We start from the raw sequence: 144179 nt of genomic DNA on the forward strand, positions 1-144179 counted from the left end.
TCTGAGGMTTGTTATTCATTATACTCTTTTTCTATTCTAGTTCCTTGCATTACTATTTACAGATTTTTTGTGATCTCATTCATCTGTGTATTTTCAAAAATATTCCAGTATTTAATTTGAAGGAAAAGGAGAAAAGTCCCCATGCTAGTTTGTTTAAAGAACATATTATGTGCTCTCTGCTTAATGTATTTTCTGTRATGTTTCAAGACAGAGAAGCCTGTGTTGCTTTTAAATGTAAGAGGTTGCTGTAAAAATCCACATCTTCCCGAGGTTATTTAAAATCAGGACCTACATTTCTCACCTCCCCCTGTTGTCTAACATACCAAATCCCATCCGATATTGCTGTGCCAGAAAATGTTAGCAGATAAAGTGCAGAGCAGGTCAGGGTATTCCTAATTCAGATTAATGACCCCATTCCGCTGCCTCCTTAGCAGGAAATTAGAAAGTGCTGGGAAGGAGAAAATAGCGATTCATAACGCAGGGCTCACTGTATTGGCAGTTGCACTCATTAAAGCTAAGATATTGTTTTGATATAAAATAATTGAGCCTGACTTATTTATGGGATGTGGCTTATGGAGATTCCTCGACAAGGCTGCTGGTTCAATGTCTGGATCCCTCTTCCTAAGGGGCGGCTTGCCTTCCTCTGAATTCCTGCTCATGGGAAATGAGTTTCTATGCAAAAGTAAAATTTTTGTCTGGGTAAATGGTCCCAGTTCAAGAGCATCCAGCTCCAATCTAGCATGGAATTAYGGAATGCTCCTTCAGAGGGTCATATCCACACTTGTCCCATCAGCACGGAGCAGGAAGGAGCCCTGTGTGTGGTGTGTCAGGTGAGGCTGGGCCCAGGCCAAGGTGTATATGAGCTTGGAATTTCAATTTTCAGCATTGGCACTGGTAATCTGCAGTCTGCTGAAATCCTGGATCAGGTGTATTAGGTGTCTCTTTTGATTCTGGGTTTGACTTGTAACCTTTAAGGACTCTACTCACCAGATACTCCAAGGTGGCCCCATGCACAGCTCAGTGTTGCTTTGATTGAACACTGAGGTCAGAGGCCAGCAGGAGCCAGAGGTCCCCGCAAACCCACCCTGTGCATGGGCCTGCTGAGCTCTCTGCCTCTGTGTCATGAAGACAAATGGCATTTTTTAAAATTCCCCCAATGAACTAACATTCATTTTCTGGTGTCTCTTCCTTCTTTATTGCTTCCTAATGAGCTTTGTTCCCATCACCTCTAGTCTCCTGCTTCCCACCCTGCATTTACACCCTTGCATGGAAGAGAGGCAAATTGAACGAATTTATTAAGTTGGCCTGTCTGATGAAAAGTCTTCGGTGACTTCTGGGTTTTTTACCTCCTGCTTTTTACAGGAATCTCCTATAAATCTTTAATGGCTACAGTTGCTGGGCTTTTTCTGTCCATAGYTGGCAAGAATATCACATTTTCTTTGGTGTCTCAGACTTAACTGAGAACATTTCATTCTTTGCCTATATTTATGTTTTTATATATGTATTACATACATGTGTGTATTTTTACTCTTTATTTGTGTATGTATGGTGGTCRTTTTGCCTCCTTGTTTATTTTTTTAGCAATGGAATTTTCATAAAAGTGCTTTTCAGGAGCCATTTGGAGYAAGAGCTGTTTCTTAGGAAAGGGCATCTGTGCTATTACAGTCCACAAAACTTCCTCTCARCCCTGGACTGGTCAGGGGGTATTTTTTTTTCCTGTTCTACCCATGCTGCTTTGTTTGCTCTTGGACAAGTCAACTGGTTCAAAATCAAATCTTAGCTAGATCATTATTTTCTTGCTCTTGCGGATGACACAATTTCTAACACAGCACCACTCTTACCAGATGAAAGTGCTATGGATTCTTTCCAAGGAATATGTGAATAATTTTAAATTCYTCTGCTGAAACTGCTTTTACTGAACCTTTCCCCCCTCCAGTGTGCACTGTATTTTCATGTTGAAGTAATAAATGCATACAGGCCTTTGGTATCTGGTTACCTTTCTTCATTTCATTCGTTCATCACTTCATTATACCTAAAAAAAGTGATGCTTCTGTGAAGTGAAGCTTGTATAAAACACTATTCTGGTATGAAACAGTGCCTGAACCTCCAGTAGGGGTTCATTTAAGGTCTAACATGTCATTTGTTGAAGTCCCRGTGGGAACCTGATTCAGCTGCCAGTGTTGTTACCCTGTAAACTTTAGTGGCATTATGGAACAATGAGAAATATCCATTTTAAACTCATCCTGTGCCATTTAATTCACTGCACATAAGCATGTCCGGGAGGAACAGCACAAGATTTTGTTCTTGCTTCTTCCATCACACAGATTATTGTGCAATATTTTGCCATTCTGCAACCTGCATGTGTAGAATCGAATGATAAATGTGGGGAAATGATTATTTTACACACTTGGTACATTGCAGTGAATACAATGGGTTCATTTCAGTCCCTGGGTGTGCACTTGCTAATACAGTCTCAGAAAGAACAAAGAGGATCCAGAATAAAACAAAAGTCACTAATTGGGGATTGCTATGGAGAGAAAGAAGTTCTCAAAATTCTTTCAGCTGCMTCCTCTTTCTCTCCTTGTGTGTTTTTATGTGCTCTTGGTGTTGTTATGTATTCTTACACTTCACTACACTACAGTGATAGAAAGGCCATAAATGGCTCTCTGTGGGGAACCTAAAGTGCCAGAAAGAGCTGCAGAAGACATGAGCTCGGTCAGTGCTGGCAACACTGTTCACCTCCAGAGTCAGACTTGCTGCTTGGAAAGCTGCATATCAGTGGTGGGTTTATTTGTGCTTTTTCCCTTTTAGCTTTAGAGTGGCAAGGGTGCTCTACCTGTAGGTGAGACTTTGGACAATTTCATTTGTCCTTCTGTGTTCAGGTTCACTGGCTCCAGCTTTCTTAGTTGAAGTACCCTCTTCCTGTCTGTAATTTCCTGCACTCAAGGCAGTAACAATTCAGCTGGTTTTACTGGGGCCAAAGTTYGTTCTTGATGCTGGGGGTCTGCATTGCCTCAGATTGTTGCAGCCATGACACAGGAGAGATGGAGGGCTGAATTGAACAGGTTCTAATTGCACACTTTATGTGTAGAACTAGAATGTAAAATACACATTAAAATGACCCTGTTAGTTGGTGAGGGTTTTTCCTTTAATGTCCCACCAGCATTTTGTATAAGCRGAAATTCTTGTTATGTTTCACTGTAAATAGTCAAGTTAACAATTTTTAAATGGACCAGAAGCTTATGTAAGGCTTTGACAGAGGTGTTGCCCTTTCTGTTTAAGGAAATTCTGGCTTGAAATTCTGGCAGAGAGAAGGCCCAGCACAGTTGTATCGGTGCAAGCTGCTCATGCTGCCTCAGCAGCACACCTCCACYACGTAGGAATTGCTTCTGGGAATTCTGTGAGCAATTTCACTGAAAAACTGGCACTAGGACTTAACAGAGGAAGCACCTGGCTGTGCTTGCTGAGATCGAGGGTACCTTATGGCAGGATACAGGTGAAATAACTTGTTTAAAGTTGCTGTGCAGGACTAATGAGCCTGGCTGTGATTCAGCCTCATGATGAACTGGCCAGTTCTTCCAAGCACCTTCCACTCTACAAATAAGGTTCTTGACCTCACAAAGGTGTAAATTCAGCAAAAWCTAGATTTTGTCACCACATACCTGTCATGCTTCAGGAGGTGATGTTCCCTTGCTTGTGGCTTGGAATGCTTTGGAAAGGGGCTCTCTAGGTAATGTAGTTTTGCAGGGAATAATSAGATTCTTTTAGTCTGAAAAATCTCTTTAGATATTTAGGAAGAAGCCAAGTAAATAGAGAAAGAAACCAAGACATGCAAAGGATCACAAATAGCATGGGTTTTTTAATCAGTTTTCTTCAGAAAAAGAAGCTTTGACAACTCTGTGCTCTGCATGTTTGATGTTCACTCACTTTATGGGAGCTGGCACTGCARAGAATATGTATTTATAGGCATGTATTCACACTACCTTGCTTCACACAGACTACTGATTTAGATGTCTAATTTAGGAACACAGGCACTCTCTGTAGTCAGCAGAGCCTAAATGAACATCTCTGAGTTACCCCCTGACAGGAGGCACCTTTCTCCACAGAGTTCAGAGCGACCTGAGGTTCCTAATTTAGGCCTAGAAGTCACGTGTGCAGTGTGTGAGCCTTGAGTAAACAGCACTCAGGATTAAGTGCTGGTCCTGGCGCTGCTTTCCCCCACAGGCAGTGAACTCTTCAGAGATCAGGACTTGGGCAGRCTTGAGTGTGGCTGAAGAGAAGGATCATCTTCCTTCCCTGGCAGGGTGGACCCAGATTCAAGGGCCTCAGTGACTTGAGGGCAGAGATGCACTTGCGTAGGACCCTGCCCAAAATACCATTTATTCAGTGAGGGAARAGGGAACTCCCTACCTTGGACCCAGCCGTGCATGCTTAACTTCAGGTGGCAGGACAGGTAGTGGCATGAGCCCCTACAAGCTGCTACATGCACAGCTGGCTGTCATGGATGTATCCTGGGATGAACAGAGCTGAAAAAATAAAAAAGGGAAGAAAACCCCATCCCAAAGCAACCCCCACCTCTGCAGAAGTGGAGGTTAATAAAGTGAGGACAACAAGGGGCCTGTGAACCCCTGGCTCCTCTATCTGCCTTAGCCAAGGACTCTTCCTGTGACCCTGCAGAAATTGTGGAYCTCTTGCTACTTCTCCACCTCTTTGCAATGAGAATGATTTTATTCACAGAAGGTGATGTCACGAGATTGTTGTGAGGGGATGTGACTCAATGTTTGTATAATGCTTTGAAGATGAAGAGTGCTAAGTATTGTTATTTGAGATGGCAACAAAATAAAACAAAATATGTTCACTGCAGCTGTTCCAGCMAAATCCATTTTCAGTTAATCTTCCAAGCAGGAATTCAAAATCAAAGTAAAAATCCTTGCCAACTGAAACTTTACAGCTTGATGGGAAAGTTAGAAAGAGAATTAATTGGGTTTTAAATAGTTGTAACTGTATTGTGATGGAGTGTGGAGTGCTCATCTACTCCTAATTGCTGGCCAGTTTGGAACTGGGAATTAAGTCTTACTCAAGGGCATCTTTTTTTCAGAAAAGGAAAATAGTTGGGCCATCTTGCATGGYGTACTGTATAAACTGTCAGAACTCTGAAAACATGTGCTTTTTCCACTTTATGCTGCCTTTTTGCAGTAATGCAAACCAGCAGAAGATGTGGAAAGCAATGAAACTGCCAAATGGCACCAACAGAGCTCCTCGGGGGAATCGCTGTCCCCTCCCAGGCAGCTCAGCCTCTGATCCTGCCCCAAAGGGCTGCTCCAGTAGGGCAGTGGTTCTCCTGTCCCAGGGCAGCCTCTGCCTGGGATAATCTGAGATCAGGGGCTGCTGCTCTGTGTGCTCTGCTGGCCCCTCAGAATCTGCTCCTTGTTCTCATACACGGGTCCATGACAAGAGGATTTTCCCTTTGGATCAGGGTCACACAGTACTTACAGTATAACAGAGCAGAATTTGCTCCCCAGCCTTTGTGCTCCATGTGATGGCCTTCAGCCTCTCTCCCCTCAATTTTGAGAACACAGAAATTCCTGTGCTAAATCAGGCTAATGGTTCCAGCTGGAACAGCTGACCTAAAACCCCATTAAGGACAGATGTGTTTCAATTTTTTTTCTACTGTGTGGTTGATGTTTCAAAATATGAGAGCAAAAATCTGCTTCTCACACAGTCTATAAAAAGGGGACAACAACACCTTCATTTCCCAGGAGCAGCGCTGAGCCCAGACCATTTGCAAAGCACTTTCAAGTCCTGGACTAAAATTAGCAAAGCTCCATTATTTTTACCTCCCAAAGACCTGCCCCTTTTAAGGAAATGTACATTTGATTTAGTTTTTTCTCATGTTCAAAGGGGACTTGRATGTGTCTCTCAGCCTCTTGTGTTWGATGGGATTTGTGCATGTGAAGCACCTTCATAAAAGGGTTATTCATTACTTTTCACTTTCAGTGAACACACTGTTTTCTAGCTAAACCATCCTGTTTGAGTTTTGCTGTCCTGTGCAGAGGTATGCCTTCYGATCCCARTTTTTGTTTTCTAAATACTTTTGAAGTTACTTGTTCCTWAAATATGACCTCAGTAAACATTTCAGTGCTTTAATTTGGCTTAAATTTATGCTTGAATATTAAAGTTCCAAAATAGTTTTATRAGCAMATAAAAATACGATGGCTCTGGGACCCTTTCTTTTCAGTATCTTTTAGTTATGTTAAACTCTGTACTCAAGTAGCTGCCTTATAAACAGCTTTATATTGCACTCGATTGCAAGTCATTGGAACAACATTCTGTAATGGGTTGCAAATGGCATAACATTATGTGCCTCCATTTCTGCAGCCAGAATGAACAAGATCATTGGAAAGGTTGGTGATAAAAGTGGACATAAAAAAGATAACCTTAAATCTAAACCCTCTATATCACAAGTTATAGAACAAAGTGAAAAAAAAAAACCATATATTTTCCTTCTCAGAAGGGACAGGAGCCAGCCCAATCCTGCTTGCTGAAATGCTTTTTCTTATCATATTCCAAGTAAAATTTTTACTTCCTTTAAAGATGTTATTGCTGTGACAAAAAAATGATTGCATAAATGGTTTTTCCTCACCTTTGGAAAGTTCATTCTCTCTGAGAATCAATTAGTTAGCTGTCAGAAGAAAGCCTGGATCCTATATTGTGGAATACTTAGTGGACAGAGCTGTGTTAAAACACCCATGGCAAATGGTCATTACTTGAGGTCTGGCAAAATTAAAAGTGCAACASAGGACTGACATTTTTCCCCTTCTGGAGAGAAACCTGTATAATTAGATGCTTATATTTAATTCTGAGGTGWAAATCTTTTGGATTTGCACAAATGTAGCTATCAGCTACAAAAATAGGAAATAGCAGAAAAGATGGTCATTGCTTGTATGGTATTTTCCAAAACCTTGATTGCAAAAATATCACTAAGTCACTAAAAGATATACATCTTTTCCAATTATTATCCTGACAACCTTGATATTTCAAGTGCTTTCTGAAGCACATCCAGGAACTCCCGAGRCCCAGTTCCACATGGTGCAGCTTCTTATGCCCCTCCCAAAAAATAAACCACAAACCCACCAACAAAACACCTTACCTGAGGAGTTTTGACAGAAAATAAAGCATTATTAATTGAGGAACCTGTGTGCCTCCTTTGTGTGGGTAGTGTTTTAGGTGTCAGCTGTWTAGTGATCATACATTTTCATTAAGGCAGGGCACAGTGATGTGTACACTTTATTTGAGCTTGTTCTCCCTTGTAAGCCTAATGAACTTATTCAGCCAAAGAGACAGGAATAAGCCTGTCAGGTCCCTTTGCCAGCAGACTTTGGCAGGGCTCCCTGAGCAGATASTGTGAGATGGCATCACTCAAGAGAGGGAATTGTCCAATCCTACAGAATTCTAGCTACTGTTCWTAGTAAAATATAGTATTCTAAGGTGGGGCATGTTTTCCTCTTACCTTCTTGTGAGGAAGGCAATATACTGGGGAAGAAAGATGTTTCCCAAATGCTTTTCTRGGAATATATGCCTCTGGAGAGGCTGAGGTGGCTACATCACACAAATTCTGGCTTTTTTTTTGGTTCTCATTTTATCAGCTGCTCTCAGGCTTAAGAGCTGMAGCCTGAGAGACTGTGGTTCTTTTGGGAAACATCCCTTAGTTTTATTTCATCAGAGCCTGAGAGCTGTAACCATGAGTTATTGCCCAGTCACCTTCACATACACTATACCACGCAGTAAAAGTGAACTGCTCAGGTTTTGGTTTTTATTTATATTTGATTTGATTAGACTTTCCTGACTTGTGTATGAGGGAAGAGAGTGAGACAGGAAGACCAGGTGACAGCTTTCATAGGGATGCTCCCGAAGGTTAGAGCATCAGTCGAGGATCAGGATTTCTGTCCTTTCCCTGCCTCGGCCATGGCTCACTGTCACTGAGACAATTCACCTCTTCTCTCCAAGCCCACACTTGTAGGAATTTCTGTCTGACAAATAAGTGTGATAGCACTGACTCATGGTTGTGCTGAGGGAATGATGTGTAGCTAAAGCAAAGACTTAGACCAGGAATCCTGTTCTGGTCTGATATGCATCTGTCTGTAAGCCATGCCTGAACTTCCCTCCTCCATCAAACGATACTGTAATCCTGGATTTGTACATCAAATAATCCCTTCAGTGGTAACCCCAAAGTGGCCAGCAGTGTAAAATGTTGTGTGCAATGTCCATACACAAGAATGGAATTCTGTGGGGGAAACCCCATAAAACAGCATGAGATTCTTCAGAATCACTCTGTTACCCGTGGAAGTGACACTTTGCGTGATTCACTAAAGGTGTGGGCCTTTCTGGGGAGAGGCACAGGGCARTTTCTCTGGAATCGCTCTCTGTGGTGCCACTGCCCCTTTGCCAGTGCCGGGAGGAGAAGCTGGAGCAGGGGCAGACCCGGAGTTGTGGGGTGCTCCAAAGGGCCGTAGAGGACTGAAGGCCTGAAGTGAAGCCCTCTTTTTCCGTGGATCTCAGTCAGGAGGGGGTATCAGGCGGCCGGGGGAGTGCTGACGTATACATTTCTACAAGTGTATAATTTGTGTACATTTTCTCCGTGCCCACGTAGGTGCGGGCCGGGCTCTCGGGCACYGCCTGTGTGCGGGTGCCACCTGGCGGCGGAAGGCTCTTCCCGCCTTTCCCCCGCCGCTCTCTGTGGGACCCGGCTGAGGTGATCTGATTGAGGAGGAGCCGCCTGGACAGGCTGCAGGTATTTTGAGCTGTGGGTGATGACCCCATGCCGTATTACATGTCACCCACATTTATCCCCTTTTTTTTTGAGTTTCTGCAAGGGACTGTCAATCTCTCAGCCCCAGAGGAAACATTCCCTGTGCTCTGGGGAGATTGCCCCTCTGGGGAGAGGCCCAGACATCTTCCCTTGGCTTTGACTGAGTTAATACCGSCAGGGATTTCGTTTAAGGGACCCTGTTTTCCATTAGCAGTAACTCCCACACAGCGCTGCGCTCTCAGTGCTCATAGTCTCAGGTTTGTGGTGCTTCAAGTCATGCACTGTTTCAATCCTCTCTGATGGGGACACAYGGCCAGAAAGGCCTGGATTTGCCCTATGTGCCCTGTGGGCACAGCTRGCCTGGAGCAGGCTGCCCTCAGCCCAGGGGTCTCTGTGCTGGGATACATCCAGAGGGTCCTGGAGAGCCGAGCCATCCACTCGGATCCACGCTGTCCCCAAGGAGCACTTGGAGTGACTGGGTGCATATGGATGCATCTGAATAGGTGGCAAATGCTGAGGAGGATGAGACTGGGTCAGCATTTCTTATCAAAGTCAGGTACAGACCAAGTTTATTTGATTTACCTATATAAAAGCCAGAGAGGAATGTAGCTTTTGGCTCCTCAGTACAATTATGTTTTATTTGATGCTTTATGTTTAATTTCTGCAATTTTAGTGCTCATATTAATTTTTTTTTCTGAAAATTTCAATAATAAATCCAGGGGACTGTTTGTTGGCTTTTYCCCCAGAAGATGTTCACTAAATAACAAATCTATGCAGTTCACTGAGMTTACTGAAGTAATTCCACTGCTGTTTCCCTGCTTCTCATGCAGTACTTCTCATGGACAGATGAGGCTGCTATGGAATTGGTTATTCCAGTCGGGAAAGTGATATTTAGGAGACTGTCCCCTCCCTGCTAGACACTTGATGAAGACTCTGACAAGCCTTGACACAAGTAGTTACTCCTGCCTGGCTTCTTCTAGCCTAGATCTCTATAAAGTGGAGTAACAGAGGGCTAGTTACCCTTGACAAGTGCTTGGAGGCTTTAGGTGATGCTGAAGGTGACCACCATTTTCACAGTGTGACACCTGTACCAGTGCTCCCCTGTTCTGTGCAGATGTCACCTCACTGCCGTGGGCATATCCAAACTTTGATTTGTATTTAGAGGGCACTGAGCTGCCTTGAGAACTGCCTCTCCCTTCTGCCAAAACATTCTTGCCTGAGCTGCTCTTACTGTTTTTTTAGCATAACATTAAGCTTGTTGATATTAAAGCACTGTCAGCTAAAATCCCTGGCTCTGCACCTGACTTTCAAATTTGYAGTCTGGCCTTAACCTTAGTGCAAGCAAATGCTTATTTAGGTTGTTTTGCAAGTGCATGTTTTAGTGACATCACCACATTTTCTGGCTGATCAAGAATTTTCCAGAAACAAACAATAAATGGCAGCAAAGCAGAGTCTTGAAGTAGATTTCATGTATAAAAACTGAGCATTAGTACATCTGTCTTTTTAGTAATGAGAAAAAAGCCCCCAGAATCAGCTTTTAGGATCAGAGATACAAAGCTCCCCTTATTCTACACGACACATGGTGTGAGATGATGATATGTAACAAGCAGCACACCTGACACCCCCACAATGAAAACACTGTCTGCAGGCAGAGCTGTTTGGTAGCCTTATAAATCCAAAATAAAATCAGGTTGTATTGTCCCAAGAAAAAGCATCCAGTTACAGCAGATCAAAATGTTATTTTTCCCTAAGGGAGCATATTGAATGAGCCATATTATTCTCTAGATACTGGACAAAAACCTTCTTTATTATGAAAACTTTATGCTCTTTCATAAGCATTAATAATTCTGGGGGTGTGTGGGTGGGAGAGCATTTGGGTAGGAGTGCTAAATGGAAAAGCTAAAGGCAGAGCTATGAGGCTGTAATTTCTTATGAAATATTGCTCCATACGATACCTCTTTGCTTTAGAACATTTTTGTAGAAGAGAAATACTTTGCATTTCCTGCAGTCTTCAAGTTTTTGCTGCTTTTTGTGACTGCAGTACTTCTGAAAGGCAATGGGGAGGGGACAGYTTAGGAAAGCCTTTATTTATCCCAATGACGTACAGTACCAACAGCAGTGGAAATTTCCTTGTGTTCTGGGCCAGTGCCTGAATCTGGTCTAAAATCATCTCCTAGTCTCAGAGCAATATCCCTCTCCAGCTCTCCCAAGCCTCCTGAGATGGGACTCATTGCTGTTCTTCCAAGAATATTCCCCTGTGCTTTAGAAATTGGGTGGGTTTCCCTCATTATCCTCTTTGGAGGGCACAGACCAATAGTGGCAGCAGAGGCTGCTGCACACAGGGGTGKATTCAGGGGGATTCCTGGGATGGCKCCATGTCRGAGTACCTGGAATCCTTYCATCTTCTGTTTGCTTGGAAAATGCTGCCATTAAATCTGATTCCTACATTGTGGCAACCAAATGTTTCAGCCTCACAACTCTGTCTCAGTGTGGCAGCAATGACCCTGGAGTTTTTTTCCTGTTTCAACCTGTTTGCCWCAGTATCGGTATTGTAAAATTGTAGCATCTTCCCCACAGCTGCTAGTAAGGGTTCAAGAATGTCCAGTTCCTAAGAATTCCGATGAGAATTTTCATTCAGGGTCCAGAAAACTTTATTAACACAGTTCTTTCATCTGCRGTGTGTCCAGAAATRCTTTTCTGAAGTGATCAGATTGGAACTTGACAAAGTTGCACAGATTTTTTCATGGCTGAAAGCAAAATTCAATGAGCTTGAAATATCACTATACAGACCTCACCAGCTTCTGTCTAAATTAAAGAAAGACTCCATTTTAAAGMATAATAATATTATAAAAAATAATTAACATGAGAATGAATATTTGCAGCTCTATTAGTCAGAAGCAAGGGAGGTAATGAAGAGGATTTAAATCAGTAGTGGCCTTTCCTGTTAGAAGTTTATGGGCATTTAATGAATTTAAATGGAAAAAGGAAGCTGATAATTGAATTATTCGTAAGAACTTTATTCAGCAGGGTTTGAATGAGTGCTGTTGGCTTTCGCTGCTGTGCTCCCCTTTGTCACCTCAACCTGTGCACTGGGAGCACTGGATCTATAATTATTTATGTAATCAGGCAAACATGAGAAKTGTGCTATTGATTGCATTGACTGGAAACATGTAACCAGCACTAAAAAAAGAACAGCTGGAACAGAGATTGCCACCTAAAGAGTTAGGTGCAGAGAAGTCRTAAGAGGTAACTGTGTCAGGCTGGAGAAATGTTTTTGTCCCTCTACACTTACAGGTTCCCATGTCATATTTTACAATTATGTGAGGGGGACATGTGAGAAAAAGAAGTTTCTACAGGAAACTCTGTCTGGGCAATTTGCATTGGTCCTTAAAAAAAGGCAGAGAATGGCAGAGCAAAGGCAGGCTCAGCCTACACAACTAGCAGGGAAAATGCTGCAACATGAATTAATTTTCATTAAAAAGGTGCGTGGAACAGCAGGAGGACAAACTGCAACTCTCTGCAGACGGAAAGGGCAGTGGGAGGAAGGCACCAGCAGGGAAAAGGCTGCAAATTGGTGTTTTGGAGAAAAGGCAAATGCATTCATCCTGGTAGCTGCAGGAGGTTTCTTTTTATTGCAGGCTATGTGTGGTAGCTAATGTGTGTGGGTCCTCMTGACTTTGGAGATTGTTAGCTTAGGTTGGTTTTAGTACCTGACAAGCCTCGAAAACTCTTGGAAAAATTCTAATGACTGAGAGTTATCTGGACACTGACATCTCTGCAGACTTTTCCTTACTCACAGAGGTCAATCTGTTAGCCACAAAAACAACAGATGTTGAAAGGAAGTAATTTTAAACTGTAAGGTTTAAATTGGCAGCAGGGGAAGACAAGTTGCCAAGATGTGTCTTTGTCTTGAGTTTCTGAAAGCCTCAATTCCTCCTAGTGGGAGACTTCCACGTTTGGCCCCTGCACAGATACACTTGCATTTCATTTAATCTGCTGTAGCTCAATGGGAAGGCTCTGGCTAAAAAAAATGTCCTGTGAAGCAGATCCAGACGGGCTGGCCCATGGAAAGTTCTGCATTGCTCTGCTTTTAGCAACAGTAGTGTTTTTAGAGCATCAGTGGGGGCTGCGCTCAACACATATCGTGTTTTTGCCATGGGGGAAGGAGCAGTGGGGATTTGGCTCATGAACTTCCCAAATGCAGCTTTTCTGTCTGGGCGAGTACCCCAGTAGCTGAAGGAACTTCGCAGTACCCCATCCATGAGCAAAGCTAAGGGAAAAGAGATTACAGTGACACGGAACTGTGGAAATAGCTAAAAAGGCAGAATTTCAGGGACAATAGGAGAGCAGATGTGAGTTCTGAGTGTACAGGACAATTCYGAAACTCTGTAATTACTTTGTAGTAAGTTGTACAGGATTCTTTCTAATTATTACACACACGTGCAAAGAAATGAGAAGTGTTTTGTGAATATAGTGGTCAGAGAGGGAGAGTAATTGAAATGTTAATTCTAATCATATGCTATGCTCATTCATTGATTTTTTAATTCATGTTATCCATTAATTAGTTAATGCCTGTAAAGTGCATTGAAGATAGAAAATGCTAGAAATTACTGTGGGTTATTGTTACTATCATTATCCACTAAGTTTAATTAGTTCTTGTAAGTTTTAATTGGATTATTGAGATGTAAGCTTGGCAAAGATGATTTCAGACCAAAGGCTGTCCTTGGAATCCTGGCGAAGTGAGCAGCTGCAGTGCCCATCCGTATAAATCAGTAGACTTACTTGTTTATGCAGATTGATATATAAATCTTCTTAAGTTTGTCCTATATGAGCATTGCATCTGATGGCTTCCCTCTCCCCTAAAATGCTCCTTGTTTAAGGCCAGGCTGGGACACRTTCAACCCGGCCTGGTGATGGTATTGCTACAGAAGGATGTGTCACAATGCTCAGCAGTGATTTATGTCCCTGGAAGATGAGAAACAAGAAGATTATAGCCCAAAGATGAGAAGATTCTCAATTTCCCTGTGGGGCCAGCGCATTTCTGTCACCCTTTGAAGAAGGGGAGTTGTCTTTAAACCAACAGTATCTTTAACAATATCTGGTTGTAGTTTGTTCTCTTTTCTTTCTCTGTCTGTAATCATGATGAAACCATCTGACTTTGTCCTTCGTTCTTGTCTGTGCTKTGGAAGGTTGTATGGAAAATAACGGTTTCTATTCAGCCTCATTTATTTATTTATTTACAAATAGCTGATTTTGAGGGAAGCATCAACATCAGATCCTCTGGGAGGTTTTCCTTTTAATTTGCTCCAAATTGCTTCCCCCTTCCCCTGCCAAATTCTAGGTGTAAAACCAGGGATATTCTGGGTTTATATAAAGTTGAGATGGTCCAGTTCCAGAACCTGCTTTTTTTTCCCAGAAGTAATCTGTCAGCTGCACATTTTCCCATGGCTGTTTGCAAAAGGGTTCGGTGTTGTGCACTTTTTCCAAATGTTTTGATTTTAATGTTTATAAGAACCACTGTCAAAAAATCCCCCACAAAAAAAAAAGGGATTATAGTGGAAAAAAGAATACAAACACAATTGCTGTTTTATAAAAGACATTTATCAAAGTTCAATCAGGTGGGATTTTTTGACACATGGCTGACTTGCAAAATTCTTTTCAACATCTTTGCATTTTTGGCAACGTAAGATAGTACCACTTGCAACTGTATGAGGATTTTAGCTGATAAGAGAAAAAAGTAGTCAATTTGATTTTTTTTTTTTTGCTAATTACTTTTTGTTAAATATTTCCCTCTTCCAATTTTGTTTGTCATTTTCTCTGTGCAAATCTAATTSTGCTTTTAAAAAGAGATGAGGATCAAGACTGGTAAGAAGTACTTGAGCAGGGTAGAAGTCCAGCACTCCTAGCAAATAATGGAAAAWCATGTATTGGAGCTAGTGAGTTTTAGGACAAATTCTAAAATATCTGACTGGTCTTTCCTCCATAGAACTGAATTCCTGGTAAAAAATAGTGAAGTTTGTTTCCTTTTTTAATCAACTTTCTGTTAGTCAGTTCTGGGGTTTTATGTAGTGGCATCATATCCCCAGTCCTGAAGGACCGAACACAGTGTCCCTATCCACAGATATTAGAAAGTTGCAATCTTATATTTAGCCTTGAAGAACATGAGTCAGCCTAGGGAGTCTCATTTCTGGATTAGATCCTCCTTTGTTTCACGTGGTGCTGAAGTTGCAGGAGTTTGSTATGCAAAGATCTTTGTGCACATTGTTTATCTAATGTTACAAACAGAGAAAATACTTGTCCCCTGAAGATTGGGGGTTGAGTTCTCTGGCATCTAATATTTCCTTGTTGGGAGCAATTGTTCCAACTGCAGCCTATCTGTTTATTTTCAGATCCACTTGCCCTTGGCATTTTTCATACTTCAGCTGTGACAAAATGTGCAGCAATGTGATTCCTTTCCTCTCCCTATGTATTCCAAACATTGTGGTGTGTGTCATCCCAAATTTCTGGGAAATTACTGAGGTCAGCGGGATTTTGCTGGCCATTCTGAAGGAATTGTTTGTGCTTTACTTAGATTAAATCTTATTTCTTGGAATTGCTGAGTTGCCCCCTCTCTGTTTTARCTCTGCTTCATCCAGTTTAGCATGTGCAGTCTGATCTGTCATGCCTGTGGCTGTGCAAGCCATACACAGAGATTTTCTCTACCAATGAATTCCTGCTCCACTTYAAAACCCAAACAAGCCCCCAAACTCCCTCATTCCAATGCCCAGGTTCCTGAATTCATCCATTCCTCTGGAACTGATCAAGTAATAATAGCTCAAAGGAGAATGCCTAGAATAGAAATCCTGATTKTGGTGTTCCTTTTTGTTTTGCTGTTCCTGTTCATAAGCAATAGAACAAAATCTCCAATAATGTGCATATAATTGCAACACCGTGTTGTAATGATGCAGCATGTAATGTTAACACTAGATAGAGTAGTTCACTTACCTAATATATTGAATGCAGCCTAATTAAATATTTAATGGATTTTTTCCTGCTGAGAGGAATCAGCAGAATAACTAACGAGTATGTTCCTGGAGATGAAAGTTTCAGAGGAAGGTGATCTGCGGGGATTGTTGTTCATTCAATAACCTCATGAGCTGCCTTTCCAATTACTCTGTACYTTCCTTCTGAGTGGGGTACTGCATACATTGATACGTAGATGCATATTTCAGTGGCCCCAAAGCAGTGAAGAACTTCAAAGTCTTACTACATGACATGATGGTAAATGTTCAGTTGATTGCTGTTTGCTGAGCTGACAAAAAGTTGTGGTTTGTTCCTCTGTTAGTTTAATGTGAGTGCAGGTTTGYGGTGAGAAATGCCCATATATTAAATGGGACACTCAGATTCCACTAGTTCTGCCCCTTTCCTTTGCAGGAACCAGAGGTCTAAAGGTGTAGCTTGCAAATTCTAGGTGCATTGTTTTTCTATTGGCTTTATTAAGGACAGCCTTCTCCTTTAGTGGTTCTATAGCCCCAGCTCCAGGGGGTCCCAYTCCATGGCTGGGGGGCTCAGATGCTTTGCAGTACAAATAAATAAATCAGGCTCAGTGTGGATAATACACTGCAGTCTTTACTCTGTGCTGMATGGCATTGTCAGAGCTGATAATTAATTTCTGGAGCCAGTTGTTCTGCACAGGGCTGGAGCAAGTGAGAAGTGTTTCTATTAGCAGGCAGCTTCCTTCTACAGTCCTGTAATTTCCAACTGATATGAAGGCAATGTCTTTAGATCCAGCTGGGCTTTAGTTCCAGCTAAAACTTACAACTCACTGGGTGTTGTGATAGTTTTAYTGCCATACCATTAACTCTCCTTTTCTGGCAACTTTTCTTGTTTTTCTCATAAAACAGTAATCTGTGGATAGCAATTAAAAAAAAAATTGGCAAAAGGTGTCTGCTTCCTTGGGCACATTCTCTGTTCACAGGGCCCTTTCACTGATACTGTGAATGAACCCAAGGGGCTGTGAGAGCTGGCTTCTTCACCCATGTTATTGCCATGTTCCACCAGAACACTTCCCTGTGAGAAATGGCCAGTGTGCTGGAGACCCAGGGTTTGTTCAGATGTGGGATATAAACCCTAAGAAATATTGCAGTAATTTTTAAACTGCTGTAGCAGCACAGGCAATGCACTCAATAGGAATTGCCATGTTTCGTTAGACAAGCTTTGCTACAAAGACCAAACACTAAAGGGTTTTGGTGGTGGTGGTGGGGTTTTCTTATGTTCTTTCTCTTTTGTTTGTGTGGTTTTTAATTGAAAAGGAACGGGAAAAAAAGTCCCGTTTTGAAGAATAAGATAAGGAAATGGGAATTATCAGAGCTGCAACTGGTATAAAGCAAATGAATGTTATCATAGCCACATCTGCTGGAGAGGTTGTGTTAACTCCTGCTGCTTTTCATTATCTAAAAGTTAGAGGGCTTTTGTCTTGGAATTCTTTCTTGAAGCAGGCGCTGCACAGATCTAAGCACCCCTCAGATGAAGCCTGGTTTAGGGCTGGCAGGGCAGCATTGCTGGTTAACTTGTCAGGGAATGAGCTGTTCCTGAGCTGCTGTCTTGGCTCTGAAGCCCAAACAGCAAAGTAGCAGATGCTGTGGCCTGGCCATTGGCTTTGGGAAGTGCTGGGATGGACTCAGAGTTTCAGTGAGAACATGAGACTGATGTGACTGATGTGCAAGTGTTTCCTGTGGGTGTTCCTTGGTTTTAGGCTTTGCTTTCATTACTTGGTTTCATTTTGTATTGAAGGACCAGTGCTTGTCTGGAARAATGGTTTTGTTTGTGTTTTTAAACTAGTCTAGTCTTTAAAGTGTCTCTAGGGACATCTTCAGAGGAATCTAATTTTGCTTCTCTGTAAACAGGTAATCCTAACAAAGATGTGAAAATCTCAGGATAGGAAGTTTGGATAATTTGGAACTCCCTGGAATTGTTTCCCATTGAGCTGCACTGTGGAAGTTGTCAGTGAACAAGCAACAAACAGGGAGAAATTTGCTTCTGCAACAGACCACTGGTGTCTCTGTGAGGAAGTAAGTGGTGAATAAATAACCAGTGATTTCACAGCAGAGGCCCCCTTACTGTAGGCAAAACCTGAGATTTTGAGAGATTTATTGAAGCTTAGAAAATCCTGCCCTATCAAGAATGGAGGATGGATATAAAAGGCCATCACATAGCCAWGAGTCAGCCAGAATCAGTGGATGGGTGACTGATATAAATGTTTTTCATAAATTAAGATTATTCTAACTGAAAAATAGTGTTACAAACCACTGGAGATCCTGTTGTAGATTAGTTTTTCTAAGGACACATAGTTTTATAAAAAATGCAGTGAGTAATCACTTTTTGTAAAAAGGTTTTATTAACAAGTATCAATAATRCCTTAATCTCATTCCAATGCTTGTGCTTACTAAGTATGTTATAAATGCTTAAAGCTCTATTGATGTCTTAGAGGGAAGCACCATCATCATCACTGTAGATATTGTGCCAGTATTTGCCTTTTCCAGGGCTGGGGAAGCAAAGGATGATGCTGTAGGACATGCACCTCGTCTCACTTCCCACCATATGGGCATATACTTTATTTCCATCAACAATAGTGGAAAGAAGCATCTGSCCCCTTATTAACTCACTAATCAAGTATGAACAGGAAGCAAAGTCCRGTGTTATCCAAATGATGAACGGGAGCACAATTAAAACAACCCCACAGATGCTCTGGTTATGTGCCTGTGTTGGATCCCAGCCAGAGCAAACTGTCAGCTTTGCAGAAAAGTTGCCAAGCCCTCCACRATAAAATCAACCCCATAAAAATGTTATAATTAACGATTTCCCTTTAACATCTATGGATGCCTTTAAGTTATTGTTTCAGGAATGTTTTCTGCTGAGTTGGAAAGGTGCCTGTTTCCATATTTTATGTTGTCTCTAAGGATCAGCCACCAGCCCACTTGTTTAACCTTGGGCAGTTATAAAGCATGTTCATTTACACGAACCTCACTGAGATTAACAGGGTTCAGGAGCRTGGGCCAGCACCTGCAGAAGCGATTTCCCTGTCAGTTTGAGKGGCAGTATCTTTTCCTGGCTCAGGAAAAGATCTTTTTCTTACTCACCTTCTGGGAGTAATCCATGACTTGGGGATCCCGGGTTTGTCCTGGAAGAGGGACACACAAGTCTCTGATTAAAATAAAAGCRAAGTGCTTACGTGAGATCTTCCAGGACTTTTCATTCTATTACAGATTCCAAGTCAAAGCTGCAAGTCTGGCTGAGCCCCAGCCACCACTTCAGCTCAAGCASGATGTGCTGATTGCTTTCTGCTCCTCTCTTCTGGAGCATCTTTGTGGCTGTCCCCAGTCAGGGTGTGTTTAGTCTGCCCCAAATGCAGCCTTCTTTCAACAGGGATGGGCTTGCTCCATCTCCATCACTGGGCCTGTGTTCCCTCAACCTCCCCTTCATCTCATACAGGTTCTGTGAGCCAGATCAGTGCAATCATCCATGGGAAACCAGTTATTATTCATAAGTGGTAGATTTTAACATTATTCTTTCATTGACTCACGAAGCTGATCCAGCTCACCACACAATTGCATGGTCACTGGACCATGAGGAAAGTGTAGGTGGTAGTAGGAGGAAGCTCACAGGAAAAGTTGCTTTGTGAGAATTTCTGAATTTTGAAAAATGAARGTAAACTTCTCAACAATTGTAAGAAAAAAATATTTTTATTAGTCTTTTTTTTTTCTTACAGAATAAATAGAAACGATTTACCACAAGTAATTAATTGAAGGGCTTTAAGATGCAACTTTCTGAAGTCTTCAAAAGCCCAATGACTAATTCAAGCTGAGCTTCCCCCCTTTTCAGATTGCTAATTTGAAAACAATCTTTTCTAGATTTCTTTAACATTTTCTTGTAGTTGGAAATACATGGACTTTTTTTTTCTCTAGGAAGTATTTCTAGGATGAGAAAACTGCATGTTGCCTGGTTTGGTTTGTTCAAATTTGGCTTTTTACTTGTGGTCAAGTCAAGAGCAAAAAATGAAGGTTTGGTCTGTAAATGTTTCGAATACAAAGGTGTCTATACTGGAGGACCTTGTTCCTGGCCAGCTTTAGCTAGATGGAATTATCCATATTATCTTTGTGCAACGGAAGCGGGCATGCAATGAAGTAAAAATACCATGTGGATGGCCTAATATCAGACTATTAACTTTTATATGTACCAACACTCTATGAGCATTGTTGGAGACTCCATTAGGAAAAGTTGATCTRTATTGTATTGTAAAATGCATTATCTAATTTATGCTGGTACAGTGACTGCGGGAGTGGCAGTCAGGGTTGGAAAGTGAATCCTATGATAGTGAAAGAGCTGGAGGAGGAGTCAATGGAGCCTGTGGCTGRTAAGTGCTGGCACAGCTGGCATTGACAGCTTTTGTGACTGTGAGACCCTCTTKGATTGTCAAGGACTGTTAGGAAGAAGTGGGATCCACCTCGCCAAATGAGAAAAAAGCATTTTTGCCAATGTGCTGGCAAAACTGGTGAGGAGAACTTTAACCTAGGGGTGGACAGAGAGAGCTGATGACAAAAACACAAATGAGGGAACAATGGACCAGACTGGTAGGCAAGAGATGCACATCTGGGATGCTGCCACAGTAGAGAGAGGCTCTGTAGGGACAGGATGGGAAGGTGAGGAAGGGGAACTCTCTCTTTGGTTAGGGATGGGAAGGTGTGGAGCTCTGCCAGCAGAGAGCAAACGGGCTGGCACTGGAGAGCAGCTGATGTTGGGGATGCTGGGTTGAGTGTCAGCTATAGACACGTGAATGATGGGAAGAACATCTAGAAGCAACTGTAACTAAAATTACTTGAACTTTTCATTTTTAAAGCTCTCTCCACTTCCAATTTGGGAATGACATTTTTCAAGTCTGAACTCCTCTCAAAAGTATTTTTGGAAGGTCTGAACAAAAACAGTTTAGCCATCTTTGTGTAAAATGACTGCTAGGCAAGTACTCARCTATGACATATTTTTGGCAGAGAGCTATTGAACAGCTTTAAGGCCTCGTTGAAAGCGTCCAGAGTGTTTTTAAAATAATCAGATAATTATTATTGGCTATAATAATGCCTAGAGACTCCGCCCAGCGATCAGAGACTTAAAGAACTGGAGCAAGTCTGCAAGCACCAATGAAAAACAAGTCCTTGAAGATATGTGAGAGAATTTTCCAGCAACAATTGCTGTGTATTTGCATGTCCAGGGGCGTGCAGGACACAGCAGTGAGAATGTTACTGAACTGGCAAACCGTGGTCAGCTGTGGAGATTTAATTGGCTGCGGATCCATATTGCTACTGGCATTTGGCACACAGTGTRAAAGAACTGGAAGGATGGACAGGGAATGCCATCCCTCTTACCACTGGACGGAGGCTGCAGCAATCCCAGCACTGCAGTCTTCAAGCTCATCTGCCCAGACTCTCTGCTTCAGGCTGTGAATGAGAATTATTTGGGGGAGTATTGCAAAAATGAAGCTTTACTGTGAAAATTAAAGTGTTTTGGGGCAGTTGTGGTCCTCACCACTGATGGTAKCAGCTGAGGATTGGGGAAATACTTGGCCTTTGAGCAGTGAGGTGGACTGTCTAAAAGGAAGGTTTTAAACTTGCCAAGAGATGGGAATAATTATGTTGCAATTCCTGCTCTCGTTTTGGTCTTGTTACACAAGCATGAGTGAATGTGAAATTAGATATTCTCCTTATAGAAACGCTCCAGATTAGTTTAACTTGATATGTTTTTGCTTCCATTATTAGAGCTACACATGTCCCAGACTTTTGAAGTTTAAACTACGTCTGATGGCCATACTCCATGAATTCCCCTTTCTCACTGGTGCCTGTACAATAAAGCTATGCCTCCTGAAGACACAGATGTGGAGGCGTTTCATATTTGTGGGGAATACAGTGTTCCCTGGAGCTGTTCATCTCAGATCTGTGCTTTCCATGGCACCCCGTGATCAAAACCTCTGAAATGCTGCTCCAGGGAAACACTGGTAATATTGAGGCAAGTGGACAATCTTCCCTGAAGTTTTTGGATGTTTTTTAGTTAACTGCTTATTTCATGGATGGAAATAAATTTGAACTTCTAAAATCTAACATTGTGTGACCTTTCAACTAATACACTGCTGAATTAGAAGAAGAAKAAGAAGAAAAGCCTTTATTTATTGCTGCCTTTTCGCCAAGATGTTCTTTGTCAGTCACATTAAAATAGAATATATTTGGGCATAAAAGATGACAGCTCCTTTTCATGGCCTTTTACTGTATTTTTGCTGTGGCTGGTCAGATGCTTTCATCTCAAGCTTTGTTCTTTGCAGTGGAAAAAAAAATCAGAGGATTTAGGAGAGTGATGGAGTTTTCAGAGGAAATAAAGTTTTCACACAATACTTGGTGCTGCTCAGAAAATGGGATTTCATGCTGGCAAAGCTCTGTGTTTGGTTGGAGCTCTTGTTGACAGTCATGGGCTTTGGGGTTCCTCCTGCAGCTCAGCCAATATGCCACCCTCCTGTGACATGGGTACTCCTTGGGATAGCAGCAGAGAGTCCTGAGCAACAGCCTGGGCCTGTGGGAGCAGCTCAAGTGGAATTGCCTTGCAGGGAGCAAGCCTGGGTGCAACCAGAGTGTCTGACATGTTCCTGGGAGCTGGAGCTACATGGAAAATGGATCAGCTGAAAAAAACATCTCTGCATGGCAGTCGGAAAGGCAAAACATGGAGGACTTGTGTGGYGAAAAGTCCAAATGTAGCCTGTGATGGATAGGAGCAGGAGAACTTTTATTGTGGTCAAGTGATAGCTGGCAGTTCAAGGAGAAGATTAGCAACAAGAACAAAAGAACTTTGTTTAATTTAATGATTCTTGTGGTAACGTTTAAATAGGACTAAGAACAGAAAATAATCCTTGGTTGGTCTGGTCCTGTGGCATTGGCAGGAAAATGCTAAGGCAGCTGGCCRGGACAGTGATGTAGGACAGGTAGGACACAGGTTCTGCAGCTGCCTGTGCAGAGCCAGCCCTGCTTATGGGCCTACAACCTCATGATCTGCCAGTGCTGGGTTTAGCTGTTTTAATTTCCCCTCAAGAACCAGAAATCTTTAATCGTACATAATTCTAAAATTGCAAAACTGGTGGTAGTATGAGCCCATTAAGTGAGGCAGCCTCCTCTGTCTGCTGGGGGATTGTTTGAGGGGAACTGTGATTGAAAAATAGGGATTCAACTGATTACTCACCTAATAGTTTCAGTTCATTCACTTCTGCCTCTGAGATCTATGATATCATGTTTCTTTGTCAGCAGCACGAATGGATTATCAAGTTTCATTCTCAAATCATCTGCAAGGCAGATTTATGCAGAGTCTTTGTATCTCTTAAGTGAATCGGGGTATGTAAGTCTCTTGCTACACTGCGGCTGAATATTCTTAAGGAAGGTGTGTAACTAGCCGAAACCTAATTCCTGTGARGGGCTCAGCTCATGGTATGCGACCTTCAGCGCGAGTAAGGAGCTGCGCTAAGATTCGGCGTGAGCCTGTGGCTGCGAGCAGCGCTGCGCGCCGAGGCGGTGCCGCCAGGCGGTGATGTAATGCGACCTCTCGCCAGCCGCCCCACTGGAGGCATCGGATTGATGCGCGAGCGGCTGCGTTTGCGCCTCCATTCCGGGGTGCGCGGCGGTCACCGAGCGGGACGCGGGGCCGGGAGGGCCGGGATGCTGCCGGAGGTGTGTTCCGGCCGCAGGTGTGTCCGTGCCTCAGGTGTGTCCGTCCCGCAGGTGTGTCCGTGCCTCAGGTGTGTCCCGCCCGTCTCCCCGGGATGGCCCCGGCCGCACTGGCGGGCATTGGCCGGCAGGGGGCGCTCGCGAGCCGCGCGGGCCCCGCTGAAAAGCCGCGAGCGGCCCCGCGCCCGCCACTGGTGCCGGCAGCGCCCGCTCCGCTCTGTCCTTCCCGCCGCTTCCCGCTATTTCCCGCTCCTCCGCCGCCGCCCTGCCACCGCTATGGTGCGCGGCAGCGGCACTTCGCATCCTCCCCTGCATCCCGCAGCCCGGGGGCCGCGGGTACCGTGAGAGCCWCCGCGCATCCCTGGCGCTGCGGCGGGGACCAGGCGCAGCTGGCGCTGACCTGTTGCAAGAGCCGGGCTTGTCTTGGGGATCTTTTGTCTAGGTCTTTTTTTCTATTTTTTTTTTTTTTCCTTCTCGACGGGGGAAGTTTGCTCCCCAGACTGTGACCCGGCTTCCTCCACACCCTTTCCTCCTCCTTTTCCTCCTTTTTTCCAGGATCCGCTGTCTGGGGCCAGAAGCGGTCTCCCTCGTTATCCCGGCCCAGCGCTGGAGCTGAGGGCACCGTGCGGGCTCCGGGCTCGCCCCTTCCCCCGGCAGCGGCGGTGGGGCAGCCCCGGGAGAGCGGAGAGGCTCCGCGAGTGCCCCCGGGCTGCCGGGCCGCCACCATGTCCAAAGTGGCAGCGGAAAGTTGCGGGGCAGCGCCGGCCGAGGACTTGTCCAAGGTGTCGGACGAAGAGCTGCTCAAGTGGAGCAAGGAGGAGCTGATCCGCAGCCTCCGCCGAGCTGAGGCCGAGAAGATGAGCGCGATGCTGGACCACAGCAACCTGATCCGCGAGGTGAACCGCCGCCTCCAGCTCCACCTCGGCGAGATCCGTGGCTTGAAGGTAGCGGGGYGGGCAGGGTGGGACCCCTGAAGTTTGTGCAGTGTCTCTACGTCTCCCGCCGGGAGCAATCTCATCAGGTGGATAGACTGGGAGTAACCGCATGAAAAGTGGCCGAGGACTGGGGTGAATAGCGTTTGACCCCGCTTAAAAAAGGAGTGTCCGGCTAAGAGATGACTAGCTAGTCGGCAGGCTGTCGGGCACAGCTGGTTTATGCCCTGCTCCCGTATTGGTTGCGTTGATAAAAACACTAAAGTCTTGCCACCTTTGTGTTAGACTTCATTGGTTTTGAGTGAGGTTAAATGATCTCGCCTCAAATACCTGAGAAATAAGGGTTTGTGTAGCTCACGCTGTTTTCTGTCACTATTTTCAGACGWCTTAGTCTGTCAGGCAGCCTGGTAGGCTGCTGGAGAGAGTTGGTCATTTCCAGGATTCAGTGCAGCGTGTGGCAGGTGATGGCAAACCCTTGGGCTCAGATTTSGGATGATCAGAACCAATCCCTAATTTATTGTTTGTAAAAGACGTCTGGTAACACCTCTGACCAAACCATTCTCAGCTGTGTACTGGTGCAGGCTGCAGTCAGAGGCACACCAAGCCTGTAATGATTTRTCCCTTCTTAATTTCACTCTCTTGCTGGATATAAAGCTTAGTTTTTTCTTCTCCGTTCTGAGGACTGTGAGCAAAGTGTGTCTATTCACAGAGCATTACCTTGCTTGTGGATTATAGACATAGAAGTACTTTACCTTACAGTAGGCAGGACTACAGAACATTGTCTGGCTTATTGCTTTGAGAATTTTCAGGAAATTCCTTCAGTGAGGTGAAGTTGGAGGGAAGGAGAGAAGACACAGAGATGCAGTGTGGGCTTTTGAATTATTACAGGAAAGTGCATTAGAAGATAGCTCTTCACTTGTAGAGTGGCTTTAAATAACAGAATTATTGGGAAAATATCTCTGATAATAGTGTGGCATAAAATAAATAGCTTGGGGGGGAAGACAGTTCCTGCCTCCCAAGTTTTTATGTTCTGCAAAGTATGTGTGTCCCTTTGATGGTGTCTGAAGGTAGAAAAGACCCATCCATGATAGTATTTAGTAAAACTGAAACTTACATTTCAAATGTAAGTTCAATTACAACCATATTATCTTTCTCCCAGTTACATGAAAGAGTGTGACATCATGTGGCTTTATGCATTTTCCAGATAACTGACCAAACACATTTAACAATGTGTAGGAAGGAGTCACAAATTCTTCTTTCCATTCGGAACTCCTTAAGTCTGGTTTAACTTCCGCCTTTTGTTCAGATGCCTCAGCTGGAACTTTAAAAAAGAATCTGGGAGAAGGAGGTTTTGTGAGCCCTGTGTTGGTGTCTGGAAATCTCCCTCCTTTGTCATGTGTGAAATAACTGCTCCATGAGTATGAATGACCAGCTGGAAGGGTGCCTCCTGCTTCTGACTGAGAAACTGTAGACTTCCACAACTTTTTTATGCCCCTGTGGGATCATCTCAAACGTCTCTCACTAGCAGAGGTTTTTAAGGACACATTATAGTGTCATGGAGTTTTTTTTCCATTGTCAAATACTGGTTGAAACTATTTGAATTGCAAGTTATTTTTAGGCAAAAGTCAGACAAACAGGGGCATTCATGCACTCAAATCCAATGGAGTTACAAAAGCTTCCTTTTCTTAGGAAACTGTGCTAAAATGGTGTTTCCATAAGACTAACTTTTTAACAACTGTRGCTAATGTCTAGTTGTAATGTCATACATAAGGAATGAATATGTAGATGATGGAAGAAAGATAAATATGGTCACAAGCCCAAACTAGAGGGATAAAATACTGAAAATGTTTTTATTCTGCTGTAGTWATACTCTGACCACTTTTACTTCAGAGCATTTCCTTCAGACTGTTCCTCACTTAGGGAAGAGCATAGAATCATGTAGTTCATTGTGTTAGGAATGAAWAATCTCTTAAGCAGATGATTTTATTTCAGAGTGGTTGAAGCAGTTGTGGTCAAGTGATGACTGACAAGGATTTTTATGCCAATCAGAAACAAAATCCGGCAATCTCTAAAATGTTTTTTTTTTTTTTTTATCTGTGACTATGCTTTAGGGATTAGGGAGTATAAATGTTAATAATTAATTATTTAAGGRAGATTACAGTTTCTGATGTACCTTGCAGTTTTATTCAGCAATAAGTCCYGGGTGAATATTTCTCAGGGGAGCGAGATCACCATGACAACAATTACAATCTTTGCCCAGTTTGGGAGGTAAAATAWTCTGATATTTAGCATGAAAATTAGTTAAGCACCTGAAACTTTTTTGCTGTATAAAAAGTCAAAGATTAGCTCCAAGCTAAGGGCAGTTTTTGCTGGACAGCTTTGTTTGCTTGAAGCGTGGTACTGTCACAATGTGCCAGAGCTACACATGGAATTATTTATGCCTCACTGGAGTGCTTAAATGTGAGTTTGTAGCACTGCTGTCCACTGGCCTGTGTCACGGTATAAAATCAATTCCTTTAGACACTTCTCTGTCATGATAATCTTTCTTTTAAAGGACATCAACCAGAAGCTGCAGGAAGATAACCAAGAACTGAGGGACCTTTGCTGYTTCCTGGATGATGACCGGCAGAAGGGCAAGAGGGTGTCCCGCGAGTGGCAGAGGCTGGGCAGGTACAGTGCCAGYGTCATGCACAAGGAGGTGGCCTTATACTTGCAGAAGCTGAAAGAGCTGGAAGTGAGGCAGGAAGAAGTAGTTAAGGAGAACCTGGAGYTGAAGGAGTTGTGTGTGTTGCTGGATGAGGAGAAGAGTGGAGGAGCAGGCAGCCGGAGCTCTATCGACAGCCAGATCAGCCTGTGCCAGCTGACTGCCGCCAGCGCGTACATCAGAGATGTTGGGGATGGCAGCAGCACTTCCAGCACGGGGAGCACAGAYAGCCCAGACCATCACAAACACCACCCAAGCACCAGTCCAGAACACCTGCAAAAGCCTCGAGGGGAAGGAAGCCCTGAGCATCAGAAACACAGGAGTATCAGCCCAGAGCACCTGCAGAAGCCCAGGGGTTCTGGCAGTCCTGATCATCACCTGAAAGGRCCGAGCCCTGAACATCACAAAACCATTGTCAAAGTACCTGAACAACAAAAGCACAGCAGCAGCAGTCCAGAAACTATCCCAAAGCATGTTTTGAGCAGTAGCCCTGAACACTTTCAAAAGCAGAGGCCTGGTGGTAGCCCTGAGCATCAAAAGCACAGTGGTGGCAGCCCAGATCACCTTCAAAAGCACACGCCAAGTGGAAGTACAGAGCACCTGCACAAGGTGAGGGGTACGAGCCCGGAGCATCTCAAACAGCACTATGGAGGGAGCCCAGAGCACCTCAAACACCTCAGCGGAGGCAGCAGAGAAGGTACCCTCAGGAGACAAGTGACAGATGACCTGTCCCCTCACCACAGGAGTTTGTACAACGGAATGAATGGTGGGTCAATACTTGTAATGAAAGCTCACTTTGAAAATTGCTAAGGTAGTTTCAGTGCTATTTTAGCTACTTCTGGAGCAGAATTGTGTTTGATGTGAAACGAAAGGCAATTAGCCTGGTGTCAGCATTATTCCTTTAGCATGTGATTTAATTGGAACATACCTCTTTGTCTATCCAGCAGGTGTTAGGCAGATTAGCAAAGTCATAGTAAAGTGCATTTTGAGTGTTGGAGTAAGGTATCAAGGAGAAGCTCTTGGCCCTGACCCTCTAGGTTGGTAGATATACACTGTCACTAGGTGGATTTGTGTTTGCATAAAAGAGGAATTGCATTATGTTTCTTGTCCTGCCCTGTATCTGAATCAGCAGAGTGAATATCTCCAATTTCATCTCCACCTTTCTAATCTTTCTTGTCTGGAGCTTGAAAGATTTTTAWATTTCCTGTTTATTGATTGAAGGCTTCTTATATCCTTTTCCATAAACTTTGGAAAAGACCCCAGATGAAGAATAGGCTCAATAGAAATGAATCTGATAGCTCCTAAAGCTTTTCAAAGCCTTGCATTTGCATATTTTTATTCATAAAAATTTAAAATGTAGGAAGATCAGAAAGAGTTTCTTCGCTGTTGTTATKGCTGCCTTTTTGAAAGGTTTCCAATAAACATGCCTAGTTTTTGAGAGCTGAGTATCCTCACTGATAAAAATAAATTACTTGTCTTAGGAGAGTCACAATGTAAGTATTTTTTTATTTTGGAAGTTACAAAGTTCAATCATCCTACTCTGCTGTAGAAATAACTCTTTTTATACTTAGCAGAATTCCTCTAGCCTACTGCCTTTTATATCTTCCATGTGGTTTGGAATGTTTTCATGAAGGCAATGAGTGTCCTAGTTGAAACCTTTCTCCCAGATCTTATAACTTAGATTTGAAGCCAAGCTCTGTGGAAAGTGATGATTTTGCCTTAGCAAATGGTGTTCTATGGAGTTCATGTGTTTGTTTCATAAACAGCTGTGAGAAGCTGTGTTGACATCAGTGGAAGTGACCACTTGTTGGATCTGCTTGTGAGATGGGTGCAGTYCTCAGCCTTTGTCATGCTGGTCCAATTACCAGTTGGGATTAACTTGCACAATGCCTTCAGTTTTGCTCTTCTGCAGGGGCAAATCCACATTATTTTTAGTGAAATGTGTAATTTTGACAGGGCTGACCAACCCCAATGTGGTAAGTGTAGAGCCTTCTCTTTCTAAAGATTAAAAAATTATTAATAAGGTGAGTGTGTGMCAAGTATGTGAAGATGTGTAATTCAGAAGTTATTGAAGTTGGCCTTACACAACTTTTATTAAATGTTKTATTTCTTTCTCCATTCAGTTCTTTCTGTTTTCAATTGTTCTTGCTGTAAGTAGCATGAAGTACAAAACCAGACTTCCTAAAAATGCCTTGTTTCTTGCATCCATGATRTTTATCAGTCCATCACTGGTTATGTAGGAAGGTGATCTAAGGTTTTAAGACTGTCTTTTTAAAACTCACAGGCAGATGAAGGAAGATAAAGTTTTTCTGGTGCCAGCACTGGAAGAATTTTGGTTTTGTTTTTCTTTTATTTTTCCAAGTAGCCTTGTTAAGAACCATATTCTTAACAGTGCAGTGAAAGCAGTGGCTACTTTATTCCTGAGCTGACTGGCATCCTTTGTGCAGCATATTTCAGCTGTCAAAAGTTTGGACTCAGGCCACAAGGTGCTGGAGAGGGCAGCTGGTGCTTTGGGAGGCTCTTTATTGACTTTAATCAGAGCTTTGCCTGCCCTGTGCTTTATATAATCACTTTTACAGAGAAGTCCTCTTTGGTTTGACAACTTCTCTCACCAGAAAGTTGTCAAACCTCTCCTTTCATATTTATGTAATTGGATGCAAGCTTGAGGTTTAATTCTGACATCTGTCTGACCTTGATCAAACTTGGTAAAACTCTTGACAGCTCTGCTGAAGAAAAAGCCTTAAACTTCAGGGAAATACTTGGTTTTCATGGAGAGGCTGATTCCTTCTGGRTATTTTCTGTTTTGATTTTGTCAGCTGCTGTAAAGTTGTGGGGAACAGTTAATATGGAAGCAGTAGAAGTGCTGGCCATTATAGTTTATTATTGTTGTGAAAGTAATGTATAAATTAAATTTGCATGTTCTGTGCGTATGTGACTCTGCCATCAGAGTGTAAGTGATAAAAATCCAGCTCTTGTTGTAAGGAATGCTGMAATTGTGACAATGGGAGTTAGGAAGTGGCCTGGAAACCTGGCCCTGAACTCTGATGAGCAATACAAAARGCCAATATTTTGATTCTGGTCTCAAAATCATGAAGTAAGTGCATTATATCACATTAGTGGTACCTAGTCTGTTTTCAGGTTTGGRCTGTATCTAGCTGGCAGATGTATGCACATCTGTGTCATGAGTTTGTAGAGCACTTCTAAACTTATTGTAGTGACGTGTTAGCCACAAGAGTGAAGTGTGAYCCTAAATGATGAGTGGCAGAGACAAACATGTTTTGATATTTAAAGAAACTAAAACAAGTATTTTAAGTATAGTCAGAATTTACTAGACTCARTACAAGCCTGTCCCATCTTCCTTGGTCTGAACTGGGCTCTGAGTGGAGACCTTATTCTTCTGCATGATGTCAAACCTCATTCAAAAAGTGCTGTACTCTCTGCCTGGAACTGGTGTTCCTAATTGGAAGTATGTTTGTGAACAGCCCAGCTATTCCTAGAGAAATGGGAGATTCTAACAGCTCCCTTTYACCTGCATTTTTGATCCTGTCAGCACTTGGTGACCACAGGGAAGCAGTGGATTCCAYAGTGTGGTGTTACCTCTCCCAGAACTCGGGCTGTACATAAAGATGTATGGAATGGATTAGAGTGTTTGCAGGTTCCTGACAAACTGGAGCTGCAGTCAGAGCAGTTGCAGTATAATATTACAATGCCATCAGAAATCTGATGTGCAGCTGTAGCTGCTTTGCAGGATGTGTTTATGCATTAATCATTGGGGCTTCATGCATGTTTTAAGCTATGCGGGAAGTTACCTCAGCCGCCTGCTCACAGGCACAGCTGAAGGAATAAAGGATGAGGTGATAACATTTCCTTTCGTAATTCTTCTCATTTTCTATGCTCAAAGGTTTGATCTTGTTGGTTCTTTTTTTCTTGTATGACATGTCAGCTTTCATTTATAAGATTTATAAGGCTTAGAAAGCCTCTTCTTCATGGTTCTTCTACATAATTTTCTGAAATGGGTGTCCTCAGCCTTTGGAGTGGAAAAATGGGGTAGTAGAGCTAAATTTGGCTTGGTGCCTGTTAATTGAAAACACATGTATTTAATTCTACAGGTTTTAACCAAATAAAACATGGTAACAATCTTTTGCTGTAATCACACCTAAATGTTCTGGGTAATGAGAACAGAGGTATTTGGGATAGAAAGATTGCTGAAATTAGATGAGAAAATACTAACAATAAAAACATTTTGAAAAGACCATTAATGCAACCTAGAAGAATGCATGATGGCTTAGCTCTGACACGTATTTGAGATATAAATGCCTCTTTAAATTGATCTGGTTTTAGCATTTGCAATTTAAGTGTTGTTTTTTTTTTTTTAATCTAAGGGGTTTATTTTCAGCTCTCTATTTTAAGAAATCCTTTGTTTTACTCTGAGCTTTGACTTTTGTGTGAAAGGAAGGTATCCAAAGGCTTTCATGTGTGCTTCTCGCTTCCTGCTGAGGTTATTAATGAAGAGAAGTCAAACTGCTGACTAACACCTCCTGTACTGCTGAAGGTGTGAGGGCTCTTACAGAACAAATGCAGCATCACCTCTCCTTCAGCAAAGGTGTTTGTCGGCTAAATAGAGACCCAGCCTACATTTTGGACACTTTCTCTTATAAATGTGCTTCTGAGCAATAAAATTAAATCAGAAAATACTTCACTGAGTAAAAAGAGGAAACTGCAGTATGACTCCAGAGAGAAAAAGCTCATAACAATGTTACTGAGTTAACTGATACCCTCTCAGTGGAAACAGCTCCCATTTGCTGCCCAAGGAGTGGGATGATGTCATATTTCAGTGTATGTTTTCTTACACATTGTTTCTTACAGTTGAAATGCAGATAATCTGCCTGTCATTAATGGCATTGTACAGCATTCTGTGTGTGATTTGACYTTTCCTGGTGGCACCCACAACTGCACATCTGCCTCTGGGAGCCTGAGGCAGCATTTCTTACTTTTCAGAGTGTAAACAAAGGCTACAAGGATCGGTAGAATTTTTTCCTTGTACAAAATAGCCAACTGTTTATTTCAGGTATTTATTTTTCAAGTGTGGAGCTCTGAAACTTTGTCAATCAGTCTTTCAACTGAACTCCATAGGTTTCATGTCAAACTTGTAAATTTGTTTTATATTATACACTAAGAGAACTGGGGCATGAGATGTGAATATGTATGTGACTACAGCATGCTGTATTTATTACCCAACCCAGTTTTTTACTGAGCAATTTATCATGTTGAAAATGGGGTTTGTAGTATCAAAACAATGAACTACTAGAAACCCATGTGTTAGTAGGGAGAGGTTTACAGTTGTGTGTCCTTCACTGACAAAACTTGTTTCTATTTGAATATTCTAGTGTGAGGTGGATTATCCTTCCAGCAAAACTCTTGATATGGTAATGGCAGAGTGATGCCTCTCCTAATGGAGAGACTGGCCTGATTTCATATGATTGTCTGGTTGTTCCTGCACAGGCTGATCCAAACAGGTGCTGGGGGCAGGAGTTTGCTGTTTGGTGCYGTGGCACTGCTGACTGCAGCGGGATGTGCTGAGGCCCTCCTGTTGCAGGGCTGAGAACACCCCAGCACCTTCTGGGAAGTTACTGCTTCCAAGTTTTATGCCTTTTCCTTTTCCCTTTAGGCTGCATATCCCACTACACAGGTCACTGTGTTTTGCAGTGTGAACTTGATAATTCAGCTGTTCTTTAATGGAAGCAGGGCTCAGGGTAAGGAATAGAGACATTGCCTTTCATCAGTGCACCTCGTATCTCTGAGAGCAAGGTACCTGTTAGTTCRTGAGGGGGATGTTAATGAGGCTGAAGGCAGTTGGTGCTGCCAGGGATTTCGGATCTGGTCCCGCCCTTCCCACGGCAAACACCTATATAGTGACTCCCTGCAGACTTGTGAGCAATACCCATCCTTGCCAAGTGTTTCACTGGGATGGAGAGGGGAAGCTGTGCTGGCTCTGTAATTGCAGATGTGTGKCCATCTCTCATGTTTGGGATGTCTGTTGGAATTTTGCTGACACCTGACCCCAGAACTCCAGGAGGGAAAGGCTGCTGATCAATCTCAGCACCGGTGACAGGTGAACAGGCCAGCACTTGTTCTCACCCTCTGACTTCAGTGCTGGTACACCTGGGGTGGAGCTGACATACTGATCTTTTCTTTCTGTATTTCATTGTGCATTTTTGAAAACAATGTACTTTCTGAGTAGTGAATGGGAATTTGTTTTGGTATGTACAGGAAACAATAGAAAAGCTTATTTCTTTTTCATGGTGATTCRGTCAAGGTGTAAGTCATTTGCCTTTACCTCAGATAGCTTATCAGGAGTTTGCRTGGCTGTTTGTGTTATCTGCCTGAAATATGGGGGCTCATTTGTGTGTTATTTTATTTTTCTTAGTGTCCAAATGGCAAATCCTCACATTAAAGCCTTGTCTGAGTCCTTGTTTASAGAGAGTACTTTTAACCTTGTGCTCAGCACCTTGTGTATCAGTTCTTCACACAGCTTTTGGAGTTAATGTTGTGAGTTTATAACACTWAAATATGGATTTAGAAACAACACTGATTAAATTGTAAAATTCTCTGAACTCTGGCACTTATGATGCAGTTAGAATATTCAATAACTTTTGGTAAGTGCTGCTTGTTTCAGAAATTCAACCTTGTAGTGTATTATGTGTGCCAGTCAAAGTGTTCCTGTTATCCTATTAATGGGATTTTAAAAAAATTAAAAATTTTATTATGAAGTTATCAATGGAGAGTTGTTGCAGGCTGTGCAGGGGTTGGAGTTGAATGGGTTAAGAGTTAAGGAAGAGTGTGACAGTCAGTATGGGGTTCAAATTTTGTTCTGCCACACACAGAGTGCAAGGATAYAGACAGGAGTAAAGGACAGCAAGGCATTCCAAATTACAGGGTATTTAATGAGGTATAATAAGGCCTCGTGTACATAAGAAAATGACTCTGGCAATGAAAATTCATTGGCTTCTGAGCTAGTAAGTCATATCTTAATTAGTAAACTGAAGCACAGCTTATCTTGGGTCATATTGTCATATGCACAGATATATCATTACTGAGGGAGCACTGAGAATTATCTTCAAGTCATGATCTTGATATAAATCTTGTCTGCCTGTGCTGCTTCACTGGTTAAAGGGTGGTCTCTGTGAAGAGAATCAGCTAAGACTGAAACATAGCTTTGAATTTTGCTTAATGCAGAAAGCAGTACAATAATCTGTTTGAGAGGGAATGAGTTATACAAGTACAACGAGGGGAGTGAAGGACATACGCTGAAGTTGTATTTAAAAACAATGAACAGTAATGCAATTAGTCTGTGCRCATTTAGTGGGCTTGTAAATTTATTTTTAAGTGCTTTTAATTCTGCAAAGCACACAGAAAGGCGTCAGGATTGTGACCTGTGTCCATGAGCATTTGGAACACAGCATGGAAGTGTGTGCAAATTTATTGATTGTGAACAAGAAAGCTGCTGTCTTGATCCAGGCTGTCTTAAAAGATGAACAGTTCTGTGAAGCCTGTGAATAACAAATTGTTTCACTCATCATTTCTGCTATAAAATTTCGGGCATATTTGCATTGTTTCTGTAACATTCATGAGGAGTGAAGAAGCCAGCAGCTGTGYGTAATTCAGCAAGAATGGGCTTCTYCTACCCTTTATTTTTTATTTGTATGATTCATGTCAATTTTCCTGGTTTGTAGAAGTCCATGTAATGAATTAAGTTGTTATTTGGACCAATCAAACATAGCAGTATTCAAGCTCTGTCAAGGGTAAGAGATGTGTCATAGCTGAAATAGCCAGTGAGCCATGTGGTAACCAACAATATGGAATGTCTTCTAAAGGTCTCCTTTTCGGTACTTCCTCAGGGTTACACAAATTATTCCAGAGCCTTTATGCCTGTAATATTAAACACCTCTAATCTGATCAGTAGTGAGATAGCTCCTTCAAATGTTTGACTTCAAAACTCACTACATTTTTTCACTGCATCTCTTTAAGCTCCCGAGAGTTGTGAAAATTTGCCTTGATCAACTGTGGAGCCTGTACCTGTGACTTGGATTCAAAGAAAAATATCTGTGCTTTCTACAGAGGCTATMAGGCTGATTCATCACTCCATGATAAGCTTCCACTTAGGCCAAGTGCAAATAAGCCTGGAGAAAAACATTGATTGCTGACCCACATCCCCTCTTGGCTTCTGAGTCTGTTTTTGGTTTACAGTGAACAAACCTTAATGATGTTTGAAATCCATCTTCTGAATTTTGTGGGCTGAGAACATTACTGAGGACATTAAGATGAGTCTCTAAAAATAGTGTTGGATTATGAGAAACAAAAAGAACATTTTACTGAAGGCAGATGAATATATCAAACACATGAATGCTGTGAGGCAGAACCTGAAAATTGAGCAGGTTCTTCCTAGGACTTGAGCACTTCACTCCTTGTTGGCACCTGACTTGCACTGGAATGGGATGCCCAGATAGAACAAGATGCTTAAACATCTGCGCTCATGCAGTGCTCTGAATGAAGTCACTTGTCTGTCACTGTCATTCATCTTGTTTGCTCACATCCATTTCAGAAATTTATGTAACCTGAAGTTAAATTTTGAATTTTAGGTTTTTGCAGTGTCACTAAGTCCGTAAAGGAAACATGACAAGAAAGCTTTCCAACAATGTTTTTTTCCTAACCAGTTCTCCAACCACCAAGACGAAAGGCTCTTAACTAAACAGCAGAACATACCAAATCTGTCTCCTCCAGGTACAGGTGTTAAGAGCTGTTTCACTTATTCCTGGAACTTGATGCTTGGTCTACACKCCAGCCCGTATTGCTGAATGCTACATTTTGACCACTTACAAATAGCAGCATGTGCAAATATTTTGGAAAACTATGAGGACCAAAGTTCCTGGGTTTTTATTAAAACAAATCCTAATTTTGGTGTGAAGGCATTGGGATTTATGTGTTTTAGCTTCTCCATGAACACAATTGAATGGGAAGTTATTTTAACTTTTGAGTGTACCGGCATATTATATTCAGCCTAAATTGCTGGRTTGACCACTGGCATGGAAATGACTGATCAGATTGTTTTGGAAGCATGGATCCCAGAGTTGTATGCTGTCAAGCCACTCCATCATCCTGGATTTGTCAAGAATGAGTTGGACAGTGTGGACTTGTTGTATCGATTGCAATTCTGCAASTACAGCCAGTTGTATCTGTGGAATCCTGAAAAGGTGGCTGGGGAACTCCAAAAGAAGATATAGCACAAGAAGTCTTGCTTGATTCACTTTCATGATAACTGTACAGCATTCCAATTTAAAATGTATTTGCTTATTTACTGTCACCTAGAAATGTGTCCTTCAGGTACTGGAGCCAGGAGTCAGTTTCCTGGGCAACACATTCTCTTCCACCTTTTGTGTTTCATGGTGTTTTTATTTTATTTTTTCAGCTAACAGGACTGACAGTTGATTCCAGTGTCACTTTGGAAAATGGATATTTGAATGATTGGTGAAGAATGTTTGGATTAGAAACAATTTCTATTGGTGTTGAAAGCAAAATACTATTGAATTTATCACTGAAAAGATCTATAGTTTATGAAGCAAACCTTGGCTGTGTCTGCCTTGTGCTTAGTAGAGCTGCACTTAGTACGTGTATTCTTCAGTCAGTTGATGTTAGATATTAATCCTGCATGTCACTTAAACCTAATGTAAGATTTTTGGATATTCCTTGTCCTTGTTGCARGGGAAACAGGATGTTGACTGCAAAGATACAGTCAAGTAGCAGTTGTCAAATTTAACACTTAAATGCTTTTAATACCTCCCAGGTTTTGTTAGATTTTGATTTATTTATTCTTTCAATGCTCTTCAGAAACACATGAAGATGCACARGAAGCAAAGAGGATCTGGAAGATCTCAGGAAAGGATCTGTAGTGAACAAGAAAAATGACTAGTAGACTTTTACTCCCCGGAATGAGAAAAATTCACACAGTGTTTGCATTTTGTTTATTAGGAAATGCTGTTTCCCAGGGAACCAGGAGTATTTTCATGCCAAACACTGAGGCTTGCTGGTCTTTGCCCATGAGAGCAGTACTCGGGGGTCAGGAGAGTTAGATGGTGACTGAACCATTTTCTTGATCTGTTCCTCAGCTCATGTAGCTATTGATGTGGGGCTCCAGTGCCAAATCTGTGTCCTGTCACATCCCCAGAAACACAGGGGAAGTGTTCTTTGGGAGACAGTTCCTCCTCTGCTCCAAGTCTCATCAGCTGAGTACAGTCTCAGTTTAGCCACACCCAGTGACATCTGTTGCACATGTAAAGATAAAAATGTCAGCAAACAGAGATTTCCCTATTTTAATGGTGTAAATCAGAAGTAACTCTTCAACCTACAGACTGCAGGCACAGTTCTTTTTCTGAGCTTGATCTAGCTCAGATTCTGTGGAGGTCAAGGCATGGATGAGATTGTTGACCTCGGCTTAGCATGATGGCCCTAAACCTCTCCCTGGCCCTCTCCATGTGCAACTCCATCAGTGTTTATTCTCCATGTCTTGGAAGGTGTCCCCTGACAGCAAACCAGTCAGCTCAGCCAGAGTTGTGGCAGTTTGGGGATAGCTTGTCAGATAGGGTTTGGTTTCATCGCTGACAAGTTTGTTAATGCCTGTTCCTGTAGGACGGGATATCTGAGTATGATGTGCCTCCTCAGAGCTGAGGTGGGCTCCTCACAGCTCRCATGGTTYCCTTCATCACTGTAATGGGGTCATYAGACCYTGGCTCCTGTTTTACTCTGGTTTTGTGARCATGTGTTTTTATGGATGTGTTGTGCAGAAGACTTGGCCCTCTAAACACAAAGCCACGTGCTCAAAAGCCCAAACCCAAGTATCTGAAAGCGAGCAAAATAAGTGTTCAGTGCCATCCCTTTTCACACATTCAMAGGTTATTCTGAGTTGTAAGGGACCCATGAGAATCATTGAGTCCAATTCTTYAGTAAACGGCCTGTACAGGGATTGAACCCACAAGCTTGGTGTTATGYGCTGAATTCATGATCAGCTGGAAAGAGTGAAACTGTAACACATTKATCATCACAGTAACAACATTTATGCCTCTTCAGGAAATTGCCATTGCGGTGTGACTGTTCTTTTCAGTCCCAAAACGTTCTGCTCTGGTTCATGCCACAGAAGCTCTCTGAGTTCCATGGAGTCCTGTGAGCTTCTGCAAGGTCCACAGCAAGTCTGTGACCTCAGAGGTGGGACTGGGGTGCCTAGRAGAGAGAAGGATGTTGCTGTTTTCCTTTGCTCCCTTGGTTGGAAAGCCACTGAATGTCCTGTCCTTGCTGCAACTTGTAACCCTGGAGTTTGAGCGTACAGAGGTATTGGGACTGGTCTTGCGTGACTGAGGAGAGAAAGCAGCTCTGCCCAGAGAGCTTGGCTCACAGAGTGCTAGCCCTGGAGAGCTCCTGTGTGTGGGCTGGTATGGCATCGATGTGTGGAACATTGATTTACGCGTGTGAACACTCCCCTGGTGGCAGCCAAGTCAGAAAAAACATCTTTATAAAGGTGAGACCTTGATGTATATAAAGASCTGTGGGTGTKTTGTTACCCTGAGTAAATGCCTATKCTTGTCAGTAGTGCCTGGTTCCCATTTGCAGCTCTTATCAATACTTCTGGAAATGATTTACCAACCTTGCAAATATTGTCATCATCACCGGTGTATTAAGAACCGTCAGCTGAACAAGACAGAATTAATCAGCCACCAACTAAACCTTAAGTGCAGGCTTCCTGAGGTTTTGCTACTGATTATTCCATTGCATTATGCCAAATTTCTGAAAGCTTTWTTCTTAGTCTGTTTTCAGTGTGGTGTAAAAACTGGGGCTGAAGTTACTCACATGCCTAGAAAACACCTCTATGGACAATCAGYTTGATACAAACATTTTCAATGTGCTTCCTTTCAAAATCAATTTTTAAGGCAATGTTTCCTTCCTTCCTGAAGCTCCTGAATTGTGCTAGCCAGGCCAGTGGGAAACAAAGCTATTTTTAATTCTCTTTTGTGTGWGCAGCAGTCCTATTAGAAGCTGTTAATGTACCTTTTGCATTTACAGGATGCTTAAAGGTGTCCTGGCACACTAAGTGATTTACAATGAATCCACACCTGAAGGGCTGCTTTTCTGGAGGAAGCTCTATTTTTTGTCTTGTTTCTTGTGGCCTATTTTTACTGTTGCAGGGTAGTTATGTAGCTGTAGTTGCCTTGATTTGGGAAATCAAGATGCAGGTACAAATCAGAGACATGGTCACCTATCTAATGGGGATTTCTGGTTGCTAACTGGTACAATCCAAAGGAGCACTCATCTTCCCTCAGAATAAAATTTAAAAATTAACGTTGTTGAGCTTTAAAAAAATGTGAACAGTATTTTGGCAGCAGGGTCATCTGGCCCTCTGTATCCATCAACAGTGTGGCATGTTGTGACTGTGCCAGGGAGGGGGGGAAGTGGTGCTTAGCAGATATAAATCTCCATGACGAGGSTCAGGCTGAACATCTGTGACTTGGCAGATGTGGAAGGGAGGAACTCGGGATTTAGAGCTGTTGTGGCTGAGCGCTGGCAGACTCTGTTCTAGCAGGTAGGTGGCTGCTGCTCTCTGTCAAACACTGTGGGCTTAAATGTTTGCTTAAAATCCTTTGAAGCTGGGGCTGTGTGCAAGGGAACACTGGAGAAAGATTCTCGCCAAAAGCTGGAGGTTTCCTGTGCAAAGTCACTGCAGCAGAGTCATTTGGAGATGTGTTCTGAACGGCCCTGCTCACAGCTCAGTCCACGCTCTGAACCCCCCAGTGATGTGCACTCCATGGGGAGCTGGGATTTGACATCCTGGGATGGCAGCCGAGACATTCCCAGCCAGGGAGATGTGCTGACAGGACTGCARCAACAATCCTTGTTGGGAGCCCAAAGTTCCTGCAATTACAGCAGCTTCCTGCCGTGCCAGGCAGCGAGTCCTTAATGGTCCTGCTCGGCTGAAATGTGCTCTGAGTGCAGTTTAATGTTTCAGACCTGGACAGAGATTAAAGAGACATTAGTGCTGCTACTATTTTAATCTTAATTACAAACCAGAGCAACCACCAGGTTGTGTCCTGAGCRTGATTTAGCAACCTGTTAGTCTTTTAATTATCTCCTTCCTAATTAGATTGCTCTGATTATTTGGTACTTGAAATAAGTGTATATTTTTAAATTCTCATGGCAGTAACTTTTGGAAAAAAAATTAATTGCTTTTCATTTTGCAGACATTTGTCTTTCATGCTGAAGTACAGGAACATATGGTGCTACTTCTGAGGGAGCACTTGTCTAAATATTTTGCTTGTAAAATTTTCTGCAGAACCATATAATTTTCTCCTGTAAAAACATTCCTAGTGTATTTAACTGATTTTATAGCTACTTAATGAGATTATCATGTTTTTATCATTGTAAACTTTTAACGGGTGTAGATCAAGAAATTAAACTTCGAACCCCGAGTAAGAAAAATGAGCAGAAAGTAGTTAGAAATACAAAGAGAGTAGTAAGAAATAATGATAATAGTRTAAAGAAAATAAAATAGTTTAGCAAAACACATCCTGGGTATTTTGAAGGGGTCAAGGCAGTATTTTTAAACTGAACTCTTGGGCTATCACTGGCATTCAGCAGACATGGAATCCTCTAATRTAGTGTCTATAATCCTCACATGGGAGCTGGTTACATCTCTGTGTTCAGTCTAGCGAACACGCTTCCCAAGTGATGGTGTTCCTTCTGCYTGAGCCATGGGAAGCCTGAGTCATGAGCATGCATTTAAAAATGTAAACCAGCCAGCACATTCATCTATATACAATGAAGGCAGACTGGAAATGTTCATAAGTGTGGTATGGCCAGAAGAGTCAGAGGAGTGGAATAACCGGAATATTCTGTATATTTTTGTCTACATTGCTAGACTCTTACCCAGCATGAGAGATGATTAGTGAGAAACTAATTGGCTTGTTAGATAAACATATTTAGAAATGTATAAAGATATATATCTCGGGAATGATGCAGATCTAAAAGCTTTCTTACCCAGCAGTGGGAAATGCATTCCAGGGGCAGCATGCCAGGTTCCCTCTCTGCTGCCTTGGATATGCTGAGCCAAGTCTGGAGCTCTTCACAAGCTAGGTACCTTGGAAAATGCTGCAGGGGTAAAGCGAATCCAGGAAAGGAAGAGCTGTCCCAGTCATGACCAGGAGGCAGAGTCCTCTCCCCAAACAGGATCACAGATGGAGCAGCAAGTGCACAATTGCTGGAAGCGGAAAGGCAAGAGAAGGWTGGACTGAACAGGATCTCCTTTCTTCTGCAACTGGGTTCAGGACTGATTGCCATCTCTAGGRAAACACCACTCAGATGTGGAGGCAGTTTTTGTAGCTGTAATGAGAGCAGGCTGTGTTTGATGCTGAAGGTTTGGAGTCGCATCCAGCTGAGCAAAGACAACAGAGTTGCTCTGAAAATAGTTTCTGAGAGGKTTTTTTTTGAGAAGAAGAAAGTAGATGAGGTCAGGCAGATTCAAAGTTCTATCTAGGAGTGCATAGGTTGTAAAGTGAAGGACTGGAAAAACAAAAATGTTAGAAGGACTCTGAGCAAAGGAAAATGTCATGATCCAGTTACCCAAAACTGGATAATGTAGGATTTGCTCTGTTTTTGAACAGTATTCCTGCTTCCCAAAAATGAAGGTGTGGGAAAGCAGAATCAGATTCCAGGATAACCAGAACTCCAGCATTTCCAAGTTTGAAATGTTACAGAAAGCTGTAGGTAATGATCACTTATATGTCACTTGTTTGTGGGTGCTGAATGCAACTGAAGTGTTTTGTTAATGACTTTGTACTTTTACAGACAGTCACAGGTATGAGACTGGTATCCTGCCCACCTCATTCTGCTGTCAGGTGAAAACSAGGACATTTATTACAGTGCCAGTCATGCTGGAGTGACTGCTATGGTGCTGCTGATCCTGACCAGCTCCCAGGGGCTGCTAAGGATTTGTATTTCCGTGGCATCTCTGAGATCCCTGTGGCTTTTAGTGTCTTGAGCACTGTGAGGAGCTCCTGCCAGTCTTTCCTCATGACTGGGAATGGAGATTTGGCAGTTGATAATCTACAAATGTGAATTTCTTTTTGTGTGCCCTCTCCTCCTCTACCAGGGTTCTCTATAAAGGAGGATTCTTCCCCTATGTACTGGAAGGCAGAAATCTTYCATTATGGAGTATTTTTCAAACAACTGCTGCCAAAATATCAGTCATCAGTCTGCATTAGTCGAACTCTGCTATTGAATCTGAGCTTTTTTTATTAAAAAAAGGAAAAAGCAAAGTATGTTTTCTTTCCRATTCTACTAAATTAATCTTAACGATTTGTGAAAGTTTTTACTAGGAGTCTTTTGATTATTATTGCTGGTGAAAATGCAATTACATTGGAAAACCAAGTAAAAGTCTATTGTGAGATTAAAACCTACAGTTCTGKTTTTTATCTGTGATGTATTTTTGATAGTGGGTGATTTATTATTCAGAGTGAGACAGGGATCCAGGAATTCCTACTGGTTCCCATTGTTAGGCCCTGTCTAGAAGCTGTTTGAAGTCTTCAGCATTATGAAGTTCCTACAGGTGCCTGTGCTTTGGGGTTGGAAAAAGATGCTTTGGGGTTGGAGAAAGATCCCAGGTGAAGTGAATAGGGAAGAATCTGGTGGTTCATTTGATATGTGGCCATACTTGGTAGCAGCTCATTTAGGGGACTACTTGTCTCATTTTTATTCAACTAGAAAATGCTCATTCAACTGCACAAATAAGACTATCCATCTGTACACCTATTATGGGGTCAGATTGATTAAATTAAAAKCAATGAATTAACTTCATTTAAAAAGGTCACCATGAATTGCTCAGTAATTATTTAATCCTATGTTACATAGGTAGAAGGCACCTTATAACTAACATGTTAAACTACAATTTTTTGATCCAACATGAGTTTTGAGGGGTTTGTTTTTTTGTTTTCAGCATTGTCAAGGAACTTAGTTAAATAGCCTTACAAAGGTAGAAGGTTTGAAAGCTTTATTGAATAATTTGTAATGCTTAGTTTTAGCCTTAGGACTATTTCTAACTATAGCCTGAAGTACCTTTAATCTCTCAGTTTGTCTAAATGGTAATTCTGATAAATTTAACCTGAATCCAAGGTCTTGTGGGGTTGTAAACTTTCTTGGAAGGTTACTCAAGGAAGAAATAGGTTTGTTTTTAATTGCACAGGCTATTATGAAATTGCCTTTCTGGTTTGAAAGCAGAAAGTGATCACGTGCAGTTGCCTGGGAGCTGCCATCCATCCATCCATCCATCCATCCATCCATCCATCCATCCATCCATCCATCCATCCATCCATCCATCCATCCATCCATCCATCCACCAGGATATTTATGAAGAGTCAAAATGTTTATCAGGGCAGTTTTTTATATTTCCAATTTCATTATAAGTTAATCTGTGCTTTTTAGGGAAATATACAGCTGTGGGCCACATCCATTCACAATCACCACACCCCATCCTTCCATACTCCTGTACAAGGCTCCAGGTTGGATGTGAAACTCTTGGTGGAAAATTCCAAGYGTGCTTCAAAGGGATAGGCCAGGGCAGGAAAGTGCACAGTGGGTGACACAGAGCTTATTCTGTAGCTGCATGGATAAGCTCAATATTCAAGTGTCTGAGATGCAACAGTAAGAGAGAAAATTTATGCAAGTGTTGCAAATCCATTACTGGACTGGGAGCAGGAAATAAGCCCTCCTCTCTGCCATAAATTAATGTTCTGGAAGTCTGGGAGCCATCCTTGCTGGGCACCAGGCTCTGCCTAATGCTTCGAAGGAGAATGTGTGTGAGGAGCACTTGGGATGTTATGTCACAACCTGTGATTACATTTTGGGAGATTGACATTGTTTTTTGCCTGTTTCTTTTTGACATCACTCTGGTGACAGCTAAGGGCCAACAGTGTTTGCCAAAGAGATAAGGGTAGGCTGATGGCTATTCTCCTTGACGAAATGCAGATTTTAGTCATTGATAATTAAAAATCACAATTACTGTGTGATCTTGGATGTGGTTTCGAGCTTTTTTCCTCTCAAGTAAAATAATTTAAAAAAAAAAAATCACTGGAAAATGGAACTAGATGGAAAAACATGGTGGTGGTTAAGTTGTGGAGAGAGTGAAGCACAGGACTGTGGACCCTTTGGATGAAGATCTGCTGTGCTGCAGTTACTCCTGTGGGCATTGCAGGAACAAACATGGTGCAATGGKAAGCCCAGAATCTTGAGGGTAAATTGTTCATTGAATGGATCTTAATGTGAGACGTTCTGGTGTTTAAACATCTGGAATAAAAAGAGCATCATATACTTTTTCAGTCACCCCCTTCACTAAAAGCGTAAAAAAGAAAAATCCATATACACTTATATCCTAAGATATTTCTTAAATGTGCAGGAGAGAGTTTTGAAGTAAAAACAAGAAAATACTGAACTAGGATTGATGAGCCTGTTTTCCTGCMAGGAACTGAGTCCTTGAATAGGAATAAGAATTAGGATTGCCAGGAGCAACAACTGACCTTTCAACACTTGAGGTTGGCAGAACACAGGGGTAGTTCCAAAGTAGAGTTCCCAGCCTGTYCAACCCCATTTTGGTAAAAAATGGAATGTCGGAGGAAGAGAGGAAGTTTATCTTACTGCAAGGAGCTGTTCACACAATAATTATCTTGATTTTATTTTCATGGGAACATACGTTCCATGCTTAATAGTCAACTCCTTCCTTAAGTCTTTGCTTTCTGCCATCATTAAAGTATGAAAAATCAGTGTGAATGCAGTGAARGAAACAGGTGAGGTTGGAAAAAAACCTTGGTGCAGTTGGCCACATGTAGAACATCCTTTAGAACATTAACAGGTGAAAATATGTGGCCAGTAAACCACGGAGAGAAGGGACAGAGGGATTTGGCTTTAATTTCATTTTTAGTGGGAAGAAGTAATGAATTTGAATGAGAAATTGATCATACACAGTTTGATCCTCTTGTAGGGATATTGTCATTGATTTCTGGAGGAATGGGATGTACCACCTTTTTCACCAGTGACTGTGCTTTCCTCTTGGTACCGACTAATTCACTGAGATTCCAAAAAGCCCCAACCTAAACAATATCCATCACAAATAAACAAACAAAATCTACTTGATTGCATGGAGACTAAATTAACTTTTAAATCTCTAATATGATTGTTATGGAACCATGGAGGCTGAGGAAATGTTCTCCTTGAAATTTTGCTCCTTAGACTAACTCCACACTGTTCAGTAGTGGCAATGGTTAAGTCATTTTCTAAAGATCACGTAGATACATGAGGCTGAAACTTTGTGATTTATTTTGAGCTCTGAGGAATATAATGTSAAAACCTATTCAGGTTTTACTGGCTGGCCAGAGACTGCAGCCAGTTTAATGAGACACAGCTGAATTTACCATGATAAAGTGCTGCTTCGTGCATGAAATAGATGTTGTGGTCCTGTGCTRGTGATTGATGATTTATTACCTTCAAAACTGTACAATCAACGTGYAGAATTAATTTTGAGTGGATTATTCATTGTTTTTGCCCCTTGGAATCTTGTATGATTGATAAACATAATTTAAAAGAAAAAAATAAGCGCAAAAAAATTAACTATGAGGGATTTTAATGTTATGCATTTTACAACACCCTCCTATTCTCTATGAGATGTTTTACAAACCTAATGTTGCATCGGTTTGTGCTGCAAAAGATGTTTATAGCTCACTTTATTCTGGTTCCTTATCAAATTACTGGTTTTGCTTTGTAAAGCTCTCAGGGGAATGAGTGAAGCTCCGGTGTATGGATCATCCTTCTGTGTGTGGTCCTTTGTTCCCTGCGGCAGTCCCTGGGYTGATCCCAGCTGACAGCCCTTAGTTTGGAACCCCAGGCATTGGGAGTCCACTCATGGGGAAATGCCCAGAGCACAGCTTGCTCAGCCAGGGGAACTTTCAGCTTCCAGCCTTGTATCTGCTTTTAACCTTTAACTTCTGGGGAGAAAAACCTATTCAGGAAGAGGATTGGTACTAGAAAACTGAGAGGAGTATCCGTCCAGCAGAAGAGGGAGAGGGGTGAGGTMTATTAGAGGCAAGGAAGATGATCAGATGTGCTGTGGTTGTCTCTCTGGAGCGGAAGCACTCCATGGCACAGAGTTTTGGGGTTCCAAGGCAAACGAGCCTCGGGTCTGACTCTTGCACTGTGGGAATTTGAAAATATCTATGCTGCTCCCCCAGTGGGTTCCTTACACTCAGGGCTGTGTAAGACTATACATTTACTTACTAGTCTGTCCTGGAGGTCTCATTCAGGCAATTTGGGATCTATAAACTAAACTGCTGATGGGCACTGCAGCTGAGCAGCACATCCAGAATCCTGCAGGAGCAAAGAGCAGCTCAGCTCAGCAGCATCGGCCTTCAGGGCCGTTCACATCTGTGGCTGAAACCATCAGTGTCAGCTGCACTTCCAAAATCCAGGGAGTTAGGCACCATAGGATATGCACCCTGACAGTCTCCATAACAACTAAATGTTGKTCTTGGGTGAAATTTTGTAGGTCCTTAAGCAGTTTTGGTTCTTGCCMAACAGAGCTGAGGTGAGCTGATGACTTTGCTTTGTCAGAGGTTGTTTCATAATCCTCCTTTAGACTCGGACTCTTGTGCAGGTCTGGGGTGACACAAGGACTCAGCAGTGTCTTAGCTGACAAAAGCAAAGACTCAGTGTTTCATTTAATCCTTTATTTATTTAAAAGGAAAGAAGCTGTACTTTTGCAAGCAAGGCTCTTCTCAGCATTTGAAAGGTGAGCAGGGTCAGTCTGGATCGTTACCTGGATTTTCAACCTCTGGAAAGAACACAGRTGTGCTTGTGATGGAAAAATCATTATCTTTTGAGTCAGTCATAAATACTGTGAGGGTAAAGGTTGAAATATTAAGCTGAGGTCCTTTCTACTTGCTCTTTGAAATACCAAAGACTAAGAGCTTGAAAGTTTTTCCAAGGCTCTCTACAAACATTGGTGACGGAATTATCATTCACTTTTTGTCAGGAGCTGCTGTGCAATGCTGCCGTGTGCTCCAAGCAAACACAGTCCTGTGTCCCCATCTCCTTCTAATCCTGAAGCTGATTCATGTTCTGTCATCACAGCACCTATTTTTTCTCTTTATCACAACCAGCTCTTGTCTTACATSATCTCTCTGCCCCTTGTCCCTGCCACTCTTCAGTGTTACACTTTTGGAAGATAAAGTAGATTTAATTATAAGCAAAAATGCYTGCTGAGGGTGGGAATGGTGCAGGRCTATTCTGGGGAAAAATTCCCTTCTCTGACTTGTTTTCTCTCTTGGAAATTCTGTTTTCCTTATGCTTCCTTACACATCTTCAGAAACTTCAGTGCTGAAGAATTTTGTGATCTGTGAGCCAGTTTTTTGGCATTCATGGCTGGTGAAGTAAAGAAGTATGAGGTGACTCTGCTCTTTGGACTTGGAGCTGCTCACAACTCATCTGTACATTACAGACACCAAGCCCTGCAGTGCAACAATCCAGGGAATATTCTGTCTGGTAAAAATCATCATATTCTTTCTACATCTCCCTGTTTTGCTATCTGTCATCTTGGATTTATCMGAATGATCCATGTTTGGATTTTCATCCCTACATCTGGCCAGACTGTCTGAAAAACAACTGTGGCTATGAAAGAGACAATTTCCTTAAAGGGCTGTTGGCACTCAGTCTTCATCCCTGGAAAAATTGTGAAAAGTGGGGAGACATGGGTTTGTTTTCAAGAACTAAGCTTTAAGCTCAAAGTAGTCATTCTCATAGAAGAGTGATTTCAAATTATTGATGTCTGGAATGTTTAGTCATCAAGCTTCTGCTATGGAAAAATCATTTTTTATTGGAGAAATGTATCTTAGGTCAAAAATACTTTTGTCTTCCTCAGCAGCCAAACCTCTATGGGCTCTTTGCAGCTCTCTAAAATGATCCTTATTGCTGGGCTAGTGTTGGATGGTCCTGCCTGGGCACGACAAAACAAACATGGCCAAACTGAGATCTGTTTGCTATTCTTCTGGAACAGGCTTCCCACATCTCCTAGAGATGTTCTGCCTTATTCCATGTGCTCAAGGCACGAACTTTCAGTACTTTTCAGCCTTGGCTTTGTTGTCAATKGGTAGAATACATTTCACTGTTTTCTTTTGCAACTACTACTTCAGTTTTGCTGCTGTTTCCATGGTGTACTCCTCACTTTCCTGTCAATAGAAATAATAAACTTTATTATTATTTTTATTATTATTATTATTATTATTAGTAGTAGTAGTAGTAGTATTAATAGGGGGAAATGAGAATAATTTAATTGAATCTCATTGTAAGTTTAGAATACCTTATGGGTGCTGACACGGCACCTTGTTACTGTCCCTGAGACAGGAGCCTATGGTCACTATCCAAACTTGATGGAAGATGATCAAACTTCTCTTTTTCAGGATGTCTGAGATGTGACAGATCAAACAGGTGGCAGGTTGGGCTTCATTGTTATGTAAGAGAAATGCTGTGTGCTTCAGTGCTGGCAAAAGTGTCCCTTCTCTGGATATTTAGCAAACAAAAGTGGTTCCTCAGGGTAGGAAAAGGGGTAAAACAGTCTGTAGCCAAGAGCAGCATATACATGAAAAATGCTGCTTTTTGGATTATAATTATTTAGCAGAATTAAACTTCTAAAAAGCTAAGTGTTGTCAGACAGCAAGGAATGAGAGATGATCTTGAAACAGGATAAGACTTTGGGATAGAAAACACTGAAGGATCTATAGCCTGGTGTAGACACCTTTAAAAGCAGGGAAAGGAGATTGACTGTACTTCCCAAAGCCTCAGGTATCGTTCCAGCTTCTGGTTTTGGAAATTCAGATGACTTGAGCTTTGTGGTCTTGATGGAATCATGACTAAGTTCTCTCTCGCTCGCTCTCTCTCCCTCTCTCAGATACACTTGCAGAAGCTTTATCCTTGTGTACCAAGGCAGAATTTGGATTTAATGCCTCCCTGAGGATATATTGTACTTGGYATTACATGCCCACTTTGCACTGCGTGCTTCAATTTAGCTTTTCCTGGTTGAAAGACAAAGGAATGGCAAGAACATARTAAAGAAGAAATGAATGTCTTGTATTGAAAATCCAGAACAAATTTGGACCAACTCCATGAGCATGTGAAATCGTAGTCCCTCTGTACCTGCTGTGGTGAAAGTTTTGGTTTAAATCTAGAGGGAACAGAAATGAAACTCTTGTATATGWATGAAATAAAAATCCCCAAATGTTTGCCTTTCTAGTGAGTAAGTCAGTTGGTTTAATGGAATTGTCTTGGGATTTGGTTTTTTTTTTTTAATGTTCTTTTCCTTAGAGAAAGCAAACTGAAATCCTTCCCCACAGCTGAGGTTTCAGGGGTGGACAGTGTCAGCAGGAACGAGAAAAGGATCTGAAGGACAGAAGGATAGGAAAAAAGGGCATTGTATACTTTATAGGCAGTATTCCTTACACTTAATGYAATGAGTGCTTAAAACAATAAGCAGGTTTGGTGTCAAGTTTTGAAGATGTTGTACAAGAGCCAAGAAAAGGGGAGAAAGGCCGGAAGCACTGGGATGTGCTGAGGGTGTTTTTGYCTAGAAAGAGCACATAAATAGTAACTGTTTCAAAGGGAAAATAGAGGTTGCAGAACAGCAGAACTCTGAATTCATATCAGAGCTGCTTTGAGTTCTGCTGAATGTGCAGGCCCTGGGAACACGTTCTGTGTCAGAATGTGGGAGAGAGGAGTGCTCTGCTCAGGAGTCACATCCTCCCACAGAGAACCAGGCTGGGGGGTTTCCTCAGGGAGAGATGYTCCATCCCACAGCTCGGCAGTTGCTGCAGCGTCAGATGCCAAGTGCCACAGCCTGATCCTAAGCCATAGTGATGCTCTGGATGTCGTGTCAGGAGGGATAGATCAGAAGGGAAGTGTCTGGGAATATGGTGCAGTGCAAGTAGCCTTGGTGCTGACACTATTTTTACTTGCCTAGGCAGCATCTTGATGAATGGAGACTGAATATGTTTAAAGTTTTGAAGTGGAAAGGAAATAATAATAGTGCTTCTTTTCTTGAGGCCAGTTCTTTTCTCAGCCATTTCTTCACTTCTTTCCTCAGTCAGAGGTGGGTCTGACTGCAGGAGTTGGTTTAATCTGATTTGGTAACAGCTGGAATACAGAGATTTTTTGTTTAGCTATTTGTGCATCTTAATACATTTTGTTCCTTTCACTTTCGTTCTTTTTTTCTCCCCAAAAGAGTTTTAACAAATGCAAAGACACTTWAATGAGGAGGGAAGAAAATTTCTCCTGACCACAGTGCTGTGGAAATTAAATCCCTCCTTTCTTTTTCCTTCTCTCTTACTAGAGGAAGACCTTGTGAATGTGACTCCATGTAAGCAGCCCCCTACAGCCCCAGGGAATGGGAAATGGCTTGTGTGGGTGTTCCAAATCACCAGATAAAAGTGTAAAATTGGAAGGGACGAGATGCCAAACCCTTAACTGATTTAAGGTGGCATAAYGCAAAGGACTTCTGACTGATGCAGAATTTGGCTTCATTTTCAGAYCTTCAAGGCATTTCATACATGACATCAAATAATGACAGCTCTCCTGAAAGTTGCAAAGATTTGGATAGTGGCCACCCCAATGATGCAGAAGTTTTTCTTTTGCATCTTCCTTCCATACCCTGACTTAACTGCTTAATAAAATTTTACCTCGTAAGCTTGGCCAGTGTATTTTATGTAATTCATGACATGGATTTGGCTAAAGCTGTGCTGTACACAGTGGACTCAGTTGCCGCTGCAGCAGAACTTCAAAAATAAGATGAATTAAACTGTGGRGGGAGTTTTCTGGGTCTGACCATTCAGCTTTGGCATTCCAAGTGAAGGAATTCAAGCTCCATACCATACTTCATGGGTTCTTTTATTTAGAAATAAACAGCTCAGCTGGGAAATCTTAGCCTGATGTGAAATTCCAGCTTGATGGTTTTCTGATAAATAGTCTGTCTCCTGGTCTTTGCTGAAGCTTTAGGAAGAAATGCAAGCTGCATGTAAAGTTGCAAGCAGAATAAGCTGTATTTCACTTTTATAGGGATTTTTATCAGCCATTATTTTTATTGTGCTCATACATTAGCACCACTAATTTTCACTTTTGTTCCTTTAAGGCTTAAAACTAAAGTTTATTAAAAGACAACAGATTTTTCAGTATTTTCTGGGAAGGTGAAGGAAAAATCTCATGAAAAGGCATGTTTAAACAGAATATCCATAATTCTAGTTTAAACAGAATATCCATAATTTTAGATCCAGTGGGCTGGGTGTGTTGTCTGTATCCGACCTCTCTCTCAGCCGCAACTTGGACCCTGTAGGAGTCTGGGTGGACAGATCAGTTTTGTGTTAAGTTCAGTCAGGTGAGGGTGTGATGCAGATGRCATCAGTGCATCAGTGGGGTTGAACACCTCTTACTTACAAGAGCATCTGTATTGCTCTGCATTCGATTTGCACCAGAAAATATGTCTAAGAGCTGCAGGGACTTGTATAAACCCTGAGTGTGAGGTGGTCCTTCTTTTGTTTTTGGAATAATTTCATTAAAGAAAAGGAAGCAAATACCTTCATATCTATGTAGWCTAAACCTCCTTCCCTCTAATTTCATCATGGTGCTTTTTGCAGGAGCAGGTCCCCCAGCCCTGTTTCCCGGGCTCTTGCTGTTCCAGTGTAAGAGCAACCAGGGAAAGAAATACCTGCAAGTTTGCCCAGAAAGTGCTTTTTGCTGCCAACAAAGTATTGACCTTGCAGGGGACTGGGAGCTACTGGTCCCTTGCTGATGTGTGCTCTTACTGTGTCTCCCGTGGGCTTCACTGGGGAAGCACTGGCTTTTCTTCTGGGGAGGAATCCTGCTCCTCACCTGGAGTCTGCCATCAGAAAAAAAACGGTATTTATAGTGCTTGCACCCATGTGGAAGGTGCTGCTATTATATTTGGGACACTTTAGTGCTATATTTAACTCTGTTACCTCCARTGAAAACCCTCACATTCTGCCTGTTAATTTTCCTCAGCTTGCTCTAAGCTCATGCCACATGACACTTCTATCTGCCTCTTGACAACTACTCCCATATGTATGTAGGTTCCAAAACAGGAAGAATGAAAGAACTTTCAGGCAACTGATGAGATTAAATTGACACAGTGCAGGACTGGAGCTTAAAATGTTAGRCTGCTGTTATGCCTTCAAATGCCCTTTTACCAGCTGAGAAAAACTGCCTTTAAATACATGGTTGGGACATGAAAAGAGACTGACATTTAAAAGTGAACAAAGGGGATATCTGCAGAATTCACAACCAAGGTGTGAGTGAGATCAGGAAGAAAACCCCTTTTAAAGTAGTGATTGACCAGAGGTTTTCTCCAGAGGAGGTCTCAAATATTTGTCCTTCTGTCACTTCTTTAGCAAAAGATYCAAATGTCTCTGGAGTAAAACCACACTGGGGATGGTGTTTGCTTAAGAAGTGAGTCATGCCTGGGGAAACAAACTTAGTCAAGATRCATCCCACAGCAAAACAAACTTATCTGGGATCAGCTTACTTGAATATCATAAATTAGTCCAATTCCACTAGAATTTATTAACAAGTCATTGTATTTTATCAACCTAAATACATATGTATGTGTTTTGTATAAGCTTCATTAATAATAATAAGTGAAGCTCTGGTCATCTCTTCCTTGGGGACAAAAAAAGAATTAATTGGTGATGCACAACTGGAAAATACTTTAATCTCTGAGGAGGGGCAGGGGGAAAAGGGAAAGTATATGAACAATGAGTAACTGCAAAAGACAGATTGAAACTTCTAAAAAATGTGGGAGATACTCTATGAAATGCAGTAGCAGGAAATGCAAAAGCAATGAAAGAAACRGAGTTGTTGTTTGAGATAGAAATAAAAATGGATTCTTAGAAATGATTAATAATAGAAAAAAAGACTGAAATGTGGGTACTAGAGACTGACAGACCAATCTGGCTGCAGTTCAGCATGCCAGCTTCTGTGTGCTACAGCCCCAAGTTGAGTTGTCCACTTAAAAGCTGCCTTTATCCTTTTATACTGAAACTTCATGTCATTCTCAAGTCCAATGCCATCGATTTTTTGTATTAGTTAATTTTTTAATAGATCAGGTGCAGAGCTGTGCTTGTTTGGAGGAGATCCCTCTGTGCATAGCCTGCCTGCATTTGCAGTTGTGGATACAGGTTTTGACATGCACTCAAGGGAGCACCCTGAAGATGCKGTGATTTTAAACACTGTGGCTTATTTTAGTGCAGTGGATGGTTATAATTAAGGGAATTTGCAAGTAGAAATTTGTTTAGGCTAGGTATGCAGACATAACACCACACAGATTGCCTTCTAAAGATACACATAAACCTCTGTGAAAATGTGTCTGAGCASTTTGGGAAGAGGTTGAATAGATACAAAGCGTGAAACAAGGGAGAAGCCCTCCACAAATGTCTTCAAATGAGAGCAAAGGCTTTACTTCCTACAAATGCACCAGGATCAAGCAGGGAAGAAGCCACAGGAYCATAAAGGAAGAGGTGCCTTCTCTACAACCCCATCTAGTATTATACTCACTTGTCTTCCACTCCCCTACCTGCTTACCAGCCCTAATTTATTTTATCTATGTGAAGAGATTGAAAYGAGAAATTAAATTAAAAGGGACTGAGAAAATGATTCTGCCTGGGGTTTCCTGCAGGGTATGGATTTGGGTCGTTTGAAGGAATTTAAATCCTTGACTAGAAGCAGATGAAATGTTGGTGCTGGCTTTCATCTGTCTTTTTGCTGGAAGTGTAATAAACCCCAGGTAGCAGGCAGTGATTTTTTTGCTCTCAGGTTGATAAAGCCTGCATGGGAAGTGCTGCTCAATTCTTTTAAATTACACAACTGCCAAATTATAAACAAACKCAGTGGAACTCAAGAAGTTCTTATGAATTTTATCTCTTTCCCTTTGCCTTGTTCAATATCCTGCCCTTTATTAAACCACCTGAGGGATGGACAATGAGAATCAAGAAATCTCTTGCTGCTCCCAGGGGCCTCCTCCATCTCAGTTATTGAAATCCTTGTTTTTACTAAAACTGGTGTCTCTCATGTAGAAATGGTGTCATGTTGTCAGACACACACCTGCAGGGAGGTGAGGTGGCACTTCCCCAGTGACATGGGGTGTGCAGAGCGTGGCCCCTTTGGGGTCTTCTGAGGGATATCAAAACTATCTCTGAAGCACTGGAAACTTTCCTGCTTTCTGCCTCTTTCTCAGTGATGTGAGATAAATCCCTTCTTGAGACCTCACCGTAGAGTRAAGCAATGAGCAGTGCTTTGGAACRGATTCTAGGTCACAGGGTTTTTTAATTTTATTTTATTTTACTTCTTAAGATACAAATTTAGAAACTCATTAAAGCTTTGTCCTTATGGATTAGACATACTTAAAACAACGGCAGGATTTTCTCCGAAGGATATGATGGAATTTGTTGACAAGATTAAGGACAGGCSAACGGTGTCACCCAAAGCCCACAGGAGTTATTAGGGAGTACTGATRGAGGGTTTGGATATGGCCTCTGGAATTTTGCAGGTGGAAAAAAAAAMCAAAACAGTTATTTTACTTTTTAGATAAGGAATAACTCATTGCTACTTCCTTACAGAAACGATGGGCATTGATTTTCCATGGATTTATGTGTGGTATTTTACAAGACTAATTTTTTACAAATGGTTTGTGTTGGCAGATGTAAGCAGTCTCCTGCTGCACTGGCTGTACAACTGCCATTAAGCAAATGGTTGTCATTAGCAGGTACTTTTTAAAGCTTAATTTTGTTTAAGCACTTTAAAATAAAATCTAAATGTCTGTAGAATAGCAAAATGGGRAAAAAATCCATATCTAGCTCAGATTGCTGAGAAATCTTTGGGAAAATTGGTTTATAAAGCATCTTWAAAAGATGGACACAGCTGCACCGTGTTGACTATGTAATTCTAAATATAATTCTAAATCCTATTTATTCTAAATACAATTTCATGAAAAGAAAGGAAGCTCAGGGAGAAATCTGACTGCATGGGATAAATGGATCTCTTAAATACACAGACATTCTGCATGGAACTTACCTGCCCTGAATTTGTAATTCAGTGATAGATCTCTCTTCAGCGGTTTTTTTTTAGTGCAACATCTTAGCCAAGGGAATGTGAAAATTACAATCTCAAAGTTCTATTTCTGGCCGTTTCTAACTCAACATTGAATCATTTATTCTGAGGGGAGATCTGCTGTGTGAGGTCTCTGGTGTCCTGGCAAGGAAGTTTGGCTATTCCCTTGCCTTCAATTTGGGTTGTGGGATTTGCCACCAAATACCTGAATCAGCAAGTGCCTCCCTGCATTTTCAGTGCCCCAGTTTACCTGATACCTTTGTAGGACTTATTTTAGTGACAATTATTTGTCAGTGTTCTGTAGCTGTTACATTTGCCTTGAGGAGAAGGAGATCCTGTTGGTTCTGTGTGAATTGCAGCTGCTGCCTGCAGCTCTTTCAAGTGCTGAAAGGAATTTTTGTTAACCCAGATGTTTTGGGATCTATTTCCTTGGATGTACCTAAACATCTGGGCACTGAGGATGGTGGGCTAGTGATTGGATGTGAGATRCTTTTGAAATAAACTGGGATTTCTTGAGGACGTGGGCTTTGTCCTGGGAACTGTGATCCATGGCTAAACCTTTGTCTTCTCGATGCCAGCTCTGTATGCATGTTCAGCTACTGCTGTAAACACACTGCGGACCTTTCTGTGAAACTACAAATTACTTCCTGCAAGTGCTTTACTACACTTTCAGTTGCGGRTTTTAAAACATGTATGTGATACTATTTTCATGAAGCCTATTGTTTATTTAAGGTWCCTATTAATATCTTCTTAAACATTGTTATAATTTAAATTTTACATGCTACTGCCACAAGACAGAGATACTTCTTCCATGAGAAACATTGTGCTGTTGTGTATTATACTTCAAGTCAAGGTTAAGACTCAGTCATTCTGCATTGTATCTGGATTTAAGAAACAGAAGAGTCATGGATTTAAGAAACAGAGGAGTCATGGATCTAAATTAACTCTCTCTTGCTCTTTYTGGCTTTCACATCTGTCATGGCTTTGATGTGAAATACCTGCAAACKGCAAAATTTGACTTGATGTAAACTTAAAGAATTTTTTGAGCATTTTCAGTTTTTATGGGCTCATTCTTTTTCAGTGAGGTTTTGCATCTCTATGCAATTAAGAGTTTTAAGAAGTCTTGAGTCTTCATCTGACTTCTGAAATTAAAGGGGATTTTTGTTTGTGGCTTTAATAGGAACAAAGCTGACACATGGCTGCCTTTGAAAATCAGACCTATAATTTAATAAATAACAAATCACTGTCAGCATTACAGTGGATATCAGCATTTGCAGTGGCTATAAACAGCATTAACACCATAAATATCTCCGTTAGGTTAATCCTCACAGAAGTGGAAGRGTCCCTGTTAGTCAAGCTCGGGCTGTCCACGTTTGGCTGGATGCAGGGGGCTCTTTCCTAGGGAATGTGTCCTGTCTGTGTGTTGCAGTGTGCAAACACTCTGAAGGGGTAACTCCGGAGGAGAGAAAGCAATGGAGAGCTCCTGTGATTTACAGTCTCAACCCAAGAGTAGTTCCAGGGTTTACTGATACTGTTTTCCAGTAGCTCCCCTGTTTGCTGATGCCAATGACAGTGCATGTTCAGTTCTGGGGAACATCTCCTGTCCCTTCAGCGAGGCTGTGTTTCATGACTCAAGCCAGGGTTCCTCTTTTAGTGCCTGGAGGAATTATTAATACAGCAGTTTGTGAAAATGTGAGTAATTGTACCTATTTTGTGCAATACATAGATAACTTGGAGTGAAAATCARATTGTTGTGCTTTCCCTGGGCTAAAGTGGGAGAAACCACAGAGAAAAGCAGTGGCTGTGCAGCAGCAGGGCTGCCCTGTGACATTGTTCTGTGCTGGTGAATTCTCTGCTGGTGAATTCCTTTCTCAGCTTTCTCTGTACCCAGGGAGCCCAAGTCAGTGCATTTAAAGAGCACAGTTTGGATCTGGCACTCTGAGTTCCACCCAAATCCTGCTAAAGGGTCTAAGTCTGTTTCAAATCAGAAAACTTGAACCCAGAGGTGCCTGTGGGTGGCAGAGCCACCATGGTGGRCACTCTCATGTCCCTCTGCAGAACCATCGCTTGGCACTCCAAGGGCAGATGTGTCAGGTCCAAACCCTTGGGAAGAGCTGTGGCTCTGCTGTCTTCCCATCTGCCAGAGGCCCAGGGGCTGTTGGCAAGGCTGTTTACAGATTGTTGATGACTTTGGGCCACTGTGACCAAATTCCCCACTGACAGCACATCAGGATGGTGTTGGGACAGCTGCCCATCATTTCAGGCATTGACTTCACAGCTCCTTTWATATAAAGCAGCTTTTATGTGTTGGCTTTCTGTTTTTCCAAAAAGGAAGCTAGAAAGCTTTTATGATTTTCTGACACACGAGCCAGAGAGAAAATAAAGAACACAAAGCTTTTCCTGCATTTCTAGGGAAAATTGCTTCCCTTCACACCTGCTTGCATTGACTAATTCAAGTAAATAAATCAGGACTAAATTTTCTCTCATCCCCTGCATATTAATCACTCATACAGCTTCCCATCGTTGCATTTTAGGATGGGGACATTGCTTGAACTGGTTTATTACAGAAGATATATGTCATGGTCATTCATATCATAATGCTCATTACATTTGTGACACTATCAGAATTAGAAGCCTTTAAAAGAAAATGCCACGAGTACTCACTTTCCCTGGAGCTAAATGAGTGAATGAATAATCTTTGAAATGAACTGAGTAATTAGACATTTTCTCTCTGGAGGTGGGAGAGGCTCCAGGAATAAATATGGGCAATTCCCATTTTGAAAGAAGCATTTGGAAGGGTTACAGCTTTTTCCTGTAACAAAACAGGCCAGTTAGGAACAAATATGTGGGGGACAATTGCTGAAAATACCCGTGGAAAGAAACAACTCTTGAGTCTCTGGCTGGCTCCAAAGGAGGATGCAGAGCAACAGTCAAAAAATGCCAAAAGTATTAGTGGYGGGTCAGACAGATAATAGAAGTGAYAAGCCACATTATGRCCAAGGACATCCCTTTMTCTTKCTGGGTCAATTARCATTCAAGATGTTTCTGTGTGAATTTTAACCCCTTGCAAAAGGCCCGAAGTGGCACACTTGAAAATGGACTTTTTTCAGTCCTTTGAAACTTGTCCCCTGACCTTTCTTTGCAACAGGATCTGACTTCATTGGAATGTAATTTTTTGGGGGCTTTTCATTATTTAAAAATTTTGTTTTGCTCAAATAAATCTTTATCTGAAATCTTCATTTGTATGGTCTTGACCTGGCTGCCTTTTTCAAARCATATTTCCCTTCTGTGGTTTCTCCAGCTGCAAAAATATGCAATGTGAATGTCTGCCCCAGGTCAAAGCGATGCTTCTGAGTGTGAAGTTTAACAATGTGCATATTTATCTGGCTGATAAACATGTCAAATGTAAGAGATGTGTTTGACAGGGAAAGAGAGGAAAGATTTTGAGGATGTGGAAGGCATGTCCACTCTTACTGCTTTCCATGGGCTTTCAGGTGTTTTTTTTTGGCACATCTGTAAGTGTTCAAGGTAAKAGTGATAGGAAGAGGTAAGGAAGTGGCAGGGTAAGGAAAATATTTATTTATTAATTCTTTGTCTCAGAAACTGTCAGGCAATGATARTAGTAAGAATGGGATAAAATCTGAGGAGAGAATTTCAATAAACCCAGAGTAAAAACTGTGGAAGGACTTGGGAGTTTGCTAATTGATTGTCTTCATGAAGAGAGAAATCATGTTTAAAATTGTCCATGCATCATTTGTTCTAATGTAATAAGCAAAAACTATATAGAAGTAATTTTATTGGGGGGCAAAAAGGAATTAACCTGTCCTGTTACAATGAAACAGATTTTTTTCTAGAGAGAATTCTGCTGGGGACAGCAATCCTACCTCTGATTATGTGCTATTGCATTATGAAAACTGCAATTCAGATATACTCATCTTTCCTTCAACAGATTTCCAATTTAGTGTGGTATGAGCTAACTGAGCTTAAACTTGGTATGAGGATACTTGAAGGTGACATTTCAAATAAACATAATTTTTCTGCAGTCCTTTCACAGAGGAGCCTTAACAAATGAATGACAGATGTGAAATAATCTCACAGTCAAGAAATACGACTTGTAAAACTTGGGTGTTTTKAGTAACAACATCCTTTATTTCTCTTTCGCTTGATTAACTTTTATATTGTGGTTCACGGGGCCAGGAGGAATTAATTATAGTGTGAAGTGATCACTCCCTGTGCTCTGAGAGACTGAACTCTGGGTAAGAATTCAGGAGTAGCAGGTGAGAGGCAATTCCTGGTGAGAAATGGGAACTCCACAGTTAGCAGGTAAAGGCTGCTGTTTAGGAAATGACTTTCAGCAGGWTGAACAGATACACAAATCCAATAACATTGATTCCAGGCTGCTAGAGAGGGAAGGAGATGGTCCTGTGACAGCTGCCCCAGCCCTGCTCTGAGGCTGCCGCTCACACTGTGAACCTCACTGTGTTTACAGCTGGGGGGCATGAGGGAGAGGCCACATTTTCCCTCGTTTTGGTCCCTGCTTTGGGGATTTAAACTAGCTGATAAAGAAATTCTGGACAAGGGCAGCCAGGCCTCCCCTGGGGCTTGGTGACCACCAAGTTAGAGCAGCATTGGCACAGAGAGCAGCAGGTGCAGCTGAACCTGTGCCCAGCTGCTCCTATAAATTGATGTGTCAGTGTTCATACAAAATACAATATCCACACTCTATAAATCTCCTATTTATCCACCTCCCTCTGCCCAGGAGTCACAGAACAGGTCGCTCACCCCYGTGCTGTGTTCCCCTGGCTCCCTCCTCATGCTGGCACAGCAGCTGTGCTCGGCTCGGCCACGTCTCAGGCGCTGTGTCCAGCTCCTGGTGCTCCCATATCCATCATCTGCAATGCTTTATGAGCCATTTTACTGCCCTGTGCAAAGGGAAGTGCTTAGTGGCACTACACCCTGCCAGGGGTGGCCAGGCAGCCGCTCACAGAGATACGCATCAGCAAGGGGAAGTGGAATTTAAACTGCCTTTTAATTTGTGCTGAGACGTGAACTGGGAATTATGAACCAGCACCATTAAATGAAATACGCTGTCCTTAATAGACTGGGAGGGGGTGCTTAACATGTAGGGCAAAGTAAATGGTGTATCTGATTGGATTAGTGGCAAATTTAATCTAGGGGATGACACTGCTGATTCAACAGTCTACTTTTTTTTAGGATCAAAGTGACTTTGGCCTGACATGTGATCTGCACCGTGCACTAAATGAACTGTAGGCTGGATGAGTTTGATTTGTTATTTCAATGGGAAAAAGAATTTAATTTGAGAAGTTGCAATGTACAGAATGGGAAATTATCTTTTAACTGCATGGAAAAGCTTTTCTGCGATGCAAAATTTCCTCAGATATGCTCCCCAAGCAGCAWATAATAACTCACAAAGACATTTCCCCAGAATATCAGCACTTACTRCAGAATTTGTGATAACTTGTGGTTTCCATTATATTTTTCAARCCTGAATCCAAAGACCAAATATCCTTTTTCCTGTAAAGAGGTGTATCTGACTCAGCAGATTTGATTGAATTTTCTTACAACAGGAAGATGAAAGACTATGTAAATAGGTTAAGCATGGGCTGAATTTTAGTGGGAAAAKCATCTTGAGACTTCAGAAGCACTTTGAAAATTGATACTCAAATGAGAAGTGTCCTGCATTAGTCCTYGGTCAGTGTGTTAAACAGTGAACAGTGAAGTATCTCTGATTAAAGACTAGGAAAACTGATTTGGATCTTGAAGTAATTAGTGTCTATGATGGGATGTCCTGTTCCTAGGAAATCCCTGTGAGATAGGAGGGTCTGAGCAGCTGGGAATTATGAACTRAGGCAGCTATCATTGTGAGGAAAGAGCTTTCAATAAAAAAACATTTTCAATTTATTTTAATGTATTTATTTTGTGGTTCTGAAATGTAYTTTGTTKCTCCAACTCWGACTGTTCTGTGATTCTGTGGAAGAACCTGGTTTGGTGGCCCCAGYAGTGGATGTTATTTGGGCTTTGACAAGAACAAGGAGAGCAAAGTGGGAATTGACTTTACACAGTGAACGTTGCTGAAACAAAATTGACCTTTGCTAACATTTACTGTGTCCAGTGGCAAAAGTTTAATTCTCAAGGGATTGTAGACTTTGGATGTAATGGATTGCAAGAAAAAAAMCAACTTCTTTACATGGAACTCTTTACTGCCACATAAGAAAGAATGTGTTTCTGTTAAGAATGAGGCAGTAAAGGTAAGGTGCTTTTCTGAAAATAAGTTTGCTGTTACTTACTTCCTTTGATTTTACTCTCCCAAACAGGTCTGCATTCCTCTGACTTCCATGAGAAGAGATTTGTCTCACTCATTAGTTCAAACTGAGGTCAAGTTTCCTTTCTTTGACTCTGCYACCYTGTCTTTCTCTTTCCCTTCAAAACRTTTCAAATCCAGATGTGAGACTACCCTAAAATCTTCCTCTTAAAAGTTCCAGTCCTTTAGARATCTGACCCTTCAATCTCATTTTCTAAACCAGAGCAATAACTTGAATGCTCATGCTTAACTCAAATATAAGGATTTTTATCAAAATTTAAAATGTCCTCAGGATGGACAATAATCAGCAAGCAAATCTGGAAGTTGACACAAGGCTTGATGGCTTTTAAATAAAGCTCCTTATGTTTAGGTGGAAATGATAAATGTTTCATTAAACTGTTGGCCAGGCAGCCTTCAGTCCTTTTTACTTAGGGATGCCACCAAAAAGGGCTGCCAAAGTCATACACCTGGGTGAGCCTGGTTTGATACAGGTGTTGCTTTTCCTCTTTCTCTGATGATGGGAAGCATCTCTTGGAGTCAGGGTTCCTGGGAGTGTGGGTATAACCCTTCATAGCATCCTCAGACCGTTGACTGAAGGACGGACTTGACTAAAACCAGGACAAACCCATGGCCTTCTAACAAGCCCCTCTTGTCACCACGTGTGTTCTGCAACGGGAGCACTTTTCTTGCTGTCCTGACCAGTGTAAATTGTCCCTGTGTGCTGACTGTGGAGCCAGGCCCTGGTCATCATAGAACAAATGCTCTCAGCAAAACTCAGCCAACTGTGTCAGCTGCCTCTGCAAGCGTTCCCTTACCAAAAAGTGAAAATAAAACCTAGGAATATTGTCTTTGAAMAGACAGGTGTGGGAGCAGGAGGAGACTGAGATGGGAAAACTCTCTACTGCTTCCCAGCCTGGGATATGGACTAGAGATGTGTTAAATGCCTTTTTGCCTTCTGCCTGTTTGTAACAGTGGGACAAAATAAAAGTACAAACAYAAACCCCCAAACAGCCCAAAGCTGAGCAAACAGAGCAAATGGAGCAGAGCAGTTCCCATTCTCGCTCTGCTTGCTGCCCAAGTGCTTTGGTGAAGCAAATCACTGTTTGGCTGATGAGGAATTATGGAATTTGCCACTCCACTGGAAGAATTCAGTTCCCACCAGAACTGGGACTTGAGTATCCAAGAAAGGGTTATTTCAGCTGTCCCAAAAAGTGCTGCTTCCCTTGGGAAGAGCAGGCTGGGTAGGGAAGTGTGGAGCTCTCAGTGGCTGCTCTGCCAGAGGAGCTAGTGCTGCTGTTGTTGTTCAAGGAACCTCCTTGAAATGTGTTTATGCTACAGAAAAAGTGAGCTCCTGGCACCTCTCCAGGAAGGCGTTGTTTTGTGTCAGCTCTTTCTGGGGTCGGTGTGTCGTAATCACTGCTCCTGAAAGAATGGGAGGAAAGGAGATTTCTTTCAGTCCYGTACTCTGAGATTTTTCTGTTAGTCTTCCTTGGGTCTGGGAGCCTCTGTGGGGTTTGGAGCTGAGGACAGTTCTCTGTACCCTTGGATGAGGCCAGGATTGCTTGTTGCCATCTAGAAAATACTGGGGGGCTGCTGGGGGTCATCTTTTGTGTAAGATTTAGGGACGGTGTTAACAACTGTAGTGTGACAAACCTTGGTGCCACAGCAGCAGTTCCATGCCCAGTAGAGCGGGTGGATACAGGAAACATTCTGGGATGTTCTGTGGTTTTCCAGCTGGGGCGGATGGGTTTCCTGCTTGTGCTCAGCATGGTGTAAACAAAGTCCCAGAGTGTAATGGATACAGGTTTTCTCCTGCTGTTTCCAGAGGTGAACTTGAAAGCAGAGCTGTCCTGAGGAATGGCAGGAAATAGTGCAGATGGATTGGAACTGCTTGTCAGGCTCACAAAACCTATGAMATATATAATCCTCCTGCAATAGTTTATTGCTACAGATCTTATGTTCATGTCCTAAGTCGCATGAAAAACCTCGTTCATAAATTTAATTTTGGWCCAATTGTTTCTGCCAAGATTTTCTTTACAGGAAAAAGCCCACAGACTTCTTTCAACCGTATCCACTTCCAACAGTGAAAAGGAAACCAGGCATTCCTGGAATTATTATCAAAATTCCTTTGTCTCTGCAGGGCAGGAAGCCAGGCTGTTTTGTTTTAATAGCGTTTTTCTAGCCTTAAACCTCCAAGGCTGTCTATATGTCTCAATTTTCTCCAGAAATTTGAGAATGTTGTCTGCATTTTGTTGCAGCAGCTGCCCTGACAGCTCATTTATACACTGATTTTACCTTCCTTGCCCACAGCACTACAGTATCTGAGCACATCCCTCTGTGATACCATAGTAGGTAGGCTGGTGTCTCTAACATGACTTGCTGTGGTCATACATATGTAATAAATATCATGTGATTTGTAATCTCCCCCCGACTGCTTTACTTGGAGTTTTCTTGCAGTTTGTAGTTACCATCATGTCTTTATTTTATGCCCAGAGCCCTGTGAATAATTCTGTCTTTTTATCTTCATTCTAGAAAGTCTCAGGAGATTCWGTCTTACTTTGCAGCTGCTGGTGGAGAAAAATGTCAGGATTTTTTATTTTTCTAGAATTTATYATATTTCACAACATTATTATATTTTAGTTTCAGTAGTAGGATTAATCAGACATGGTAAGTGGGCCTATACTCAACCACCTGCTTGGGAAATGCTCACATGTCTCTCCTGTCTTTTTGCCTGCTGAAGGGGCCARTTTTTCCTCCTTGTAACCCTATAAAAGAAGCTTTCAGAGTGGTGAGAATTAAATCCTGGTAATTTGAGGGCAGGTAGTTCATGAGAAGACCCTGATCTCACGTGCATGTGTCCACACAAACACATGCACTTGATTTTTGAGTCTGACTCATCTCTCAGCCTGTGTTGTGTGGCCCAGGAGGGGCAAGAAAGGGCCCCRGGGAGCTCCTCGTGCGGAGGGCAGAGGATTAGTCATGGATTGCTCTGTGCAAACCTCAGTGTGAAGGACATGACAGCTTCCAACAGCCTTTATAACCAAAAGCCCTGTGCAGTTTGTGTGTTTGGGGAGAGGAAATGCGTAAATTGCTTTCCCATTAGTGAAGTAACCAGGAAATAAACAGAGGAGACCTTGTTTAAAGTGTTTATTTTGTTCCGATTATGAAGATAAGCAGCTGGGAAAGCTCTCAAATKTGACTGCTCTCCCTGAGTCATCCCAGCTTTGTCTGGATGTCAAAGGCCCTTGTGCTGAGCACAGCACTATAGCCCTGCAAATGCATGCAGATGGTTTAGAAACTTGAGGAATTATTGCAACTACTGATTTACAATTTTTGGGTTCTTGAGGACTTCCTGCATTTGGCTGATTTCATCTCTGTTGTATAAAAGGAGAGGGTGCAGGGACAGCCAACAGCAGTGGCATCARTTCCTGTGTTTGAGGGACAGCTCAGAGCAGGACATGTGGATTTGGGATTGGCTGTGCTGGGTGGCTGATCTGATGGATCAGATGGATGGATCACAAGGATRGACAGAGCATTCCATGGAAGGCAATTGAAGTACTTTAGTTAGGGCTGCCTGGAGAGACAGTTGAATCTTGGCAGTGTAGTAAAGTGAAAGCACTTCATTAATTCTGATTAGGAAGATGTGCACAACTTTGAAACCTAAGAATCAGCTCCACTAACACTAGAGAAAAGCTCCCTCAGTGGAGKGGCTGCAAGCAGTAGGTAAGGGAGCTGCCACATCTGTTGTCCTGGGATGTGCAAGATCACTGGAGAAGGCTTTGATGCAGCCCAGGAAATGGGCTGCTGGCTACTGAATGTGCTGACTTGGGAAATCTCAGCCTGTGTTGCTACAAAGACATTTCAGATCCACAACCAACGGAAAAGGAGAGGGCAAGAGTCTCCATTTGCTGTGTCTGGGGGTAAATAGTTATAAATCATTAATTCAACAGCTTCATAGCAGGTAAATATGTCTAGTACAGCTCTCAGTAGTATGTACTGTGTTTTGTTAYCTGTGTTGAGATTACTTTAAAAACCTGAGTGTTTTTAATTAGCATCATTTTAATATAACAAGTGTATGCTGATTGCAGTAAAATAACCCTGAAAAGGGACTAAGAAACCAGAAAGTTGTTTATGTGGAGCATTTGGCTTCCTCTGAAGCCCTGACAAAACACAGGCTTCCATATTTTATGCCTCTCACATTTGTTGTTCTGCATCAGTCCATGATGTGGGATTGTATCTGCACTTTCACAGAGTGAATTATAGGCTTTGGTTAGTTCTCAGGCCCACCTGCGACAGTGTAGGATGCAGCCATAGAAATCTCAGAAAGGCAGGAAAAGTAACAAGGCAGGGGAAAATRTGTCTTTAGGACAGAAAGAATCTCACCATGTGAATAGGGAAATCTGTAAAAGGTGCCCAAACCCCATCGCTGGGACAGCTTGGATGCCTAAAAGTGCAATGTTGCAGGTTTTGGTTTGCAGCACCTGAGTCCCTTCTGCCCTGGCTGCTGAGTGTCTCACTGGAATAATCCCATAATCCCAGCATCATGTCAAGACCACAGAGATACCGGTTCACATCTTCAGAAATTAAGGAAATAATGACGTGTACCTGAGGCAGAATCCTGTGTTAGGTTTGGTTTGGCCTGCTCTAGCACAGGAATCTTTCTGCCCCTAAAGTCAGGAYGTTTGGGGTGTTGGGAACATGCAGGAGACATCTGCAGAGTTTTCCAAAGTGTCCAAGTAGTTGGGTGCTGGTTTCAGCCAGAGTTGGGCTCTTAGAATGATTCCTGATCTCTGAGGTCCCTCTTGGGGTTTTCCTCTCCCRAGGATTTCATCTGGAGACATGGATGTTCCAGCTGCAGAGGGAGCAGCYCAGGAGATGTCCCTAGAGAGTGACACATTTGCACTGACAGATTTTTGGCTTAAACCCCTTGTCATTTGAATACTTCTTTTCATTATCCCTTCCCTAATCATTCCAAAAGAGTCTTACAGAGGAGATGGGGACTGCACCGACAGCCTTTTCCTCTACTATTGTGTAACTGCCAGCTGAAATGGATGGAGCTAATTTTTCCTTGGAATTAGGTTCTGTGCTGAGATTGCTGGTGCAGTAATTTTACAAAATGCTCATCTTTCCTGCTTTAAATGTGCCCAGCTCAGGAGGGACAGGCAGGCATTACTGCACCATGGCTCCTTAATGGGCTGTGGAAGCAAGAGGGCGGTTTCAGTCCCCAGGACATATTTAATCTTGTAACATCTTTTACTGCATTTAATAGCCTGTCCTACATCTTAATCATCTAGTGTAGAGAAATTAATCCAAAACCCCCTTTTGTCCTAATAATTTTAAATCTCCACTGTGTTTGCCCAGGTTGATCTGTCTTTCTCTGGCAGTTCCCCAGCTTCTGCCCTTACCCTGTCACAGGATTGTGCTCCATTGCTCCTCATAGAGATGGATAATTGTGCACACCTTGCTGCTTTTTGCCTTGGATACCTACTGGTTTTGTAACTTTTCCTGCTGTGTTTACAGGAGGCTTTGGTTTCTGTGCACACCACAGTTCATGTGGGATGCTCCTATTGCAGGGAATGAAGAATCAGTAGGATGAGAAGTGAGACAAGGAGCTGGGAACAGAGCTTGAGAGTGGCYCTACTGCCCCTCTTGGGTTTGTAGCACTGCCTGCTGCCCAAATATCTCTTGAAGCCCCTGCTTCTCCATCCAAATTTACCCCATGTAAAACCAGAACGGGGACTGTTGATTTCACTCACACAAGGAGGAGGAAGAATTGTGGGTTGGCTGTTCCTCCACATATTCATGTGGCTATCGATCTTTGTTGTGAGTTTTGGCATCTCTTTTGTAGTTGTAGCAGAAAAATGTTCAATGGTTCAATGGCTTCAGTAATGTGAGAGCTTCTATTTCTGCGCTCTCAGAAACATCATTTGAATTTGGGATTGAGTTATACAAACAGTAACTTGTAAAAGCGGAGTTTAGAGGTTGGATAACTGCCTCCTAATGAGGCACTAGATGAGCATAAAAATGATTGAGAGGTTTGATCTGATTCAGAATTCCTGGTGATGTAGTTTTCAGGTTTGGCCTATGCTGCAGTTTGCCAGGTGGAAGCCAATGTATTAACTAGAGATTGCTGTACCAACACTAAAATTCTCACCTAAACTTTTCTGCACTATGGCTCTTCAACATCTRATGATTAGAGCCTGTGGAATACCATTTATGTGCTAAGAAAAGTGGCTGTGAGCATAATGTGGGAGTTGGGGGATGGTGAGGGGCCTTTAGTGCATGTATTTGGAATCTCAGTCAGTTTGACCCTCTGGTTTTTGAACAAATGTTGCTGTTGCTGGGAAGCTTTATATTTTTGTTTATAGTATTTTTCATTTTTTCCTGTAAATGGTCCTTTAACAGGGGCACAGCAGAGATGGGAGAAGCTGGAGGTGGCTCTGTGGATACAGTGAYTTCTCAGTGACCACAGGTTTGCAGGGGACCCAGGATCATTTCAGCAAGGGTCACTTAAGAGATGCAATTCCATGTGGCCAGGATGCAAGGTTGAAATTCCTGTGTTAAATCAAATGGAAAGCTGGAAAAGGCAAGCCTGAGAGTAGCTTGGCTTAGGGAAGGAAGGAGATGAGGGCACTGGGTTGGAGAGATAAATGAATGCCTTCATCTCCCTTCCTTCCCTAAGCCAAGCTATTCTAAGCTAGTACCTTTCCCAGCCTTCCATTTGATTCTGTGCAGGAGCCTGCTGAACATCCATCTCCCYTCTTCTGTGTCTCCAGTCTGGGGACTGTGCCTGCACTTGGGGACACTCCTAATGAGCACAGGAAAGTGCGGTGGTGCAGGGACAAACCCGAGTGGTTGAGTAAATGGAACCAATAAAGATTTTACTGATCATAAACCACARCCAATCAATACCAGAACAAGCTGACAGCCAGTGGGAAAGGCTTCAGCAGCAGCATAATGGGTTTGATTTTCTCTGTTTCCATCGATAACGTGCCAAATACATTTAGCACAGGCTGAWGGGGAGCTAACAGGGCATCAAACAGGCCAGCAAGGAAAGCCTTGCTGTTGTCACCTCTAGCACCAAAACACCCCAAACAAACAAAGGTTAGTGTTTCAGCAGCCCATTARTGTGACAGTGTTATCCAGCTGTTAGCAAGAACGTTGCCTCAGCTGACATTTGAGATAATTTTTAGGTGCTCCTATAGATGAGTCCTTTATTGTCCATGCAAAGCTTTTGAACCCTTTTTTGAAAAACAATTTTTAAAGCTTTTTTTGTTTTTGTTCTGGATGAAATCAACTGGAAATTTTGTTGCATCCTAAAGCTAAWTGCTCAACAAAACCTCCAGTAAATTACTGGTTACCTAAATTAGTAATGTTTGGCAGCATTTGGGTGACCTGGGACATTCCTTGGTGACCACGGGCAGAGGAAAGCCCCAGGAGACCTTCACTACAGGGAAGTGTGTGCACAGTCAGCCCAAACCTGCTCACTAAACTGCCTCATCCGCAGTAGCACCTGAACCCAGGCAAAGGCAAACACCTTGGAATCTGAGTCAGACACCATCACTGGATTGTTAAAGGCATGGCAAGGGCTGCCTCAAGATGRGGAGAGTATGTTTTCTTCTAATAAATAGTTAATTGGTGATTAAAGCTGCTGCACCTGAGAAAAGACACTGTTTTTGTTTGAAATCTGTTTGAAAATTCTCTGATTACAGAGATCAGGTAATTAGCACCTGTCTGTGAAATGTGTGCTGAAAAGGGGAAACATGGCAAATGCTGCCTGAGAAGTGTCAGGGCTGCCACTGCATCCTGGATGTTTGAACCAGCATGTGCCATCTTTTCCCTTTGCTAGGATTCGGTATTGACACACTTGGTGAACTAGCTCAACTTAATTACATTTTTAATTACTAGGAGAAGTCAAGAATTGCTGGATCCATAATCACAARGAATCTGAGCTTGGGTGGGAAAATTTCAGAAAACAGCAAGACTGAGAAATGCAAACAATGTTTTAGAGCCACAGTGCTCACTGTCCCAAAACTTCCTAAGAATATGTGCCTTTATCATAAATAGCTCCTAAACATTCTGGTGAGCTTAATAAAATCCTGCCTTAGGCAGATGTCTTTCTTTCTACATGATAGCACTAATCCCAGTGTCGCTGTGTTGCGGGGGAATTCAGCTGCACTCTAATAAGAAGTTCTCCAGCACTTCTTCAGTAAGGGATGTTATGTAAGATGTGCATCCCTAATGGAAAATCATAGGAGACAGGGCTAAAAATGACCTTGGGAGGTCATCTGATCCTGCCCGGGGGAGGTGGAYGCTGCCAGCACCAGCACTGAGAGTGCAAGGGGTGTAAAATCACTGAGAGTGTAAATCCAGCAGTGCCCTTTTACTGTTTTTATAGTCAAACAAGGTAGCTGAAAGGGGATGGGTTGCAGCAATAACATGTTTCAGTCATGAATATTAATAYTGAGGTAATTAAATCAGATGACTAAGGATTCTAGGACAGGGAATGGTTTGCATATCATTGAATCTGCTCCCCAGTTAAAGAGAAACTCTCATACATGTGTTAAACTGCCGGGGAGTTATGGGATGGTTTAAAGCAGCCCTTGCACACCCTTGGTTTTCATCTCCCCTTTACTGAAAGATTATTTAGTTGTCACTGCAGGTGCTGGGTGTGGATTTGAATGACCAAAATCTGATTTAATTTGCATTTATTAAATTCCTGCCAACACAGCAGGAATCTCAAAGGTCTTTTCCAACCTAGTTAATTCTTTGATTCTGGAGGAGCAGCATAAAAAATGAAGTTTGTTGAAGTTGGATATGCCTGAACCAAACCTTTGTTGCCACACATCAAAGTATCCCTATGCCCAACATGCTGAATTCTTTGCCCATGTAAGTTGTTGGCTGTTTTCCTCATTGATACCCTCAGTGTTTAAAATACGTGTCTTGGGATGTGACACCAGATTCTGGTGACCTCCTTTAGGAAGATGAATACCAAAGCAGGAAGTGTTGCTGTTAACAGAATCCAGGTGAATTTTGCATCATCACCAAATTGTGTTTTTCCATTTTCTGGCCATGAGGATGTAAGGATTGCCTCAGAGCAGCCTTCTATCCAGCTACTGGGTCTCCCACTCTTCTTTCCCTCAAATATTCCACTGTTGGATAAAATCCCTTCCATCTGCTGTATTGGGCTTGTTACTCCAGCTCATATGATCAAGTAGAAGAGTAGGTTGAACCCCTGAGTTTCTGCTTTCTGTGGGGTTCTCATCCCTTTTGCAGGATCTAATAGGTGTGTAGAGGACCTCAGACTTTGAGATGTTCTCCAGTGCAGTCCCACAGCTGCCTGTGAGTGGTAAGCCTACAAAAAAAAACAAAACTTAACCCAGAAAAAAGGGAAAATATTAGAATTTAACTGACATCGTCACCCATTCTAAAACAGCAGAGGATAATCTGGCTTAAAGAACGTTATGAATTCCTTGCTAGACTGAGATCAGGCACAGTCACATAAAAATAAAGCCAATGCACAAATATGCCTTTGGCAGCAATGTAAGTGTCTGATGAAGTTTGACATAACCCCAGAATATCTACTTGCTTCAAGAGTGTGGATGTCAAAAGAAAAAGAGATCAGCTATGTAAATATTGATGCTCTCTTAACATGTTGGAGTGACAGATGTGGAGAGCAGGTGAATTGTCACTGAATTTTCTAAGAGCAAGATATTTCTGTTTCCCTAATGGTTCAGAAATTAGTCTTATTTCATCCCTGGAATGAAGCACCACACATTGATCATGCTCTCAATGGTAAGAGCACAGGAAGCTCAAGAAGGGAAGCTCATTTGGTGGTAACCCATTCCTGAGAAYGGGAATTGTTCAAAATTGCTTCTCCCTGAGCAATGCCTCATGAAGGAAGATGGGAAAGACTGGAAATCACATAACTAAGGGGCCCACAGGGAATGAAACTGGCAGTAATGACGTGAGCCAGGGACTGTCCTTTTTGCATAGGTTTTTCCAGAGCAGAAGAGATGGATCATATAGGTCTTCTCACAAACACTTTGAGACGCAACTTTTGTGTGGTTGGGTTTTTCTAAAGTTTGGTGACACTGTTTCAGTTTGTGTGTTTTCAGTTCCCCCATCTCTTATGTCCTTGACTGACTTTTCTGCTCATTTTTCCTCTAAGCTCATAACATCCCAGCATAAATATATTAACAGATCCTGAAATATATATGTGTCTAGTCTATGTGTCAAGAAGACTCACATACATTAGGATTTGCTTGCTCAAGCTTTTGGTAGATGACCTAATTTTCCTTCTAATCAGATTACAAGTGGAGATTTAAATAACTGTTTCACACTTTAGAAGGGTTAAGAGGCACAGAGATTCCAGACAAAATTCTCAGCTGGTAGGAGCTGGCATTGGCAGGTTGAGAACTCAGGCAGAGTTTTGTGATTTGAAGCAGCAGAGATCTCTGCTCTGGACTCCCAACAGGGAAGAAAAGGATCAAAACTAAGAGAGAGGCTTTGCCAAGAGGCATGTATTATCTGAGGAGATAAGGAATGCTAAACCAGGAAATTACAGAAGAYCTGGAGCTGAGGAGAATCCAGAGGAGGGTTGCATGGAGGGAACTGGTGGGCACAGCTGGGAAAGCTGGACTTGTGCATGAAGTTTGAGCCCAGGCTGAGAAGCAATCAACTTATAACCAAGGAATATAGAGCTGGCCAGTGCCAGACAGAGCACCTGGTTCAGCCCCTCTGGAAAGATGGGRTGCTCAGGAACCATCTCAGGTTCCTGAAAAACAACAGAGGGAAGGGTTGGGATGTGCCGGGAGCTACTGCCTGTGCTACGGCCGTGACAGTGAGGGAGCTGCGGCGGCTCCTCCCAGGAGTGCCTGTGCTGGGAAGGAGCTGATTTGGTGGGAGGGCCCCTGTCGTACGGAGTTAATTGAATGAGCTGCTCATCTCTTAAGTGCTCATCTGAGCCAGGCTCAGCGGCTCTCCAGAGATGCACCCATCACTAGCTATGAAAATCCTCATGCAGCAGAGYGCGCAGAACCTTAGATTACCTCTTTCCCTTTTATTGCACAAGGCTATTTTTAATCCAGTGCCTGGCTGGGCATTAATCACCTTTGACAAATTACTGTGTGTTATCTTCATGTGTAAATTCCCATGCATATTTTAGCCTATTGCAGTCTCATAAGAACAGCAAGTGACACCTTATTTCCTTTATTTTACAGACAGGCTGCAATAGTGATGAGGTATCAGAGGAAATTCATTTACAAATTTATCTGTCAGTTTAAACCAGTGAACAGCTGTCTTGTCAGTGCAGCTTTGCGGGTCTATATCAGCTGTCAGCACTACCCCAAACCCATGGATTCCATCCCATCAATCATCAATTTTGCTAATTAGGTGGCAATATGAGTACAAATGTGTGATGGGAATTGGCATCTCAGAGGAAGTTGAGTGGATTGCTGAATCAGGAGTGAGTACATGTGGMATTCCACCTCCATACAAGGAGGTGCAAGAGTCATAGCTGTTTTTCTGCACCTTTTTTCTTACACTTGAGTGCTACATTCCTAGATATGTCTCTCTCTTAGATCCAGAACTTTAAGAGCAGCAATTCTCTGTGACCCAAGAAATGTGTGATGGTRAAACTCTTGAGTGCTTTTAGTGATGAATCAAGGATCTCCTCTTCTTACATCAAGTTCTTGAGGGGCAGGCTGGAAGTGATTTGTGTTCTTCACAATGCACCAAAGGTTGCCCTTGCGGAGGTCAGTGAGTGACTGGYGATCAGAACAAGCAAGGTTTGCCCTTTGTGCAGTTCAGAGAGCAGAGCAGGGCAGTGGGAGCGTGTCCCTGCTGTGTGGGGGAGAGGAGTGCTGTGCTGTGCCCCGGCTGGTCCTGCTGTTATCCAGCTCAGAACCTCCCAGGCCCTGGGGACACCCAGCTGCTTTGCAGGCCAGCTCCAGCTGTGGCAGCATGGCCTGGCAGGACTGGGGCTGGAGCCCACAAGCTGCTGTGCTACCCTGGGGAGGCTCTGTGTGACCCAGAGCCCCAGGGCTGTGCGAGGGGTCCCTCTGACCCGGGCTGCCTGCACAGCACCATCTGCTCTTGCTGGGCTCTGCAGTGGTGACGTGGTGGGATAATGTGTTATCCTGGTGGAGTATTTCCAGATGGGGTTGGGTTGGAAGAGCTCAAGGCTGTGTTGTGTTTCTGTGAGATTCCTTGGATCAGGGAAGGGACCCACCTTAAGGTGCAGCAATTTAGGATCACAAGAAACAAGGAACAGATCAATTCTAGGATCGGTGTTSTTTGCTCTGCCCTGGGAGGAGCAGATTGTGATGTTCCATGGATATTTGAGAGAGGCAGTCTGCTGTGAGTACAAGTGAGAATGTGGCACAGGCTCTGGCAGTGGTGAACACAAGCGGATCTCTGTGGATAATACGCGTTTTTTTCTGTTTGATTTTTTAGAATCAACCTTGTCCTATGTTAGGCAGCTGGAGGCCAGAGTAAGACAGCTGGAGGAGGAAAATCGCATGCTGCCCCAGGTGGGTGACAGCCCCGCGGGAGTCCCYGGGCTGCAGAGGGACCAGCAGCTCTTGTCCTTCCTGCATTTGAACACTCAGATATCCAAAGGGTCTCACATCTGTTTGCTCATCTTGCTCATGTTTCAGTAGGGGATTGATTTAAGGCTGTGACAATGCTTTCAATAATTTTTTTCCTTTGCAGGTGTTGATACCTTGCTAAGAAAAATTCCCTGGAAGCCTCTACTTCTAATTAATTAATTTATGGGTTGAGAATCACAGTGAACTGACTCTTTGCATTCTGGTTTTGTTCCAAGAGCTTCTTGTTAAATATCAACCACTTCTTAYAGCTAACCAAAATATTTTGCTCTAAAAATGCAAACATTGTAAGTAATAATTGGGTTATATTATTCTTAATACTTTAAGGAATGTATTAGATACATTAATGCAAGACTGAATTCCAATTAAATAAATAAGCAAATATAATGTTAAAGGTTTTCCTAACACGTTTCTTAAAATGAAAAGTTTAAAAGTTCAATACAAATGAATCAGACACTGGTCRTTTTTGTATGTGCACATACATACTAGAACATATTGCTATTATATTTCATTAAATAATCCTTAGAATAATCCATCAAGTCATCAAATGGGGTTGCCCACTGGAAAAGAAGTTAGATATTGTTTAAATCAAATACTAGTCATTGGTCGGAAGAAGAAAAGTGCTTTTTGTTGGTCTTAGTACAATTATTTGACTGTAAAACCCAAGGTAACAGAGATGTAGTAAGAAGTAAAATCTACTGGCTCAGATTTATTTTCCTTTTCTTAAGGCAGAGTCTAAGTAAAGTGTGATAGATTTTTTCTTCACYTTTGATATGTCAGTTGGAAGGTCCTCTGCAGCTCTTTGCTTGGTGACCTTGGGCACTTTGCTTCTTTGTACCCTAATTTTTGGATCTGGAAAACAAGGACAACAAGAAATGTCTGTTCATTGACATGTAAACAGTTTTCAGTAGGAAAGACAATGGTTGATCCTCAGTGATAAAGATTATTATTTTCTTTTCAAGAACATTTTTCATGTCAAATATTACGAAACCCACCCAAAAATACTGTGTGGTTTGTCTTGGGTCTGGAACRACACTGTGAGATAAACTGTGCATTCTTCATGGGCCAAACCTTTAGAAGTGTCCATGTGTTTTGTGTTTGATTTGTCTGGGTTTGAGGCTCTGAGGTAGAACCCACAAAAAGCATTCCCAAATCTTACCAAAGTCTGGAACAYCCACCCTGTGGGCATTGAGTTCCAAAAATATTTTAGCTGGGGTGCTAAACCAGAGCATAATGTCTGTGGAAAAAGCCCAGCACCTAAGCCTGTAGCTGTTGCAAAAATCATTGAAACAAAATATGCTGATGATGGGGTTTTGAACAGGAAGAGTGAGGTGAGCAAGCCTGGAAACTACTTTTTGTTTTCARATAGCCAGGTCAGAGTTTGTCTTATGTGTGCTTTTGTTGCCACAAGGATCTGTGATAGAGTTCTGAAAAATCTCCTCATATCTCTAGATACTTTGTTCTAATTCKTAATGAGCTGCTGGAGTTCACATTTCGTGGCATATCTTGCCTTTCCTACTGGAAAAAGTCATGGCTTTGAGGAGAGGAAGGAAGTGCAGGCACTGAGCTTATTCTAACTTTGCATTCATCACCTTGTTGTTGTATTTGCCTGAGTTTCATTTGGGGGTTTGCTATTCCTGTGGGTCCCACTTTGAAAATGCTCACCTCAGTGGTGATCAGGCCCTGTCACAAAGACAAGGACACAGGATGGAAATGCATAAACTTCTGGCACTGGTTTGATTCCATTTAATRGGAGGAATGGGAGTTTGTTGGCCATGAAGCCAAGCCAAGTGCTTTTGACAAATAAGCTGAAAATCTACAATGAGCTTTCCAATGGATGAAGGKTTTTGGCACAGCCATGACTCAGTTACAGTGCCCTGCCTTAAAATTTCAGCAGTGCCTCAGTGAGATGCCTTTTGCTTTTTGGATAACCCCTCCCTGATGGGGTGCTAGAACACTGGGAGGGTTTGGGAATTGCAGAATTGCACTTAGGAGAGAGATGATGATTCACGCTCGTGCATGCGACACCTCTGCTGTCTTTGCTGAAGAGCCCTGGCCTTGTCTCAGGCTTTTTTCTCTCSTCCTGCCATGCTTTTCTTCTTTTTCCTCTCTGCTTTCAATATCCTTTATTTCCTCCCTTTTCTGGCTATGTGTCACTCATGGAAATGCACTGACACATTTTTGACACCTCTCCAGACAAATCACTCTGTTCCTCTGTCACTTAGATGTGGTTCTTTTCCAATTTCTTTTGCTTTGCTTGTCTCCCTCCATATGTATTAGTTTTCTTTTCAAAACCCCACAGACCTTTAAAGTAAAGGTTTTATTAATATTTAGTGGYAAGAACATTTCCAAAGAAAATGGTTTTAAGTGCTGCCATCACTGTTCAAATGGAACCTGAGTTTCAGCTCACTCTCCTGTACCGAAGGGCTGCTTTGTCAGGGGAATTGCAGTGCCACCACTGAGTCAATATTTTAGTTTGATCAGGTAATAGAAAAGGTATAAAAATGGGAATATTCACTTAAGGCTGTTAATGTCTCATGCTGAGCTGCACAGTAGTTGTGTTGGTGGTTCAGAGCATAGGAAGGGGTTTCAGAGTTCCGAGGAGCCGTAGGTTGCAGGTTTGCTGTGCTGGTGAGAGCTGTTCTTTTGTTGTTCTGTTTTTCCTTCCTCTCTGACAACAAGGTATCATCCAGACCCTTTCAGTTTCTGGCCRCAAACAGGATTTTTGAGCAAGAAAGCAGATACTTTCCAAGATTTATGACACACAGCTGGGTCTTCTGTTGGGAATGCCAGACCGTGCCGGCTGCGGCCGAGCCAAATGGGGAGCAGCTTGTGCTGGTGCTCCTCAAACWCTCCTGTGGGCAAGACTTGTGATAGCAGGGCCTGGGGGCTGCAGGGCTTGAGCAAGAATGTTTGTTTTGTTGGTTGGGGTTCAGGCCAGGGTAGTTCCCCATGGGGCTAAGGCAGAAGCAACACATAGGCTCTGGCAGCACCTTCTGCTGACTCAAAGTGCACATGAAACTGCAGCACCACTGGGAATCGAGTGGTGCAGCTGACACTGAAAAGGGAAACTGCACCATCAGCAAGGCTCTGAACACATTCTGTGTGTTGACCCTGACTGGAGGCCAGGTGCCCACCAAAGCTGCCCATCACTCCCTTCCTCAGCTGGACAGAGGAGACAAAATACAGCAGAAGATTCATGGGGGGAGATAAGGACAGGGACAGATCACTCACCGGTTACTGTCCTGAGCAGAACAAACTCAGCCTGGAGAAATTTAATTCATTACCACTCAAATCAGAGTAGGATAGTAAGAAATTGAAACTAAATCTTAAAATACCTTTCCCTTACCCCTTTCTACTTTCCCTTAGCCCCTTCCTGGGCTCAGTTTTACTCCTCATGTTCTCTGTCTTCTTCCCATCAGCAGTGCAGGGTAGACTTTGTTTCCTCCTTCTTAAATTATGCATTTAATACTCATTTGCACTGAGTTGAAGAGCTGAGAACTGGGAAGCCATCCCTAGAACCTCCTCCTTTACTAAGACCCTAAATCTCCCCTTGCTACTCAAACCTTGTCATGCCAGCCCTCTACACCAGGACATAGCACCYCTGCCTGTTGTAATGAAAATACTCAGCAATAATTTAAAAATTATGTCGGGATCAAAGATTGGATTCTGATCCCAGCTGCAGCTCCCTGGGCTGTGACAGACCTGTTATGTCAGTGAGTGACTTCAGAGGCCTGGAAAGAGGAGTCTCCTCCCAGACCTGCCGTGGTGCATCACTGCTTTCTCTGCCTTATGCTGGGGGAGGCTAGATCAGGATCTGGCATCCACATGTCAATTAGCTGAAGATATCCCTGAGTTTTTGTTGGGGTGGTATTTCAGGGTTGATAAGCTCAACCGAAATGCTCTTGGAATGTGGACATCTGTCATATAATGACAGTGAATGCATTTGCAAAAGACAAACTTGGCAAGTCACCCAATCTAAATTGCTTCAGTTCTTATTTGTTTCAGGGGAGGAGGAGACTTTTCCCCTTCCAGCTTTTTGTCCTTGTAATTCAGCTTTCCYTTTCAGTGAAGGGGAAGGGAAGCATTGCCAGGATGCTGCAGACAGGGTGCCAGTGGGGCTGGAGGCGGGATACAGGGAATGAGCTCGCAGTTCCCACAGCACAGGACCAGGAGRCAGCTCTGGTGCCAGACTAGACCAGAGCCCTTCTGCTCCCTSTCATCTGGGCTCTGCTGCCTCTGTTTCCTCATTTTTTCCAAGTCTTTTGGTCCTTCTCCATCTCTTTTTGCTGTGTTTCTTCCATTTGCACTGTTGCATCAGGCACTTTTTTGAGGTTTGCATCCTTGCTAGCCCTCTCCAGGCCTGCTATGTTAAACTGRTTAATGGCAGGCATGACCCTTAGGCACACATTAGTTTAATTTTAAGCTGTTCCAATACTTGCCATTTCCTTCTTTCTTCCCCCTTCCATTAKATTATTACACTTCAACCTGTTTCTAAATTCTTCAAAAACCTTTTGCTAAGATCTGTGTTCTTATTTTCCCCTCTTTATGAAATGATTTTAATTATAAATCTAATTAGAAGATGGGAACTGTTTGGTGAGTGCTTTTTTTTTCCCTAAAATCTGTGTCACTCACAGTCCCATAGTGTTTGTCTCCTCCCTTCCACAGCACGTAGAATAGGGAATCCTTCAACCAAAATGTAATTAAAAGCCATTGAACAAACTCATGTTTCCTAATCAAATATTTGCTGAGAGAAAGTGAATCAAGAGCATCCACCCACCRAATTCTATCCAGTGCTCTCATCCCYAGTTTAAATKAATAGGTCATTAATGAAGGGCCCCAGTTCCCAGCAGCTAAGCTTCTGAGCAKAGTCTTTGTCTCAGGGTATCCATTGTGCTTGACAGGGGAAGGTTGGGAGACAAGAGCTCATTGRTTTAATGTTACCAGGATACAAATTTAAGAAAAAACTGGAGTACAGAGAGTTGCAGTTCAGAGAGGACAGACAGTTTTTCCAGTCATGACTCCAAAAGTCCAGAGTTATTTTGTACTCAGAATTTTCTAGTAGACTCTATAATCTTCTGGATTTCACATGTATGGCCTCTAAGCTTTGGAGGTGCCACAGCCCAGAACCTTTTTCTCTTGTCTGTTCATTATCAAAAGAAGTTTTCTGAAGGGCCTGCTGGAAATGGATGTTTCTGAGGGGGTGTAGCCAGCAAAGGTTTTGGCCTCTCAGAAATCAGACTGTGCCTCCAACCCACTGTGAGGGTGTGTSGATTTTGGCAACAATATCCTGGAGAGGTTTCTGCTGAGGTCTTTGARGACAGGTAAAAAACTGCAGTGTTTGAAAAATTGTGTATTTTAATTGACAGGAATGTTCCCTAAAAAAAGATCACTGTTTTCTTTAGTGAGTTATTAATCCAGCAGAGCAACATGCTGCAGTTATTACTTTCTGGTTTTCCTTTCTCCTGCCTGTTTGAAACAAGCTGACAAACACAGTCTGTGTTTGCTTTGAGCTGTACAGGGAAATTGAGTGCTGAGGAAATCAGGGAAAAAAGCTTTGAAAATCAGGTAGTGATTGAACTGGCGTGGCAGCTACCCAGCAGGAAGGATGTACTTCCCAGTAAACCACTTGCCCCTGGGATAAGAGGCTGCTGGAGAATTAGGTAGGCTTAGATGGTGAGTGAACAGAGCATTGCCCGGCAGCCAGGAAAATCTTGCTCTCTTGGAAGCTTTGAAGAGGTGACTGTCAGTGCCCTTGGGGCAACCATGGGCTGCTTTTCCCTTCCTGGCTCTGCCTGCATGCCAGGCACCTTCAGGGGGGCTGGCACAAGGACTCCCACAGACAGAGCTGGACACKGGGCTGGGCACTACAGTGGTTTTCATTCATGATTGTTATTATCAACAATACAGATTGAAAAAATGAAGCTTTCTACTGACTTAAGTAAAAATGCTCATGATTAATTCTTTCCGTCACAGAATACCCTGTTCTACACAGGGGTCTTTATTCTGACCCTGACCAGGCTACAGTGCAGGCTTTGCCTCTGACACTGTGGGAAAATGGCCTGAGTWGTAACATTTTGCAGTTAGTGTGTGTGAAATGCTAAATTTCCATTCATCTGGGCTTTTTGTTATGTGACATTACAGGGCTGAATCAGATTTCCTGTGCTTTCCATTCACTAGAGTCACGTTTTGGCATTAGGTATTTTGTAGATTTACTTCTAACAGCAAATGGATCTGCATATTTGGGGATTCTTATCCTTGTGGGAAGCCATACACAGGATGTGGTRTGGGTTTACCTGGTCTCTGCAGTGGGCTGACCTGCACAGAGATCACTTTAGACTCAGAAGAGGCCATGTGCACACTGCTGTACTTGGGCACAAGGGCTGGTCAGGGCCAGTAGGGAAGGCTGGTTCTGTGTGATAGGCAAAAAAGTAATTTATGCTCAGGTGCTAATGTTATACAGCAGTGTTTGCTCACAATTACTCAAGATGTTTAAAGTTCATCGAGATTTCAGCACTACAGAGCCATGACTTCATCMCTCCTGCCTGGTTTGGATCCACTTCCACAGCTTTGTTACTGGATAAGAAATGAGAAGATTTGTCACACAGGATACCCACTTTCAGTGGCTGGAAGCAGGCAGTGTGTGGAGCTAGAGAAGAGGAGGAAGGGAGCAGATTAGCAGATTCCTCCTCCCGCCCTCGAGGTCCTGCCCAGGATTCAGTTGTGCTCTGGGCTGGGCAGTTCCAGGGGACTCAATGCAAGGACACTGAGGCCAGGTTTTGGTGGAAGGTGAAACACGTCCATGTTCCCCCTGAGAAGCAGCAGCTGTGATGGCATCTCTGCAAATCTCAATTCCTTGTCCCCCAAGGCCCCATGTGTTCAGACATCACGGCTTTGGCAAAGTGCCTTTTCCTCCCTCTTTGCTTCATTGCCTCAGGAGCTCATAACAGAAGTGCTGGAATGCCTCCAGCCCACAGGGCCCATGTTCAGGCTGGGCATCCTCATCTTCCCCTAGAATGAGTTTCCTCTAAGGGAGGCAGAAGCTTTACAGCCTCAGTGGAGTGGCCTCACCTGACATGAGAAATCCCTGAGCTGAGGATGGGCCTTCAGGGCTGCAAAATCTGCCTTATTTTTTTAAGAACAGCTTATGTCTCTTATCAAGGACAGAGGGAGGAAGGAGAAGGATGTCCACAGGGGAAATACTAATTTTCAGTCTTCTACCAACATGTGCTGGCTGCTTGAAGCAGTGTGTTCACAAGTTTCTCGTTCTCATGAAAGGAGACAAAAAAGTGTACATATGGCAGGGAAGAGGCTGTGAAACAACTGCCTGGAGGAGTGCTTGAACTCTGAGAGCAGCACCACTTGCAGGAGGTTTGGATTTTGTCATATTTAGGAGACTTTACATGTGTAAAGTGTAGTCCATACTCATATTCTCAGCATTTTAATGACAATATTTCTATTTTCCATTCAGAACTGACTAAAATCTTTGCTGCCCCTGGAGTTAGTAAAGAAACAGAATACTTTTACTTATAAAARCCCCAAAGCTGACAGACTGAATTCATCCTAACCCAGCATTGCTCCAATCTGCTTTATTACCCCTTTTCCTTCCTCTTTCMTTTCCTTTCCCAAAGTATAGCATTAAATCTGACCAGTCACTTACAGATCTATAAATCCTTCCCAAAGCAAAATAAGTCCTAAAGCCCCTCCATCCATCACAGCAAATTGGTAATGGTCATTGCTGGGGAGGATTGCAGTATGCTGCACCGCACAGCCCTGAGTGTGTGCTGGTGTTGTCAGCCTGGTTATGAGATCCATTAGTGCCCACTATTGTGGATTACACGGATCCGGGGCTTGGCAGGAGGACAAGTTTGTGTGTGAAATGAGGTTTCAGTTTCAGGCTTAAAGTACCTTTTCCATGGGTTTAGCATATGCAGCATTCTGGGGTTTTTTTAAAAAACATATTTAATTTTTTTAGGGGTTTTTTTTTTTTTTTTTGATATGTGAGGTCCACTCCTGCAGATGACTGTGGGGTTTGACTCGATGCRTTGGCATCACCTCTCAGCCCCTTGGCACTGCTCTGAGCCTGCAGCATTGGTTACAACAGTCTGGRCATACCCCAAAAGCATTACGAACATGCCTTGGACAGGGTTACTTTCCAGTTAAATTTCAGGCAGACTGGATTTGTGAAGTTCAGCCTCGTGTCTTCTCTCTGTGCCCTTTTTCTCCCACAACCACCTTCATCTTTCCTCTTGTTTAGATTAGAGGCCCCCCCAAAAACTCTTCACCGTGCTATGTGCTTGCTCAGCAGGGAAACTGAGTGCACATGGGGAYGCTGATTCTCATCAGAGGCTCTTCCCACTGTCATTTTTCCTTCAGAAGTGCATTTCCCACACATTCCAGCAGGAATTACCGCTACATTATTTCTTAATATTTCTTACAGTGTTTGTAACTTGTTAAGGAAGGAACTGCCCGTTTCTCAATCTTTGAAACATTTTACCTCTATATAGTTCTTAATTTTTTTTTTGAAACAACATTCTTTATGAGGAATGAGAGTGAAGAGCTGGGCAGGTGGGGACCAGCCCAGGAGCAGGGCTGGGGCGGTCCCTGCGGCTGCAGTGCTCWCATTGCTGCCCACGAATGCAGCACAGCGGTATTTTTAGCTCTTCCAGGGCTGCCTGCTTGCTCAGGTTACCTCACTCCAGGAGATGATTTACATCCTGCAAAGTTTGAGGTGACTGAGTTGGAAGAGTTTAGGTAGCTTGCATTTTTTTTGTCAGTGTCCTGAAGAGCCCTTGCAGGTGTCCATTGAGAGGACAAAGCCCCTGAGGTTGTCACTGCTGGGAACAAGTTGACATGTCTCAGGCCAAGGGGGTCATGCCCTTGCCCTGGAGGAGCTGGAGGCAGGGAAGGAGTGAGCTGGCAGCCTGGAGCTCCTRGCTCCTTCTCTGGTCATCTGTGGCTGAGTTCGTGTTGCGAACCTCTCAGCAGTGTTCAAAAATGTGGGTTTTATTGAAGGAACAACCTCCAGAATAAAATTAAGAGATAAAATTAGACCTTCTCAAAGTTTACCAGTGTTGTTGAAAATATCTCTCTATACTTTGTAGCACTTCTGTAGGCGAGGGGCACACATAAGAAATTTTGTTACCATGTCCTGATTTTTCCGGAGACGCCCTTGAGGTCTGGAGTGTTTTGGTGGCACTCAGCAGTGCCACCCACGCTGACTCAGGGGTACTTGGTTACTTTGGCACAGAAAAGAGGGGCTTTGGAGTAACACACGCCTTCAGTGCTTCTCAGCAAAAGAGCAATAAATAACTGACATCTGTTTGAATTAGTGACCAAGCCTTTTGTGTATTAAATAGTGTTTAATTTTTTGCGAAGGATGCCATTAAGATGCCAGGAGGGGCGGAGGGGAGTCACTGCTCTGCAAACGAGCCAGCCAACATCAGTGGACATGGCTCAGCCTCTCAGCAGTCTGACTCAGTGGTAAATGCTCTGAAGGTAACGCTGGTACAGTCTATGCAAAACGTCCTGTCTGTCTCTCAACACCTGTGTATTGTCCTGGCAACATCCCAGTGGGCACCACTGGAATGTTACTGTCATGAGTGGGGTCGCTTTTGTTTGTCACTCATYGCATCTGTGGACTGTGTGTTTCCTGGGCAGGGTCCAGCCCTCACAGCCATGCTGATTCCAGCTGTAGCTGCTCTCCACCTTACACTTGTAGTTTCTCTTTGAATTTGGAAGTGGTGTTTTGCTGAATAAGGAAGTCGTTCTTCGAGGATGCACGTTTGTGCTTCGGTGGAATACGAGGGATTCCTATAACCCATGCAGAGATAAAGGCTTCAATGCAGAGATAAAGCCAAGGCACACGGTACAATTGTGTTTAAAATAGCAAAGACCACAATCCCAAGGTCAGTGTTGAAACTCCCTTGRGAACAGATGTGCTTTGCCCTGAAGTCAGGGCTGGATTGTAAAGGCCTGTGTGCCATTGATACGCTGCATTTGACACAAGTAATCAGAGGGGTAAAGTTTAAAGTTCTCACTTCTGTCAGCAGTAAAACTGTTGCAATTAAAGAAACTTAGAAAGTGTTACAAGGTTCCAAGGTTCATGGGSCAATATAAGACAACAAGTGGCTGARTTCACTGTCCCACTGCAGCACAGGCGCCAGTGGCATCCACATTCCTCTGGAGGGGAATAAAAGTGATGGAGAGCTGAGCAGAGAGCAGGGACTCTGCATTCTTCTCTTCCAGAGCTGGCTCGGACGTGGTTGTCTGGGGCTTTGTGCACCTTTCTCTCATGTGCTTCACTCATTCCTAACCTGCTTTGCGTGGGTGTTATTCCCCAYCTGTACAGGGAATATAATTGGAGGGGTACATAATTGGAAGGGGAGGTTTGCACTCTTTCTAGAAGGGTCTTTTGTAGACATTTGGTCTGGTTTTGAGCTCAGCAGTGCTCTTGACTTGCCTGGACATCCGAGTTCCTGCACGGGTGATTATCTCCCTCAGGCCGGGTGACATTGGCTTCTCCTCCGGGGAGCCTGAGCAAATGGGTTTGTGCAAGTGAACCGAGCACAAATTACAGCAATCAGATCCTTTCCTGTAACACAACCCCCGGGGCACAGCCGCGCTTCCCCGCAGCCACCTCGYCTGTTTTCCTGGCATCCAGAGGGGTGAGGCAGCAGAGAGTGCCCCAGCTTCTCTCCTCGTGYCCTCAGTGGCAGGTCCCCTCTGGGATGGCCACCCCAGCCACGTCCCTGCCAGCAGCACCCTGCCCAGGAGTGTGCTGGTCTCACCCTCGTACAGCATTCCAAGATCCTGAGGAGTGCCCAGTCCAGAGTGCTACAGCTCCTCTCTGCATCTTCCATGTATTTCACCCRCTGCTGCCTAGAAAATAAAGCTATGCTGGGTAATTTTGTGAAGAGATCATGTATCACTATGGAAAAAAAGCCTTTTGTAGTTCTCTTAAAATACGCCTTGGCAAAAGCTCTTCCCTGAATAGAGCATTTAACAAGGTGCTTTTGACAACCTGTAATAACAACTGGTCCATGTCAGTGAAATRTTGGAGCAACAGCTGMTGCTTCACTTGCTGAAAYGGATTGATAAGAAATACACAGGATTTAGTTCAATATGATGTGAAAGCCGAGCTTTTAGTTCACTTGTAAGTACTGCAGCAATAGATATTAATGAAGTGTTATATCCAAATGGAAAGTGAGCTGTCAGCTCACAGACTGCCCAACTTCCCCATCCCCAGCCAAGGAGCAGACCCTGCTGTTTCCCAGGGTGAGGCACATGGGTTTGGTCCCACCTTTCTGGGGGATGCACAGCTCCCCTTGCATCACTGCAGAATCAGGTGCAGGAGGAAGAACAAGCCAGCACCAGGAGCCTCCTATTCTGTACAGATCTGGCAACTTGGAATTCCTGCAACAAAGAAATAGTCTTTGTTATAAAACCTCATTGTTAGTGCAACCCATTTATGCACAGCAAGGCATCTAAAGAGAAGGAATGTGTTTTAAAGGGACATTTCCATTAGAAAACAAAGGAGGTAATTGCTAAAATAGTGCTGTTGTTTTCCTGACTTAAAAAAAAAAAAAAAAAAAAAAAAAAGAAAAAATTGCTGGAATCTCCTGCTGGTGGAGGAAGTGGGGAACGAGAGCAGAGCTTTGCCATGCAGCCAGTCTGACAAGAATCTCCCATAATCTGCTCCATCAGGCAGGACGGTTGGAAGAAATTGCCATGTTATGTCCCCATGCTTGGGCCGATTTTATCTGACCAAACTGCTTGTGGTGCTCCACACAGTTTGGCTTTGCACGGGGACAGCTGGAAAAATGTACAGTGTAAGTTTTATGTGTTTAAATTTATATTCCATATTGAGCCTGGAAACACCTGAAGATGTAAAGTAATCTTTGTTTAAATGCTGACAATGTGCCCTTGAAGATTTWAAATGGAAATCAAGTCAATTACTGTTTCTGTAATGTAATTACTGTTTCATTAGGAACACTGTAGTGTTAACATGTGGGTTGGTATTGATCAGAAAAATCTATGTGTATAATATATCTGGGATAAAGTACTGTATGACTCAGCTGACCTGAATTTATCCTTCATAAGACTAAAACTTGGCAAGTGTGATGAAGCCTGGGAGCCTCAGTTTCCCCACCTGAACAATGGCCCCTATATATTTTTCTGCCTGTGATATTCCTTTGCAGTTTATGGATAAAAACCCAGTTTCTAACTCATACATATTTAATAGTAATGCATAAAAATTCTTGTGATGTAAGTAATGCCATTTCTAAAATGCTCAATTTGACATTATCGCTTCATTTTTGTAAATCTCAAATATATATTTGTATCCCACCTTGTCTCTTTGTTCCCCAGCCATTCAAAGCTCTGCTGCTGGCATTGAAATGCTCCCTATTCCTCTGACTTTTATAATCTGTGTCTGATTTGACTATTGATATAGTATTATACTTCTAAAATAGCTGGTTATTTCCTTTCTGGTTTTGTCTTCTCTTACACCCACCCAGTCCATGTTAAAAGCACAGTGGATTTGTGATGAACTAATTTTAATGTTTCTTTTCTTTTGCATTCTCCTTGCAGTTCCTGCCAGGCTGTAACTCACTGTTTAGCTGCAGCCTGATGCACTGTGGGTGTTTCACAGGAAACATTTGCCATGGCATCATTTTGCCTGTGAAAACAGTGRAATGATGACAAGTTTCATTTTGAACTCCATAATGTTGATGCATGGTGTTGATCAGTACCAAAATGCAATCTGGCACCAAAATATTGCAAAATGCAAATACAGATGTGTAATTCATGCTGTAGGAATTTTGTGGTGTTATATGATCATATGTATCAGATATAAGATAACAGGGTTGGGAATTCTCTCCTCAGGATGTGCACATGGAATTGGTGCCTCATCAACAATRTATTTGGGAATGTTTTTGCTTTGTATTTATGTAGTGTCTTAGGGCAATGCTGCCCATGTGGCAGCAGGTTTAGAGGTAGTTCACTGTGTATTAGTAAGCATGGAGGTAATTCCAAAGCACAGGATTTCTGGATTAAGTCTGGAGGGGTGTTACTCATGATTTTCCTCAGGCTATTRGGGAGTTTTGTTTGCAATTCACTTGGTAAGGGAGCCCAAGGAAAGGTGGGACATGCTACTTGGGATTGAAGGTGTAGCTGGGAAGGAGAGCTCAGGATCTGAGATTTCCTTGGGTATTTCCTGCTGCTCATGGAGTCCCACAGGCTTGGAATGCTGCTGCAGCCAGCAGATATAATGACTCTCACTTGCAGTTGGGTGCAGGTTTCTGCCTGGCTTCCAGGGACATTCCTGCACCCTGGCACTCTGGTGTGTTGGAAATAACCTAAAAAAGAATCTCCATGGCTGCATCATGRGCCTCACAGCTGTCCTTTAGCTGAAGTTTCTGCTGAAATTTGGAGTGATTTTGAGTGACATTTGGACCCCACCTTGTCACTTGTGCTTAGGACATGGGCTCTCTTGTATGGATTTGTCCCTTCCTATCAATCAGGGGTCACTCGTTCTGCTGGAAATAAAGAGCTTTGGGAAGTGTCACCTCCTAGTTTATTACTGTGTCAGCACTAGCTGCTTGGAAAATATTATCTTAATATTTATTGACAAGAAAAATTGTTGGAGGTCATAGGGATGTGCAATGTGCTTTGTCACAGAAGCTGTCCAAGAGACCTTCCTTTTTCATTGTATTAAGTTAGGAAAATCAGGAACCAGATGTTGGAAATGATTGTCAGAGCCAGCCTGGCTGTGCCACAGACTGCCTATTTGGGAAATGTCATGGAACCCCCATTTATCATGCTCTAACCACTGCAGTGTTTCACTGCACAGCAAACATTCCTAAAACGCACGTGTTTTTATGGTGACTCAGGATTTCTGTCTGCAAGATTCTGGTCATATGACAAGTTTGCAAGGTTTGGGTCATGCCCACCTCCTGGAATTAAAGAGAGTTCCCTTTAAAGACTTGATTTTGTTTGGCCCTGYGCTTTAACACTGTAGTCCTGTTGCTTCCAGTCTGAAGTATTTCTGGTTTTCATGCTTACACCTAGTTTTTTCTTCAGCAAAGGCTCAGAGAAGCTGGGTTATTTTCCCATCTCTTGGAYAGAATCACAGTAGGACCTTGGGTTTGTTCTGCCTATGCTCATCACCTGTAGGAGCTACCTTTTCAGGATGCCAGCTTCCCAGGATCCAGCTCCTTTGTCTTCATTCAGTGCCAGCTAATGCAGTGTCTGTTCATTGCTGGACTTTAGGCACTGGTAAAATACAAATAATGAATGATGACAATGGAAAGCAGTTTTTACCTTTCTTGACAGTCATATTGCTGTTGGCCTGGAGGTTAATTGGTGATTTAGTAGCAGTTACAAAGAAATAATCTGAAATTGCAMTACCATTGATAGGAATCACCATTCTTGTCTCTAGGGGTCCCTGAGAGGCCTGAGGACATGACATAAGCTACTGTTCTCATGCTCATATTYCATCAATCTTTCAATAAATCATTATAAAATGCTTCCCTAAATGTTGGGGACTATCACTTCTCTGCCTTTTTAATTCCAGTACGGTAACATGGATGTTAAGCACAGCGTAGCACAGTGTAGCAGAGTGACTGCAGGCACAATTCCTCGGACCTCAAGGAAGAACTAGTGGAGTAAACACTTCTAATGCCTTGCTTGATTTTAAGAGAACAAGTAAATGCTTTGGAGAACTGCTCTGTGGTTTTTAAGCTGGAGATGTTTGGACACCTCTGGACGGATCTTTGTGTTTCTGAACCACATTCTGCAAGGATGTGGTTGGGGAAATAGTTGGACAGAGTTTCTGTTGAGGCCTGCAAACACTCTCAGTCTTGTGTGTGAAGCATAAAACATCCCMGTGATGCACGTGCCAGTTCATTTGTCCCTGTTTTTAATCATTTTTATCTGGAAGCATGTGCTTTCTGTGTTCAGAAGGAATGTTGTGTCCTTTGGGAGACCGTCTCTGCTCCTGTTGTGTGTCCCTCTCCTGTGTCCTGCCTCTGCTGCATGGTGTGTGTGCTGAGCTGTGGCATTCCAGATGCATGTCTGTATGAACTCCAGCGCTCCTTAACTGGGGATAATGAGCTCTCTTTCCATCCCTCCCTCTAGGTTGTGTGGAGGAAACTTGGAGATGCTGCAGGGTCGTGCCCTGGAATTAGACAACACTTGTCAGGAAATCAGTATAAAGGACCAATGTAAGAGGCCCTGAGTGAGTCCTCTCTCTGAAGAGCAGGAGTTTGAACTGCCCAGGAGAGGGGAAGAGCTGCCTGCATCCGCTGCAATTCCCAGCTGACGACGGGGTCTGCACTGCGAGAGACAGCTGGAAAGGAGTGGACATTCTGCACAGGGATCTGGTGGGGAGCCGTCTGTCAGTGTCCCCCAATCCTGCTGTTCCAATATCCCAGCTAATGAAGCGCTGCACCCTCACTGCAACACTCCACCCTTAGAAGCACTGAGGTATTACCATCCTAACCAAAAGATATTTGGGATTCTGCAGGCATTACGCAAAATAAGTTTTATTTTGGTTAGTTACAGTGAATCTCTAATAGGTCTGAACGAGTTTTCCACTGGATTTAAGAGAGGTTTTTCAGCAGACTGGAGAGACACTGATAAACTGTGCCTTTGGTCTCTGCAGGTTTGAGAAAGTTGCTTCTTAGTAACTCACACTTCAGTCTGTAAAGGATCTGTTAATGGTGCTTAGGCAATTTCCAGGTGATTTTTTTGCTTTGGTAGAATACCTGCCTTTGGAGGTGCTAAAAGACCATAAAGTCCTAACCAGCCAGTAGTGTAGCATAACTACAGTACTTGTAGTGATCCACAATTTCTTTCTAAATGAAAGTTAAGCTAGCTTTCTTTTCAATTCACTTTGATGCACATCTTCTGAAGAGGTGTAAGGTGTTTAATGAACGACCCTTTAATGAACAGAATACTTAGGCATCACTATTACAGGTCTCAAGTCAGGATTTCCATCAGAATTTCTTTTGGAAAGTATTTTCCAATCGTCAGGATGCTAATTTCTACTGTTTAATTTAGAGACATGCTGGTTTATTTAACAAGAGCCTATGAGGATCTAAAAGATTGCACTGCATTATAAAAAAATCTTTTSTTGCCACTGTAGCATTCTTTCAAAGAAAAAGGTTTTATTATCCTCAGAGCATGTCTTTCATTACTCTGAGGCAGAAAGCTCTTGTTCAGATTGCCTGAGATTTGACCAGACGGCGCCCTAGATGTGCTTAGTTTATTTTTATCTCTGTGTATGATCCTAGTTGTGTGTATTGAGTTACGATAGATATTTTGTGTATCTCTTTAAACAATGATAGTTTCATGTATGAATGTGCAACAGGCTTGTGACTGAATGCTGTTGCTTAACTTTTTACTATAGCTAAGCATAAAAAAGACTAATAAAAATTAATAAAAAATAGGAATGCAACAATTCCTGGGTTTATGGTTTGTTCTTGGTTACTGAGATTTGAGCCAAAGTCAGAACCTCTGTTTTTCTGAGCTTGGACTGTATCCGTGGGCTATTTGCAGTGGAATGTAGCTCGGTTGCTGTACAATCTTTTGTTATATAGGAATATGGTGTAAATCTGCTATCTGTCTTCAGAAAAAGTGTGTTAATTTGCAGCAGTAATTCTGTTGGTTTCTGTTGTTATTTTCCCTTGGTACCATTCAATGTAAGGCCTCTGATCCAGCATTGTTTTCTCGGGTAAAACTCCTGTTCACTTCTTCTCCTTGAGTTGGAAATGCAGAATCCAGCCTTCTACTTTTGAACCATGGCACTCCTGCGTGGTTTCTGATATAACCCCCAGCCCAGACATCTGCCTGTTCTCCTTCCATGTTGTTTTCTCCCCTACATATTGTTTGCAGAGTTCAATTTCAATTGTTGTATTCCTATCTCTGTATGTATGAACAGCTGTAACACCTGTACTTGCTCCTGCACTCTGGATGTGCAGGGGCCAAGCAAGGGACACTGGTCTTTTGACACTACACTTGTGTAAATTTTGATACTGTATTAAAACTATTTTTTTACAGTTCTGCATACTATGGGGTATCAAGTATTGTGTTCATCTTAGCAATGGTAATAAATTATAGAATCCCACCTTGTTTGCTCTCCTTTACTGACTGAAGCTCTGAGGTGCTTGGGCTTACAGGCAGTTTCTCTTCAGGGAGCTGTTGGAAACGTTTCCTGCTTGGTTGAAAAATCAGCTGCATGCTGTGGATTTTTCTTCATTTTCTTGCCAGGCACTTGCACTTTTTTGCTTTCATTTTTCTTGTTTAAAAAAAAAACAAAAACAACCCAGCAATGTGGAATTGCTCCTCTGTTTTCTGCTAAACAAGGTATTTGTGTAATATATAGCTAAACAAGCTGTGTGTAATTCTGCCAGGGGTGTGACCAGGTGAAACTCTTTCAGTTCTCAGCTGTTCTGCATTTGCAGCCCCAGGACACCTGGGCTGGTTTCTTCTTCCTCCCCTCCTCACAGAATAGTCTTGAAGTGAGGACAGGGGAATGTGAAGCTCCTGGAATTTTCTTGTTCAGGTAAGGGGTGCTGGGGGAGGCTGGCAGTGTCCCACAGTGTGTTGGTGGCCTCCTGTGCCACCCCATCCCTGCCCCAGGGCTGGCTTGTGTGGGTCAGAGGAAAGGGCTGGCTCTTACTGCACAGCAGAGAACTTTCATTACACTTTCTGGAGAAAAAGGATGCTTAGTACAATCAATATCTTAAAGCTAATAAATCCCATGGGGACTCCTTAAAATGCACCTTGCTAAGAGGAGAAAGTGGGCAGTGTGCGTAGAAGGGAGTCGGTGCTGTTGGAGGGGTCTGTAGCCTGAAATGCCTCTGTGCTAATGAATAAAAATTGCTGTAGTACTTGGGGACCTTTGGTTCATCTGTCTTGCTCTCTGCCCACGTGGTTAAGTGTAATTGTGCCAAGCCTCACGGACTCTTTGTGCAGTTTTTTTTAGCAGAATTCTGCTTTGCTTGAAAATTTGCACATGTTGTTATGGGGCTTTTCTCAGGATCTGAGCTGAGCCTGAATGAACTATAAATTCACTGTGTGAATGAATTTTAAATAGCACTTGTRTAGTGGATGTATGGAGTAGATTTTACTCTCTATAGTGCAGAGAAGCTGCTTTGCTGAAGGGTTAGAAGGTAAAGAATGGCACTTTGTTTTCAGCAAGTGACTGGTTTCAGTAGAGCCTGTTCCCCAAAGGCTGCAGTTGATGGACATGTTTATGAACATGGCATGAAGCCAGAGTGCCCTTTTGAATGTTTCGAGCAGAGCCAGCCCAAACAGCCTCTGTGGCCTGGGGACAGTGCCTGGCCCTGCACTCCTTTGTGCTGCCCAAACCTCTCAAAAGCCAAATGCCCCTCAGGCCTTCTGCCTCCCCAACAAATACAAGCTCTACCAGGGTCCTGGTTTGTTTAATTCCCCAAATGTTATTTTCCAAATGTTTTTGAAAGAAGTCCCMGGGTGGTGTGAATTCTTTATACTGATCTCACCACCTCAGTGCAGAAGAAAATGGCTCAATCATTTTTCCCCCCACTTCTGAGTGGAAAAAATTCATGATGAGACTGTCCTTTATTTTGAGCAGTATGGGCCAGCAAATGCAGCTGCTGGGTATGTAATGCCAAAACCTCCTTCTGTCTCCACACTTGTGTTTTCCAGGCTCAGGTGAACCACGTACTTGGGGACTTCAGCTGGGAATGTCCCCAAGCCAGCACTGAACTGCACCGCTGGTCATCCAAGGTAAGAACAGCTAACTCAATAGCAGCTCTGCCTGGAATGAGTAAATAKAGGCTCTGCATTAATTAATCAACCAGCAAACAGGAATTTGCTGGGCTGCTTTGTAGTTATGGTGTTTTCTAGATGTGCAGTCGGGCCCAGAAGTAAATTGTGAGGTGGTGTTTGCCAGAGTTGGCAGCTTGCATCTGCTGTGTGTGGTATTGGGAGTGAGGGGGAAGGGGAACCACCAAAGGAGGAATGAACAAATAATCTTGCTAGAAATTACTCTTAAAGAAAAAGAGTAATTTCCCTCCTCCTTGGTGGCCCTAGACTCTTCCTGTTGTTTTTTTAATCCTAGAGATAGCATGGTATGGCTGAGATTTTCAATGTATGGAAGGTCAGAGAGGAGGGGAAGGCTTTGCCAGACTACATGGGATGCTTCCTGCTGACATTGGTGGGAGTCAAGCCACACAAAGATGGTAGTGTGAAGGAAAATTAACTTTTGAATATTCTTACATAAATAAATATATGGCTGTGTTTTAAAAACTTAAGAGAACATGGATCAGAGATTTAAACCTTCCTTGAATCTTTCTTAACTGTGAAAGCTCAGATGCTTCCATGTGAGTGATTAGAAAGTTGAGAAATATTGATGGGGATGATGAGAAATAAGTAAAACTGTAGCATCCTGTGATAGTGATATGAGGACTTTGCTGGAGACAGGCTCTGGGGACTTCCAGCCTTATCCAAGAATTAATGGCTCTCCTTGTGCTACTGCCTGGTAGGGAAGGACCCCAGGGACTGCATCACATGCTTCTGTCTAAAACAGAAACACGAGGTTTCTAAACACCTGGTTCACAAAGAAGTGCAAAATAATAACACTGAATTATTCAATGGGTTTATTAGAACATGATGATTGCTCTCCTTTTGAATAAGAATTTGTTAYGATGATCTCTTCAAAGTACTGGCCATAGCCCTGAAGTTTGAAGTTCAGATTATTTTTCCCCTCACTACTGTGTATAGGTTGAAGTAGATTTAAAAAATATTTGTTAATCTGCAAATTAAAAAAAAAATAACTGGGAGCCTATTTCCAGCCTCTGGAAAGAAAGATGACAAAGGGATAGGGAACTGTCCTGCCAGGGTCCGGGCTGCCRGTGAATCTCCTGCTGCATTTAGGTGGGACAACCCATTTACAATGAGTTCACCCATTTACAATGAGTTTGTGTGTGGCAAACACTGAAGCCTGTGAGAAGAGAGAGAGTGAGAGAAGGTGGTTTATTCCCTTCACGGGGAATTTAATTTAATTTTCTTTTTATCATCACTCTTGAAAAATGCCAGGGGCCTGGATTGGCTTGTGAGCAGTGGTGTTCCCAGGCCTGAATACCTTCACTGTAGAGCAGGAGGGGTTTGATGGCATGGTGTTTTTTYAAGAAGCTTTGGAAGTCCCTGGTGACACATCCTGGCTCAGGCCAGTGTGCTGAGCCCTGATAAACCATAGCTTCACTCACATCTGAAGYGTAAAGGTCAGAGTGAAAGGAAAATGTTCTCTTGAGTTTGGAGGTGGCCTTTCCATACAGGATCTAGTTTGTTGCCAGAGCTGTGGTAGTTGGCCTGGACATCAATCAATGGTGTGGGACTGTCGAGCTGCTCTGTTTTCACAGGCATTAGACTTCATAAGGGAGGAAATACACAATCTAAAAATACAGCATTTTCCTCCCCCTGCTGAAGGGGAAGTGTCCACACACTGCTGTGTGCTCTCATTTAGGATGTACCAGAGCCCACCCTACCCAGTCTTGAGAATCCCAGGAAAAGCACACCATGAAACATGGAAATGTTTCCATGGGAACTGTTCCTCCATTCCTGCTAATAAAACAGACCTATAACACTGATGATAACAGGTCCCAGTTTCTGCACCAAACTACAAACAGTGAAYGCTACAAAGGGAGCTGGTAAAGAGCAGGAGTGTAAATCAACAAAACTGCTAAATTAGCTATGTGCGTGCCTCTCCATGAGAAAGCACAAGCAGATAAACAAAGCCCGTGGGGGGGAATAAAAAAAGAAAAGATCATTTTAATTACAGCACATCCAGCCAACATAAACCCCATGGATTGTGTGAAATCAGGTTTGTTCCTCTGATCTGCAGCAGGAAACCCTGTAGCACACCAAATGTGTTCAGGGAGGYTGTCCTGCTAATTGCTGCTCCTAGCTGAGCCAAAGCAAACTGTTTAGGCAAAGGAGAGAATTCACTTTTTATTTAGTATTAATTATGAAAWAGCACGTCTTGATGGGCTCCACAATGACACTACATTTCCGGGGGTGGGGGGARATGTAGTTTTAATTGTGTGAAATAATTGGAGAATTACCCCATTGCTTCAGGCTGGAACCCCACCATGTGCTTACAATTAGGTGCAAGATGGGTGATGGAATGAATAAGGCCTTTTCGATCACAGCAAATTACAAAACTCATTTTAAAGCCTTCCTTATGAGCATTCTTGTATGTTCTGATGTTAAAACAGTGTGGGTTTTTCTTCTTTCTGACATGATTTTCATACTTCCTTTTGGTTTTAATTTTTAAGCCTGTTGTGGCTATTTTGCAGCATCTCTTTGGATTCTCACTAGAGATTTTGGAATTTTGCACTGCGTATTTTGGGGGTTGTATGTGTTGGTTGAGCTCTCTCACTTCATGCTGCTAAACATGGACTACAAGTTTTAGTTTCCTCCTATGTTACTCCAGCATGTGTGGGGTGTTTTGGAGCTACCTTACATGTGGCCATGGACAAATATAGCCAAAGAGGCAGGGAGTAAGTTGTGTTGGTACCCTGACAGAATGGAAACTATGGGAATACTCATATAGAGCATCCATAATCCATATGTGCTTATGTTAAGTAATAACTTTCCTGTGTCCTGGAAAATGTTTCTGCARGCACTGATGGGAAACTGAGCTGGATGGGAAGGCAGGTATGTGCCAGCAGAGAGCAATAAATGCTGCTCTAAAGGCCCTACAGGGGATTCAGGTGTAAAAATGGGCAGTTGGTTTAAAAAAAAAAATCAAATAAATGAATGATAGACAACTTGAGGCTTTCGTAGCTGCTTCCCTTGGCTCTTTTGAAGCTGCATATTCTTGGAGAATAGTTCCATGTGATGGGCTTGACTTTTCCCTGCTAATATTCCTACCTTAGCAAGAAAAAAGAACAATGGAGACAAGGAGCAGACAGTGATTGGTGCCCAGACTGGCGCTGATAAGGTTTTATCTTTGATCTCGCTGAATTAACTGATGCTCAGGTCTCRGTCGGAAATGCCCTCTCCTGCTAGAGGAAGGGACCGAGGGCTTGGTTCTGGCCGTGTCTCTGTCCCAGGATTCGCTTCCCGGGATCGGGGTGGGGGCTGCTGGGGCTGCTTCTCTCCCCTCCGCTCTTGGGGCTGCTTTTTACAGTGGGCTTTTTTAACATGATGCAGCCGGGACGGCGGGAGCAGCACCGCACACACACAGCTCCATCAGAGTTCCTCGCAGCCGCCCCTCTCTTCCCTCGTAACTCCACTCACAAATCCCATCTTACTCACGGCTCTCTTCTCTCCCCCCTCACGGCCCCGTTCTATCTCACAGCTCCTCTCTCCCCCTCACAGCCCCATCTCTCTTCATAGCCCCGTTCTGTCCTCTGAACTCTCTCTCCCCTCTCACGCCTCCATTCTCCCCTCATAACTCCCCTCTCTCTCTCCYCATAGCCTCATTTTCCCCTCATAACTCCCCTGTCTTTCCTCACGGCACCATTTTTCCCTCATGGCTCCCTCTCCTTTCACAGCCCCCTCTCCCCCTTCACAGTCACAGCGCCGCCAGGATGGGTCCTTCAGCCCCAGCACAGGTACTCACCATAAATACAGAAACCCCCGATCTGGAAGAGTCTGAAGGGGCAAAAAAAAAGGGTTGAATTTGGTGATTTCCAGKCCTTTGTGTCATAGGGAGAGAGAACATTTTCCTGGGCTGAATGGAACCTACATAAATAATTTGTGCTTCCACCTGTGCCCATGGGTAGCTTAGCAGCTGTTGGTGTCAAAGACTGAGAAAAACTTTCTGAATGTACATTATAAAAAATGGGWTCTAAGTAATATTTGCTGCATTTTAGTTTTCTGTCATCATAGAAAATACWGCCAAGGCCATAAATCAGATCGATTGCAAGAGAGAAAGGTGTTTAGTCTAATTACCCCATATTATTCACTTGGATGGGGAAGAAATATAGCCAGAGTTTTTTCTTTTTCCTCCCCAGGAATAATTAAATATGCTCCCAAAACCAGCTGTAACTAAACTGTCTATTAAACTAATTTGTAAGTCCTATTTTGTACATTATTAGCTTCAGAATTCCAGTGGCCTGAGCAAGAGGAGCTGAAATTAGATAAATTAAGGGATGACATTAGAAGTGACCTGTATAACCAAAGTGACTCTCTGTTCGCATGTGTCCTGTGAGTTTTCATTTTTTTCAGATACRTAAAGGTGGCCAAAGGACAGGAAAGTTGACTGCAGTGTTGAACTGTAACTGCACACAAAATCAGGTTTTTACTGTTTTCAATTACTTGAGTGATCCGCACAACTTTCCAACCCACCAGAAAATTAATGCTGGTTTACCAGATATTCACCTAAAAAAAAAAAAAAAAGGGGCCTGGATCCCTTCACATTGCTATTGCTACTCTACAGACACAGTCCTGTTAACTGGGATTTCATGGATATAAATRACTGGAAAATTACCTCAAAATGATGCATTTTCTATTCTTGTTTTGGCATGTTTGTTGCCATTTCCTGAGGAGTAGGTAAATTGCAAGGAAATTGTAAAATCTAGTGATTAAAAAGGTTTTAAAATCAGTTTCACCTTGAACGTTGGTGGAAATGGGTAACTCTGTATAGAGCTTACTCCGGGTTTGTGAAGCTTGGGGCTAAAACTCGGGCTTTTTTTTTTTGTTTGGTCTTAGCTTAGTGTTTATATTAGAACGTGGTGTTATTTGCTGTGGTACTACTGGGAGGCTTCTGGGAATACTTGAGGGCCTTTTCTTGGGAATACTGCTCAGGAAAATCCTGCTGTTTGAAATCTGCTCCTGAGAAGGTGCCTCCAATCTGCTGCTGCCTTCAGCCTTAGTCCTTCAGATAATTTCAGATAATAAAGGTAGATCCCAAACAGCTTCATTAATGTCATTTTTATTAACACATTTTCCCTTTATTTTAAGCATTCCAACAGGTGTCTGGGTTTTTTTGTTTGCATCAATGTGAAATATTTATGTGAAGAAATGCCTTCATCTCTTTGAGAGACTGGTTTGGTTTCTTCACATTCCTGCTGTGCACAGGAACATTTGCTGCTGATTAGAGGGGTACAGCTCTGTTTGCAAAACAAAGTGCTTGCATGAACAGATTTCTCCCCTTTGCCTTCTGGTTTCTCTTCCTGACTGGAGTTTTCCAGGTGCAAGATGGTCTTCACTCAGAGAAAAGACCATCTGTGTTTTGTCGGTGCTCAGAGGAATAAAACTTTGCAGATGAGAGCTGATTTTTAGTCCAGCTCTGTTCCTGCCTTGATGCTGGAGTTGGTTTTGTGGCTGTGCCAGGCAAGTTGGCAGAGACTGCTGGGCCTTGGGAAGTCATGCAGGCTGTGGCTGGAGCAGCTCCCCACTCCTTTTATCCTGTAGGAGTATGTTTATTTTGTGTAGAAATGTCAGTCTGTCAGAGAAACAGCATTTCTCCTGCAGTCAGTGACAATAAACATTGTGTTGTGTGATGCTTTAGCTCAAAGTCCAACATTCACTTCCCAGCCTCTGCTGTTGGCATGGCTCAAAGCAAAGCTGTGGAAGATAGAGAGAAATAATGCACAAAGGAGTATTTTCTGAATGCCTTTGCTGTAGTGGGTGCTGTGAAYTTTACTGGGATATGTTGCAGGGGTGGTTTGTTCACTGGGTAGTWCAGATTTCCAAATCTCAATATTTGTATGTGCGTGTCTCCCTCCTGGCCATGGAGCTCATGGCAACCTAAACAAGTTTCCCTGAAAATTTAACAATGCCTGTTTTTTGGCAGGGGAGTGGATATTTGCTGAAGCGTATCACCTTAGTAGTGGCATTTGGGAGATTTTGGTCCTAGGCCAGTTCACAGCTCTGTAATGTGGAGCACCAATGCAAAAATGTTTTCTGTGGTTTTGCCATGTCCAATTGTTTGCCTGGTGAATGGGGGAATGCTTTTTTGGGCTGTAAGTGTAGCCTGGTTCTCTGAGCCCCCCATTCCCAAACAGGAATGCTTCCTCTGAAGGCTGAAGGGACCAGTGCACCCAGGCCTTGTGCAGGACTTTCACAGCAACTTTTGGCATAAGCAACAGTGAGTAGCAATTTCCAAAGCACTTGAGAAAGTTTCTGTTTGCAAAAGCAGCTCCTGATGGTAGGAGAAGCAAGACTGGCCCAGCCTGTCTGCATGTCTGCTAAGTTCCCCAGTGACTGATATGCTTTGGAAATATATATATATGTTTCAATTTTCAAGAATGCTGATTCTGATCTGGTGGTTTGTGAAATATATCGGTTGTTTGCATAAATAGATTTTTACCTACTCCAAGAATTGCCATGAATTTTATCCTGGCAAAGGGYTTAGTAAATTGTAGGAGACAAGAATGAAGAGGAAAGTGAAACCTTTAACCAGAGTGTAAAGGATTCATGGATGTGGAATTTTTTTGTTTTCTTCTGTAATGAATGTACAATATTCCTCTCCATTACTAGCTGTTGGCTGTAGAAATGAAAATAAAGAGGCTGGCAACTCAAGGCTATAGAAATGAGGAAATACTTGTACATAAACCCATTTGCACTAAAATATTGCACTTGTCTAGAAGATAAGTAACACTGTAYGTTAGTAGTGGTAGGAGAGTGATGGTTTGCTATCAGCCCTAATAATTTATCCCATGCAGAACATTGCCWTTGGACTAAGAGCTTGATATGTCCTCTCAGCCTTCGTGGTGTAGCAGGAATCAAGGTTTTGTGTTTCATTCTTAACCCAGCTGGTCAAGCAAGAGAAGCCAGCAGGCAGAATTGATGATTAATTTGCTGGGTGTGCATGTTATTAATGCTGCAAATCTGTGTGGCTTAGTCCACTTGAGGATTGTGTGGTCTCTAAGTGACTAATGGYGTGTGCTTGCTTGTGCCAGGGGAGCTGGTATGTTTAGAAAAATCAGTATTTGAAGAATTTTCAAGAGTCCCTCCTTTGGGGCATAGGGTGGGCAGCTCAGATGCAGCAGAGGTGAGATAGCAGCTTGGGTGTTTAAAGAAAGTGGGCCCAGTGTTTCAGTTTTATTGTCTCTACTCTCTCTTTCTCTAAGGAGTTGTCAGTGTTGTTGTGTCAGTGTTCTTTCAGCTTAAAGACAGTTTTGCTGAACACGCTAGAGACTTTTGAAAGTGAATTTGRTACTGTTGAGGGCAAGAAATTGCTAACTGGCGGGTTAGCCTGCAGTCAGCTCTGTATGACCATTTAGAGCTGATGATGCAGCCACAGGTTGTTAAACAATTTTAAGCAGGCCCATTTTCAAAGCTTGTAAAACTAACATTTAATGAAGYGAAACACAGATCAATGGTAAATTTTGTGCAGCGGCTCAGCTATATTGATTGCAAGGTTCAAAGACTTTCAGTATGGCCCTATTAAACATCTATAATGTTAGGGTTGAAATGRTGCTTGGCAAATGCTAACAAGGTTGAAAATAATTCCTGCTTTCCAATAATCTGCTGCTTTCCGCCAGTAGAGAGGGGTGGGAGCTGTTTGGTCACACAGGAGATGCTCCTGGGTCAATCTGAGTGGACTGCAAAGAAAGGGACTTCTGTGCTGGCACAATGACAAGGGCGGTCCTGCAGCACCTGTGGCTCCTGGGTGTGCAGGTGTGGGAGCCCTCTCAGCACTTGCATGGTGCAGCTCTTGTCTGTTGTCACCTGAGGTGATTTTGGCTATTAGACACAGACAGGGCTAAACCTGGTCCAAGTTTGACAGCCAGGGAGCAGTTTGGCCCCTCCACACCTTGTGCCTGGATCACTGTGAGTGGATGTGCACGGCTCTGGGCATGGAGCTGCTGGAGACTGTGTCTGCCACAGCGGCTCTTTGGCAGAGCAGCTGAGACTGTAATTTAGCTGTACTTGGCTTTGGCACGCTAAAAGCTGGATCCTGGCTCCAGCCTGGTCCCCTGCTGAGAGGTCTGTAATTTGTAACCACTCAAGGATGCCGGCGGCTTCTCCTCTGCTCCGCCGATTTGTGCTGGACTCCGCAGGCTCAGCTGAGCTGCTCCCCGCTCCTGCCCAGCAGTGGGATGGGAATGGGAAGATCTATGATCAGGCAGGCAGTACTGCAAAATCAATACAGATCAACCAAAGAGTTTTAATCCTGCCTTGTAATAACTCCTTATCTCTCCATCCCCCATAGACGTTACAGTGTGGTGTCATTGAACGCTGCTGGCTTGCAAATCAAAATGTCCCCATGCGATGTAGTGACTATAAATGTGTACACACACACTAGGAATGCAGCCTTGCTGTGAGAATGGGGGGGATGTGCTTGGAAACAAACCAAAGCAGCTTCCAGGGCAGGCATAGAAGGCTGGGCCTTAGGGAAATGAGTCTGGGTGCAGTGTTTGACCCTGGCAGCTCCTGGTCGGATGACATCCCACACTTCACACCTGGCTAGGAAGGGTTCTTCTGTAAAACAGCAGCTCCCTCTCCTGAATACATTATGATAAGAGCAATTAGAAACATAGCAGCACACCAGGGAACTGCTAAATATAGAATGGCCTGAAGGGATGAGCTTATGTTTCCTGGATTTTTTGTTGTGATTACCCTCCTGTACCTGTCTTATGGATGGTGCAGGAGAATTTAACAGTCAGGAGAGCAAGCTAGCTCAGGAAGAGGAAAAGGGATCCCTACCTCTGCCACCATGCCRTAAAGAATAGGAGCAAGGAAGTTCCTCGAGGAAATAAAGGACCATGAACTCAAAGCAAGTTTTTGCCAGCTTATGATGGATTAAGCTCCTGCCAGTTCTGGGAGAAGGAGGAAGAAACAGTGCTGAACTAAGGGAGTGTGGGGGCTTGAGGACAGCTGGATGTTGTCCCTGCATTGGAGYTTTGGCAAAGGGAGGCTTTGTTGGGGGCCAGCCCTGACCTGGCTGGGCCCATGGCACTCTGGGACATCATAGCTCCTGTGCAAGAAATCCTGCTTTTAGGAAATCCTTTCCCTTCCAGAAATGCACAGAGTCAGAGCTTTAATTTCTGAATGTGTTAATGCAGGATGAGTTCTTGTCACTGCTGCAAYAACACAAATTTTTCTTGAGCATAGTATATTATTTATTTAATGGAAGCTGAATGAAAGAGCTCCTTCACTCCCTCTCTGTGGTGTGCAAGTGTCTAGGGAGGGTTTGATGCTTGCTTCAACAGCTCATGCTCCTAAAGACTTGACATCTTGTTTGTATTACCTAAATAGATACATGCTATTTCCGGGAGCTGGTGCTGGTGTTGGGCTTTTATGACAGTCTTCACACWCAGTTTCATTTTTAGTGTAGGAGAGGTCACAGCATTTTGCCAACTCAAAATACCTGACACTGACAAGAGGAAACAAATTTCATTAAATAAAAAAGAGGTCAGCACTGCATAGGCTGATTATTTATAAATAGTGCTGCCAGTTGATACCTGATGGTTTATTGAACTTAATGAAACTCTTGTAGCCAAATGTGTATTTTAAGAAGGCATTTGACCTTGGRCATCTCTCCTGCTGAGGAGAGGCTGTGTGCTGTGTCAGTGGTTCAAAATCGACAACCTCCAGCGCTGTCCTGCTGAGAGCTCTTGTAGTTAAGGGTGATATTGTAAAATGTGACAATATTCTGCTGACGRATGACTTGATACCGATACACTGTGGGAAAGGTGGGCAGGGTTATGTGGTGACTCTAAAAATGCACTGATAATGAACGAAGAAAAATTCTGCTGGGGATGCCGCTTTATCCGTTTAGCACTTGGACCTGCTGCCCTTGTGTCTACCTTTACCAATGTTATCCGTGGGGTTCTGAGTGAAATCTGTTTGCTGCTGTGATTCACAGATTTAATGAGATTTATTAGGGCTGTGGAATTCATGCTTTATTTCCTGCTTTTAATCACGGTAGGGAGGTATCTCTGAGTGCAAAAATTATGCTTGTCTTGTACACAAAAATCAGTGCCCAAGTCTCACTTTAGGGGATGTCTGTACATCTTAGGTTGTTTACTATAAATAGTTTAAAGGTGAACATCAGGAAGAGAGAACCTGTCTCATGCAGGAGTAAATGGGGATAAACTGGAAGTTCCAATTTATTATATCARTTGGAAGAGAATTGCAGGCTAGAAAAAGCGCCTGTAAAGGCCAAAGGAAAAAGCTGAAGTTCCTTTTAAGAGTRACAATTTACATAAGGGGATGTACATTGCTAGACAGACAGTTGGGTTTGTTGCCTTACAAAGAGCCTTATTTAAGGCTCCAGACTGAGATGCTGCACATAGAGGCTTCCATGCACAGCACCAGTTTGGGGTTGTTAGCGCTACATATGGCCTAAGCTGAGCTTGGATTTTCTGGGTTCCTGGGTTTGGAACTGGGGTATAGATTGAAGCTGAGATACTCTATAGACTTAATATGAAATATTTTGACAAATCCACTTGTGTCAAACCTCACTTGTGTTKTAAGATGTGTATCCTTTCACAAGGATTTGCTTCCCTCTTTACTTCCCGGTAAACATGCCTATCATGGCTCCAAACCACTGGTTGTGARAGAACTCCTGTGTCTTTTATTTGATACAAAGTGACAGGAAGAGAAGCAATAAATGCAAGCGTACACATAGATGTGTAATTGCAATTTTCCAAAATAACTCTTTCAATAACGTCTTTTAAATACTTTATGTATTAAGGAGCTCAGCAGGTCTCTTCTTAATATACAGTGTGATTAATTCAAATGAGGAACAACAGTCATGCAGACAGGCTTTTCAGCTAATGAACAGGATGCATAAAATATGCTCTGCCTCACCAAGGTACTACTGCCATCTGACATTTTGGAAACTCCCATGGAATTTATTTTGCATTAGTTTCTGGTAGTGCTGATGGAGTGGGTGAATTATTGCCTCTTTGTCTTGAGACTTGGASTAATCCTCTTTGCAGGTTTTTGGAAGTTTCTTTTGCACAACTTTGAGTTAGGCACATTATTAGGAGAATTACACAGGAAAGGACATCTCAGCAACAGAGGCAGAAAAGACACATCCCTGTGGGTTAAGACAGTAGAACTTAAGTCCCATTCTTTRTGTTAATAAGTCTTAAAAGCTTGTTGCCTGTTTGAGTCCCTTGTGCATTATCTGTGCAATAATTTTGAGATATGTCCTGGGTCTTGACAACAAAGAGGACTGGCTACCAAACCTGAATGGACCTCACCGAGGCCTTCTAGAYGGGGAGCGATGGGGAGTTTCTGATRATCAGTAGCTCAGTAGAAGCTGGAGGTGTCTCCAAAAAAGAGCCATCCCAGAACACTGCCTGTTTGTGAAATGCTGGCTGCTTTGGCCTTTCAAAGCAAAATGAAGGACAGTCAAGCCTCCTAAACATGTGCTCTAAGTAATCTCTTGGCAAGTATGGTTCTAGCCCAGACTGAGTATTACCCTGCATTTCAATATAGGGTCAGAATCATTGTCCCTTCATCTATTTCAGACATTTGATRTGAGTAGGTGCATTGCTGTGCTGGTAAGCTATAATTAATACATATAAAACCCCAACTTCCTCTGTAGTTTGAACAATACACTTTTTTTTTGGAAAATATCTTGAATGGAAACATAGTTTATGGTTTTCTTCAGTGAGCTTTTCTGTTGTTTGAATGTGTGTCTGTCCTGAGTCATGTGCAGAACACCTTCTAGTATTCTCTACCTGAAATGTCAGTAAACTCATTTATCAGGGAGCCCTTCATTTCTCTTGCTCAGTCAAAAAGTAGATTTTGTTCTCTAGCTTCTAAAGTCATCTTATTACACAAAAGATTTTCTACTCTGAAAGAAAATAGGCAGAAGAAAACAGAAGAGGGGTTGCTAAAGAGATAAATGACAGACTCAGCCTAAACCCTGAACTTGCAATTTATTTGCAGAAAATGTTCAGGGAGTGCAAAGACAGGACATCTGTTTCATGTTATTCCCAAAGCTGCTTATTCAGCTGGAGACATCCCCACCTGCTCCTCTAATRAGCTCGGATCTCACAATATTCCATGTTCCTTACTTTGAACCTGGGCAGAGCTGTCTGAAGCAGGGGAACACTTCCTAAAATTCAGCATAGAGCAAACCCTCTGCATGTGCTGTTGGAGTCTCTCTGACTCCCACACTCCTGGAGTTGTGATGGCTAAATTAGGCATTAGTGTACTTGCTCCTAATGTAGGATGTTGTCAAATAGAGCAGTTTTGGGGCTGGTGAGGGGTTTGGGTTCTGGCCTTGAAGAAAGATTTTTTTCATTGCGATCCTTTTCTAATGCACTGCTGGCGTTTGACATTTACCATCGACTGCTTACGCAAACTAAGGGGCAACAGAAAGAAACTGATTTTTTTTTTTTCTCTCCCTGTGCTTTAATTTTACAAAGTAAATATCACAAAGAGCTGCTTTGCAGGTGCTTTTTAGCACAGTGAGCATAACGCTTGGGGAATGCAGCTGAATTCCTTGGCCAAGGCTGCAGAGTCACTGTGTTTTTAAATGCATATGACTTTGGTGGAACTCTGGACTAACTGTTCACAGCCTGCAGAGGTGCCCTCAGCAGTGGGAAAAGTGCTCCAAAATGGTGCAGTCATCTGCTCAGGCAACCTTGTTTGGGAGGAAGGGAATGCCCTTGAAACTTTACAGGAGTGACAGGTCCTGGTCTGTTGTCCCCTGCCCTGAAGGTGTCCATGGCAGCATGGTGCCTGCCTTCCTTTGGAGGCTGCTGACTGAAAGTGGTGCTCAATTGTACCTGAACCTTCTGAGCTGACTTCTTCTGACCTGCACAGAGCAGAGGAAATGGGGCAGCAAGMGAGACAAAGAATGGCTTTTGTGGACTCCCAGGGAAACGTTCCATCTTGGGCAGAAGCATCCCTGCCAGCCTTGCTGTGTGCCCTTCCTTACACTGTGCTATTTTTTGCTCTCCCTACACTCAGGTACACATTGTCAGGCACAGATCCCCTCATTCAAGAAGGACATTTGGTGTCTGCCTTATGCTTAACATTGCCATTAATGAGCCATTTACTTGGTGTGATGCCTTTTGTCTTTTATCAGCCACTGTTTGTTGGGCTAGTCTTGGCAGGAGTGGATAGGTCTCTGATGGATTCCCAGGAGGGCTCAGGACAAGGTCCATTAGGATGGGGGCAACAGCTAAGGAAAAACTGCCTTGTGCTGGCACCTCCAAGTAARTATTCTCAATTTAAAAAACAGGATAGACTTATTATACCAAGCCTTCCAGCTGCCTTTCCAGCAACAAATGATCGTTCTGTCCCAAAAAGCCATAGGCTATGGATACATGTGGGAACAGTGGGCAAATCCAGCCCAAAGCCACGAGGCTCTGGAGCACGTGCCTGGATTTAGGCACAGGGTGAAGTAGCCCATTGGAGTAGATGCAGCCGCTTTTCTGTGTACGGTTTTGGTAGTGTAGAGGCAAGTTATGTAGGAACTGGGAGATTGGATAGCAGTATCCAACAGTCACRGTGCTGTCTGTAGTCACAGACCAGAAAGGGAATTTCTGGGATTCAGTGAAAACAGCTGCTAAGTGCCATCCCAGATATCACCATTTATGAAGGAGAGAGATTTACTCTCCTGGTCAAATAGTCTTCCTGGTTTTGTCATCCTGAGCAGACACTCTTATTCTTGGTTGGCTTTTTATTTCCAGCAATTTTTCAGGGTGGATCAGGGTGAATGATTGACAGTGGTTTTTGGTGCCAAAAGAATCCTGGATGTGAGACTGGGATGGGACGTTCTCTGGTGGTGGTGGCAAACAATTCTGGGTGTGATGGCTGGAGGCACCAGAACTGCTTTAGCAGCTTTTTTTTTCTGCCTCTGCTCCCCATGCCAGGAGCTCTGTGTCACACTAGTGACCCCCTGCCACTGCCAAATGCAAGAGGCAGTGAGACCATGATCATCTCTGTGAAATCCAGCAGCTCTGGCAATTGGAGAGGGCGATTTTCAGAAAGCTTCTACATCAATGCTGGGTTGAAGGAGTCTGTGGGATTCGCTGTAACAGGAGATTTTGTGTCTGCGTGTTGAACCTGACTGGATGACACTCTGCAGCAGTGCCAGATTGAAGCAAATGTGAAAAAATGTAATCTGCAAAAAGCAACTAAAAATTGCATATAATGAAAGGGGATCTGCAAATAAGTGATTCAGTACAGTGCACCAAGAGAATCATCTTTATAGCAGTGGTAATAGTCAGGCTCTCTCTGCTGCTGTGTCCCAGGAGCAGCAGATCAGGAGAACAGAGCTGTGACTTTCTCTGTTGGAGTGAGTGGGAACAAATCTCCTCTTTTTCCACAAGAAAAAACTTGGCAGTGGTGCGTCTGCCTGTTGCACAGTGCTCAGCGTGGAGCACTCAGATTGTCTCAAACTGCAGCCTTTCCATTTGTAAAAAACCATAAAATAGTTTTATTGGGTTTGGCCAASTGCCAGGTGAAAGGCTGGATAACACACAGTATTGGCATGGTGCTCCACAGGTCCAGAGATGCTCCATTTCCAATTGCTTTTGGAATCTTTAGTGACTTGTATTGCACAGTTATTGCATATCCTGAGTCAGTGGAGGTAGAACCGTATGTAGCTACAAGTGCCTTTTGCAATGCCCAGCATTAAAAATTATAGTATTAAGTTGCTCTATGTGTAGAATTAAGTATAATGAMGTTCTCTCTGTAAATGGGGTGGCTTTTCCCTGTTATTGGCAGTTAGACTTGCTGGGGCAGAAAAATAGATGAGAACGCAGAATTACAACAGGTTGTAAACTCAGTTTAGTACCAGATATATATAATTATCCTTAAGAAATTACAATAATAGCTGGAAACTATGGCAGGATAGAAAAAAATGTGAATCTTCCCTGGAAGAATGCCTTTGCTATTTGTAGCCAGTTTCACACGCTTAGTAACTTAGTTCTACATTGATTTCTGTAAATAGTACTGTAGCTCACAAGGGGGCATTTAGCATATTAAATGGAGTAAAGAGGAGTAGTGGCCCCTCAGATGGCTCTCATAACTCTTTACTGGGACCATGAGAAGTGGGAGGCTTTTATAAAAAAAGTTCTGCACATCATCAAAACTCCCCCATTTCTTTGCAGRAAACACCAAAGCACAAACACTTGTCTGGAACCCCGGGCTGGGCCTGTGGCTGGGGACTGGGATATGCTGCAAAGGGACATCCTTAGGGAACTGCTGATCCCTGCTGTGTGTTTTGCACCACTTCCAGGAATGAAAAGACCTTTTCCAGACCCACATTAGCTTTTCCTCCAGTGACTAAAAAGTCATATATACACAGCAGGTGTGAGGACCCAATGGAGCACTCATCCTACAGAGGGGGAGCACCAAAGAAAGGTTAATAGCAAACGAACGAGGGTGGATGTGACTGAGGTTTTGTCCCTCCTCCTGAATGACCAAACAGTTTATTCATTCCTAATGTAGAAATTAGAATTTAAAAGGGGCATCTTCAAAAAAAGAATCAGTTCATATTGGCTTAGGAATTTGTTGCCTCATGTTGCTTGCTACTCTGCCTGTGAATGTGACATGAATTCTAACATATGGCTGCAGGACCTCAGAGGATAATGGCTGCAGGTTCACAGCATGTGTGACAGGTCAGTGCCCTGTGCCTCAGAGCCAACATCCATCACACACAAACCARGCAGGGCAGATGCAAAAGATCAGCTTGTACCCATTTAACCACAGGACACACTGTAGAATTCTGTCCCATTTAAAACGATTAACTCTGGTGATATCTTTACCATTACCTCTACCCATCAATAGATATCTCTTCATTTAAGTCTTCCTTTAGGAACAAGAGAGTTCTTGATGCYTCAGCAGGCTGTTTTCAAGTACCAGTTTTGTTTAAGCATGCTGACAACTGACTGTAAGGAGCTGATTTTATTCCTGTAATATTCATTTAATAACAATAACTTTTGAGAAACCCATTAAAGTCTGTGATGGTAATTTAAAAGAAAGGTCAGAYGCACCATTCCCCATTCAATAATGATCAAGTTAGTAACTTTTGATGGATGCATTAAATGGTGCTGTCATCCCATGGTGTATCAGAGAATCAGAATGGGCTCCTATTTCATTCAGAGTGTAACACCTGCAATGAAATGGTCTTCTGGCTAAAACAGGTGTTTCCAGCAGGGGAAGCTTTGCTGCTTAAACTGCATTCAGCCAATATTGTGGGTGTCTGCCAATAGACGGCAACCCATAATCTATATATAAATTAAACAAAACCCCTTCATGACAAGAATATTATTAAATCTGCAAAGTCAGACACACAGAGGTGAAGAAATGCCAACATCAAAGTTTCCTGGGTGACCTCAGTTTGTCCTCTCCTTTGGTCGTGCACATGCATAATGATGCAGTTTATAATTATACAGCCAGAAGTTMCTCCTTTTTTAATGCCGCCTCACCACATTCAGCACCTAAAATGCCCTTGCTCATGGGGTTATGCAATGCTGGGGTCTTAGCTCTGGATTGTTGTAACCTAAACCAAAAAGGGGATTTATGGAACAACAACAGCTTTCTGCCTGGAGGAGAGCACATTGGGGTGTTGTCCTGTGGATACTGCTGGAATGTGAGCACCCAGTTAAAGTCACTTAGCCCTTTGTGGATGAGAGTGTGAAAATGGACCTCCACACCTTCACAGGGGCTGTCAGAAATGGGCTGTGGGCTCTGCGTACAACGCTGAGAGGAAAAATTATGCTGGAAATCTTTCAGGAGTTTCTCCTGGCATTCTGTAACTCTGTGTCTGTGAACATATGTGTGTCTGGTGAGCTCTGGTGGGATTTTAAGCTCATTTGAAAATAGCACTTGTGCTTTATAAGGCAATGCATTTCCTGGGGAATTGGAGCATCRTTCTGGCAAGAACAAAGAGGACAAGTTTCTCCAGTCATCTGCTCCTACATTTCAAACATCTTTCTTCATGCTTCTGATCCTAGATAGTATAAAAGATTATTTTAAAAATACATGTATCTGGAGCATATTGTTATGATTCCTCTACAAACAGTTATATTTGCAACTTTTAGACAAAAATGARCAAATGGGGTATGATTTCATACCTCCATTAACACACCTAGCAGCAGTCACTGCAGCTACAGTGATTGATGGTGCCTGCAGATCTCGCTGGCCACTTCAGCAGATCTGTTCCTCCCTCATCTGCTGCTTTTGTGCCCAAAACCCTGCCAAGGCATGGAGAGCTCTTGGCACCACTGAAARGAGCTCAGCCTCCACATCTGCGTGTGTGTGAGGGGCCATCTCTGTCACCTGGGGTACCTCAGCTGGCTTTCACTTGCTCCTAAGCTCTTGGCTGTGTCTTAAGCCTCTGCCAGCAGCGCCTTTCATTTCAAAGTAAACGAAGCTGGGACTGCTCTATGTAAGTCTGCTGTGCAACAGTCAGAGCTTCCAGCAGTATTGAGGGCATGAGATCAGCYATAGATCAAGGCTGTGCAGGGTCCTTAGCTTATCTTTTCCTTCTGAATTGTCTCTCTTTTTGTGTTTTGGGGCCTCTCTTCTCCCTGTTAGATCTGAGGGTTGACTTTGTAAGAGTCTCTGCCCTGCTTGGGGCATGGGGTGTCTCAGTGTGTTTTGCTTGTGTGGGATCTGCCTGCCTGTGACACGGACACCAATGTTTGCAAGGGCTTTCTGATCCCYGTGAAATCATAGTACAATATAGATATTGAAACATGAGAGGAGAACTCAGGCACAGAAAATGAATAAAAATCAGCTTTTCTGTATTAACTCTTCATCTGCTGAGACTCTCACATTGTGTGKGCACAATTGTCTCTTGTTTTGAATTTATTTATTGTACTGTCAGTAATAGGGGGAAAGMCCCCAGTTTTATTCATGATGTTTTTTTTTGACAGAGGTGTTAGAGATAATAGATTAAATTGAATTTCTAGAACAAATTTGTACATTTACACATTAAAYGTTCAATTGTTTTCTTTTTAAATAGAAGGTTTTGTTTAATACTTGAGTTTATTCTTGCTTCAGAAGGCAAAGGAAATCCTGGTATAAAGACAGAGTCAGGGAGTCATAACAGAAGTTAAACTGAAATCAGACATGAAAGATTCTTTAAATCTCTGTCTCTAGAGCCTGAGAGAATGGTGCCTCTCCAGTGAAGGCATAAAAAACGGGAAATTGAGCCTCATTGGTAAATGTTTTATTTCTCTGAGACAGAAGGGAAAGTCTGAGCAAAAGTATTTTGAAGAGTGTCATTCTGTCTCTCTCTGATCAGACTGTGCAAACCCACCACTTGTAGTTTGATTTGGGGGTTATTTTGCAGTTGTAAGCCTCTGGCAACAGTTGGCCCAAATATTAACAGAGACTCCATCAAACTTTCTGAAGATATAGGGAAGAACAGAAATTGTATACAAATTTATCCACTGAATAGTCCACATGAACATACAATGAGTTTAGCAAGGTTGGATCCTGGCGTAAGAAGTTTGCAGAAATGGAGCAAAAAAGYGAGGGTTTGCAGATCAAAGTGAATGGCACTCACCTCTCAGGGGCAGGCTCAGGATCTGCTCTCTCTGGAGGTTTTCCTCAGCTCTTAGTGGTTCAGTGTGAATTATCCTTCAAATGGTTTTCTGTAAAGGAAATATTGTTCCCAGAGGCAGGATCAAGCTGCTAAAGGTTGTTCAAAGGAAAAATAAYGCCTGTTTTATTTACAGAGACAAAACTTAGCCCATGAGGTCTGTAGCATCAGCCTGGCTTTATCCCTGTGGTAAGAATTGGGAGCTGGGGTGTGCAGATGTAATGGGAAAAGGACTTGGGCTGGTGTTAGGGAGAGCTGTGTGTTCACACTGTTTGCTGTTATTCCCTTTGGGATTGCCCACAGGGGGCTGTAATCTTGTAAGCCTCTATTTCAGAAAGGAATCTAAAATATGGAAGGACGTACCTAAATTGCAGATATCTGAAAACTCATGTGGAGTTTTGCTTCTCCAAACTCTGGTGTTGTCAAACTCAGGAGAAAAGTGCTATAAATGTGATGTAAGTGAAAGCCACATCAGACTCGCGGAGTAAAGCCTGTGTTTGAGACAGATGTCTCAAAGACAACAAATGTATGCAAGTCACACTTGCAGCGAAGGAGCATCCTTATATCCTTGTGGACAAGTTTATCACCTTCCCAAGCTCAAAATGTTGATTTTTTTTTTTTTTTTTCCTGGCTTGAGCTGGTGACTGAAGCTCATGTGCTTGCAGAGGACCAGCTTGTTGTCATCTTGTTGGCATTCCGGTTTGCCATTTATAATTAAATCTAAATCTAAATGTATCTACGTGCCTTCCCCCAAACACACAGACCTGCTTGCAATGAGCTTCCCAGTGACAAGGATCCAACTTCCCACTGTGCTTGCTCTGTCTGACCTTTGGAGCACTGAAGGTTGTGATGCACCAGCCTGCAGGGACCTGTGCGATGTCTCTTAATTGTGCTCTGTAATCAGCGGCTCGTTTGCAACCTCTGCAAAGGCACAGCTTTGTCCTCCAGCTGAGGGCACCGCGGGAGGCCACTCTGCAGGCAAAGGCACSAAGGAAGATCAAGCACTGCTGGCAGCTCAGCTTCAGTGCTGGGAGGCTCCTTGGAATTGTGAGAGGGACCTCAGCGTGYGTTTTATGGTGTATTGATTGGCAAAGGAAGTATAAAATACTGCCTGATCCTATAGTCTCTTGGGAAGCTTCCATTACCCAAGGCAAAACTGGGCACRAAGGGCTGGGGTCCTAAAAAGCATTAATTCCCCTATAAAGATGTGGGTGTGACCTTGGATTTAACTGAAGTCAGGGGAAATAGGTCCCACTCAGTGTTTCACAGGAGTCTGCAGCCTCATAGGAAGGAACCTGTGACACCACAATAAACTCTGCAGGGGTTATGCTGGGTGAAGCAGGAGAAACCTTCATTGCTTCATCACTTTCTCAAAAACAGCAAGAGTGAGGGATCTATACTATGGCTTTCATTTAGCTTTGGATTAGTGAAAATCTGTATGTAAGCTCTGTATAGAAATGGGGGCACTTAGGAATTATGCAAAAACAGCTTTCACCCAGAGCAGTGGTAAAAATGGGCTGTTGAAGAAATGGAGACCACTGAGGGTGGTCCAAGCGAGATGTGGCTTTGCTTGCCAAAGGTGTCCATGGTTCAGGKGCTTCTCTGCCTGGAGAGCTAAAAACATAAAGTCAGAAATGGCAAAATAACCCCACCACTGAACTGAAGTGCTGTGTGCTCAGAAATTGGTTGAACAAGACACTGACCATGAAATCACATGGCTGAAGTGGATCAGYTTAGCCCTGAAACTGCTTCAGCCTTGGCAAGGGGAGGTGAGCTGCAGTGCAGGATGACTCTCTTGAGACCTTCCTGGAATATTTAGCTTCCAGAATCCTTTCTGGACATTAGGATTTCTCATATAAAACAATAATTCCCTGCTTTGATGGATTCTCATGAAATATAATCTGCATAAATGGAACTGCTGCAACCCTGTCTGGATGGAAATACGTACTGTTGTATCATAGGATGGATAGAAATGGTTGAGTTTTCCTTCAAGGCAAAATTTCTTTTATGCTTGACAGCTTTTGAAAAAATAGGTGCTGTATGTGGAGTGAAAATCTTTGATGGGGAAGTGAAATAGTGAAATAAAAATGAATTATAGCTCTGTTGTTTCACTTTTTAAGGGTGAGGTCTTAAATTTCTAAAGTGGCTATCCAGGTGCTAACAGGCATAACTTTTACAATTTATTACAGCACATTTTCTCCTTTATGTCCAATAAAGCACTATGGATGTTCTTGACCATACACCTCTGTCATAGCATGTGATATATACCCCAAATGTATTCCCCACAGCCAGGGGACCACAGGGCTGTGTTTGTTTTAGCCTGTTGTACTGGTCCCCGTGATGAGAAGAAGTTGGAATGAGCTTTAAAAATCTGATGAGTATTGATGCCAAAGCAGCAAAATGGTAAAAAGATCACATAATCCGTATTTACCAGCATGGACTGAGCTCTTTACCAGACCTGACTTCCTATGGGTTGTGCGTAATCAGAACAGCACATCTCTGCTGCAAATGAAGATTTTGTACCTTTTCCCCCTTACTGTGGGGGAAACTGCATCTTGATGTCATAGAGAGTGAACCTTAGAAACTGGCCTTACATTTCAGGGGCAYTAAATTAATGTGACTTAATTGCCTTCAAAGTGCTGCAACAAAGTCAGCGGTGTCAGTGTACAGACTGCACTGGGAGATCAGTGGTAGTGCAGGRACCCCAGAAACAAGCTTTTACAAGCTCAGAGCTTTTACACATTGATAAATCAGTAATTTSTGACCTACCATAGGGGAAAGCAGTGTAATATAGAAAATATGGATGTTCAATTTTTGTTTAAACATATCTGGATTAAATGTGTATTTAACATTTGTGTTTATTATCCATACATAGTTGTTTATGTTAAATACTTAAATAGTGAATACATCATATAGCCAATATAATAAATATATAAATTATTTTTTCTTACAACAAAATATTGGCTTTATTTAGTTTACTGAACTTTAACTTATTAACATGAGTCTTGATTAAGCCTAGGAAAAGTGTTGTCTCCTGTAACAGTTTGGTAGAGAAGTAAGACAGATTCCAGAAGTAAATGCATTTAATCTATTTAGAGAAAAGCGGGGGAAAAACCAGTGTTTTATGTATTCTAGTGCTGAACATAAGGGACAACATCTTCCAGGAAGATCTGATTTTGGGGTGAAAATTGGACAATCACATTGATCCTAAAGAAATGAATCCTGCATATGTGGCTTTAACTGAACATGAGTTTATAGTGGGCTATGATTTATGATGGGCTACATGATTTATAGTGGGCTACTTCCATACTTTAAATTGTATAATGTAGAGTGTATAGCCATTTTCATCAATATGGGATATTTCTAGCATGTATCTGGGRCGAGGTAATCAACAGGCAAAAAAAAAGGAGGTTTCTCAATTGTCATTATTTTTACTGGTGTAAGTATGAATAGCTCTGTCAAGACATTCTGGTACATTGCCCACATCTAAAGACCTCTCAATGGGAATTTTTTCATAGCTTTCTCTGGCATTTGATTCAGAGTCCTGTTCCCTGGAATTTGGCTGAGAAGCCTCACTAAAGCTGTACAAAACCAGTTTATTTCCATTGCTGCTTAAGAAAACCAACATGATATGGAGTGCAACACTGTTCTGGAGGTTTAGTTTGGTTAAACTGTTAAATTTTTTTCAAGCATGTTCACAGGTTGCTCCATCCCAGCCTTTGGATTTCTGCCACAGGACTTATTTATTTCTCTTGTCTAGAAATCAAGAGTTGGGTGGTTATATCTGTCCCTTCCCTGTCAGACTGCTCTGGTGGCTCAGGTTATCAGTGAATTCAGGCACCCTCTCAACTACCTCCAGCTCTACTTACTTAAACACTTGATCTTAAATGTGGAATTTTTGTAGTGTGAATTAGTATAGGAGCATATTTGGAAGGCTCCGAAGAAGGCCTTGGCTGTGTTCATTTTTGTTATTCCTGCAATCTTTGCAGAGATGTAACACCCAGTCAAATGATGTAGCATCACTTCTGAAACTCTCTGTTCTCCCTTCTTCTATACAAATCCTTTTTCTGTATCAGGTCAGAGCACAAATGCTACAAAAAAATGTGATTTACTGGTAACATAGTGCTTTTGTGGAGAAAAGTTCAACAAAAAAAATGACAAAACTTCTCTCCCATCTGTCTCCCAAGCAGTACAAACTCTGTCTTGAGATATTTTTCTTTGTTTCCATGCTTGGAGACAATAGAGAGCCTGAATCTTTCTCTGGAGAAGAGTAATAGATTTTCTTCTTTTAGATGAGGTATGGTATTTGAAATGCTCTTGGGGTGCTTGCCTTCACTTATCTTCTGTTTCTTATCTCTTGAGCCTGCCAGCAAGTCACTGGAAGGGTTTTTTTTTGTGTTGTGAAGGGATTTTTTTCATTCCTTTCCATGTTAGGTGATATCTTCATCATTTATATTCAGGGGATAGCAGGGCTTTCTAAGAGCACAAGGCCATGTTGCTTTGGAATCTCAGCTCTGCACACAGTTGGCACTTCTTTGATTTGTAGGTAGAGAGTTTTAAATCTATKTTAAGGTATTTCTTTTGCAATAAGTGCAGAATGGCTGTCACCACAAAACCCAACTCTTGTGCTAGGTTTTGTGGAAACATGAGCCAAGAATAAATATATTTTACTGCTTGTGGGGAGGGCTCAGTTTCAGTTTTTTGCTGTGCTCTGATCAAACTGCTGAAGGCAGCCTGTGTGAGAGTATAGATGTACTGACACCCTGACTGAATTAGTATGTCCTCACTGTTTCTGGGGTCTTAGAGTTTTTTGGTAAATATTGCACTTTTTTGGGATATACAATTGTTTTTGGTGAGTTACATTGATGSAGGGATGAATGGTGTTTCCTTGGGGAAGGATCTGTGACCTTACCCGACTCAACTGCATTAATTTGTAATAAGTTCTCCCTTCCTGAGCCAAAGGAGAGTTTCAGACTCTGCTCTTCCAGAACCACTGTAAAGAGCATCCAGGTGGATGGAAGGACTGGGATCACAGCCTGGGACAACTGCACAGTGAGARTAAGAGTCAAAATGTCCCTCTCTGGCTCGTCTGGTACTCTCCTGGACCTTCCTGCTCTCTCCCCTCACAGAAATTCATGTTGTTCTGTCTCGTCTTTCCTTTCCAACTCTTTATTGCTTCAGTAATACCAACAGGATCTCCTGCTCAAGCTGCCAGACAGGCAGATTGTAATAACAGAGGCACAAAGCCAGCACAAGAGATTTCCTGGTTTGATTAGGATTTGTGTGCAGGAGATCTCCTGAGCCTCATGTGAGTGCAGAGGATCATTGCAGGCTTGCAATCGAGCCGAGGCTGGAGCTGAAACCCATAACCACCCCAGCTCACACCCCCACATCAATCAGTGTCTSCCATTCCTGCTTCACTGAAGGCAGCAGCTTCTGGGTGAGCTCAACCTCTCCGTGAGCTCTGTGCAGGGCAACAGCTGTAGGACCAGCATTCCTTGACTTTCACCCTCTGGAAGTTTGTTTGTTCTCCGCCTTCATCTGATGAGCTGTGGGTGGAGCTGAAGATCTGTGGATATCGCACTGCCAAAGGAAGCAATTCCAGTAGGTGCTTTGGGAGAGGGTGAGGAACTTCCTCCGTGGCCTTTCCAAACCAGAGTGCTCCAGAGCTGCTCCCGAGCTTATTAGCACTGAGCCCTCTTAATTCCAAGAGGCTGCTTAATGGCCACTCTGGAGATAAGGGAAGATTAAACAGAAGAGCATAAGTGCTTGAAGATGAATTCGTAATACCTGTGATGAAAGGAGTCTGGATTAAGTGAGAGCTACACCTTTGTGAGCTTCATTTCAGAGCAGGGATAGCTGATCTCACCCCCAGCTGCCACTGGAAATCAACTGGCTCCAGGCTGGAGAAAAGTTCCAGCCATTCTGGCATTAAAGTCTTTTCTGGAGGTCTACCTTAAAAAAATWAAGATAGTTATGGAAGAGACTGAGAGGAATACTGATTCAGACTCAGGATTTGATGGCAAAATGATTGTTTAAAGGGTGGCATGAGTTTTGTAAACTTACAAGGGATGAAAGTGATGAATCAGAAGAATGCTCTGCTAATAAGATACTCCTTCCTCTAGAAAGCATCTTACGGAGAGGAAAAAGAAGTGATTGTGACCAATAAGCCTGAATCTTCTACTGCACTTTGAAAAATAAGGACAGACTTTGCTGAAACACACAGGCAGGAAGGGAACCCTGGACAGGAGGATTCTCTCTGTCTCTGGGCTGGACTCCATCTTGGCTCCAGGCTTGTCCATAGGGATTTTACCTCTCAAAGGAATGCTGTGGAATGGCTGCATGCCAGTGGCTACTGCAGTGGTGGGAGGGTTGATAAGAAAACCAAGAGGATAGCTGGGGTTTTGTCCTCTTGGAAAGCCCTCATAGGAACAAGAAAATAAATGTACAGGCAGCTCTTGACTTGTTTTGCAGCTGCCCCAGAGTGTGCAAGTCCTGGAAGGCAGCAGGTAAYTAATGTATGAGGCAAGGGCACAGAAACTGCTCTCTCAGAAGTTCCCATAAGTAAAATTAAATATTGAACAAAGAAGTGTCCTCTTTCCCCTTTTCAAGGATATTTGCTGTTCATTAAATGAGATCTGACGCTGCTCTCTCCTATTTTGCACTGTTGYAGCTGATGAACATTCGAGTCTTTGACCAAAGGCATTACTGGCAGATGTGCCACTACAGGGAATTTGATGATGTTTGCCCATGTCTTGACTGCCATACTTGAACCCAWCTCTTAAAGTTTACCTGGAGAAAGATTTAAAAAAATGGTTTGGTGTGGCCCTTTTCAGCAAAATGATTTTGTGTTGCTCCTGGGAAGCCAACTGCCTTGATGAAGCTTTTGGCAGGAAAGAGGAGCTGCAGCTCACAACTTTTAAGGGATGAATCTTGATGTATTTATTTCTGGTGTCTTTGCTGGAGTTGAGCCATTTTAGGACAAGCTGAAAAAGTTTCTTTTTCACCTCAGTCTGGATTTTGTCATTTTCTGAGAGCTCTGAGGTTATAGAACCCCTGAAACGTGATGAAAAGTGACACCTGCAGCCGTCACTTTGGGGCCTATTTCAATACACACTCACGCTTGAGCTGGTGTCAGTGCCCTTCCCTGCCGTCCTCACTGAGGTGCCATTGATGGGAGCACTGAGCAGTGTTGGCTTTGGTTGTGCTGATTTCCTTGCCCTGTGGTGCTTTAGGCTTGGCAGCAAGTGGCAAACACCAACATTGGAAGCCAGGAGATTCCAAAGGGAAGGTTAATGACTGGACACATCCCATCTGGGGGAGATTAATCGACTGCACCACACTGTGCTGGCTTCCCACCAGTTTCCAGACCATTAAGTGCACTAAAATTACATCAGTGATCTAAACCCATAAAAGCCAAGGATTTGGGACTTTGGGATGAAGCTCAGGTTTCTAAAAAGCTTTTGTGCCTCAGTAGCACTGTTGCTCTTCCACAGGGAGTTCCCAGGGAAGCTGGTTTGGAATTGGAGCTGTTGGCACAGCCCAGTGCTGGGAATGGACTCTGTGCTGCACAGGGTTGTCTTTGATGTCTCTAACTGGTTGTTATTGGGACTGCTGTTGCTGTCAGGGAGAAATGTAGTGCAGTGAGATGAAGACACTGATCTGGTCATAGTGACAGACTATGAAAATAAACCTTTCTCTAAGAACAGAATTTTGACACTTGGCTTATTTTTTTAAGCATATTCATAAAGCTTGGGATATTGTACGTTATTTTCTTACTGTTCAAAGCAAAAGGTTGCACACACCAAACAGACTTGGATATATAAAGTTAAATACATTAAGAAAACAATAAATAATTGTTATAAGCCAAATAAGCCAAACATGTGCCTCTTAAAAACTTGTTGAGTTTCTGGTTGTATTTGGTCTGCCTGAGATGGAGTTGATTTTCCCCACAGTGCTGAGCTTTGTTTTGGTAGCTAAAAGGTGCTGGTAAGACCCCAGTGTTGTGAGCAGTGCTGGCACAGCATCAGGGCTGCCTCTGCAGCATTCCCCCTCACCAACAGCCTGGAGGTGGCTGAGAGCTTGGGACACAGCCAGGACAACTGACCCAAGCTGACCAAAGGGATACACCATTCCTTATGACATAAGCAGTAAAAACTGCAAGAGAGGAGGAGGAGGAGCAGGGGAGGCATTCATTATTATGTTGTTTGTCTTCTGGATCCCTATGCATCCTGAAATCCTACTGCCGATGAAGTGGCTGGACATTGCCTGCTGATGGAAAACAGAAAAGAAATATTTTGCTCTCCTTTGCTTCTGTAAACTGCCTTCCTCTTGGTCCATGAGCTTTTTCCCATCTGATTTTCTCCCTACCTGTCCTACTGGGGAGAGCAAATGGAGCAGTTCATGGGGACCTGGCCTCCAGCCAGGGTCACTCCATCACATGAATTTTTCCCCTTATCCTGACACTGGGATCAGCTTTGCGAAGGCAGCTGAGTGACTTGAGCTGGGAAGTAACGATGGATTTACACCACAGAATTGATTGGGCTTTGGCAAAGCCTTTCCTGCAGGACAGAAATTAGTAGGGCAAGTCAGCTTGCAGTCACTAAAGAAAGGAAAAGTTACTAATTACATATGCAATCAGTTCTGCTGGTGAGGCAGTGATAAGCTTCCTACAAAATTGTCTATGGAAATATATGTCTTTATTTTTTGGAAACAAAAAAATCTCGGAGAATACTTTGGGGAAAAAAAGGTCATGATGTTTGAGAAGTAAAAAGAAAAAAACACAGCATAGTGATTCCCCCTCCCCCAAACCTGCACTKCCTGGGCTCCATAATTCTGTCAGCAATTTTCTTTCCCTTCCTATTTTTGCAAGAGAATTTTAATATGAATTTTGTCATGACTTGTGAGGTACAGGAATTACCTTCCTTTACCCCAGGTTTTGCTGTACCTGTCCCCTGCCCTTCTGGCATTGCCCCTCTCTCTGTTGTCCCTTCAATCATGTGTGGAATAACGAGTTTTTGTCAGGGGTGTAGCACTNTGGAATAACGAGTTTTTGTCAGGGGTGTAGCACTGGTTGGTGAGAGTGGGTTTGGTTTGTTTGGCTCCTGCCAGCAAACTGAGAGYCATCAGCTRGGACAGCCACRRAATTCCCTAGTGARGCATCAGGTGTGTTAAACTGCACCYTYGTCTAGGAAGATGATCTCTAGAGAGGCTGCTATCCAACAGAAATAAAGAACATTTCTTTGTATTCTTATTTAATAATGAACCATGAACAGAATCAAATCAAATATGAGTTTCCTGTTGAACGGTGTTAAATCAAGAGTGACTTTTAAATACTTTCACCTCCTCCTTTGTATGCTATAGGGTGCTGTTTAAGATGGAGAGCAAAGGAAGTTTGTGTGCTATTGCACCAAAAGGCTAAATAGCATTTAGACTAACAGAAATTGTGTGTGTTTATTGGGAGGTGGCTATCAAACAGGTCTGTTTGTCTCAGTCCTTCCTGTTTTTATGGATTGTGAAAAAGTCAGACACACTTTTATCAAATAGCAGCTGCATAGTGAGGGTGCCATGGAGGGACTGGTTGGATTCCCCCAAAGTGATCTCTACACTCCCCACTGTGGAGTACACAACACGCACTGAAGGAAGCAGGGATTTTCCCCCAAATTTCTATGGCTTTGGATCATTCTCCATTCAGTTTTCTCACCATCTGCCATGACTCTTGCTGCGATCAGCAAGCTCCCAGGATTTGGGCTCTACAAACAACAGGTACAAGGGCAGTGTAAGGGGKATCTCTGTACCTGGGTGTTACACTGTGTTTGCACACTTTTTTGCCAAGAAATKATCTTTGAAAATAAAACCCAGCTTTTTGCTGGATCTGTCTGTGAAGGGCAGTGGCAGAGGGATGCTGCTTATCCCTGACCTGCTGGATTATATCACTGCTATTTCTCAGCAGAAATGTTCTCCCTTAGCAAGTGAAAAGAGGATGTCTCAAAGAAATCTCTTTGCAGAGCTGTGACCTGCACTCCCAGTGGAGCTGGGGTTAGCAGCACTCCTGTCTCCAGCTGGGAGGAGTGCAAATGGGCTCTGCCAAGCCTTCCACATCTCTGCCAATTTTTTCTTACAGTTCAGCTGGTTGATTTTTTWAAGATTTGTTACAGAGCTTTTCTTTTTTAAAGTAAACCAGTGCCCTGAGCCTTGAATTTAGATGAATGGGTATGCTCAGGTAAATGCAACCAGTGCAACAGAAAAACAAGAATAGAGGTGATTTGGGTGATTTTCCAGTCTGTGAAAGCGCAGAGTCAACTCCCTCCACACACAATCTGAGACAGTATCTGGTCAGTGCTTTGGGACACTACATAACAAAGAAAAAAGGCATGTTTTGTACCTGGATTGTAACCCAGGCAGTGGGGTGGGTTTGGGGTTATTTTTTTAGCTTCTCTTCCCTCTTGATAGCATTACATTTGCAGTGCCTCTTGCTCTGACAGGCAAAGTCTGTGGTACTTTTCTGCTTTTATTAGCAGCCTTTTTTCTTTGGAGAAATATTGGAAATGTGCTGTATCGATAGTATCCAACCACCTTGTTAACAACTGAACAGTTGAATCATTCCCTTCTGTGCTTGAAAAAAAGATCTTCATTCCTCACTATTCCTAATTATTCCTCTCCTCAGTACCTGCCATGGACAAATATGTAAATTTGATGTGGTAAAGAATCATCTTGGTCATATACAGAAAAGCTGAACATCTTGTGTCTGTTTGATACTGGATTTAGTGGGAGCATCCTGAAGGAGTTGCACATGAGCGAAGCGTGACCAGCACTTGTGTAGGGATCCCTAAYCCTTCCTGGCCATTGCCAATGCCACTTTTGAGGGACTTGCTGGAGTTCAGGAGCAACCACGTCACTGAGGTTAGTTACTCTGACCTGGAACACTCTAGACCATCCCTGGCAAGGATCTGAGGGATTGGATTTGCAGTCAGTAAGGGAAGTACTAGACCTTATTTTAAGCARTAGAGAGTTAAGGTGTAATAAACTTCATCATGTTTTAAGCCTGTAACATAAACAGTGATGAGTGGCTTTTATCTGAGTGCTTCCAAACAAGGTTTTGATCCCACTTGCACATTGTTRTTCCAGCTGAGGGTGTAGAAAATCAAAGATAAAATGCTGAGATGAAATGACCTTCCCCTCTGTCTCTCCCTATAGTTGATTTACATTTAAGCCCAGATGCAAACCTAGATTTCACAGCTGTTTTTTTTAGTGTAGACTAAACCAAAATCTCGTCCAAAGCTTGTCAGCATTCAAAGTAAATGATATCATAGTTTATTCTCCTTTCAGGCAGAGATCAGCATACAGTGAAGAAAGCTCCGTGGAAATGCTGCTGTTCAATGGAATGTATGTTTATTTATTCAGTTTCTAGAAATCTAGATGAAAGACAGCGAAGACAGAGGGATTGTCCCAATGAAATTGGCAACAATAATTGTAATTAAACCAAAACTATTTAGGTTTGAAACAAAATCATTTAGAGTTTGATCAAAGCTTAGCATTGTTGGTTCTCTTCCTTTCAGACACTGCAGATGTGCTTTTGCTAAGCCATTATGTGTTTAGCATTGACTTCCATTAAAAACACATTATGAATGTGGAGACGTTTTTGTCACAACAGTGAATCACTAAGAAGAGCTGTGTGGACATATCAGGACAAAAAGGTTATTTTAATGTTTGAGCAGTACCAGCATGAGGCACACCTTTGGAAATGGGAAAAATTGGGGATTGCTACAAGGCTTGTTCATCATTCTTCTTTATCCATTTGGTGCTGCTAAGTGGCTGTGGAGGTAAGGATTTTGCTGGAGCTGGGAATGGAGCTCCTTCCTGCCCATGGCAAGGAATGGTTGATATCCATTGTATGAAAGAAGTTATAAATAATTAACTCCCAGAGCCTGTGTGGGAGTGCTGGTGTGGRGTATGTCCTTAAACCAGAAATGTGCCATCCCTGGTGTTAGGAAAAGTGTTGTCTTTGTTATGCTTCCCTTCCTGCTGGCCTCAGGAGAAGCCATAAGAGCTATCCAGGCAAAAGTAGAAATGGGGATATTTTGAGTGGAAAACCTTTGGCTACAGATTTAATTTCCCGCTTTGTTGTTGAGGGTATACAAAGCTTCCCAGTTATTTTCACTTGAGGTAATGATGCACCAGAGTGATGTGTTATAGTTTACCTTGGTGTTATAGTCTACCTTGACTATATCAGCAACAAATATCCTCAATTTACTTTTTTTCAAGCCCACTAATTTTCATAAATGTCTAGAACTGTGTATGAACTGAGGGACAGCTGTATGGTGGAAAGGGATATAAAACCCCCCAAGCACAGTACCTTTGAAATAGTTGCAGTGAACAARCAGACTGAGCAATGCATTCATATCTGAGAAATGAGTGAGACCCTTCACAGCTGATCCTTTATCAGCTGCCACTGCTATAGCATTGCTGTCTTGGGCCACATCCAAAAATTTTGTAGGTGACCAGGGGTGGCACTTTTTGTCCTCTAATCCAGATTTGAGATTTTTGCTCCAAGCCCTTTGAGCAAAAAGGAGATGAAATATGGTTTCTTTTTGCTCAAAGGGGCCCAAAGGTCTTGGAGGAAAATCAATTTGCTTGACAGACTTGGCAAGGAGAGCTCTCAGCTGGTGGCTGGCCTCTCTCCAAGCTCTCTCCCATCCAGGGACAGGCAGGATAATTTAGCAGATCTTGTTGCAGCAGAGTGGGATAACATATTCGAGGATGTCCAAGTGACTGAAGAGCTCAGTGCGTAAGCACTTGGAGAACAAATCTGTTTGGTGCTGGCTGTTCTCTCCTGTGGAGAAAAGGAACATATTTGACCCYGTTCTGTGTCAGACACCAGCTCAAAGTCACTTTGAAAGTGGGCAATGGAAAACACTAGAATGGTCCACAAATGTCCAAACATTATGATTTTTCTCCAAAGCACACATGATTTCCCTTTAGTCCATGGATATACCATGACTGATTTGTTTTATCAGCAGCTTGTATTTTCCATCTGTCCTCAGTGTTTTTTTTTCTGGCTTCTTCAACTTTTTAACCTTCTTATCACCTCTGAGTGTGTTTTAGGAGATTTTAAATTAAATATTTCAACACTRCTCTTTTTCAAGAAAAGACATTGCTGTTACTTCAGCAGTCTTGCAGACATACAGTTATTACTGACGTAACACAGCAATGGAATATTATGACTCTCCTTGAACCCTTCTTTCTGTTTTTACTATCTGTGTGTGTTTTGGGATTTAAGGATCTCTGAAAACCTTCCCTGTTAACAGTCCCTGGGAGGAACCAGTGTGTGCTGGCACAGGTTGCCCTGGTGTGGTGGATAGATGAGTTTTTTTAGTTCTCTCCAATACCAGTTAGAAGCTGTATCACAAAGGGGGAAAGGGGACAGATTGGCACACATCCTTCTCCCTTTCCACCTGCAGCATGTCAGCCCTGCCTTCAGCTTTTGAGCACCATTTTTGTTACAGGGAAGTGTTGCATGAAGCAGATTTGTTGTTTGGATGTGCCTGGTGGTGTTTGCAGTGAATCCTATGTTGCATTTGTCACARGGAGGCTCCTTTAAATTCATTACTCTTTTATTATGTTTGTTCCTTGGGACTTTCATTCACTGTTGTCTGTAGGACTGAAACAAATGAGAAACCTGGAATATCAAACACCAGGATTAAGCATTTCCTTGTTTAGCAGAGAAATGATAAAATAATTCTGAGGATATGGCAAGAAAATTACAGAATGCAAATTGCAARTCCTGAATGTCCAGCYTCATTTCTAACTTGCTTGTAGAGAAATCTTGAGGCTGTCTTRTTTGGAAGAGTCAAACACCTGACAATTCCTGCAGTGAGGGTTCTCTGCAGCCTGGCTCAGCTGCCCCTGGGCTGCACAGGGAGTGTGGGTGGGTTACTTTTGGGAGAGGTAGTGAAGAGCAGGCTCTGGCATTGCACATTGCAGTTCTATTGTTGGATTCTCCAGATCAGTTTGGACAAAGTCAAGAGTGATTTAGCAGAGCTGATTCTGCCCTGAGGAAAAGAAAGGAGTAACTGACCTGGGAGGATCTTTTCCCCCTCTCTTTTCTGATACTGTTCTTGTTCTGGTCCTCTGGGACCCAAAACTGTGCAGCGTTTTGCATCTCAAAGTCAGCCTGAGAGAAGGCTAGTGAATGGAAAACAAGTTCATCCTAGAGCATGAGTATTGCAGAAGGTGTTGAAGTATTATTTGACATCATTAACTTGTGCTTTTGATCATAAGAAATGTCCCTGAAAAACGTCATGGCATCCTTTTCTTCCCTGTAAAAATGGCAAAGAACACATAAGAAAAATAACATTATCTCCTTGCACCCCATCTCTGTTACAGGGCAGTGGAGTAACAGATTAACAACCYGACATTTTCTTTAGAGCCTCTCTTCCCTTCTCATGGACAGCCACGTGTCCCCTGTCCCTGTATTACATGGGGAGGACAGCCCTGAGCTGCCACCTCTCCAGTTCTACCAGAGCTGTGCCAATTAAAGAGACTTTTCTGTATTTATTATGGAAGAGTTACTTACACCCAGTGACATTTCTGCTGGCTGCTGTTAAAATCCTCTCTGCTCTAAAGTCAGCAGCTTCATCTCAGAGTGACAAACAAAACGGTTCCTGAAGAAAATGTCTTCTGAAGTGTTGAATGTAAAATTGTTTAATGGTAAATAATACAGTCTGCAAAGTTATGCTGGGAAAATGGACTAAAAGGAGAAATCAGATTTAATGTACTTCAGATTTTTGCTCTTTGCAGTTACTGGAATTGATCATGCAGAGTTAGTGAGAAGGGTAAGAAAACTCAGGGGAGACAAACACCAACACATCTCAGGAACAAAAAAAGACAAAGGTTTCAGAAAATGTTCTTTCCTTTACTTTCTAGTTGTTCTGCTTATTGTTTGTTGTTGTTTTGGGGTTTGTTTGTTTTTGTTTTTTTTTTTAAGAAACAATGCATTTCTTTTATCTTCCCCTCTTTCTTCCTTTTCATCTTCTTTCTTAAATGTCTCATTAGTTTGTGCTGTGGAGTTGTGCAAGATCAAATGTTGTCAGCCTGTRCTGATGAATACCTCTCTGCAAACCTTACATAATCCATCCCAGCCCCAAATCAGGTTAGTGCAGAAATAGAGCTTTACACCTTTGAACTGCCAATTCTGCAGCAAAAAGCAGCCAGGCCARGCTTTGCCAGCACAGTCAGGAAGACATTGCACTAAGTTTTGGGACACAGAAATGAGGAGTTGCAGCCACTTATCCCGTATCCTTTGGAAGTCCTTCACCAATCTATTAACTCTGAATCAGGTTCACTTTTTTGTGGTGACAACGGTGGAAAATTTCAGAGTTTCGAAGACTGTACTCAGTAATGACACTGATTTTTCTAGTTCTCCATTCAACCCAACATTTTTCCTGGCTACCACTGGGACATAGCAGGGAGACTTCTGTGTAATTCCATTGTTGCCAAGGGTCAGATTGTCAGCTGCATGTTTGAGTGGGAGACACAGAATCATAAAAAGGACCCACAAGGACCATGCAAGTCCAGGTCCTAAGGCTGGACAGGTTGCATTTGCAGCAGTAGGYGAAGTTTAGGCTGACTCTGTTGAGATGCTCATCCTCTGTGCTCCATGCAGGAATATCCAAAGCAGTCCAGGAAATGGAATTTACAAGAAAGGCTGCAGTTTGATTTATTTTTTTTTTAAGTTAGTCAAGAAAATGCTTGCTGGTTACACAGCATCCCTAGGGAATCCCTCAATACCAGACAAGGTGCTCATTATTTTTSACTGGCCATGACCACTGTTCTGTGTTAAGGCAATTTATTATTTCCATGTTTGCTGTCAGAAAAKGGTTTGTTTTGTCTTATTTTAAACCTCCTTGAAGCCTTTGCATAAACATTCACCTGTTGCTCCATGGCAGGTAAGTAAGAATTGAGCCTTTTGCATGCTGTGGGAATAAGATGGAAATGCTGCACWGAGAATGCAAGCAAACAAAATAGGATTATTGACTGATCTCTTGAAAAATGTATGTGCATTTCTCCTGGACCTACTGTGAAGTGAAGAAATCCGAGTAGTGCACATCCCTGAATCTCTGCCCTCTGCTACTTACCTTAGATATTTGTCTCCTCATATGTTAGGGCAGCAGCAGCAAAATGCATTAGGAAACACAAGTGCAAGTAAGGGCTGCAAGGAATGAAAAGCTCTTGAAGGTGATGTAATCTGCAAATAAAAATCCATTGGAGTAAAAGATYCTCTCCAAAATGTGGGTTTGGTTGCAAATGAGGAATAAGAGAGAAAATAGGAAAAGTGCGTTTCACAGAGGTAATCCAGGGAAATCATATTCTACAACTTTCTTGTAGGCCAAGCGCTAATTTAATCATAGGAGATAAAATGTGTCTTGCTTCACTGCAGGACATGGGAAGATTACTGGCTCATTTATTTCAGGATTTAGGTGTAAGTGCATAGGTCAGACTTAATTTTCTAGGTGCTTCCTGCAAGGAGAGTATTTGGACCTGCTGCATGGTAGAAGCCTGAGGATGGTTCAGGAAAAGGGCCATGTCCAGTCTGCAACCAGAGGAGGCCTTGGGGGCTGCCTTGGTGAAGGCCTGGCTTTCCAAATATTTCAGTTTTCCTTGCTGTGTCACATACCAAGTGCCAGAGCAAAGGGACCTGCTATTCTCTTTCCYATTTCTGCATGTTTGCTGTCTTTACCTCTCACTAGAGAATTATTAGGTAATAAATACATAAATACACACACACACACAGATTCTCATGAAATGAAGAAGGACTAAAAAACTCCACATTATTGACTTTGGTGGTTCCCAGATGTACATCCTGTGCTGCTTTTGGATCAGGGGGAAACCCASTTTTGGATGTGAGCTTTGCCTGCAGGTGTTGTCCAACATGAAGGAAGGAGCCTTTCAATTATAGTCACCTTCAGTGGGGGTTTATGATTTGATGCTTTTGGCCTGCTCAAAGTACTTTTACTGGAATAAAAATCATGCCATGAGTCCTGCTCTATGATGTGCCTGTCAGYTCCTTAGTGCAGGAAGTGGAAGGGGGATGATGGACACCTTTGGGGTACTCAGAAGTCAAAGACCAATGACCTATAGTTAAGATTCAGGAATGAGGGAAGGAGACAGGACCAAAGAGAAAGTAAATATGGCTGATTCCTTAGTGCTAATATTCCTCAGAGCGTGTAAATGGTGTAAAGGGAAATTCAGCCACTTGAAAAGCAAGTTTCAAATAGGAGGAGTACTAAAGGCTGATGAAAGAAAGGCAGAGCAAGGCCCTAGTCCTGCTTTGGTCAGGGGATGCTAATGTGGCTCTCAGCTATTCCAAGCCAAAAAAGCAAGAGATGAGGCTGTGCCCCCTCGGGAGAGATGCTCATGAAGAAGAGAAAACATTAAACCAACTGCTCTGTGCAATTTAGTCAGGCAAAAGGCATGAAGTAAGGAAACTGGAAATGAGAATGAAGTCATAAAGAGCAACAACCAGGTCAATGCTATTTTTAGTTTCCATAAAATTATGGTTCTATTTAATGAAGGAAAATGGACTGAATYCCCTTTTGTTATCAGGCAAGGATGATCAAAATCTTGAACCTTTCTGTCTTCTCACTTCAACTAAAGTCTGCCAAAAGGGTATTTTTCCCATCTCTGTTTGTGCAGKTCTAAGATAAAAGTACCTGCTATTTTTGTGATATGCCAGTGGTGTTGTCTCTACTGTTTGTAAGAAAAGATGGAAGTGCCAGTCTGTGGGACAGACAGYCACCTGGAATAATGGGGAACTCATTCCTTCTTTCTCTCCTTGTTATTGAGTACTTGGTTTTGTTTATTGCAGGTRTGGGGAAATTCTGGGTTTGAGATGGGACAAGTCACAGACTGCCACAAAAATCGTGCAGGAGGGCATAYAGCAGGAAATGGGAATATGAAAAAAATAGGAATGTGAGCCTGAAACATCCACAGAGTATTTAGCAGAGGGGATGGGAGGAGGAGACTGCAAGACAGCACTGCTGCTGCCCTGGGCACRCACCCCTTGGAGCCAGAAGAGGTTTCCCAGGCACAGAAGGAGCTGAGGTGGTTCCAAGGCTCTGTGTCTTTTGCTTGAGTGGATTCTTCTCTCTCAGCACTGCACTGCTGTATTTGACTTTTCAACACAATAATTTTCATTTTTGTGAATTTTGAGATGAGAACATCTTTCCCCATGATTCAAGTGCTCTTCTCCCAAAGAYTGTGTCAAAATCTAATTATGAGCAATTACCCTATCAGATGTCTGCATCATTTATTCCTGTAATTGAGCATTCAGGCTCAAAGATTTCTGCTGAAAGATGTGTAAAATGATCCAGGTTTTTGATATTTGCCTTCAGAATGTTTGTGGTGATGTTTTGAGCCCAGAACCTCTGCAGTCAATAGCTGTGGCTGTAATGGACACTGAGCAGTTGGACCACWGCCAGAATTCCAGAGCCATTTCCATGCCTTGCCTGGGAGAAATCCTGTGGTGGGCACCATCAATTATATCCAGAGAGGAACTTCCTGCAGGAACTGGGTGAAGCCTGTGGTACTGGCAACTCACACAAGGCAAAACTCCTCCAGCTTTGGGCAGTGAACCTCATGGCAATGTGGGAGCCTTTCTTTGCTCCTTTTTCCCATTTTTGCTGGAATTCCTGCCGAGCCCTTGAGTCTTTGCTTGAACACAACTGGGTCAGCTTCTGGCCTCATTTGGATGTTGGTTCAATGTTGGCTTTACAGAGGTTTTCATGAGAACAGCTGAAGGCAGAGAATAACCCCAGAAAGCTGCTGGAAGTAGGAACATTTACAGATCTTGTGCTGTTGCGTAAGCAAAGGGAACAAAAAGGACAGCAATCACAAGAACAACTCTCTTCCCTGTCTTGTTGAAACAAACATCTTTTCTTCTAGGACAAACCCATTACTTTTTTATACAGCAAATGGGGCTGTTCTGTTGTTTTAGTGGATTTACAAATTGAATTTGCTCTTAGCAATGACTCCACCATTGTGATGTTAAATGGCAGGAAATTGGCCTGCTCTGYTGCAGCCACCTCTTATTGCAAGTGCCCTTCCCTGTCTCTTCTAAGACACTGGGTTTTGAAAAGCCCAGAAAAAGGACATCATAGAGATTCTTTATTCAGTTCAGTTTAAAACCTAAATTAGAGCAATTGATAATTTTGTTCTGATGATCGGAGACTCCCAGAAGAAAATCCTGAAACATCTGTAAGAGCCAGACTTGAGGAATGACAATAATTGATTCAGAGCTGTTTGGAAACTTATTTTTCAGCTCACTGACAGTTATAAATGTCATAATAACAATTGGAAGAATTTTCAAAAAGAGTGACAATCAAACTAAAATGGAAGGGCTCATTTTGATTGCAAGAACATTCTTTTAAAAAGAAAAGAAATCAGTTATTTTCTGAAAGCTGGGAGCGACCTTTTACTAGAGCACGTAATGATAGGCCAAAGGGGAAATGACTTTAAACTGACAGAGGGTGTATTTGGATTCAAGATTAGGAAGAAATTGTTTTCTGTGAGGGTGGCGGGGCCCTGGCATAGGTTGCCCAGAGAAGCTGTGGCTGCTCCATCCCTGGAAATATCCAAGGCCGGGTTGGATGGGGCCTGGAGAAACCTTGGGATAGWGGGAGGTGTCCTTGCCCGTGAGAGGGTGTAACTGGATGGGCTTTAAGATCCATCCCATACAAACCTTTCTGTGATATTTGTAATTGAAAGACAAATCTGAGTCTTTATTTAAGGACATTGGTGAAGKTTTTGAGGCTACTCAAAAGAGATTTTTACTTTTATTTTCAATGTCAGTCTTGGCACTATAGGCATAGTCCTGTGGCATGATTTAATCCTTCACAAATCAGACAGCCTGTCAAAACATTCTGGTTTGGTTCACTTTATGGTTATTAATCATTATTTCTCTAAAGGAAACAGTTTCATTTTGAAAGGATTGATGCTCTCCATAGGTTGTATGAGGAATGTAGAAGGAATGTCTAACTTTGCTTAGACAAAGTTTCCAGCATTATTCCAGTGCAAGAGAGATTTGCTGTGCCCAGAGCTCTGCTAAGTGGCATTGTCAGAGCAGCAGGATCCTCTGAGGGAGACACACTGGGGCAAGGACAGCAGGAASGTCAGCCCAGAGAACTCTGTGAACTGAAAGCTCCGTAGGCAAGGAACAGATTGCAGAAAAGTCAGGACAAACTTCAATGAAACATCGACAGTACAGCTAAAACAAACAAAAAAAGTTATGAAATCTTTCATAACGGATTCATCTGGAATTGTGACTAATGCATCATTCTGGTATTCTGTGAAAGAAACCTCAGCTTCCAATTTATTATATTTTCCTTTGCACATGTGGTTTTCATAGGTGCTGGAATGAAAACATGAATACAAGCATATAAGCCCCTTTCTATTTAAAGTTAATGACACAGAAATCTCAATATATGTGGCTTGCCAAGAAAAAAATAAATCACATTCTGCTCATCTTTACTTTTTSCCCTTTTTTGTGTTACTTTTGCTTTTCTGAGCAGTTTTTGACTTTAAACCAATAAATGCCTACTCATGACACCAGAACTGCACATGATTTCAGCTGACACTGCCTGGCTCCACAGCAGTGGGGCAAGAACCAAATCAGAAACCAAACTTGCCTCTTAGCTGGGCATGCTTTTGGCCACTACATTAGGTGTGTCAGCTGCTGACAGTGAGACACTAATTTTGGAGTTAAGAATGAGCTCAAACAGGTGGTAGCATTTTGTGTGTTTTCTTTGAAATGTGCTCTAAAAGCTCTTGACTCTAAATTGGTGGGKTTTTTTTTCCCCATGAGGAAAAAAATACCAAGTCTTCTTGTTGAAAACCAAGAGATAGCATGACCTGAATGCTTCCTAATGACTGAAACTAGAGGACAAATAAACCATAGTGTGTATTTATATTATTCACCTGCTCTTTAAGCAAAGTTATTTTGCCTCTTGTGCTCCTCAACGGGTTTCTAATTTTTAAACCCATTTTAAATTTTTWAACTCAAAATCTGCAAGGTCAAAGCACAGAAGTCTCACAAATGATTAGACTGTTAAAAATTTTGTGAAATGAAGCAGTTGGAAGTAAGTAACCTGTTCCAAGTGCAACCCACATACAAGACTCCAGTCAGGATTTTTTACTAGACACCGAAAATTTTATTTTGGCAGATTTGATCAATGCAGCCTAGGACAAGACTCCACTGATGCCTCTGTTAATCTACTATAAGATGCCAATCAATATAAACAAAACTTTATTGGGTCAAGAAACAGCATGATCCTAAAAAGTGTCTATTGCTGTTTTACAAGTTGTGTATTTTTCCCTTTTTCTTAAAGTAGGCAATTTTGGACAATTGTGAATGGTTTGGGATGTTTTCTGATTAAAATCACAAACCCATTTCAGTCTACCAAGGTTTCCATCCAACAAGTTTCACAGGAACTATGCCTGTAATTAGGATTAATTTACCAAATGCAATGACCTCTGGGCTTTCCCAGTCATGGGCCATCCCTGTGATGCAGGTTTGGAGAGAAAAATATTTACTAAGGAGAAGGGAAATTACAGCACTTTGCTGAGTTAAAGGATCTGTGTGTAAATAAAGATACCCTCTGCTCCCACAGYCCAATTATAACATTGATGTGCGTGATCTGAAAATTATATGCTGTGAAAATAATTCCCAGTTACAGATCCGCCTCTGACTGGCTCTCCTTGATTTCAGACACACGTAGGATAATTGCATGCTCCAACAGCGATCTTAATTTGAATTATTCCAGCAGAAAAGCCTGTAGAAAACAGTTTCCACTGGGAGGCACTAAACCAAGCCTGTGAGGGACAGGGAACAGTAGAAGGGTCTGTATGGTGTTTTGTGACACCAGCTCTCARGGTGAAACGCTGTGGTTGAAGGCACAAGTGTGGGTTTTGCCAGAGCATGCAGATCTCAGGCACAGGAGCATCTCTGGGATGGCTTTGTGGGTTTGAACACCCTCATGGTCTGTGCACCTGTAGGCGAACAGCAGGCCCAGTGCAAGGGGTGAGTTTCCATGAGAAAAAAAACAGCAACAGCAAACTCATTAATTCTGCTTTGAACTGATTGCCATTATCAGTCCTCTGTGTTTGGGGGAAAGGGAAGCTTTTCTTTCTGGAAATATGGGCCAAATACTGTTATTTTCTTWAAAAATCACTATACTGGAAAACATCAATAATTATGAACAACCCCAAACAAAAAGGTGACGTTTCCTTTAAAGGAAAACATGGCGTGGTTTTGCTGTCAGACATCACAGTAAAGCTGGGAAAGAATCTCCTGTAGATTACTCGATTTTTGGTGTAATTTTGCAGGCATTTATATCAGCATATCTGAGCTGCTGTTTGATTGGCAAGGCTGGGGTTRAACTGTGCATTTCCTGCGTGTAGCAGAGAAATCCTCGAGAAAGTAAGTGCAGTGCCCTAATGTTTTCTGAGCATTGTTGATATTGCCAAATTACACGTTTTGGTGAACAAACTGAAAGTTCAACGTGTCCCCTGAGTTTTTCTCCAGCTCTTTTAAAGCAGCACCTCTGTGTTCCCCAGCAGGGACTGGCTGTGAAGTTAATGTAGGACAAATCTGGGATGACTCACTGGCTGTTGTTACTGTGCATACATTGTATATTCATTACCCTACCCTACAAGCTGTTTCYGACCCAGCGTTCTGAGTCAGGCTGATGTTTTGAAACGAGGGAGTTTTGTGGGGAAAATGAGAGTGCTGGMGGTTCCATGTACTGACAAAAGGCTGGTTCTTCTCCCGGCTCAGGAAAGGAGCTGCTGCATAATAAGGTGCCAGTGCTTGAACTCAGGAGAAAAGAGCATGGCAAGAAYCTAATAAAAATATTCAATTCACTGCTTTTATAGACAGGCCTGACTYGGTGTGGATGTTCAAGCTTTAAAAGCACAGGTTGAGCTACTTGAAGCATTCAATTGCAATTCAAATTAAAAGAATAGTTTGAATAAATAACTCCAAAGCTGCAGCCCTATCAAGCACTAAGGCAGGATTTGCAGCTGCCTGAATCTCTCTCTGAGGGATGTGCCTTTCTATCTCTGGGCATTGTGTCTCTTCTCTGTGTTGAAAGCCACTTGATAGCAAATATCTCTGTCTCAGAGAGCATTGATTTGTTTGGTTTGCTTTGCTTTATGTTAAAACAGAGGTCAGGTGGGACCTTATGGAAGGTGAAGCTCCTTCCATTGCAGATTCATGGGACTTGCTCAAGAGTGAGTGAGAAACTGGGAGATTGCTGGGAGGTGCAGAGCCAGTTTTGTAAGGAAYGGGTGGAATTTCCCATTGCTGGGTAGGAATTGCGGTGTTTTCCTGGCTTTCCACAAGGTTATGGAGGTGGCTGGGAAGGAACTCCAGAGTGCAGGACAGGCCTGTGTTTTTTAGCGTGTCACCTTCCTCTGGGATATGGCTGATCATTTCCTCCTTTGTGTTTCCCAGGAACAGTGTGCTGTGATGAAGGTCRGACTCAAATGCTGCAGTTCTGTTTGAACTCGATCCTCTTTGAACCRTGTGACCCCCAAAGAAAGCTGGGGAAGTTTAGAGAGGAAAACAGCTTATCTTTTCCTTCTCCTTGCTGGATGGATGCCCTTATTTTGTTTCAGATCGTTCAGCTTTATTTTTGCAGGGAAAGGTTATTTATTCAGCATTCAAATGTTTGGTCAGCTTATTAATTTTTTATGTGCAGGAACTTTGAATACTTCTTTGAATGCCATAATGAACTGCCTCTTTTTCCTCTGGGCAATGTACTTGGCTTTCCAGTTATAACCTTTTCTCTAGTTACCTAGAAAAATAAACTGGGAGAKATTTCTAACTTGTAGATGTCAGGTGGGACTGAAAACAGGTGGGATATTTCATAAAGAAATTTCTGTTACTGATACTGAAAGGGGCATCCTCTGACAAAAATTCACAATATTCACACACAATGTTCAATATACACAGAATTCAGCATGTGAAGGATGTGTGCCTGGCACAGCAGTCAGAGGGGAACACAAGGGGTCTCCGTGTGTGTTGTGGTGCCTTCTGGCTGACCAGCCTTGCTCTCCTTGTGAATCTGCCCCTGGTGTTGGAAATAATCCCCTGAACCTATGGGCATGAGAGCCTTTGGCTGAGGATGAACTGCTGGCACTCTAATGCCATGATGGCTTTGTGTCCTACTGTTACGTCTGGTGGAGTTTAAACAGACACAGGAGTGCCGCTCTTYAGGGCAAATTCTATGTGATGCTGACATGAACTAAATGTAGAGGGGTTTTTTGTTTCTTGCACATTCTACTTGAGGCTTGTTTCCTGTATAAGRAATGTGGAAAAAGCAGCAGCAGTTTTGCTCTCCTTGCTTTTAACCAGGCCACATAATGCCTCTTCCTTACAATCCTTTCGGACTGAATTTACCCCTTCCAGCTTCTCTTGCCTTCATTTAATACTAATCCTTAATTAATTTTTCTTTAGCTTTCCTCTGACAGAGTAATTTCATTTCACCCAATACCTTCCATTATACTGTTGTTTTCTGAGTTTCATATCCTTCTTTCTGAGKTCAGACCTGCTGGCTGCAGGCTCCAGAGTGAATAAATGAAGGTTCTCTCTCATTAGATGCTTTGAATTGTTGTTTCCTCCCCTCCCTGTAACCTGCTCCCCCAGGYAATTCATTTCACACATCTCCATGTGCAAGTTGGGAGCTGCTCTGTAGATCAGCATTTATTTATTGCCTCATGCCCTGCTGTTATTTTGGTACACGTGCTTTGGTGTCCTGCACATCCACTCCAGGTATCTTTTCCCAGTTTATTACTCTGAGTGGTGTTTCCCTGGGGTTTTACAGCGTTCCTCTCCTCTCCTGAGCCACAGATTCTGCCACAGGGGCAGCTGCTACTCATGGCAGGTGATGGGGTATTGATGGACTGATGTTAAGGCAGCAGAATATCAAGGTCATTTTTGTACAAGAACAAGATGACTGAGAAACTTTTTTAAAGCCCCTGTGTGACTTAATAACAAGCTCTGTTCAAAAGCAAGTCTCCTGACTTTCAACTCTTTACATCGTTTATGTGGTTTTATTGGCTGTACTTGGTTATTCTTAAAAATAAGACAAGAACTGGGGGTCATGACCCACATTTGGAGGAGCTGAATATGGTCCCTGATTTGACCTTTGGTGCTTTTGCACATCTTCAGCACAGAAACTGAGGCAAARCTGCACCCTGAGCATTGAGCAGGCAGAGCAGATGGGCTCCCATGTTTGCAGGGTGAAATAGTGGGTGTCAGCCCTGGGGAGAAATCCCTGGGTAGTTTGGGTTCTGTTTGGGTGTTTTAGGGGCAGGTTCCTGAGCTCTGTGCTTTCCCTGTGCTGGTGCAGGAGTGTGCAAACATCATTCCCTGGCGCCGACGCACCTCAGCAGCACGGCGTCGTCACCGTGTCAGAACTCAGCATTAATATCTCTAAATTCTGGCAATCTACCAGGGAATTTATTGCCATCCCACCACAACAGAAATTCTGTATGCAGACACACACTTTGYTAGGATATAATTGGCGCTATTGCTCTACTTTCCAAACACTGCAGTCGAATACATTCTTGTGGAAAAAGAAACTGATGAATCTTCAATAGCAGGAGAGTCTGAGCCCATCAACAGACTTTTAATGAGTATCAGGCTGCATTTCTCCTYTTGCAGGGCTGCTCAAATGTGGGCTTGCCCAGGGGGCACTTGGGATCCARGAMATCCATTTAGAAAAATGGGTTTGTCGTACCRGGGARTGGAGCAAAGYAGGGAAGAAAGAAAAAACTGGTGCATGAAGCACCTGCTGTGTATTCAGAAAGGAGCTTGAGGGAGCTCGCAGGCATACAGCACAGCGAAATTGGTCATTCCAAATGGAGCTCTCTGTGTGCTGGAGTCTCCTTAGCAAGGCTGGGTGTAAGTCTGTATTTATTAAAAATATTAAGCCAGTTTTTCAACTTGCAGCCAAAAATCTCAGGTGCCATGGCAGTATAAACTAATTCAGTTCAGTATTTACAACACATCTCTAGTCAAATGTTTATCCCACAGAAAAATGGCCTTGCAAATCTGGAAAATACATGGTTGACATAAACTGGATCCTKCAATTTTAAAGCCTTATCTTGAATTTGAGTTTTTCTAGAATTTCAAATAGCTCTTACATTATATTTAATCTCACTGTATCTTGCTGTGTTGTGGCACTTCATAGTGGTGGTCAATTTGTATCTATATTGGGAACAAAGAGAAGMGTTGGAAAATTCCCCAGCACAGGAAAGTTCTGGATGCATTTCAAGGTTCTGTTTCTCTCCTGACCACTGTGCTCTTTTCACCAACTTCTGCCTTTCTTGCCATTCAGTTTGCACATTTGTTTACAGTCTAAAAAAATTCCATGGATCCCTCTTTTGACTCCCCGAAGCAGAGGTGGCTTGGTTGGACACTCTGGGTAGACAAGGTCAGTCAGTTCCCAAAAAGTGCTGCACGAGCCTACAAAGTGTCCATGTAAAGCTGGTCTGCCCAGACAGCCTACATACCTTGGAGCTCAGGAAATCACACCATCAGTCAAGGAAAAACAGTTCCTGAAACATTTTGTTGCGCTTTTATGAATTCAAATGTCATTCCTATTTTAATTCACRTATTCCCAGCTAACATTTAATTAGGACAGGTATTCTGGGGTTGCTGTTTTTAATTTTCTTCTAGCTGTGCTTCCATTTCTGTAGCTGCTTCACTGTTGGTTTTACTTTTACAATTGATTGGAAAGRTTTATTTTCCTTTAATGTTACTCTTTAAATACTTGCTCCCAATAGGGGTTCTGAAATGTGTATTATCTTGGATTGTGGGATGAGAAACAGCMCACAGAGCCAGATCCAGAGGGTGATGTGCTACACACATCTCCAAACACACACATGTGCTTTCAATATTTTTGCTGCTTGTCTTACATTATTATTTTTATAGTAATTTCATCATCACAAAAGTAMAGATATGCTGGGAGCCACACAAAGCAGCCATCAGGAAAAGATTGCTTCTTTGGTATCAGATAGTCCTGTGTCTTTGGCATGGGAAGTTAGTGAATGTGTCCACCACTCAGAGGGCTTTTTTGCCTATGAATATGGAGTAGGAATGGTTTTGGAGCTCCAGGACAGGGGTCTGTGTCCTGGTCTGCAATGGTTCAGTGAGGGGAAGATCTKTCAGGCTACCAAACTGCAACACTTTACAGAAAAACTGGTAAAAACCCTCCCGACATTGGTATAGATCACAAATTGTCAAAGCTTACTCATGATAGCTTTGTTTTTAGCAGAACTTGGGGTAGGAAAAGCAAGATGCTTATTAAGACTCACTTGACATGTTTTTAGCCTTCTCCCTTCATTGTGGTGTCTCAAATGGCAAATTCAAAGGCAAAAATGTAATTTAATATAAAAACTTGAACAACCAACAGTCAGAACTTTTCCCTGGGGTGACTTTTATGACATTATGCCAGGAAAAAAATCTAATTAGTCTCAAGAAAGGATAAGAATGCCAAAGGTCTGAGGCTTCTTAGCTCAGTGTTACATTCATTTGCAACTCCTCCAAGGTCTCCCCTTCCTTAGYAGTGGTTTGGAAAGTTCAGGCTTGGGGTGAAGGTGTTTGTCCCTTGGGTAAGTTCCTCCTCTCCTTCCCTGGGTGTGAGGTCACCAGGGGGAAGCTCAAAGCACTGTTCCTGTTCCCCTTTTAGTCCCCACGGTGCTGTGTGGATATGAGCACTTCCATCTTTAGGTTGGAAAATTGACAGCTTTGACATTGGATCACGCAAAATGGTAACGACTCAGCAGCTTGGTGCTAGTACTCAGATCATTGCCAGAAATGATCTCCCCACACTCCCCTGCAGAGGCGTAAAGAATGTTCTGATTAAAYAAAGCCTCAGTGGCCTCACAGCTAAACCTTTACACATCTGAACAGCCAAAATGGAGCTGCCTTGGTGAGTTCCTTACGAGCGCCGTGTACCCAAACCTGCCCACAGCAGAACCTGGCTTGTGGCCTTTGCTGTTTTCTGCTTGTGTCCATAAAGCTACTGGGTTGTCTAGACAGGAACCCAGGAAACTCTTGGCATTTTTTGGGGATGGAGTGGCCAGAGGCAGCCAGGATGGGAAAAGYAGGACTGAGGAATTTTTGTGAATACTTGAGAACGTTCTCATCTGAGTTTGGGTTACAGAGCAGAGGGTCTGCTTAGATCAGAGGGGCCCTGTGCTCTTCAGGGTCATTGAAAAAGAACTTATCCACTACCAGAAATGAACCAAATGGTTGCAAAATTCCTATCCCAATTCCAGRTCTTTTTGACAAAAACATGGAACCATCCAGAGCAAACAGACCTCAGAGAAGGTCTGGGACCAAGCCCCCTGGGAAGGCTGGTATTTGTGCCACCCTCACAGACCTCTTAAAGGCACCTAAAGGCTTTACAGCTGTCTCTGATTCACCAGTCTTACAATTGGGAAGGGTTTTTTTTATCCCAATAGCACCTGGAGGAGCTGCCTGCTCCAATTCTGGAAGTCTTTCCTTTGAGTTAAGTGTGTGATAAAGGCAGTGAGGAATTAGCACCTGAGTTAGAGAGTGCAGGAGAGGGAAGTGTTTAAAGCAAGATAAGCTCTTAGCTCTTGTTTAAATGGAAAATCTTCTGTTCCTCTAAAGAGGAATGAAGCTCTAGCACAGTTAAATACAAGGGCAGGTGAACACTGAGTCTAAGCTTCACTTGCTGTCAGTATTACAGCTGCTTCTAACAGCATGCCATGGCTGTGTCTTCCATCTCTGCTCATTTACTTTACCTCACTGCATGTTAAAAGGTCATATTTGCTTTTTTTTTGTTTGTCATCAGTTGATCTAGCAGTCCTTTTGTAAGTGCAGCAATCTAAATAATTCATGAGGGCAGAGATGCTGCTGCTGGTGCCACARTCAGGTAAGACCTAATCCAGGAGTCTCCTCAAAGACCGCAGAGGATGGAGCTGTGCAGTGATGGTGCCAAGCTGTGGCAGCTTGCTGGAGGCTGCTCTGAATTTCAGGGTCAATGTGGCTGTGAAGATGAGAGACAAAATATTGAGTGGAGGGAAATTTCCCCTTGATAAAACTTGGAAAGTGTACTTTAGGTGCTTAATCGGGATCAAACAAGGCGGAAATTATATTGGAAAAAATACTGATGGCATACTTAAAAATAGGAAGAGCATGCCTTTTGTAGGAGCATGTTTGGGCTGTCAGGCATGGTAGGAATCAATGCTGGAATAGGACAGACTGATGGTGTTTAGAGCAGCTGCTGGCACCCAGAGCCTCACGTGGAACGTGAGCACAGATTTGAGTGTCAGCTGTACCTGGAGGTTCATCTGAAATGTCTGACATTTTTGAGGAGAAGCTTGGGCTCCTTGTCAGYGAGGATGTTAAAGTAGCTGGGATTTTCTCCCTGTCTGATGCTGTATTATCCTTGGATAAGCTGCTGTAGGCACAGAGAGCTTGTTCTGGAAATCCATCTGGGAAGCTATCAGCTGCCTGGAGCTGCCTGTTCAAGAGTTTTGGACTTGTGTCCTACAGTCCAAAACTGTGACAAAATCAGGAATTCCAGAGGACTCTGTCTTTACAGTAAGGGCTGTGTGCTCTTCAACTGGAAAAGCTTCATCTCTACACACTGAAAGAAATAATGCAAGAAATAATATTGCTGTATGCTGTAGAAGCAAACTKATGGGGCTTGTCAGTCTGGCTTTGATTTCTCCTGCTCTATTACCTCTGTACAGGTGTAACTAGAAAGGAATCTGAAATAACAATAGGACCAGTATAAATTTTGGGTAATGTATATTTTACCCCCTCCAAATAACAGGGAAAATATAATTTCCGAGTGCCAGAGCTGATTAGCACACTTTGACTGCAAATGTGGAGCAGCTGTTGTATTACTCAGGTTGTGTGTWCCTTGTGTCTATTTGTATCCAGATTTGACAATGTAATTGCAAACTGACAGAAAGCTCATGGAAAGAGAAAGATGTGCATAAATCTGCTTCTGTATTTCATTTAAAATCTCCCRTTTTGCAGCAGAAGTTGTTTTCTTTCATTTCACAGAGCATACTTGGCCAAGAAGCCTTRGAGCCAAATTTATTCCCTCTCTTATAATGTAGACCCCGAATAAACTGAGTGAGTGAAGGTCAGATCACCTGTAATTCAGCATTTAACRATATGCTTTGAATAATAAAAAATAATCTGCAAGTAAGGAAATCATGAAGGAAACAAATGCAATCTTATCCACTGGAAGCGATGCCCATTTTCATTGCTGCTGCAGTGGATCAGAACTCAGGGCAATCATGAATACATTTGAAAAAATTTCCTCTCCTTGTCTGCCCTACTTTTCTGTTTCATCATCATTTAAAAGCCTCAGCATCAGGCTGATTTTGGAGGCACTTAGCAGCCAAGGATTGGTGTTTGATAGGAAAACATGCAGGGGAGAGGAAACGCCGAGTTGTTCCCTTGAAATTCTGTCCTGAGTTAGAGTTCCTGTTAGAATCCTGATATGAGTCTGAAATGAAGTGAAAAGAAAATGGGTTACAGGACAAAGSTGCAGGACAATGTGAATCAGCAGAATCTCTTGAAGCAGAGAGAGTATTTGAAATGGTTATTTTTGTTATGTTTCTCACTCCTATTAAGTATCACTCTCCTCATGGTAGAGATGTCAAATGAATGTCAGGCAGAAGATGAAAAGGAGAAAATAAAGGCAGACTAGGAGTAAGTGTTAATTCAAACAGCATTTGGAATAATCAGGAAGTTCTTTCATATCTGCTACATCTGAACCTTCCATTAAGACGCATTTTGGTTTGATTTACACTTCTATTGGCAATTGTTTATAGTGGATATTGCACTGTGATAAGGTGCCTGAAATTTGATCAGTCTGTGATCAAACTTTGTGCTATWAATACTCTGAACTCAAACACCTGACATGAACATCTGTGTCCTGAAAATTAGGGCTTAGGACTTGGGAATGATGTTTTGCACTACARTCCTTGCAGGTCCCTTCCAATTTTGAATATTCTGGGAGTCTGTGACTCCCTGTCTTCTGCAAACCTGGGAATGGAACAACTGACATGCCAAAAGCTGCATTTCATTTCCTCAGAATTATTTAGCAGGTTCTAGAAGAAGGTGWCAGTCTTAACTTTTAGGGAAAAGAWACCACATGAATATTTACAGGATTGCTGGGGGGAAAATATCTAATGGGTTGTTGAGTAGAATTTGATCCCAAATTGAAGAGACTTTGAAGTTTGTGTGTGCGCAAACACGCACAGGTCTGTGTGTATGAACAAATGGATAGAGGTGGAGCTATAAAGAATTTGGTGTGATGGGTGTGCATACATCCCATAGGTGCATGTTTCTGTGCATCTGTGCGCATATTCCTGCAGAATAAACCACTATTTATCATCTCAATATTTAACAGGAAGGCTTGTGCACTTCCACATCAGCCTCCTTTGATCTGAGAGCTGCTGCCAGTTGCTGGGAGTTGTTTTGGAAGCTTTGTGAGCTGTGCATATCAAGCRATGATAACTCAGGCTTATTTCTGTCATCAGAATGTTTAAGCCCTCAAGTTCTGTTAAGCTGGTGTTTTGTTTTGCTTTCCCCAAATGAAATCCCCCTTGAAAAACCTAATTTAGCAACTGAAGTGGATCATTGTACAGAGTATTAGGGCCGTTCGTGGTAATAGCAAATGGTAATGTTGGAATTCAGGCACCGCTTTCCCTTATGATTTGTTTTATTTTACAGCATCTGCAGAAGTTGCTGTCACTCCACAGCCCTGGTGAAGGCAGGAATTGTCATCACCCACAAGTGACTCTTCAGTGCAAGGTGCTGGCTGGAGCCTCCCAGCCAAGTGGCTTCTGGGGAGGATAATCTCCCACTCTATTCTGGCCTTACAGTTGAGATCCAAACCCAAATTACAGCAACTAAAAAGTGTTTTCGATGGCTCAACTTCAGTTTTACAGCTACTGCTGTGGTTTAACAGCAAGTTGGGAGCTAGAATATAAATAKTGGCTTTTCCTTGCTAGAACATGTGCACTTTGATAGAGTAATTTATTTTTATGGGATAAGAGTTTGACATATTCTTTTAAAAAGGAGAGAACTGGTTGAACAATTCCCTTGCTCCCATGTGGGAAGGTTTCACAGTATCAATCCTGGGCTGTTCTCCCCACCATTGGCATGTCTGGAGGAAAAAAGCTTTTCCTAGGTAGGAAAAAAACCCTAAAATCATGGTAAGGGTTAGGAAAGAAAGTGTGCTATCAGTACTTCATTTTCGTTTCTCAAGGAGTTTAGMCAGGACCACCAAGCAGCCAAACAAGTATG

General features: G+C 42.7%; 1 protein-coding gene across 4 annotated transcripts; it reads left to right on the plus strand.

Annotated features, from left to right (window-relative positions):
* The first annotated feature begins 24016 nt into the window (after positions 1–24016).
* On the plus strand, positions 24017–91457 carry CCDC85A (coiled-coil domain containing 85A). 4 transcript variants are annotated; one of them, XM_057382354.1, is made up of 5 exons: positions 24225–24479; positions 27022–27937; positions 74186–74262; positions 83716–83835; positions 89476–91457. In XM_057382354.1, exons 1-5 carry the CDS (start codon positions 24261–24263, stop codon positions 89563–89565), a joined length of 1422 nt encoding a protein of 473 aa, XP_057238337.1. In that variant the 5' UTR covers positions 24225–24260; the 3' UTR covers positions 89566–91457. The 4 variants fall into 4 exon arrangements, with proteins under 4 accessions (XP_057238310.1, XP_057238319.1, XP_057238328.1 ...); XM_057382327.1 differs by lacking the exon at positions 83716–83835 and having other exon boundaries at positions 24017–24479; XM_057382336.1 differs by lacking the exons at positions 74186–74262; positions 83716–83835 and having other exon boundaries at positions 24017–24479.
* The last annotated feature ends 52722 nt before the right edge of the window (positions 91458–144179 follow it).

Source organism: Malurus melanocephalus, unplaced genomic scaffold (assembly GCF_030028575.1).
Source record: "Malurus melanocephalus ecotype Western Australia unplaced genomic scaffold, MMel_1.1 scaffold_13, whole genome shotgun sequence".
In the NCBI taxonomy this organism is placed as follows: Eukaryota; Metazoa; Chordata; class Aves; order Passeriformes; family Maluridae; genus Malurus; species Malurus melanocephalus.